Genomic DNA, 144,179 nt, shown 5'->3' on the forward strand with positions numbered 1-144,179 from the left:
CATATTGTATATACGCTTACCACCACACCACCTACATCACTATATATGGAGATAGTTATCATAAGCTAAGGCATCCAATGCTTATAAGTATCCCCACCCTCTACACTTAGTATATCCTCCATCCAAAGTCTGTCTAGATCACCATCTAAGCTCATATGGGTGGACAACACCATCACATTGTACCTATCTTAGAATTTTGAATTCTCTCCATTATCTATCTATTCCAATGTCTATTATTGCACTTTGTATAAAAATATCTTTATGTTATGCTATATTCTTATATGGTGGTATCAAATCTTGGGTGATTTTAGCAGAAATGGAGTGTAAAGTCTAGTCTTTCTTTGCATAGAATACTAGGAGTGATGACTTCTATCTCGGCTATGCTACTACACCAGTCTTGCACATTCATCCACCATCCTTCACACATAAGGAAAGCTTGATGGGATAAAACAGTGAGTCATGAAAAACGACAACGAGTCATGAGTTGTCGTTTGTAATAAGCTGTCTTGATTTTTCACTAGTCCTAAATATTGATCAATTTTACACTCTTTTAGAGACATTGAAGAGAAATGTTTTTAGAAATTTTACGAAATAAGCATAGTTTTAAACTTCTTTTACAAAATGTACATATTTCTAATTTAAAGGTGAAAAAATTTCCACCTTTCATGTCAAATACCAAAATGAAAAAACAAGGTCAATACAAGATCTAATATTCTTTAAAACTACTAATAATTCACGCATGTGTATGTAATGTATAATACATTCTTTACTTAGAATTACAAAAATGTACTTTTCGTCTCCAAAAATTTAACTAACTTCATCCCAATCATTACACCTCACCTAATCATTGAATTAGAGCATATATTTAATGTTAAGATAAGTAGGTATATGGAGTTCATGGCCATAGAAGAGGCTTATTAAAAGAAACGATTTCTCTAGATTCAGATAGAAAACCAACGATCCAAATGGTCAATTTTAGATGGTAGTGAGTGCTACAATTTATCAGTTAACTTTATTTTGATCTAACAGTTTGATTTAGAGTTATCGTCTTTGCAAAAACACAATTTTTAGTTTATAACAGTTAGATTTTGAGCCATGAAAATGACACCAATTGTCGTTTTGAAAAATTAATGAAAATTTGGATTCTATAATTCACTTTGTTGACAAAATGGTTCTAGAATCCAAAATTTAAGACACACTAATGTTTTTATCGCGAGAGTAAAATTTTTGTTCGAAAAAAGAGAAAGTTTCATCCATGAGATAACTGAAAATTTTACTTATTGGATGAAAAATTTAGTCCATCGGCTAAAAAAATTCCATTAAAAAAATTTTATCTCGAGGGAAAAAAATCCGTCAAAATTTTTTGTCGACGAAAAGGTTTCCGTCAAAGAATTCCATCGACGGAAATAAATTCTGTTGATGGGAAAATCCATCGATGGAAAAAAAATTCCGTCGATGAAAATTTGGATACTAGAATCCACTTGGATTCTGGAATCCAAATTTTCAGTGATGGTTTGAAATTTTCATCAATGAAAATTTCAATCCGTTGACGGAAATTTTTGATGAAATTTTTTTACGAGAATTTTTTTCGTCGATAAATTTTTTTTACGAAAATTGTTTTCGTCAACGAAATTTTTTGACGAACTAAATTTTTCATCTAATAAAAGTGAAATTTTCATTCATTATGGACCAAAATTTCTCTTTTTTGAACAAAAATTTCGATGTCACAAAGCGATAGAAACGTTAGTTTCAATGGAATTTTGGATTCTAGAATCCACTTTATTAACAAAGTGGATTTTGGAATCCAAATTTCCATCAATTTTTCAAAACAACTGTTGTCATTTTTATGGCTCAAAATCTAACTGTTATAAACTGAAAACTGTGTTTTTACAAAGACTATAACGCTAAATCGAACTATTAGATCAAAATAAAGTAAACTGATAAAATATAGTACTCACTACCATCTAAAATTTGATTGTTAGATCGTTGGATTTCTATCTAAATCTAAAGACATCTTTGCTTCAATAAACCTCTTCTATGGCCATGAACTCCATATACCTTCCTTTCTTAATATCAAAATATGCTTAAATTCAACCATTGGATCAACTTTGTATACAAAGAAAATTTATTTTCTTAGACAATGCACTAACCCCATGTAAGAGTTTCATCAAATTATATTGGGTCTAAAAGTAATGTCAATTTTATCACCTATTAGTTTGTTGATAACACGCTACGTACAACACGTAGTGTAGAAATGTGTATTGGTACAAAACTTATCCGTGCTCAAGGGAAAGTATGATCTAGAGATGCTTAAACAAAGCAAAAAAAGAAAGAAAAGTGAAATTTGTCGACGTGTGGACATGCTTAATTTGCATGATCTAGAAATTGTTGTGTATAGATTTGAATTAAAAAACTTCTTGACACTTGCACTAGAAAATAATTGATGCTTTTAAGCGAAAGGTCCACCAATGACTCTCCTAGTTATTGATAGAGGAAGAGTTTCTTCTCTTTTGTAATTATTTTTTCAATTGGACGTTTTTGGGTTTAGAGTAAAATGTAAGTAAAGTTTTATGCATTCCTTTTTCACAAAAGTAGTGTTTTTTTTAATGTTTGACATGAAAGTGTGTCTTTTATCTCCATAAATTTGAAAAAAATGGTATATTTTTGGGTTTTTTTCCAAAAACAGAGTTGAGTTGCCATTTGCGTAATTTTGTTGTCGTTTTTCATGACTCGTTGTTTATAAACTACACTCTTTGGAAATTCAAAATCAATGCCATTCTAGACTCTTATGTTTTTAAAAACTTTTCCAAGAACAGATGCACAAGGAGTGGGAACCCTCAACCCCAACAACAGTGCAAACACACACTTTCACTAGATGCTACACTTCTTTGGGCATTGAAGAGGCACAATGTTGATGCACTTTATGCCATCATCACTAACATATAAGTGATTCTATTCTTACTCTGATTCAACATATAGACCATAATGAGGAATTAGTATGAGACCCAAAATAAGACTAGGATTCAAAACCTAGGAGAATCAGCTTGTTGCTAAGAAGGTTACTGAAGGAGAAGCTTCAAAGATCAAAAATCTATGGGATCAAATGTCTATTGTGGGGATTACAAAGAACAGGGAGGTGCATCTGAATTATTTCATACAATGGCTTGGTTACATCACTAAATACTCAGGCTAGAGTACCACCTCTATCATTAAAAGAATTTAGTGCTATGTTGCTTGAGGAGGGAAGATGTGGTTGAAGACCCGTAATGGTGGTGATGTTGCATTTTTGGCCAATGCTAAAGGTAAAGATGCAAAATCTTCTAATGAAAAGAAGAAGAATTTTCAAGGGGATTGCTATTACTATGATTAAAAGAGTCACGCTATCAAAGATTGCTGAAAGAAGAAGACTGATAAGAAGAACGACACACAGTAGAGTCTTTATGGAAGGAAAAGGAGTCACTTAACATGCCCAGACTAAGTTTGAACTTTTCCATTTAAGAGTATGCTCTTATGCTCATGTTCTAGTTGTTGTGATGATTCACAGATTTTGGATACTAGAGCATCTTGACATATGACTAGTAAAAAGGGTTGGTGGTATAGTCCTAGAATCCTCTTTAAGAACCCATTAGTGTTTGATGCTAAATGTCTAGCCAAAGGGTCTGGAACCATCTCTTTTGTTGGCAGCTACTATAGGTGAAGAGACGAAGCTATCAGACATGCTCTATATACCTCAAATCAAGAGGAATCTGCTGTCAGTCTCTGATGATAGATCGAGGGCTTAAAGTATGCTTCAAGAAAACTAAGGCATAAATTCTAGATTCTAGTGAGACAAGTTAGTCGGCAAAGGAGTAAGGCATAAAAATCTGTAGAGCTAAGTGCCCTTTACAACAACTACAAATAAGAGCACAAAATTTGTACGAGTTGAGTGCCCTTAAAGCAACTATAAGTAAGAGCACAAGAAGGATTTGGCATAAGCAATGTGATCATGTGATTTATAATGCTATAAGAGATGTAGAAAAAGATAACGATATCTAATTTGCTTGCATTTTTAGAATTGCAAGAACCATGTAAGGCTTGCATGATGGGCAAGCAATACTGCAAGGAATTTCCACAAGAGAGTAGTAACGATAGGGCAGACTCCTTGAGAGCTGGTACATGCTAATTTCTATGGTAAGATGTCTACTATATCATTGGGTGAATCTTCTCATTGGGTTTATTTCCTTTGGGATAGGCATTTCCACAAGAGAGTAGCAATAGGGCAAAGACTCCTCTAGAGCTAATACATGTTAATCTCGATAGTAAGATGTCTACTACTAGCATTGGGGGGATCTTGTTATTATTAGGTTTATTTCCTTTGGGATAAGGCTAAAGCTTTTGGGAAGTTTAAATAGTAGTATAAGTGAGATAAGAAGCTAAAACTGTTTTGTACAGATCAAGGAGGAGAATTTGTCAAATGCTTATCGACTCTATGATCCAGAGGTGAAGAAGATAATCACCAACCAAGACATGTTGTTTGTGGAGTAGCCACACTCAGTGGGGTGCAGGAGATAGGTCCATCTATATGAAAGTATCTTCTTACTACTTTTGAGAAGAAATCTGTTACAAAAATTCTTTATCTTTGTAATCTCTTGAACAATTTACAATACAAAATCGGTACTCCTATGACTTCACATATTGAATCCTTCAAAGACATCGTCAATCAACTTGCTATACTGGTGGTTCTCCTATTGCACAAAATCAGTTGGTTACACATCTTCTTCATACGATTAAGGATCATTCATATGATAATATTATCACTATTCTGTCTAACAAGGATGGCATTGATTTTGACACTGCTTGTATTTCTCTCATTGATTATTCTCAAAATGACATGAACATCGTACAGAGAATTTTGACACTGTTTTGAATACACAAGAAGCTGCAAATTCCGAAACGGCTTGTATTACTCTCGTAAGCGTTCCTTTTCGCGTGTTACTCATGGGGGTTACTCTTATCAAGGTGGAAATTCTTTTCGACTTTATCCTAATAAACATTGTTCCTATTGTGAGATAAGAATGGTCAAACTGTCTCTGATGGTTGGGCACATCAATATGATGAGGAACATGGCATTATCACCAAGCAACCTAGTTTGACTTCCTCCAAAAATCATACTCCTTGTGACTGTTGTGGTCGTACAGATCATACTCCTTGTGACTATTGTGGTCGTACAGATCATCCATCTCATCATTGCTTCTTCAAAAGGCAATATGATCAAGATCGCAATCGTGCATATGCTGCTCAACATACGAGTAGTGATGAACATATTCATCAGGAGGTAAACTGTGTTCATCATAATATTTCTCTTGGAAGAGTACTTCTTGTTCGGGATGGTTCTCTTTTTATTGTTGTGATTCTGGTGCTATTGGTAATATGACTTACCAATCTCAATGAATTCATAATTATCATGCTCTTCCAATTAAGAAATTGGTGTATCTTGCTAATGAAACTACTTGTCAAGTCATGGGTGTTGGTGATCTATATCTTGGCACCCTTTCCTCTACCAGAATATTGCGAAGAGTTTTGCATGTTCCAGATCTTCAAAGGAATCTTCTTTTTGCTGCCCGACTTGTTGATCTTGGTCTTTTTGTTGGTTTTCATCATACAAAGTGCCAAATTGAGAAGGATGGGAATACTATCACAGTAGCTCCTCGACGTGGTAATATGTTTGAGCTCTCTTTGAATGATGATGTTGCAAATGTTGTTAATGCTCTAGGAGATCTTGATTGCAAGTTATGGGATCATCGATTTGTCCATTCGAATTTTGCAAAGCTTCTTGATATATTCATCGTCATGATCTCGTCAGAGGTATGGATCATAAAGCTCGTCCACATATGAGCATCTATGAGTATTGTGCTCTTGGCAAGCTTCAGCAATTTCATATCTCATCCTCATATGAGCATCTATGAGTATTGTGCTCTTGGCAAGCATCGAGACAACCTTTTCATATCTCTACCTCTACACATTCACATGCCCTTTTAGATCTCATTCATATACGGATATTTGTGGACTTTTTCCTCCCTCCAAATCTCACTATCGTTCTCTCGTTTCACATATGTTTTTCTCTTGAGGCATAAGTCTAAAGCCCTATCCATATTCAAGCAATATCAGAAAGCAGTTGAACTTCATACTAGTCACTCTATCAAGACTCTCCGAAGTGACAACAATGGAGAATATGTTTCAAATCTTGTCAAAATGACTATTGTATTGAATAAGGAATTGATCATGAGCTCACTGTTCCATATTCTCCTCAACAAAATGGCATTGTAGAGCATAAGAATCGAAAGTCATCTTCCCACAATTACACCTACTGGTGGTAAGATTGCCATTACAATTTGGACAGGGAAAACGCTTTCTGTGTATCACATTTTCGCACCTTTGGATGCATTGCTTATATTCATGTGCCAAAAGAAACGCAATAAAAGTTGGATCCTCCTGGTTTGAAAGTTACATTTATTGGATATTCTTATAATTCTAAAGGATACAAATTTTATGGTCCTACTTCTCAGAAAGTCATCATCAGTATATTCAATGAACGTTCGAGGGAGATACATGGTCTAGTAAGGATTCTAATGATACACAATCCTTACTCACTGCTTTTTCTTTTTTGTTTGATAATCATTGTATCTCTCAAAATGTTGTGCATCCTTCTTCTCCTATGATTGTTGATGCTATGAATGTTCATGAAGATCCGGTAACTTATACAAAATCTATCTCTTCTCCACACAAAAGGATCAATGGCAGGAGGCTATGCAAGCTGAGTATGATTCTTTGATTTCCAAAGGTACATGGATTCTTACTGATTTGCCTCATGATCGTGTTCCAATCAAGTGCAAATGGGTATATAAAACAAAGACAAAAGCTGATGGATCTTTTGATAAGTTCAAAGCTCATTTGGTTGTAAAAGGATACTCACAAGTTGCAGGTGTTGATTATCATGATACATGTTTCCCTATTGTTCACATGACTAGCATACATGTGCTTTTGGCATTTGCTACTCATTTTGATTTGGAGATTCATGAGATGGATTTGAAAACTCCTTTTCTTAACGGGGTGATCTCAAAGAAGAGATTTATATGGAACAACGAGACGGATTTTCAATTCCTAGAAGCAAGGAACATCTTGTGTGTCATCTTCATCGCTCTCTTTATGGTTTAAAGCAGGCATTACATTCTTGGTATATCAAAATTAATCTCTTCCTCATGTCAAAAGGGTTTATCTCTTGTTTCTCTAATCCTGATATATATGTCAAGCGTGAAGGTATTCTATTTGTTATTCTTTCTCTATACATCGATGATACCATACTTGTTTCCAATAATCTTGACTTTATGCAACTCATAAAGAAGATTTTATCATCGGCTTTTGAGATGGTGGATCTTGGTGAGATTCACTCTTGTATTGGTATTCAAGTTCAGCGCTATCACCAGAAAGGTATCTTGTTTCTTTTTGTCAATCAAAATTCATTGATGATATTATTGAAAAATTTGGTCTGGTGGATGCTCATTCTACAAATACTCCATGTCTTGTAAGCTCCACCAAGTATACAGCTATTACGACTCATGACGAAGAATTAGCCCCACATATGCTAATCTCATTGGTTATTTACAATTTGTTAGCTGAAATACCAGACCAGATATTCTCTTTGCAGCTAATTTCTTGGGGCAACATCTTGCTTCTCCTTTTGTTGGGCATTAGACTGCAGCCAAGCATGTTCTTAAATATTTGAAAGGCACTAAAGTCTTTGGACTCATCTATTGCCACCAATAAGAATCCTCTCCCTTGGATTCTTTATGTCTTCTCGGTCATTCAAATGCGGAATGGGAAAGTTCTCACTCATCTATGTGCAATCTACAAGTGGAAATTGTTTCTTTGTTAATAGTTGCTTAATTTCTTGGGCTAGCAAGAAACAGCGTTGTGTTGCAGTCTCTCTACAACCAAATCTGAGTATGTAGCTGCATCTTTAGCACCTCGTGAATTGGTATGGCTTCATCAATTACTTGCTGATCTTGGACATCCATTATCGTCAAGTACTCCACTTAGATCTGACTATTAAAGTTCCATTGTCTTGCCAAGGATTATGTTCAACATAGCAAATCCAAGCATATTTCTATTCATTTGGAGCTATATATATCACACCCTAACTTAACCTAGATCTCACCTATATATACAAACTCATAATAAATATGAACTAGTCTTTTGCGAGCGTATATGGTGTAACTCTCTTCCTCCTTTTCTCTCTCTGAGTCACTCTGTCCCTATCTCTTCGTGTTCGTGTATTTCCAACAGCTTCATAATTGGTGTTTTGAGTAGTTTTTCTAATAACAAGCCATGGGAGAGTTATTGGAACTAAGGGATGAAAGTACTTAGGTACATTAGAGGTACTCCTAAGTATGGCATCACTTAAGTGTAAGTGACACTCTTATGGGTTATTGTGATTAGAGGTACTCCTAAGTTATTGGAAGTAAGGGATGCAAGTACTTACGTACATTAGAGGTACTCCTAAGTATGGCATCACTTAAGTGTAAGTGACACTCTTATGGGTTATTGTGATTATAGGTACTCCTAAGTTATTGGAAGTAAGGGATGCAAGTACTTACGTACATTAGAGGTACTCCTAAGTATGACATCATTTACAGTGTAAGTGACACTCTTATGGGTTACTGTGATTCAGATTGGATACGAGATTGTGACTCTAGGAAATCAAATTTTAGATATTGTTATTCTCTTGGTTTCGGTCCTTTCTCTTGGACCAACACAAGAAGTAGCCTATAGTGGCTCTTTCTTCTATAGAACTAAGTACAAGGTATCTTGTTTTGCTGCTTGTGAAGTAGTATGGCTGAGGAGGATTTTAGTGGTGGACATGGGAGTTCAACTTAGTGGAGCTACAACCTTGCAATGTGACAACTAGAGTTGCATGGCTATAGCCAAGAACCCTGTGTTTCATGCTCAAACAAAGCACATTGAGATTTAGTATCATTATGTGCAAGATCTGATTGAGGATGAGATAGCAGCAAAGTTGGAGTCTTGGGGGGGTCACTCGTATAAATATGTAAGTATCACGTGGGTTCAACAGAAGGACATTTTAAATATTTAAAACTTACAGAAATATATTTATAGAGGGGATTTATTTATTGTATTTTAAAAAAAATTTACAGATTTGAATAGGAAGAAAGGATACATTATATTCACTAAAAAATTCACAGATAAGGGACTTTTTAAATAGGCCTTGAACGCATGTGATATAGAGGATTTACATATAGTGACCCCCCCGAGGTTGGAGTACAATTCTATAGAAAAAATTATGTTGACGTCTTCACTAAGGCTCTTGGGAAGGACCAGCTCACTTGGAATCTTCATCAACTTGGCATTGGGCTAAGAACATAATGTCTTCAAGGCAGACATTGAGGGGGGGTGTTAGTATACACTCAATGCTCGTCTCTCAGTATGTATCTCACATTAATTTTTGGTGCACATTTAAAGTCCCCTAGTATGAGGAGAAGCCTTTGGTGCATGTGTCCTTGGTGGGAACCCCAACTTAGACATAAATGATGTTGTTGACCATTGATGGGGTTAGGATATGGTCAAGGATTTGAGCACTATATATGGATATAGTTATCACAAGCTAAGGCATCCATTGCTTGTGATTATCCACACCCTCTACAGTTAGTACATTCTCCATCCAAAATCTATCTAGATCACCATCTAAGCTCTACTTAACAGTGCACGGGCAGACAACACACCATTACATTGTACCTATCCCACAAATCTCACACGAAGGTGTCGTAAACAATCTATCTAGAAGTGCATGGGAATGGGAGCAAGACCACCATTATCTTTCTATTGCATTGTATATTCAACTTTTTTTGCTATCTATCTTTCTATTGTGCTATATTCTTATACTCTCATGTATCATTTACATCCAATGTCTCTTCATACATGGCATCTTTCCAATGCTTATGTCCAAATGCCTTCTCAAAACATGTGGGTTCTATCTCTTCTATTGCATTGTGTATTCAACTTTTTTGCTATCTATCTTTCTATTGTGCTATATTCTTATACTCTCATGTATCATTTACATCCAATGTCTCTTCATACATGGCATCTTTCCAATGCTTATGTCCAAATGCCTTCTCAAAACATGTGGGTTCTATCTCTTCTATTTCCTTGATCATATATGCATGGAGCTCAACGAGAGTACTCATGGTGGATCGAATAAGATTAATAACATGACTAGTGAGGTGATGAATAAAAAGTACTAATGACACACCTAATTACATGTTTGAGACAAAAGAAATACATTAGTCCCATTCCATTTTTACTAAGATAAAACCTCTTATATAGGGTTGAGATCTAAGATGTGTGACATGATTGATGAGGTCAAAAAGATCCCCAACATTCTCTCCATGGATGTAGGCCCCATGTGGCACCAAAGTCTATATATACCTGGAGTACTATAATGACACTGTTACAGGTATATATTTTATCATATTTTGATGAATTAATAATCGAAGAAAATAATGCTTGATTTAATGCATGCAAGAATAGACTTAATGGAATGTGCGATTGTGCACAAGATTATCATATGTGAAAATGTACGCAAAGTTATTTCATGTGTAAAGGCCCATTAGCATTTATATTTGGGCTAAGGTTTTTATATATACAAACCTTAGGGATTTTGATATGGTTAAAAATATGTAAAGAAATACCCCAAAAGTGGAAAAAGCAAGCCCAATTTGTACACTCAACTATTATTAAATCCTTGGGCTATTTTTATGAATAAAATTCTCTAAATATCCATGTCGTGGAAGTGGAGCTACTACACGACTTGAGGGGGGGAATATTGCACCCAATCTTGTCTTGATGGTGATGCTATCTTATTTCTCTTGTCTTATGCTATGCTATACTCTTTGATATTAATTTAATTCAAGTATTCGTTTTAATTTTTGATGTATTTTGTGAGTTTTTAATTATTTCTTCAAGAAGTACAAAAGGGTCCCGTGATAGTGGTATCAAAGCTTTGGTTTAATTCAAACTTTTTGAAGCCTGTCAAAGACTTGTGGACAAAGAGGTGAAAGAAACAAAGGCACAGGTGATTTTAATAAAATTTTCAATTTAATATGAAGAAGAATACGTATATGTTTATGTATGGTTGAAAGAAGGCTTGTTTTTAACCGTTGGATAACGAATCCCCATCAATCAATTGCCAAAAGGGTAAATCAAGGTGGAAAACCATTAGTGGGTTTGCAAAAACCACAAAACCACCTTCCTCAACACAATCCGTCTGTACCGATCGAATCAGCCCAAGAGAAGGAGCATAGAGAGCCATAGCAAGATTGTTAAGCCAATGGAAGTCTCTGATTTCTATAATGGATGGTCTGGAGGGCTTCTAGCTTTCAATTATTCTTTTTTTTTTTCAATTACAAATCTGTGAAGCGCAGCATGGGAAAATTAAGACCCAAATTCTAAATTTAATTTCTATTTTTGATCTCCTCTCCTTCGACGACGAACGGCCTGGACATCGCGGAACTGTTTATCTCTCTCTCTCTCCCTCACGGTGGTGGCGTTAATTCTCCTCCTTCCACAACAGCGCTGCGTAGATTTTTCTAAATGAAGAGGGGAGTCGTTTATTCATTACAAAGCTTATTAAAGCTTTGTGAATAAATCTTTAACAAAGCTTTATAACTTTTTTTTAAAAGATTTATAATACAAAGTTATACACACACACACACACACACACACACACACACATCTCTTCTCCCTGTGGCGCATCCTAACAGTACCTTGAGCAATAAAAACATTTATTTATACATTAAAAGCTTTAAAAGCTTATAAAGCCTACCCTTAAACATTCAAGGACATTCAAAGAAGAAGAGCCCTTATTTTTTATTTTTATTTTTTTTAAAGAGAGAAAATTTCAAAAGAAGCTTTCTTTTCTTTGAAAGCCTCTTTTGCCATAAAAAGTTTCAACATTAAGAAAATTGACTTTCTCAAAATTTTTAGGGGACGGAATCAAGCCAATCATTTTGCGACGAATTTAAAGGCTAAATTCTCTATTTTCATTTATTTGCAATGGCTACTTTACCCATATACCACCCACGATACAAGAACAAGTCTTAGCACTTCAAGAACAAATTGCTGATGAACAAGAACTTCGACGCAAATTAGAGCATCAAGTCAAGCATGCCAAACGCAAACGTGATTCTTCCAATTCTTCCGACTCAGATGAGGAGGAAAGTGATCATGTTAAATGCACTGTTGAAGCTACCTTGCATGCTCAAAATTATAGGAAAGACTCACAAATCAGCTCGCGACGAAAGGCATTCACTTTCCAAAATTATGATGGTAAAAAGGATGCACGAGTTCTTATTGCATGGATTAGCCAACTAGATGATTATTTCTCGCGAAAAGTTCTCAAAAAAGGATAACATTAAATGTGCTTGTAATCACTCGATCAAAAGTGCTGCCTTATGGTGGAATGTGATCAAACAAGGTGAACATACACCTTCAACATGGAAAAAGTTTCAAAAACTCTTAAAGAAACATTTCCTATCTTCACAATACAAAGCTAAGGCTCGACAACAATGGTCTACATTCATACAATTTAACAGAGAAAATATATCAAATCATGTAGATAGGTTTTGGCAAACTTTATTACAAATGCAAGTAATCGAGAAGGTTCGCACCAAGAATCAAAGAAGAAGGTTCATAACAGGTTTGAAACCTACAATTCGATCTGAGGTAAATATGTTTCGACCACATTCTCTTAGCTCAGCTATTTCTCTAGCCTTGAATTATGAAAAGAAAAATGGTTTTCCTAAGAAAACAATGACTCCCCAAACCTCAGCATCAACATCTTTGAACCCTAAAACCCCTCCAAAATCATTTGACACATCTCTTAATATGATATTGACACTAAGATAGATAATTACAAAAAAGCTAATAAACATGATTCAAAGAAGTGTTATAGGTGTAATGAGATTGGACACATCACTTCAAATTGTCCACAGAAGTCAAAGTTTATTTCATTAGGACGCAATATGATCGATGCAAATGAAGAAGAAGAATACCACGACGACTACTCAAACTCTTGAGGTAACATTTATTGCATTTGATTATTTAACACTTTTTGGTAAACTCAAGGAGAGTTTTTATGCATCAAAAGTAGAACTTTTTGAAGGAACTCGCCCTTCCATCTTGAATTATACTTTATGAATTTTTCACTATGTATTAGTCTTATGGTATGGGACACGAGATTAATCTTGTGTGAAGGCCCTCTGTGCTCTCTACATCTGTGTGGAATAGTTTCTGGTGGTATGGGACACTAGAATTTATTACACATAGAATCTTTGATACAATGTATTTTGTTATAAATTAGGAAACATACTTGAATTTATATAGTATATGACAATTAATCTCCTTTGCTCACAATAAGCAAACACGCATCTGAGGTCAGTTGCCTATCCAGGCAAGAGGGATGTTACATAATGTCCACCCTTTAGTTGTACGGGGACGCCTGGACACTAGTGTGCCATCCTAGTGAATTAGTATTGTGGGTGGCTCCACATTAAATACTTATTACCTAGTGGTATTGGCATAGCTTGAGACCATGCTTGACGAGTGTATGTTGTTAAAGTGTAACAAGTAGTGCCATGCTTGGCAACTGTATTTTGGTCAAGTGAAACAAGTGGACTATGCTTGACAACTGCACACGGTCGAAGTGAAACAAGTGGTTTATGGAGCTGATGTGCCATGCTCATTGGAGTGTAACAAGTGGTACCTCACACCAGGCTAGATGATGTGTACATAATGATACTCTCATCATAGTGAAATAAGTGGTGAATATATGTTATGTATGTGTCTATCAATGTATTATATTGGGATTAATTGTACAAAAGGTAATTAATTGGGATATGTTTACAGAAATAGGCGATGAGCACAGTGTGTGTGTCCACACATAAGGGATCTTGTCTATATCATATTATTTTGCATTATTATTTGTGATTTGATGATAGTTCGAGGATCACCAGTTTAAGTGTCTCACAAGATTTTGTTGTTGTAGTATTTTCTTTTACACAACTGAGAATAGTTGCTTCCTCAAACGGGAGGACTATTATTACAGGTATATATATTATCATATTTTGATGAATTAATAATCGAAGAAAACAATGCTTGATTTAATGTGTGCAAGAATAGACTTAATGGAATGTGCGATTGTGCACAAGATTATTATATGTGAAAATGTACACAAAGTTATTTCATATGTAAAGGCCCATTAGCATTTATATTTGGGCTAAGGTTTTCCACTTGGAATACTTTTATATTCATAAAATCAAATGAACCATAGTCGCTAATTGTCATGACTAAAATCATTCCCAATGTCCATATAAACCAATAATTAGAGATTGGGAGCCAATATCTAACACCTCCCTTGGTTCCATCATGGCCATATTTAGGCTCTATGTGAATAATCAAGTAATAAATACTAGGGATCTATAAAAAACCATACCATTACATGAGTATACATGATATGAAATCCATAAGACATATGGACTTAAAAGCCCATTCAGCTTCAATGTTAGTGAAAGTAGTCTCAATGGGAGCTATTGTTTCCACATTTGTTTTTTTTTTCTTTGACCATGTTGACTTAAGCTCTATTCTTGTGGTAGCATCTGTCTTTGAGGTGTTCAATCTTTCCATATGGTAGGTATACTCTAGCTTTGGATTGTCTTTGTATCTATAATCCTTAAGCATATGCCCAAGTCTTCCACAAGGTGTGCATCTTGAAGCTGTAAAATTTTCTTTATTCTTTAATTGGCTTTTAGTGAAGTAGTCAGTTGTGTTAAGGTTTACAATCCCAATTTTGCTCTTGGTCTCTTTCGCCTCTTCAAGCAAGGCACTTTCAATGCTTTCATCAAGAGTGGATTCCTTCATATATTTTAAACTAGGCATAATATTATCAAATTCAAGAGGCATGAACTTAATTAATATAGCAATAGCATCATTTTCCTTAGCTTCTTCCTTAATGGTAGCAAGCTAGGCCATTAGGCTCTTCATCTTGTTGATGTGAGATGCTAATGCATCTTCCAGTTTCATGTTTAAGCTATAGAATTCAATTTTCAAGCTGTTGAACTTCTCACTTTTACTATCATTCTTCTATATATAGTAGTCCTTTTCCATATGACCTAGTTTGCCACAGTAATATCACTCCATGTTTTTTTCACTTTAATTTCTTTGCCATCTACCTATGCCTCTCTGTTGGCTCCTTCTACATCTAGAGTGGCTTGTACCTTTGTGTATATTATTCCTATTGTTTTGCTGATCATGATTTCTATTTCTAAAATGGCTTGTACCTTGACCTCTATAGATGAAGATATGCCTCTACCTCTACATGTGTCCATGTAGAAATCCTGCTTTGCCTCTACATGTGTCCATGTATAAGGCATACTCTTGAATATTTTTGAAAGATGATTTACACCTAACATTCATCTCCTCAATGATCATAAGGGATATCAGTCTTCAAAGTTTGGGAAGTTTTCTAGAGTTCGAATAGATGCCCAAAACTGATCAGTCTACCAAGCCTATTCATGTAACTGACACCAAGTCATTGTCATCAACTGGAGCTTCATTAGAGGTGAGGGCCTCTATAAGACCTTTCACTATTAGTAAGTAATCACTCATCTTATTCTTATGCACATGATGTAGCTTTTTCTTCAACTGTGTCTTTTTTACCTTTGTACTTGTGCTATACAACTTTAACCAAGTTATCGTGCATGCATTCTTAGGTGTCATTACGTCATGTATATGGGATCGATCATAGAATCTATCAACACACTTTTAAAAAAAAACCAATACATCACTTTTATGGCTTTCTCAAGCCAAACTTATGCCAAATGAGTGACATCTTCTTTCAAAATCTTTGGCTCCTTGTCATCTGAAACAAACTCTCAATATCCTTTTTCCATAGGGAAGTTTCTCATCCTAAATTTCCATGCTTGGAAGATCTTCTTGACATCTTCTTTCTCATAATCTCACATTAAAATATCATACATAACTTAATAAACAATGTTTGTAAAAACTTCTAGACTTATATAACAAATCTGCAATCTCCAACACACATCTTGTCATGTGTGAACCTATTATACTATAACTAAATATGAATCACTCACATAGATATACATTCACCAAAAACATGAAAATCTCAAATTCTCTACACAAAATATCCTATAATCAAATTTCTACCATAAACTATGCACCAAACTAGAATTGGACCTACGCAACCAAAAAAGGACTCAAAATGGCCTCATATCTTTTTTCTTAAAACACTCCCACATAATATAATTTAAGAACTCTTCCACACAATATAATGCCCCTTTTCTTCACCGGAGGAAAGCTTAAGATCGAGATTAAAAGATAAGATACATCCATGAATATGTAAGTGTAGGTGGGTTGATAATTATTCCTTCTTTATAAATCTAAAATTATAGAAAATGGAACGAATGTTTTCAAAAAATGCCTTAAAATGTCCAAAATTAGGCGAATATTTTCTTAAACCCTTCAAAACGGCCAAAATTTGGGCAAATGTTTTAAGATGCCAAGTGAATTGTTTTTCAAGAAAATCCCAAAAAATAGCCAATTGACGAAGATTAACCCCTATTCTTTTCCTTGCCTTGACTTATAGCTAGCTACATAGATTTTCTTCTGACATAGAGTTACCCTTACCCATGTATTCCACTTCCCTTACCTCTTGCTTTGCTTCTTTATCTCTTCACGTGAACCAATGCTCTGATATCATGAGAAGTATACGAGGAAGAGGACTAGCTTAAGCTTTACGCTTACCAAAAAACATATATACACACAAGAGAGATGAATAGCCGAATTTTCTTCTCTTCTCTATAACCATAACATAAAGAAAGTACTCTCTTACTAAAATATACAAAGGTTGATCCCCATAGTGTGAACCCAACTACATGAGCTGGCACTATAACTATGACATAACTCTAGTGAACCAAAGTGGCCATTACATAACCTATAAACCACTGGTAGCATAATAATCCATAATCTCACCAACCATTCTAGTGGCATAAGTGCAGCGTTGTCATCTTGGGGTGTGCATCGTGACATGTCTCAATAACAAAAGTTGTGGAAAAGATGCAAGGTTTTTATTTCCCATGTGAACCACCTCATATGTAGGCACCTTTACAGTAGGAACTTAGTGAAACATCTAGCTAGCCAAATGAATAGGGAACTCCCCTAGCAAGGATGAGTGTGAATGAACTACAGTGTCTTACACTGGGTTTGAATCTATCCTAGTGGCATCTAAATTAAGTACCCACTCAAAAAAGAAAAAAAGAAAAAAGAAAACCACCACAATAAATGTTTCAAAAAGAAGTAGAGTGTGGCTCTCACAACTAATAGATGACACTTAAAAACATAAACCTCTGCATTGCATTTGTTTGCCCATTAGCACTCTTGCCATGTGTGATGAAACACACTCTACATGTAAGAGCATGTAAATCAACATGCATACTTTGTGCATAAATGAGCGTGCATGTGAACATGAATGCATTCTACCTCAACCAATATGATAAAAGTCGCTTAAGGCTAAAACAAGGCCCTCTGTAGCATACAAAAAAATCGTCCTCCTCAGCTTCCAAGTTAAGAATGACAATCACTTTAGGTGTGATCATCACTCCAGACACAGGAGTCTGTGAATGTGATCGAGGCCAAACCTTGACTGTCCAATAATGAAATACTCTAGGTCAATAAAATAAAATGTGCACCCTTTGTGAACTATGTTTACATGTATCAGGGAACATGACAAAGCACATGTGTCTAGAGGTGATGTTTTAATTATACAGCAAGAGTGTCATCACCCCAGCAGTAGCATAATCTCTGGAGATATCTGCAACAAGGACACAGACAGGTACATGCTTATATGTACCTTGAGGCTTGCATAACCACACCGACAAAAATTGACCTGTTATTTGGATTAAAGTGGTTGTTTCTGTGGGGTGCCGGGTTTCCGTGGATATTTTCTTGGAGTCTCTTGCTCCTTAAAACACAATATCGCTGTTCTCTGCCCATGGGGGCTAATTGAAGTTACTGTCAAAAGATGAAAAATGTTAGCCACAATAACACCTGCATTTGCCTAACGTCACACACCCTTAGACCAATAGGCACCCACGGTGGCAGTGCTAAACCACATTCAGTATTTTTGTGCTAATGACCTTCACCTCTTACAATAGCCTTTGAACATATAAATTAGCAATTATCTCAATCATAGACCACAAATAAATGAGTCATAAGAAGCACTCCAACATTGCCTACTATTACACTCCTAAGTCTGCCGCATACCAAAAATTTGCAAACGTTTGGGGGGGGGGGGGGGGGGGGAAAGAGAGAACTTAAGAAAGAAAATTGCATGTTAAGTGCATGCCTTACCTTTTTGGATTGGCAATATTGTGGCACCAAGTAAGCCAGCTGCTCTTTTTGCAAACTTCACCTCGTCCTAATCCCCAACAAGCACTTGTTAGTAACAAATATACCAACATATCATAATTCATGGACTCCCCTACGCTGGATATCCTAGATGGATGAGGATGACACCCATAGTCAATTGGAAGTTTCAAGGTTTTGAAGGTTTATTTTCGAGAGGTTTTTGTCCCCATCATCTCTCTCTCTCTCTCTCTCTCTCTCTCTCTCTCTCGCCATTCCAGTATAGCATAGAGGCGCCCTCCTTTGCTCTCAGCCGCACAGAGCTGAACAAGGTCATCAGGAAGGACATCATGAGACTGGATACTCAGCGAGACTCCCTTGAGCACAATCTTGCCTGTACACTTAAGCAATTAACATAATTAAACAAGTTGAAAATGGCACCACAAAATAAAGCTTAACAAAGCTGAAAATTGAAATCACTTGCACATTGCACTAGGGTTGGAAAGGGCCGACCCCCCTTGTAATAGATTGTATTATCAAGGTTCATGGTACAAGCTTCACGAACATTCAAATGCCAAACTGTCCATAGGCATTCGCGCAAATGAAAACATCATTGCAAACATGGTTGATTGCTTCTATAGCTTCCATTTGATTTCACAGTCTCAGTCCTCGATCCCTCATAGCTAATCAAATGTAACTATGCTCCATTGGCATCCAAACACAAACATTGTGTGTGCCAAGACCAAGACATAGGACATAATGACTAGTATTTAGATCTTGAGTAAGTGAAAGAGAGCTTAAATGAGCTCTTACCGCAATTCTGCTTCTTGCCTTTGAGCACAACCATCGTATGGTTGATTTCCACTCATGGCTGAATCAGGGTTTCTATAAATTAGGGTTTTTAGCAGGTATTCTAACTCCAAAATTGAGGCTTTTGGGTGCAAAAGATGCCGAAAGCAGAGGCTTATAGATATACTATGGTTTTCCCAAAATTAAGGTTTCTATAAATTAGGACTTTTAACATAATTAGGGTTTTTGTAAATTAGGGTTTATAAAAAATTTGGGGACAATAGAGTACTTCGGAGGCTACATATTCATGAATAGAAGAGGAATTTTGCAAATTGGTGATCATATGGAGACTATATAAGTAAAAGACAAGATTTCTCAAGCTTTCATGGCTATGGGAATCATGAAAAAGAAGAAAATCAGCTTTCCCATAAGTGTCCAAAAATGAAAAGTGAAGCCTCCCATATGATTGGCGCCACTTCTAGAGAGAGGAGAGGGAGGGAAGATAAGCTTTCCCAACATGTAGAGGATGAGTGGAGGGTGCCTATTGGGCCACCCGTCCAAACCATCCCTCCTCTTGACATGTGGGAGTCAAAGCTCATAAAATGCAAAAAAGGGCGCCTGAATATGTGCCTAGCCGGCCGGGAGTGAAAATTGATCCAACCTCTATGAATTGTCCGCTCTAACTTTAATAAAGTGTGGACATGCGAAACAGAAAAATTTGGCATTTGCTCATAAAATGAGCAACATAGAGCAAAGTAGTTTACTTACCACCTATCTACATCCCACAAGCGAGGTCACAGAAGACAATTTCACTCACACAGTTCACAAGAGGACGTCCCCAACTCATAAACTAAACGCACAATTCACGCATGCAACAAAACAGTTCATGCGAAAACAAGTTCAAAACCTTAAATGCATAGATGCAATCCAAGAATGCACCATGAAACAGTTTCTCATTTCATTTAGCTAGTAACCCATGGTACATATTCTAGATATGGACACAAATCAATATTCCCAGCCTACAGACTCTTGGTGTTGACAACAAGTCCTCGACCATGCCAGTCCATCTTATGGAGCTCGTCCATAAGCCTGAAGCGCAAAGAATGCCCAATTAGTGACACTCAATGGACTTTGCAACCACTTGTCCAGCCCCTTGGGACAAAGATGGCCTTTTATAGAGACCATTTTCTTCGCCTAATAGAGGACGGCTTCATCACACGCCCACACTACATGGAAACACATCTGTCATTTGGGATACGATGTGCGATTGGACAGATCCGCACCTCATCCCATCACTTGAGAGTGGAGACAGCCAGATATGGGCCAAGGGCAACTGCACAAGAGGACACGATACGTCAGCTTTCACACAGAGGCTGTGAGACAGAGGCCCACTATGTATGCACATGCCCAGTGTACTATGAGATTAGGGGGAGGTTCCACTGCCTCTTCCGAGATGAATTTGGATGACTTTCCAAGATCATGGATTTCCCAGACCAGAGATGCTTGGGACTTTCTGGAGCTTCGCTGACACAGGGAGTCGCTTTTGCGGCCATAGTTGCAATGACACGCATTTCATCGCAACTGAATGAGACGAAACATTTCATTGTTGCAATGAAACACATTTCTTTCATGCCAGTTGGGAAAACCTAGAAATTCAACGTTTTTTATCCAAAGAGCATGATTTTCAAAAAAAATGTCTACAAGCACCTGGGAAACTGATTGAAGGAGCTCTTGCCTTGCACAAATCAGCCCCCACTAGCTCCTCCCACACTTCCCAAGTTCCATGCCCGCCATCTCTCAAGTTGGTTGTGCTGATTTGTGCTTTTTTTCTTCGATTTTGCAAAAAAAACACAGATTTTGAAATTTGGGGGTTTTCATGCCAGGGTGCCAAATCCAGCCCTGCCTTTGTCAAGATGCCTCGCACTAAGGATGCCGTGTGAGCCCATGTCACTCCTGTATCTAAATATGGTGGTTCAAGCACACAAAAGTGGAAATGCAATTTTTGCGGGGTTTGCTCAGGAGGGTCTATAATCCATGTTAAGGCCCATTTCACAGGTTTAACCGGGAAAGGCATTGGTGCATGCAAACTTGTGCCTGCAAACATCAAAGCTGAGCTACAAGATTGGAAAAGACAGCAACTGGTAAGCCGTAGTTGTGGGCCTGTGCCTAAGGACATTGGGGCTAGTGAGGATACAGGTGATATATCAAAGAGAACACGGTTGGGTTCAGAGGAAGATGCACAGAGCCAAGCAGGATTGGGGGGTGCTGGTAGTTCCACTCCCACATTAACACGAACCCTTTTGCCCGCAACACCTAGAGCTTCTCTAAAGAGAGCAAGCATTCAAGCAAGCATGCAAAAGCAGGCAATTAAAGATGCAACTAGGGAACTCACTAGGTATTTCATCCAATGCGCTTTGCCTTTTCACATTGTGCGCACACTACGATGGAAAAAGGCCATGAGGGCAATCAGCTGCATTGGATGCAAGTGGGAGGGACCCTTCCTCCTATAAGACACTGCGCACTAAAGAGCTCAGAAGAGAGCAACAAGCAATGGACGTGGAGATGGAGCCATTAAAAGCCACTTGGAGCAAGTATGGTTGCACATTGTTATGTGATGGGTGGTCAGATATACGCAAGAGGAATGTGTACAATATTTCGGTGTCCTCTTGCAAGGGCACTATGTTTTTGTGTGCCATTGATGCATCTGTGCCTGGAGGCTCGGATAGTGGTGACAAGAGAGTTTATATGGTCATATCTCCGCGAGGCTATCATGGAGATAGGCCCACAAAACATAGTGCAGGTGGTCACTGACAATGGTAGCAACTGTGTTTCTATGGGACGGATGCTAGAGGATGAGTTCCCGCAGATTGTATAGACTCCATGTGCATCCCATAGCCTAAACTTGCTCATTGAAGATCTTGCCAAGATTAGGTGGATTGGTGACATCTTTGATACTGCGCGTAGCTTAGTGAAGTTTGTTACCAAGAGGCCCAAGGTCTTGGCAATGTTTCGTGCCAATAGTGACCTTGAGCTTCTGAAGCCCTCACAAACCATGTTTGCATATATGTTCATTGTGGGAGAGGGTAGTGAGAGTCCGACACGGACTCATGCGCACAGTGGTCTACCGAGAGTGGATGAGCTGGGAGGACCATGAGCACCCGAAGGCAGTTACTTTTGCACACAGAGTGATGCAAGAAGGTTGGTGGAAGGAGGCATAGGCTTTGTTGAGCGTTCTTCAACCAATCTATAGTGTTCTTCACATTATAGGCATGGAGGACACCACTATTGGACTCTTGTACAAGTTCATGGACTGGATTGGAGAAGCTCTTAACCGATGCACTCTCTTGACAGATGAGACGTACTGAACTTCCAACTAGTTGCCTTCTTGTTGTAACTTGTATTGTAGGCTTTAGCTAAGAGCTTTGATCATTCATGACTAATTTTCACGGTTGAGGACATACGACGGGTTTGGAACGACCGGTGGGATTGGTTCCATAGACCAATCCACGCGGTTGCCCACATATTGCACCCTCTCTGGCGTAGTGAGGCGCAATATGTTAATGAAGAGTTGGAAGATGGATGGCAAGATTACATTCAGAAATGGACAGGAGGAGACGCGGAGCTCATGAGACACCTGGAGGATGAGCGGCTAGTGTATCGGAATGCTAGCCACGCATTTGGTAGACAGACTGCATGCATGCGAAGAGACACAGCTTCAGCCAGTCTCATGGTGGGAGAAGTATGGGATCAGTAGCCCTCATTTGGTGAGTACAACTCTAAAAGACCTTAGATAAGTCTGTTATTGACATAATACATTGATCAATGATGATTATACTTAGTACTTAAAAAGTTTCTGTATTTTAATGGCAGAAACACCTTGCCATTCGAGTCCTCTCACATGATTGCAGCTCGGGTCATGCTGAGAGGAGATGGAGGACATGGGCCCTCTTCAATACAAAAAAAAGAGGAACAGGTTGTCTACTGCTCAGTTGGAGCGGTTGGTGTATTGCCATTGCAATCTCCGCCTAATTGAGTAGTCGGGCAATCCGATAGAGTCTTGCCACGTCAATGTCGATAAAATTGACATTGAGAAGATGAAAGATGTCCCAAAGATTCCTCAGCAGGACCGCGACATATATGCCATGTTGTATGAGGAGTTGATGGCACTTGCTCATGGCACACAAGCATCTGCCACATCATTATCAGGAGGTGCTAGTACCAGTGCAGGAGCTGAGACGAGTGCAGCACATAGTCACAGGGGACAAAAGGGACGGTAGCTTGGGACGTTGAGACGCCGTCTTGGGACGCGTCAGAAACAAGAACGAAAGGGGACGGTCGGACGCCCCCCTGGAGGCATCCCTCACAAGGGATGGGGGACGGGGACAACTGCTAGCCAGGGAACATTGTAGGGGACGGAACTGTGGGCGGACAGCAGGAAGCTTGCGCCCTGCAACAGCTGTTTTTTGGGCCATTTCTAGCCGTTTATGGCTGCTTGGGTGGCCGTTTGGGGACGCCTTGGCCTTTTAGACTTGGGCCTTGGTCCTTGCCTCTCCCTTGCCTTGGCCTTTGAGGCTTGCTGCTTGGCCCTTGCCTCTCTCTCTTGGCCCTTGCCTCTCTCTCTTGCCTATCTATATAAGAACAAGGCTACAAGGCTACAAGCACACACACACACCTTCAAGCAACTCTCTCTCTCGTCTCTTGAGTCTTGAGTCTTTGGCACTTTGCAAGTTTGCTCATTGCTCAAGCCTCAAGCAGCAAGCCACACTCTATTATGAGTGTATCTACTCTCTCTAGTCTCTCTCCCTCAAGTGTCATGACTCATTGTGTATCTACTTAATTATTAATACAATCAACCGTCAACGCCTTTACTCTTTGATTGGCGTATTTTGTTAATATGACTCAAAAGCTTACCATTTTAGTGTAAATTTGTGCTCATTTTAATGTACTTCCAAAGTAGAATAAGCGTAGAGTAGAAAAACTTTTTAAAAAAAGTGTTTTTTGAGTGCTGTTCCCTCCCCCATCCCCGTTCCCTACTTAATGGCCGTCCCCCATCCCGTCCCCGTCCCCCGTAACCGTCCCCCGTCCCTTGTGACTATGGTGGAGCAGCTAGCAGCTTCATCCTCTTCTGAGATTGACATTGAGTCTACCGAGGAGGCTACCAATAAGGACATCGAGGATGTTAGTGTTTGAGTGCCCAGAGTCCAGATTGAGGACTCTAGTCTTTGGGGCTGTCAAGCTCCTCTAGTTTACTATTTGTCATGCATGATTGCATCTATCAGCATGCTTTACTGTGTATTTAAGACTTCAGTTTTCTTTCTTTATATCAGCTCAAGAATCAGACTTTTGTGATCACTTTGAGTGCCATTATTGAGTAGTTGCCATTATTGATGATGTAATCCAGATCTTGATTCTTGATGTTGCCAATTTATTTATGCCAATTGGTCAATTGGGTGCCCACTGTAATTGGGTCACCCAGATTCTTTAGTTTTATCTTGTAAACAAGTTTTAATGTGTAAATGATGCATGTTTTAATATTGTTTTGCAGGGAAGACAACATATTTTTAACATATTATAAACTTGTATATAAATTTTGGGGCCTATACCACCACTTTTTATATGAAACGTTTTGAAACTTCTAGGAAATGAAAGAAACGTTTATGAAACACATTTCATGAAATGCCTGGCCACTATGTTTGCAGCCTAGACCAACGGCACCCATCAGAGGACCAGTACAGAGAGCTCTCACCGACTTCTTCCAAAGCAAAGTGACGACGGAACATTCACCCACTACACCCGACCTTCAGGTTGATGCAGGAGCTCGGCCGCGAGGAGTGACACTAGAAAGAGCAGAGCCATTGTGCTATTATGTAGAGCCCGGCGCCATCAACCTCATGGTCCCCGCCCACACCCGCGTCACTACAGGAGGATCAAAGCCATCATCTCCCACCACCATAGGACTTTCTCCTGCCGGCCCAGCTTTACTACATTGGGTGCAATGTTGCAATGTCCTATGGGTGATATGAGAGCTGGACACTTCTTGTTTTGGGATCAAATCTGACATTTCAGCTCTTATTACTTTCTTTTTTTATTTTTAGTACCCATGATGATGTATGTCATGGACATGATGTAACCTTTTGGTCTCATAGGTCATTTTACCTTTTGTAGACGTTTCCATGGACAGTTTTGTTGTATCACCCCAGTGAGATAGCTATATATATACCTAGCTATGTTTATGTTTTCTTTCTGTTTTATTTTCCATTCCATGATGAGATATGCCATGGACATTATTGTATCACTTGGTCTCATAGGCCCATTGGGTCTTTAGTAGACGCTTAATATATCTTTCTATCTTATTTGTTTGACTTACACCAGGCCTGACACTTCTTACAGTGTTGATGTTCTCAGTCAGTCTTCTTTGGCTCCTTGACATTCTCATTGGCAGGCCGCTCTAAGGGTTCTCCGATACTTATCCAGTACCTTGGACTATGGTCTCTCTTTCAGATAAGGCACCGATCTTGTTGGATACTCTAATGTTGTGGGCAGGTGATCAAGATACTCGATGATCCACTTCTCGTTATTGCTTCACTCTTGGTTCCAGTCTTATTTCTTGGAGATCCAAGACGCAGAATACTGTTTCATTATCTTCTACTGAGGCTGAGTACCGTGCTTATCTGGATACCTGTTGTGAGCTGTTATGGTTGTTCTAGATGTTGTGAGCAATCTTGATGTACTCTCGGATTCTCCGATCCGTATTCTTACTACGGACAACCAGAGTGCCTTGGCGTTGGCTCAAACTTCATCCTTCCATGGCAAGATCAAATATATTGAGGTCCACTTTCACTTTGTTCGTGAGCTGGTCGCCGACGGCATCATTACACTGGAGTATTGTCCTTCTCAGGACAACATTGCTCATCTCTTCACCAAACCTCTTCCTCGAGATACTATTGATCAGCTCCATATCTATATGGGATTCGGACCCCCGTGTTAGAGCTGAGAGGTGTTGGACATGTCATCTCCAGCTCTCTTTTACTCCATTTTATGCCCCTTTTTTATCCAAATATTTATCTTATATTTTTAGAGATTTTTTCCATATTTCTTAGGCCATTTTAGGCATTTTTATCTGTCGTGGACATTTGTCCTGGCCGACTGCTCTACATGAGATGTATATAAGCATGGCCATTGTGCCTTCATAATTCATTCAATACAATTCAATACTTTTCAGTTCTTGGCTCAAGTGTTGGATCTCTCTTGGCTATCTACTCTCTGTTGTGTGATCTCTATTTGCTTCCGCTTCATATTCACATATTCTCACGTCATGCACATGGACTGCAGCTGGATCATCTCCCCCCATTTTAGTACAGCCTGCACTTCCACACCTTGATCTCTCACAACAAGAGGATCAACCAAATCATCTGGTTGGAGGCCTACACATACATCAGACTTGGGTGTCATCATCAGAGAAAGGGACGAAACGTGAGCTCTATAGGGAGCATTTTTTGAGACTCGCCAAGGATGGATTCTCTGAGATCCCAAGGTACATGTAGATCCACATGTCACATGCTATGCGCATCGCAATTGGTCACCTCAAAGTATCCTCCCACTACCTCCGAGTAGAGACTAGGAAACAAGCAACATCCCACTAGAGGAGGATATGCAAAGTATGCATCATAGGGGAGGTAGAGGACGAGGCCCACTATATGTTCAGATGCCTAGCGTATTATGAGATACGGGGGAGCTTTTACTCTCAGTTTCGGGCCATTGGCATGGCTGATGCAGTATGAGGACCAGAGATGTCTCGGGATGTACTTCATAGACCTCATACGACAGACATGGAGTATTAAGGGGACATGCTGAGAGACAATGTCAGCCCATACAAGATGTTGCCCGAGTACAGCACAAGCATCCACATCAGCCACCAGCACCAACACTTCCACATCAACATCAGCTCATACTAGCCATACACATGAGCCATATTCGCGTCCTAGACAAGTCCTAAGTGAGCAAGCCTACTCCATCCTACGTGCCAGGTGCCCCCGACACAAAGCACCTAGGAACTCCACCACACAGACTGCAGATCCATGAGATTCTCCGGCAACATGACATGCCCTCACCATAGTCACATTTGCCATCAGGAGGCTTATAGAATCGTGTTTCAGTTTTACATCCTATTTTAGTTTTTCCATGGCACTCTATAACCATGGTATCATTGTACTATACATGTCATGGCAATATGATTTGAGAACATCAAAGGCCAGTTGATTATAAAATTATGTCTAACCAAGTGTATGTGGATGAAATACACTAGACAACTGTAACTTAGTCCCAAATGATTTCTAGAAATGTCCAGAAATGTTAAGTGAACTTGTGAACTCTGTCTAATGTGATTGTCCGTGGTAAACCACAAACAAGGTAGAAAAGTTGGATAAAAAGTCCAGCAATATCTTCCGTTGTGGCCGTCTGCTTGCAAAGAAAGAACATGCAAAACTTACTGAACCGGTCAACAATGGTCATACACTGTGTATTCTTGCTTCCCATAGCTGCAAGAAGAGGGCCTACGAAGTCCATGCCGATATCTTGAAAAGGTCCCTCTGGAATACGCAAACGCTAAAGCAACCCCACCTCCTTCGCGTGTGGAACCTTCACTTTCAAGCAAATCTAGCATGCTTGGACATATTGGTAGAGGTCTCTTCTGATTTTTGGCCAAACGCTCACTTCTCCAAGGTACTATTGATACCGTGATGACCCCCAACAAGAGAATCATGGGCATCATGAAGAAGTGCCTATCTTTTCTCCCTTCATACATAGTCGGTTTTTGTAGAACAACCAACCATTTTGAACTCTATAGTGGCCCGGTTTTGAACCGAGGGCCAAGTTGAGTCCCGAATTCCGGAGAATCTACAAATTGTGCCTTCATACTATCTGAATCTTTGCTTGGAATCCCAAGCACAGTGGACTATTGCATGGTCCGAATGGTGGGCTTTCGACTAAGAGCATGAGCAATAGGGTTACTCAATCATGCCTCGAGTAAGATTGCTAGCGTCGATAATCACCTCGAATGGGTCATCCCATGATGACAGCTTAAGAACTGGTGCTTCTGAGGCCACTTTCTTCAATGCATAAAATGCCTTAAGAGCGTAGCAGACACTTTCTCTCGATGTATCTTCACCCCCTTGAGCAAATCTTTGAGAGGTGCCACATGGTCGGAAAACTTGCCCACGTGTATTGTAGGCGTGGCAAAGACCCACGAATGACCTGATTTCTTGAGCAGTCTTGGGAATTTCCCAATCCAATATAGATTGCACCTTTTCAGGGTCAAGGCAAATACCGGAAGCACTCTTCTTCTCATTGATGTAAAGCTCATTGTCCCGCAAAAGTTGCAAAGACTTTTTTCACATCCCACTCATGCTGCTCTTCTACAATGGCCGAAAAAATAAGTACATCATGAAAAAAGTTGAATAAGAACTTTCCAATGAGATCTATGAACACCCGAGACATCATCTTGTTGAATGTCACTGGTGCATTAGTGAGTCCGAACAGCATTACCACAAACTCATAACAGCCATACTCGGTCCTGAAAGCCGTCTTTGGGATGTTGGCCTCAAAGATTCGCACCTGATGGTAGCTACTCTTGAGATCTATCTTGGAAAAATACTTAGCATCATTGAGATGCTCCACAATGTACTCAAACTTGGGCATTGGAAACTTGTTCTTGATAGTGAGCTTATTAAGTGCCCTGTAGTCCACACATAAGCATGCGGTCTCGTCTTTCTTTTGGACAAATAAGATGGGCACAACAAACGGCGAGGATGATGGCCATCCTGTAGCAATAACTAGGACAAATGTTGTTCCATCTCGCCCTCCAATGCCTTCAACAGGCGATAGGAGAACTTATTGGGAGGCTCTGTCCCTAGCACCAACTCAATCCAATGATCAAGACAAATGAGTGGGAGCTTGGGCGGGAGGTCATCCCTTGACATGATGTCTTGGAACTGCGGAAGAAGACTTGCCAACCATTCCTCTAAAGATGTTGTTTGAACAGCGGATTGTTGACTGCGGATATAGATCAACGCACACTCGGCTCCTTTTCTAATTGCTCATTGGGCCTAGACATGAGAAATGCGTGAAATTCCAAGGATGCTGCTATCCTTGCGAATTATGACGGGCTCAGGTAAACCGTCAACAATAGTGAAGGTATCCTACCACCAATCAAGGATGGGCGCAAACTCCCAAAACCATTGGATGCCGAGAATCATGTCACGCTCTAAAAGTGGTGAAACAATGAAGTTTCGCTAAAATGTGGCCTTCTAAACATGGAACCTCAAACTGCTAAGCTTTGTAAGTAATGTGCATGCGGAGACCCATCCACTACTGGATGGTGTGATACTAAGGTATAGCCCATCTTAGCAACCAACTGTGGAAACATGGCATCCTCAGAGTTGCCCATGTCAAAAAGGACAATGAACTGATGTCTCTTCATTAAGCCATAGGCAAGCCACAAGGATCAAAGCTTTTGTCTCTTCAACCTCGCTCTCCTGCTTATCATCAACTACCACTGGAGGCACTGGATTCAAAGCGGGCAAAAGCTGAACGACATTCGAAATCAAGGGTGGGGGGAAGGTGTAGCTTTGGTAGTGGCCACTGTAGAGGAGAATGCCTTGGCGGCTTTCTCGGCCTAGTACCTCTTTTGTTCTTCTAGCTCGAAATAACCTCCATTAATGCCCTCCTTGGCCTTCTCCTCAAGTGTCTTCTCAAGTTTTGCCTCTGTGTTTTTGTTACCGCTTAAGTTGCCTTGAGACTCCTTATTGTCCTTATTGTCATTGTTGTTCTGTGATCTCTTACCCAGCTGGGATGAGGACAATGGTCACCACTGGCACAAAACAGGACTCACGGCTCTGGAGCTTCAACACAAGCTCGATTGGGAAACGATGCAACTTCAGCATCAGCAAACACTGGCAACCTTAAAGGCCAGTCTGATAGCCACGCTTCCCAAACTGGCACGTGGTCCCAGTTGCTCCACCACCCCATTCACTGTTGGGTTTTATGCTGCGTATGCACCCAGAGGAGTGCTAGTGATCATCAGTAGATTACTGGGGCACTTTTTACTTCAGTTAGTGGAGGTTTTTCCCCCAGTTTTAGCTTAGTTTCACTTATAATAGTTTATAAGTGATTTAGTCCACCTGGCACACTTTATGGCCGGACCATGTGAACACATCTTTTAGGTCACTTCATTATGTGGCTATTGTACTTCACTTTATCACTACTGAATACAAGTGAGTAGTCGTGTTCCTTCCTCTGCCTCTCACGTTTCTGTTTGAAGTACCTCCAAACCCTAACCCTAATTGCTGAGCACCTTCATTTGGTATCAAAGCCTCCAGGTTGGCCTGCCCTGCCCGTACTGTTCTATGCCACTAGCTGCCCTCGTCGTCAATTGCCCGTACAGTCCTGCGCAGCCAGCCGACTGTTTCCGTACAGCAGGCGCCGACTGTTTCCGTACTGCTGTCCTGTACAACCTGCAGTCGACCAGCCAACAGCTTCTGCTCCGTACAGCAGCTTGCTCAGTACAGTCACGCCTAGTACCTGCAGGTGACCTACATAGGCTATCAGCTGCTCGCCCAGCTCCGTACAGAACCTGCTGCTGTGTACCTGCTCGCCCACCTCCGTACAGTCCGTACAGTCATCGTACAGTACTGTAGTTGTACAATCATCAGTAACTGCACTGTACAGCAGTCCAGTACCTGCTGCGCGGACCTGAAGCCAACCAGTCGACTGTAGTATCCATACAGTATCTGCTGCGTGTACCTGCACAGTACAGTCGACTGTACCTGCTCCGTACAGCAGACCAGAACCTGCTGCGCTTGCTTCGAACTGTTGTTTACCTACAGTCAACTTGTACCTGCAAAAATCACAGTTGTGGTAAGCTTTACAAGTTTTGAAATTTGGGCATTTTTCTCTGTGAAAATTTTTTGGCAGATACAGGCAGATTTTCTTGCAAAGAAATCTCTACATGTTTTTTTGCAAGGTTTTGGGTGCAGTAATTTTGGGCATTTTGGCACTGTGTAAGCCATTTTTGCTGCTCTACTCAGTCAATGGTGCATTGTTTTGCACATTCAGAGGATTAAGAGTGCAGGCATATTTGGGTTAGCTGTATTCAGTGGAGTACAGTTGCTTTCAGGGTTGTTGCTATTGGGTTTTTTGATACACAGGTACAACATTGTGCATTGGCATAATGGCAAATCAACAGCACAGTGATGTATTTACGTATTTGTCTAAGGAAGACAAGTTGGATGGCATGAACTACTCCTTGTGGAGTTTTATGCTGAGAAATGTGCTCGGGGCAAAAGGTCTTTGGGATTTTGTGAGTGGTGATGAACCACGTCCAGGTCCATTGGCTCCAGAGACTCCTCCCCAAGGGGGTGCTCGTGGACGAGGACAACAGGTACAGGCACCAGGTCAGCCATTGCCTGTTCAAAGAACAAATGCTCAGAAGACATGGGATGCCAGAGATGCACAAGCCTTGTCACTCATTGCATTGTCAGTACAGAGGTCTATTATACCTCATATTCGTTCAACTGGCTCTTCACGGAATGCATGGGTGACTTTGGAGCAGATGTATGCTGCTCGTAATGAGGCTCGGATCTCGTTTTTGAAAAGAGAGCTGGAAAATCAGAAAATGCATGAAGGAGATGATATGTCTAGCCACTTGAACAAGCTACACGATTTGAGAGAGCAACTCATCAATGTGGATGAGATTATTCCTAAGACACAGCTTGTGTCCACCATCTTGAACTCTTCGCCAAGATCTTACTTGGCTTTTCATACCTCTTTGAGCCTCAGCATGAGGAATGCTGTTGAACCCCTTAAGTATCAGGAACTTGTTGCTCTCTTGCTACAAGAAGAGCAAATCAGGAAGAATATGAACATGAACACAAGTGCTGAACAAGCATTTACTACAGGTCAAAAAGGGAAAGGCAAATCTCAGCCAAAGAGTTCAAATCAGAATTCAGGTGATGGTGGTTCATCTCAGGAAACCAAGAAAGGTGATGGACAGCCCAAGAAGAAGGGCAAATGCCATTATTGTAAGAAGCCAGGTCACTACATCACAGAGTGTAGGAAGAGGATTGCCAAAGAAAAGGCAAAGGAATCTGGGATGTCTGTAAATGATGCCTCTAAAGCTCCTCCACCAGAGACTGCTTCTTTTGTTGAGGACAGGGATTACTGTTTCTACACATGCAGCTATGATGCCTCTTGGTCTTCACAGGCACTCAGTATGACAGAGCATGCATGTACTTGGTATTTTGATAGTGGTGCTTCAAAGCATATCACATCTCGCAGGGATTTGTTTTGTCATGTAGGCCCTGCCCCTGTTGGCAAAACTGTTCAATGTGCCAATAATGTTTCATATCCAGTTCGTGGCATTGGGGAGATTCAGCTCACAGCCATTGATGGCTCTATTCTTCGCCTTACAGATGCCTTATATGTACCAGGGATAAAGAAGAATTTGTTGTCCATTTCTTCTTTAGCACACTGTGGTATGCAAGTCCACTTTGATGATGACAAATGCATGGTCAGAGACAAAGCTAATGCTTTGATCTTGATGCTTACTGATACATTATGTCATGGACTTTATTAGTTGGATGCATTTCAGCCAGTGGATCAGTCTGCTTATAATGCATTCACTCTTACTCCAGCTATGGTTGATGCGGAGTTATGGCATGCTCGCATGGGGCATGTAAATTTTGGTAGTCTTATGCTTATGCAGCGACATAACATGTTCACAGACCTACCTCTTTTGGAGAAGCCTCCAGATCACATATTGGAAGGATGTATTATGGGAAAAATGCATCGGTTTTCCTTCCCACGTGATCAGGCTCTACGAGCAACTGCAAAGTTGCAGCTTATACACAATGATCTTTAGGAGGTTGCTTCTATTTTGCTACATTTATTGATGACTTCTCTCGTATATGCTGGGTCTATCCGTTGACACAGAAATCACAGGTATATGATGCATTTTTGGCCTTTGTAGCACTTGCTGAAACAGAGTCAGGATGCAAGGTTAAGACTCTCCGTTCTGACCGAGGGGGGGAATATATGTCACACATGTTGAATTCCTTTCTTGAGAGTAAAGGTATCAAACATCAGTATACTACTCCTTATACTCCACAGCAGAATGGGGTTGCAGAAGGAAGAATCGGTCACTCATGGAGATGGCTAGATGTATGTTAAAGGCAAAGAAGCTACCACATATCTTTTGGGTGGAAGCTGTCATGTGTGCTTGTCATATTTTGAATCGATGTCCCACAAAGGCATTGGTTTCCATTACTCCTTTTGAGGCTTGGCATGGCCGCAAGCCTTCGGTATCACATTTTCGTACTTTTGGGTGTCTTGCATATGCACACATACCCAGAGAGTTGAGGAGGAAGTTGGATGATAAAGCCACAAAATATATTTTTGTTGGGTATAGCCGTGAGAGCAAGGGCTACCGGTTATATGACCCACTATCTAGGAAGATATTCACTACTCGGGATGTGATTTTTGATGAAAAATCAAAAATATCCATGGCTGGTTATGATGCAAATCAGGCTGAAAATGATGTGTTTGAAGGTCTACTACCTATGGAGTTTCATTCCACAGTTGGTGATCCAACCCATGAGGGTACAGGACAGCCAGCCAATCATGAAGGTGGTGCAGAAATTCAGCAGCAAATTGAGCCAGAAGTTGAGCCAAATATGGGGCAGCAGGCACCACAGGTCACACACATACCTAGATGGTATTTGAGGACATTACAGGACAGCCATCTAGAGGGTCCTCTTGCTGGTCGTACTCGTAGGGAGACAAGGACCAATGAGCATGCACACATCATGGATTTGAATATGGTTATGGCAGCCAGTTTACAGGATGATGATGAGCCTGATTCATTTGTGGATGCACGAGACAATGTGCATTGGAATAAAGCCATGCAGGATGAGCTTGATTCTATTAAAAGGAATCAAACATGGGATTTGGTTGATCTGCCCAAAGGCAAGAAAGCCATTGGTACTAAGTGGGTCTATAAGTTGAAAAGACATGCAGATGAATCCATTGACAGGTACAAAGCCTGTCTAGTTGCAAAGGGCTATGCACAGAAGAAGGACATTGATTATGAGGAGACATTTGCTCCTACATCCCGTATGTCGACACTTAGGTGTGTCATTGCATTGGCTCCACATCGTGGTTGGGTTGTTCACCAGTTGGACATCAAGACTGCTTTCCTACATGGGAACCTCGAGGAGGAAGTTTATGTATATCAGCCCATAGGTTTTGCAGAACATGGTCATGAAGGGAAAGTATGCACGCTGAAAAAGGCCTTGTATGGTTTGAAACAAGCTCCACGAGCTTGGTATGCAAAGATAGATGCTTTCCTACTCACTCAAGGCTTTGTGAACAGTCCATCAGAAGCCACTTTGTATGTAAAGAAAGAAGAGAAAGATCTGCTGGTCATCAGTCTTTATGTACATGATCTTTTGCTCATGGGATCAAATGATGACAAAATTGCAACTTTTAAAGAGATACTGCAACAAACATTTGACATGTCTGATTTGGGGCTCGTACACTACTATTTGGGCATACAGTTTGTGCAAGATAACAGAGGCATTGGGTTGTTGCAATCTCGGTATGTTGCTAAACTTCTGGAGAAGTTTAAATTTCAGGATTGCAAGCCTATTAGCACTCCTATGGAGCCTGGGATGAAACTGTCACTACAAGATGACAGTATTTCTTTTGATGCCACTACATATGCTCAGGCTGTTGGGTGCCTTATTTATTTGTGTACTACACGGCCAGATATTCAGTATGCCGTATCTCAGTTGAGCAGATTTATGCACAGCCCGTGATTGTCACATTGGCAAGCTCTGAAGCGTGTATTTCGGTATTTGTAGGGTACCTTGTCTCTTGGATTGCTTTATCTTGAGGGGGGTGACATGCAGTTATGTGCTTACAGCGATTCAGATTGGGCTGGTGATTTTGATACCAGACATTCCACTAGTGGAAATTGTTTCTTTCTTGGCTCTTCATGTATTTCTTGGCTAAGCAAGAAACACACCACAGTGGCCACTTCGTCTTGTGAGGTAGAGTACAGAGCAGCCTACACTACTACCGTTCAGTGTGTCTGGCTGCGTCGTCTCATGACTGATATGGATATTTCAGTGGAGGAGCCTACACCTATCTATACTGATAGTCAGAGTGCCATTGATGTGGCCAGGAATCCTGTGTTTCATGCTCGCACGAAACATATTGAGATTCACTATCATTTTGTTCGGGAGAGACTCCAGGCAGGTGATATCAGTCTGATCTACTATCCTACAGATCAGAATGTGGCAGACATCTTCACCAAGGCATTACCACGTCCGAAATTCGAAGCATTCCGCACTGCTTTGAATTTGTTTCCTTTTGGTGGATGATGTACAGTGATCACATATCACTCCAGGGGGGTTTGTTGGGTTTTATGCTGCGTATGCACCCAGAGGAGTGCTAGTGATCATCAGTAGATTACTGGGGCACTTTTTACTTCAGTTAGTGTAGGTTTTTTCCCCCAGTTTTAGCTTAGTTTCACTTATAATAGTTTATAAGTGATTTGGTCCACCTGGCACACTTTATGGCCGGACCATGTGAACACATCTTTTAGGTCACTCCATTATGTGGCTATTGTACTTCACTTTATCACTACTGAATACAAGTGAGTAGTCGTGTTCCTTCATCTGCCTCTCACGTTTCTGTTTGAAGTACCTCCAAACCCTAACCCTAACTGCTGGGCACCTTCATTCACCACATCCGTGCTCAACCAAGCTTCAGTAACTATGATGGTAAGTGTGATCATTCTCTAGTCACTGAGTTTATCTATCAATTTGTCACATATTTTCCATTTGCTAAGATTGCAAATAAAGTCCATCTGTCGACTCCACATCTCACTGGGGAAGTCGTTACTTGGTGGCAAGTTGCAACATTGATCGGGTCTTCGTACAGATCCAACCACTTGCACGATGCATTACGTATAGGATACCTTTGTGTTCGACCTCAAAGCCAGATTTCTTCCACCCCAATACATGAGGATGAGTTTTACAAGCTCTCCTAGAATGGGTCTCTAGTCTTCTTCTACCTTGTGTTTGGCTACCTCAGCCTTCCGTTCCTCCGTAAGTTCGTGACGTCTTTGCTGCTCCATTAGAAGAAGCATGCATTCAAATTTTGTGGGACCCTTCTCTTTAGGCTGCTCTTTAAATTTTTCTGCTTCTTTTTCCTCTTTTGCCTGTTGAAGTTGTACCTTTAATGATCTGTTTTGCTCCATCAACTCTTGAAGGAAATCTTTAGTGCTTTGCGGAAGCGTTTCTTCTTTCATGGTGTCTTCTTGGACACTTTCTTCTTCTGCAATGGTGTCTTCTTGGACACTTTCTTATCTTCTTTGAAGCTTCTTCTTTTTCTCCTGACATGGACTGCAAGGTGGTTTTTCTCAACTTCAGTTTTACCATCCAAGGAATGCTCACTTCAGGTAGCCAGAAGCTCTAATATTAACACGTAGCATGCAACCAGTATAATCGTGCAACTCGCAACAAGCAAGGCCTTCTTTATACCTTATTTTAGTCAATGTGAAGCAATCCACTTTTATCTTTAATACAAGAGATAGAGCTGTAGAAAGAATATGTAGAGTCGACACGAGATTGGTTCCCATCTACCCACTTAAGGGCCCCCTCCGGCAAGCACGAGTACTTTCTTTATTGCTTTGGAGAACTTTCTTTACAATGCAGAAAACTTACCAATGATGGTTGACTGGGGAATGCCAAACGCAAGGACGAGGTAGACCAAACGTTGGTTGAACCATCAAGCGGACTGAAGACAACTTTGAAGCCAATTCGGAAGCCACTATGCAGACCCAGATCTGCTGAGGGAGATGCAAGACTGAGAGCTGAATGCTGAAGAAGACTTCAGGATGCCTTGGACTAAAGCACAATGAACTGCTTTGCTGAGAATATGTCTGCACAAGTCTTAGGACTCACGCACACATGTTTTTGCTCTTGATCACTGCTGAAAATATGAGAGAATGAGATGATTTATGGAAGGGACTAAAGGCACCTTATATTTTGATTGGCTATCTCTGCCACCGCCGCCGAATCCTTGGTGGTTCAGCTCAATTCCGCCCACCGCTGCCCAACACAGCCACGGAGGCGCCACCATTGCAAAGCCAGTTTTTTGGCCCAAAATTTTGTTTTTACACCATTGCATTCCTCATCATCTCTTGAGTCTCCCCTATACCACTTTCACGTAAAAGACCCCATGATTTGACACCGCAAAAGTTCTCTGCAAATTTTCAGCCGATCGAAAAACAGAGCTCAAATGGGCTTATGGGATGTAGTCAGTGTCCATGAAACACATCCTATTACACCAAAGGAGTAGCCAACTCCTAGTGGTGAACAAGGAGCTGACATAGAGGAGACTACAAGTAGTGAAAACACACATCTAGGTGGTTCTACCCGTACACGAGACTCGTCAATACAGGTGGTTCTACCCGTACACGTGGCTCGTCAGTACAGGTGGTTCAAGAAGTACAAAGCGTATTGTCGATGCTAAGGTTGGTCGTGCTCCTACTCCGGAGGAAGCAAGATGGGATGCCCGAGATGCAAAAGAAATTCTTTCATTGCTCTATCAGCAAAGAGGAGCATTATACCTCACATATGCTCATGTGTCCCTGCTAAGTTGGGATGCACTTGCAGCACTTTACCAAGTGCGCAATGAAGCTCGGGTGGCCTATTTGAAGAAGCAACTTGACTTGCTGAGTATGGATGAGGATTACTCATTGGATGAGTATTTGACGACGATGAAAGACCGACAGCAGCTTGCCAACATTGATGATATCATTCCAAACACCACGCTAGTCAATACTATTCTCAATGCATTGCCCGTATCGGGGTTTTGCCACTACACTCAGGTTACTGATCCCAACTCATTCTCATTCAATGAGTTGGTGTCTTTACTCCTACAAGAGGAGCACTCCACGGTGGAACAGGTCTGGCATAAAGCATGGGGATCAAGCCTTTGCTTCCCAAGGAAAGGGAAAAGGCAAAGCATTTGTTACCAATGGCAAGAAGCCTAAGGGTGGTTCAGCCGCCTCTTCTAGTAAAGATGCTGACAAGGGTGACAGTGTGAAGCCCAAGAAGAAGGGAAAATGTAACTACTGTTGGAAGCCAAGTCACTACATTAATGAATGCACGAAGAGGCTTGCAAAAGAGAAAGAGAAGAAAGACTCGGCAGATGCATCAACACCTAGTGCTGAAAAGAAGGAATCTGCTAACCATGCTCAGGATGAATGGACATTCAGTGTAGCTATGATCATTCTCTTTATGATGCATGCATGTCGGTGGCAAATACACATTAGTGGTATTTTGACAATGGTGCTAGCAAGCATATTACACCACAGCGCCACTTGTTTACTTCATTGGGAGATGCACCAAGGGAAGTATTGTTACATATGCCAACAACTCCTCTTATCTAGTCAAAGGAGTTGGGAAGATTGTGTTCACTACTGCCAATGGTGGGACAATCATGCTCTCCAATGCATTGTATGCGCCAAGAATAAACAAGGATCTCCTATCAATTTTAGCCATCGCTGGGTTTGGCAATTGTCCACTTTGTTGATGACACATACACTGTACATGATTGCAGTGATGGAGATCTTATTGTTGCCTCACGTAGTTTATGTCAAGGTCTTTACAAGCTTGATGTATATGAGAGAGCTGCACATGATACACTTGCAGTTGCTACCACATCTAGCATGACAGATGCTGAGCTATGGCATGCTCGGTTTGGACATTTAAACTTTGGTAGTCAGCTTTGCTTTCAACGGCATGATATCGTTTCTGCTTTACCTCCACTTGCAGCACCCATCAAACATGTACGTGAGGGTTGCATCTTGGGCAAAATGCATCCGACATAGTTTCCCAAAGATGGTTCAATGAGGGCTGTCCGGAAATTACAACTTGTACAAAGTGATGTATGTGGTTTGATGAGGACACCATCTATTGGAGGATGCCTCTATTTTGTTACATTTTTTTTTTCCATGAAAAGATCCTTTCATTAGTTATAAAAAGAAAAAAGCCCAATGGGCTACAAACCCTCTCCTGCTCATAAGAAGGCAGAGCAGAGATCCAATCAAGGCAACTAGGGAGACTCTCCCTAGGTGCAGAAAAGTACAAATAACTGAGAGGGTATATCATACAATAGGAGGGGGGAAAATCCAAACAGGTGGCCTGTAGTGCCAGTGGGGGGTACCCGCGTGTAGAGTATAGAAAGGGTCGCTGCGCCAGGTGGTGTGGAAGGCCTGGCGTCGCAAGATCGCCGCTCGATCCGAGTCGCCCCGGATGCGGTCATACTGGCCTCGCAGGGTGTGAATCAACTCCTACCAGATAGCCCGAACAGTCTCTGCTGGTGGCTCCAGTCTCCCCTCAAAGGCCCTGAAACAACGGGCTCTCCATGTGAACCATATGGTGAGGCTGCTGAGGAGCTCCCATCGTAAATCCCTCTCCTGTGTCCAGCCGGTCAAGAAATCCGGTGAAGGAACAAGGTGAGGCTGGCCCCCAATGAATCTGATGGCCTGGCTGGCCTGCTCCGTCTCGTATCCCAGAGCTAGCCCTAACGAAGTCGACCAATTCGCTCTGGAGAGAGGGGGGCCAAAATGCGCAGAATCCTCAGCCAAATCTGCTGCGCCTGTGGACAGTCCCATAGGCAATGTCGCTGGGTGGCCGCATCGGACGCAGGCCGGCGGAAGGCCACTGTAGACAAGCCAGGTGCCCAGAGCCCCTGTGGGCAGCCAGCCACTGGAAAGCCGAGATCCTGCGTGCCTGTCTGCTAGCCCAGAGCCTGGTCCAAAAATCCTCCAAGAACTCCTGTGAGAGTCCCTGTAGCCACCAATGCTCCAATGCAGCTGGAGAGACCGTCCTCCTCGCAGTCAAAATATGCCTCCCCAACCGGACAGTGTACTGGAAAAAGGTGATCTCTGTGGCCTCGGGGGACGCATAAGGATCATGCCACTCGTACTCGCCAGGGTCCCACTGGAGCCGGGCCAAGGGACGCGCAGCATATGCCCATATGCACCAATCAGAGTCCACATCTGCAGGGTCTGGATCAATATGCCACTTCCGAGAAGCGACGGCCATAGTTGTTTCTCGTACCGGTATGAATGGATTCGTACCGTACGGTTCGTACGGTACGATACCGTACGATATCGTACGGTACGATTTTATATTTTTTTCCCAAAAAAATATTTTTCTTTGAAAAAAAATTTCCAAATGCTTAAAAAAAATATAGAAACCCTGCTTTACGAAGATCCCAAATGCTCGCAATACTTTGCAACTTTTGTGTCCACTCAGTATTCCACATGGGGTTGTTGAGAGACCTAAAAAATCTGGCGAGGTAGACTGATACTAGGTAGTGTACACTTGATTGGTAGGATGTGAGAATCTTGCTATATCACTTGGGGATCCCTGGTATAGGTAGGCTAGACAATTAGATTCTCAAGTTATGTACGAGGGAGAAGATTTGGACATGGCCATTTTGATCTAGAGAGGAGTCTCTAAACTTATCACCCTAGATGCACTCCTCGTATTTGTGCAAGGACCGTCCCTTAGTCATAAACGCTACACTGGGAGACCTTTGGTATTGCGTTACCCATCCAGGTTCTTTTTTGGAGACAATCGGGAGATCCAACCGGGAGAGACACATATCCATGTTCTGGTTCCTCAAGCACTGTAGACTCCTCCCCTCCCAACCTTCCCTCACATTCAAGCTTGAAGCTCCATAGGTTGTAAGTGTAAAAAATAAAAACTGTATTTTATCGTACGGTATCCGAAAATTTCATATCGTTCCAAAAATTCCCGTACGGTATCGTATTTTCGTACCGTGACAACCATGGCGGCGGCCACTACCCGTATCCTTTGAAAGATGCACTCTGCAACCAAAGGCGACTCCGCCTCCACTCTCTGAAGTCTGCCCTCATCCTGTATCTCATAGAAGAGGCATCTACCATCCTCAGTGCAAGCTCTGACAGCAATCACGATCTCCAACTGTGTAAAGGCTCCCATCCACCGTGGGGCCGCTAGCTCAAAAGGCGTGAACCACTCCTCAGTGAGAGCCTCCTGAATGTCATCCCTCATAATCAGTCCCCCTCTGAAATGACTTGGCCTCTCCGGTGGAGCTTATGTGGCACCCAACGGAAAAACATGTTTTTTGTGACTTTCCTCCGTCGTCGTTGCCAGTCCGGTAGCCGATCCATCCGGCGACCAAACTCGCTCCGTCCGTCGCCGACTTTGCTCCTCCCGTCTCAATCTGTCCGGCGCCCACACTCGATCCGTCCGACGCCCACACTCACTCCTGTCGTCGGCGTCCCACTGTCTTCCCGCCGGCCTGCCCATCACCTCTTGCACCCGCCGGCCTGCGCGCGCTGTTCTCCCCACCTACTCTTGTGAACCCGTCTCCTACTCGTCGTCTGCAGCTTGAGGAGCCCGCCGTACATCAGTCAGAGCAACTCGCACCACAGTGTTGGATTGGGCAGAAGGCTCCTGTTGCTGGTAAGTAGCTTGAAGACAGTCGCACTTTAGATGACTATAATACTTAAAACTTGTTTACCAGAGCACCACTGTGGACTAGAGTCTTCAACAGACATCTCCGCAAAAATCAGGGTTGCACCAGGTAACTGATTTTTCATTGGATCTATGGAGCTTTTGTGAATTTATTGCTTTGTTGCAAAATTCAAGTGCAGGCAACAGTGCAGGGCAACATTAGGATGCAGGATTCAAGAAAATTTTAGAGAATTTACAAAATTGGGGATTTTTCAGAATTCGCACAATTTCATTTACAAGACAGAAAATTGGGGCTTTTGTGAAATCATTGCTTAATCGCAAAATTGAAGCTCATTAGTACACAAATTCATGGGGCATTTGTTAATTATGTGCAATTGACACATAAATTAGCCCATTGGTGCTCAGAAATTTTGGGATTTTCAGCATTGCAGCCTGAAATTTGGGACAAAACATTTGCACAGGACATTGTGGTTGCCTGGCATTGCACTCCGGTGCATTTTGGATTTTGCTTGTAGGTGCTTTTTACAGCATATTTGGTTGCACGTGTTTGCATATCTCTTGGTGAAGAGATTTGAGCAAATGGCTAGAAATACGACCGATATATTCGGGGTTTTGTCCCAAGAGGACAAATTGGATGGCAATAATTACTTCCTCTGGAGTTTCATGGTCCGAAACCTTCTTGTGTTGGCCAAAGGATTATGGGGTTACGTGTCAGGTGAAGATGTACGCCTCGCCGTGGTGTTCAACAAGCAGGAGTACCCACTCCTCCCTGACAAGAGCAAAAGAGATGGGATACTCAAGATGCCCAAGCAATGGCTTTGATTGCTTTGTCATTAAAGCGATCAATCATACCGCATATTCGGTCTTGCAGGACCTCAAGGTGAGCTTGGGATGTACTTGAAACCATGTATCAGGCAAAGAATGAGGCCAGGGTTGAGTATGGTTGATCATCTTACGAAGATCCAGGCTCTTTGGGCACAGCTACTCAACATTGATGAGGTCATTTCCGAAAGGTGTTGGTTTCCAGGCCACTATCATCTTTGCCAAAAACCTACTTGAATTTCCACACATCGCTAACTCTATCTATGTGGGGTAACCCTGAACCAATCTTGTTTGAAGAGTTGGTTGGTTTGTTCCTATAGGAGAAGTAGAATCGGAAGAACAAATCTTCCAGCATGCGTGGTGATGGGGCTTTTGCTACCCAAGACAAGGGCAAGGGAAAAGCCAAACACAGTTTTCAACCAAAGGCTAATTCGGGACAGCCTTTACGAAAGGCTAAAAATGATGCAAGCAAGCCCAAAAAGAATGGCAAATGTCACTACTGCAAGAAGCCAGGTCATTACTTGAAAGAGTGCAGAAAGAGGCTTGCAAAGGAGAAGAAAAAGGAAAGCGACATGGCTGCAGAGTCTTCTTCATCACCTACAGGGAAAGATAATGCATCAGTAAATCTTGTGCAAGATGAGTGGACTTTCATCACTTGCAGTTATGATGCATCTTTGGAGCGTATGTCTCTCAATGTCAATGAAACACACGAGACATTGTATTTTGACAGTGGTGCTTCTAAACACATCACCTCACAGAGGGATTTGTTTAAGAAGCTTATGGTTGTCCCAGAAGGCAAGCGGGTGACATGTGCAAACAATTCTTCTTATCCAGTTCAGGGTGTTGGTGAGGTGATCCTCACAACAGCACATGGTGCAGACTCATGTCTTTCAGATGTATTGTATGTGCCAGGAATTAAGAAGAACTTGTTGTCTCTCTCCTCTTTTGCTAAAAGAGGATATACAGTGAACTTTGAGGACGACAGATGCATAGTGAAAGACCGTGAAGGTGGCTATGCATTGGTCACTTCTGGCACATTGTACTATGGGTTATATAAGCTTGACAGGTTTGGCAGGAGAGAACATGATGCTCATGTGGTTACCACTCTTACACCTGCCATGCACGAGGCAGAATTGTGGCATGCCAGGTTTGGACATGTTAATTATGGCAGTTTGATGCTATTGTAAAGGCATAATATGGTACACAGGATATACCTCATGTAGAGCTACCACCAAAACATGTATGTGAAGGATGCAGATTGGGTAAGATGCACGGAAATGCATTCCCAAAAGATGGAACAACAAGGGCTGTCCAGAAATTACAGCTTATGCACAGTGATGTGTGTGGTCCTATGCGGACACCATCTTTTGAAAGCATCTATACTTTGTAACCTTTATCGATGACTAATCCAAATTTGCATGGGTGTATCCCTTGAAGGCCAAATCTGATGTATTTGCATGTTTTCAGCATTTTGTGGCTCAAGCTGAAAATCAAACAGGTTGCCCAGTGCAGACCCTCCGTCCAGATCGAGGGGGGGAATACATGTCCATTGCTTTCAAAGCATTTATGGTAGAGAAAGGCATAAAGCATCAATGCACGATGCCATATTCTCCTCAACAAAATGGTGTTGCTGAGAGAAAGAACAGGTCTTTAATGGAAATGGCTAGATACATGGTTAAAGGCAAAGGATTACCTCACAAATTTTGGATGGAAGCAATAATGTGTGCTACACATGTGTTGGATAGATGCCCTACCAAAGCATTGAAAACCATCACGCCATATGAGGCCTGGCATGAAAGGAAACCTAAAGTTGATCACTTTAGAGTTTTTGGATGTATAGCATATGCACATATACCTCAACAGTTGAGAGGTAAGCTTGATGACAAAGTAGCTAAGTGCATATTTGTGGGTTATAGCAGTGGCAGTAAAGGCTACCATCTCCTTAATCCTTCCACACAAAGGATTTTGGACAGCCACCTTCGGGCCCACATAACATGTTTGAAGGACTTCTCCCGTTGGGAATTGATGGCTCAACGGATCAGCCATCAACTTTGCCCAATGGACAGCATTTGGGTGCTCAAAATCAGCCCATGAAGCAATGGAGCAAGAGCAGACAGCAACGGAGGAGGCTAGAGTTGTGCCTCGTTGGCTGCTCCGTACTTTACAGGAAAGCAAGCTTTCAGCTCCACTTGGTAGCAGGACACGGGTTGGTTCACGTAATGCAAGAGAACACACAAATGTTGCTTGCATGAGTACACTTTGTGATGCAGATGAGCCAGATTCATTTGAAGAGGGTCATGAGGATGAGCATTGGATGCAAGCCATGCAAAATGAGATGGATTCTATCCATAAAAACACCACTAGGGATTTAGGAGACTTGCCGGCAAGAAGCCCATTGGCACAAAGTGGGTTTACAAGTTAAAAAGAAAGTCTAATGGTACCATTGACAGGTACAAGGCCAAGCTAGTGGCCAAAGGATATGCCCGGCAAAAAGGCATTGATTATGATAAGACTTTCACACCCACTTCTCGTATGGCCACGGTTAGTAGATGTGTTGTTGCATTGGCTGCCCATCATGGATGGAAAGTGCATCAATTGGACATAAAATCAGCTCTTCTAATCAGCCCATTGGTTTTGTGTTGCATGGTCATGAAAACAAAGTATGCAAGCTTTAAAAAGCACTTTATGGTCTCAAACAAGCTCCTCGAGCTTGGTATGAGAAGATCCATACTTATTTGATCACCCAGGGATTTTGCCATAGTCCAACAAAGAGCACCCTCTATGTGAAAGAGGATCATGGTACTTCGATTATGCTCATTCTTTGTGTGGATGACATGTTGCTAATTGGGGATGACATGGATAAAATTTCAGCATTCAAAGCTAAATTGCAATCGTCATTTGAGATGACAGATTTGGGATTGTTGCATTATTATTTGGGCATACAATTTGTGCAGATAGATGTTGGGATTTATGTAGATTTATGTACACCAATCGAAGTACATTCAAAAGCTGTTGCACAAATTCAGGTTTCAAGATTGTAAGCCCATCTCTACTCCAATGGAGCCAGGGCTGAAATTGAGCATGTATGATGTTGGAGAGCCTTTTGATATGAGTGTTTACAGCCAAGCAGCCGGCTACGTCATATATTTATGCAACACATGCCCAGATATTCAGTTTGGGGTTTCCCAGTGTAGTAAACTTATGCACAGCCCAGGTACAAAGCACTGGCAAGCAGTGAAGCGGATCTTCCGCTATCTTTAGGGCTCCCTGGATCTTGCGTTGGTATATCCCAGGGAGGGCAGCTTGCAGTTACATGCTTACAGTGATTTAGACTAGGCTAGTGACTATGATAGACAATAGTCCACTAGTGGGAATTGTTTCTTTTTGGAGCATTCATGCATATCATGGCTGAGCAAAAAGCAGTCCACGGTTGCCACATCTACGTGTGAGGCTGAGTACACACCCACAGTAGATTGTGTATGGCTGAGGAGATTGATGACTGATCTTCATGTGTGTCAGCAAACACCCACCACCGTACTCACTGACAGTCAGAGTGCTATAGCCGTGGCACAAAACCCAGTGTTTCATGCATGCACCAAGCACATAGAGATTCATTATCACTATGTCAGAGAGAGGATTCATGCAGGGGAGATCACATTATCTTACTGCTCTACACAGGACAATGTTGCAGATCTGTTCACAAAGGCGTTGCCTCGAGAGAAGTTTGAAGCTTTCCGCAAAGCTATTGTATATGCTATGAGTTATGCCACATATGCTATGAGTAGTGCCACATGTGAACATGGACTAACCAAGGGAACTTTTCTCCCTTTGGGTTTATTAGCATATATGCTTGCCACATATGTTATGAGTAGTGCCACATGTGAAAATGGGCTAACCAAGGCCACTTTTCTCCCTTTGGGTTTTTCCCCTTGGATATTAGGTGTGAAAGGACACCACACTTATTTTATTGTATTATGATATTGTGGAGTCAACTCCCTTGCTCCACACATCTTTGTATCTCATCTACTTTGAGTAGCAATCACCATCTCTCTCTCTCTTGAGAGCTTTCTGTTGTGTACCATGTGTGTGTGTGTGTCTTTGTTTCTTTGAAACCCTAACCCCCAACAAATTTGCCTCACAGGTTTTGGATGGAAGTTGTTATGTGCAGAGCACATGTGCTTAACACGTGTCCAACAAAAGCCTTGCAGACTATCACTCCTTACACGAAGCTTGGCATGATAGAAAGCCATCAATGGCTCATATGTGTGTCTTTGGTTGCTTGGCTTATGCTCTTGTGCCTGAGCGACACTGCACCAAGCTTGATGACAAGATAGTGAAATGCATCTTTGTGGGCTATAGCTCGGAAAGTAAACGGTACCGTCTCTACCATCTTGTTTCTGAGCCGAGACGACATTTTTGTGGAGAATTCATCTCGGCCAATTATTGGCTCACGGGATCTCTTTGATACTCTCCTCCCCTTGTATGGGACACTTTTGGGATTTGGACACTCAGCCTATGGCCGGAAATCAGCCCATAGTTGCTAAAAATCAACCACCAGTTGCTGAAAATCAGCAACCAGCAATGCCACATCATGCGCCCATTGAAAAGTCAGACATTGATGATGCAATGGAAGAAGAAAGGACAGCAATTCAGCAGGCTAAGTTGGTGCCTCGTTGGCTGTTGCAAACCTTGCCGAACAGCAATGTAGCGACTCCATCGACAAGTAGAACACATGCTAGTTCTCGCTATGCATCTGGGCATTATATGGATCGTGCTCTTATGAGCGTGTTGTGCAATGAAGAAGAACCAGTTTCATTTGAAGAAGCACAAGAGGATCAGAATTGGATGCAAGCCATGAAGCAAGAATATGATTCTGTTTTGAAGAATGGCACTTGGAATTTAGTTGACTTGCCTTTCGGCAAGGAAGCTATTGGTACGAAGTGGGCCTATGAGATCAAAAGAAAGTCTGATCGTAGCATTGATCGCTACAAAGCCAAACTTGTAGCAAAAGGCTATGCACAGTAGAAAGGCATAGATTACGATGAAACCTTTGCACCACGTCTCGTATGACCACCATCAGCTGCATCATTGCTATGGCAACACATCACGGTTGGAATGTGCATCAATTGCACATCAAAACCACCTTCTTGAACAGTGATTTTCATGATGAGGTCTTGGTTTTGTTCAAAAGGCCCATGAAGCCAAAGTGTGTAGGTTATGGAAAGCTTTGTATGGCTTTGAGCAGGCTCCCATAGCATGGTACAAGAAGATACATGCATACTTGGTTGCACAAGGGTTTTGTAACAGTCCCACAGAGAGAACCCTCTATGTCAAGAAGCCTCTGGAGGATTTGTTGGTCATCGTTTTATACGTTGATGACATGCTACTCAGGACCCGATGTTTAGAAGATTTCAACCTTTAAGGCTAAATTACAAGCATCTTTTGAGATGTCAGATCTAAGCCCCTTGCATTACTATTTGGGCATTCAGTTCTCACAGCACGATGATGGCATTGTCTTAATGCAATCAAAGTATATACAAAGACTATTGAAGAGGTTTAGTCTTAAGGACTATAAGCATGTAGTTGAGATAGGTATGAGGCTAAGCATTCAAGATTCTAGTAAGCCTTTTGATCAGACACTATATCAACAGATTGTTGGATGCTTGATCTACTTATGCAACACAAGGCCAGACATTCAGTATGGGGCCTCACAGTTGAGTAGATTTATGCATTGCCCAGGTACCAAGCATTGGCAAGCTCAGTCTGGGATCTCACAATTCAGTGGATTTATGCAGACAGGTGCAAGGCTAAACATTCAAGATTCTGGTGAGCCTTTTGATCAGACACTATATTAACAAGCTGTTGGATGCTTGATCTACTTATGCAACACACGGCCAGACATTCAGTATGGGATCTCACACTTGAGTAGATTTATGCATTGCCGAGGTACCAGACATTGGCAGACTGTCAAGTAGCTTTTCCACTACTTGCAGGGCACTATCCTAGGGGGCTGAGTCACAACGACATGCCTCTAGCGACTCGGATTGGACAGAATGTTATGACACCAAAGTGTCCACAAGTGGATTTTTAGTGGTTCATGCATATCTTGGCTCAAGAAACAACCGACAGTGGCCACATCTAGTTGTGAGACTGAGTACAATGCAAGCTACCATTGAGTGTGTATGATTCAGACGCCTTTGGCAGATCTTACTGTTGGACAGCACTCCCCCACTCCTATCTACATTGACTCTCAGAGCGTATTGGCAAATGCGAGTGTTTCGTGCTCGCACAAAGCACATTGAGAAGCATTACCATTATGTCAGGGAGAGGCTCCATGGAGGAGAGATCAGCTTGGTGTATGTCTCTACACACGATAATGTGGCAGATTTGTTCACTAAGGCTCTTCCTCATGAAAAGCTTGAAGCTTTCAGCAAAGCTTAAAGCTTATTGCCTTTTGGGGATTGATCAACCATACCCTTGTACATGTTCACATCATCATTCGAGGGTGATTTGTAAACATCTATGTCATAGGCCACTGTGATATGTGAACACTATAGGACAACCACGTCACTTTTTCCCTCACTAGGAGGTTTTTCCCCTGCGCAAAGGAACACCCTCTTATTTCACTTATGGTGTGTCCTTGTCTTTGTACTTATTATCGGTACACTTATTCCAAGTAATATCTAATAGAGTTGTGTACCATCTCTTCCTCACGACTGCTTCACAGTGTATGTGTGTACTATGTACTAGTGCTGCTAACCCTAATACAGGTTCAACATCCACCACCCCTATCTCTCGCTTCCACGTGACCTCCTTCCATCAAACACCCACCCTCCTTGCATGCGCTAGGGTTTACCCTTCCTCTAGTCATTCCTTTCAAGTTGAGGTACTTATGGACAAGAGTCCCAAAAAGCAAAAACTCCCACTAATACCAAAAAATACATAAGATTCAGTCCTCTACAAAACTCAACCAGGCTTCTGTTTAACAAAGCAAAATAGTCCAAAAACCTGTGTATGAAAACAACCAAGTCATATGTCAGTCAGCCCTGGATTTTGTGGTGCATGGTCAAGAAGGGAAAGTATGTAGATTACACAAGGCATTGAATGGCCTCAAACAAGCTCCTTGAGCTTGGTTACATGCTTATTTGACCAGCCAGGACTTCCAGAATACTCCAACGGAGAGTGCCCTCTACGTCAAAGTGGACACAGAGGATTTGATTATTATCATTGAAACCGGCCTTCAGAAATTTGACGGGCGGTGGAATAAACACTCGCACACAAAACACTTCATCACCCATGAGAACCTAGAAAAGGAAAACAAACAGGGGAGCTAGAGTGCTCCTGCAAATAGTACAAGGACACCGATTGGCCCCAAAACGCAATGGCGCCCCTTGCGGTATTTCTTTACTTGATCAAATATGAGTACAAAGTACAACTTGTCGAATCCTTTACCAATAGGATCCCTTATAGCTTTTCACCCAGGACTTTCCAAATAAGGTCTCTCGCTATTACAGCAAAGCATTCCATAGAGAAGGCACACCTGTACGACACCTCCCTGCTTGAAAAGGTCTTCTCCATCTCAACAATGGATCCCATGACCCATTCCCAAACAGCAGTAGGGCTGTACCAAACCACGTCCTTCCTATAGTCACAGCCTGCGTGTAACCTTGAGAAAACGAGAACCTATTCACATGAATCCAGAGACATGCTTTCCTCACGAAACCAAAGACTTGTATCTGATAAACCATAGACCTGTATCCATAAACCATAGGCCTGTATCCCCGATACCAAAGTCCTGTTTCTTCTCGAAAGACCAATGTCCTGTTTCCATGAGAAAAATCCACATATGCACCAGCAATCACGATGCCAAAAACTCAGAGAGAGAAAGATAGAGGATGTCAAGCCATCCCTGAATACACATAAGTCCAAGATGAAGAGCAACACACATCTCTTCCAAGAACATCATCCTGTGCATATGCAGCTTGATCCTCTGTATCCCAATCTCGTAAACAAAACCTCCTTGCGAAGAAAGAGAGAGAGACTCCTTGGCTGTTAGCCCCTCGTTGCCTCCTACAGCTGACCTTCTTTCAAGAGAGATAGAGAGAGAGAGATCCATGATGACTACTTCCACACATGCAGCCACCTGGCGTAGAGAGCCTCCCATCTGACCCTCGTCTGACTGCCATATTGTCTGCAGAGAAACTCTTGCCTGACGCCTGCCTGGCTACCCATCAGTGGTTGCCCCTCTGGTTGCCTGCTTGGCTGCCCATTTGTAGTCCACAACCGGCGGTAGCATCACACCTGGCGGCAGCAATGGCTCATCTGGCGGTAACAACTTGCGGCAGCAACACATGCAGTAGTATTAGCGCAGCAGCAACAGTCCCGGCGGCGGCGCGGTGGCGGCACCCGACTGCAGCGGCGGCGCGGCAGCGGCAGCGGCGGTACCCAACAGCGGCTGCAACGGCTCCCAACCCGGTGGTGGTACCTGACGGCGGCTGCAACGGCTCCCAGCCCGACGGTGGTACCTAGAAGCGACAGTACCTGGCACCCAGCGGCGGCGGTACCTAGTGAAACCGATCCCGTCAAGTGGGAAGGACTCCGTTGGACACCCACACGCTTAATAGCACAACTTTAAAACCACAAATTTGAAATAGACAACTTAAAACAACTTGAAATTTAAATGAACAGAAATGGAAAGATGGACACCAGCACTGGGGCCGGAACGGGCCGACCCCCCCCTCAATATATGATATATTTATTGGGAGTATTTAATGAATACAATGCTCCATGGGTTCTGAGAACCAGATAATGTCCATGTACATATGAAAACAGTACCAAACAAGTAGGCTCGAATTTCGATGTAGAAGCTCGAAGCAGAATGACCACTAGTGTGGTCCAATCTCTACGGTCCTGTGCTTTCACTGGACTCCGCGGAGAGCGCCTCACTGGTGTTCCGAGACCACGCACAAATAGGCGCTCTCGTACTAACGCCTGGCTCTCCCGATCTCAGCACCTTTGGACCGAGGTTCGCCAATACAGCTTGGACAACCCGGCACCGAACGGGTGTGGCCGTAGAGGGATGAATCCCTTATCAGATTTAAACATATAATACTTTACTCAAATCTGAAAATCACTTACTTGTAAATGGTTGATAGAAAATCAATACCCGAGGTATCTGTCTGTGTGTGTAGCTACCAGTGGAGGATATCAAGGATGTAGCCACCTGGCTATAGGAGTTCACACACAGTCGCCTGGCTGTAGATGAACACTACAAGCGCCTGCAAGGGAGCATGGGAAGGTGCAACTGGTAGAAGATGGGCAGCCTGCAGATACTGTCGCCTGGCTGCAGCCTGAAGAGGTGATACGCCTGGAGGAGCAGCCGGCTATAGCAGAGCCTTCAGGTGGTAGCAGCCGCCTTGGTGTAGGCAAAACAGCCTGCAGAAAACTGGCGCAGCCACCTGTATGGAGGAAGTGCCGCCACTGTGCAGGGAAGGAGAAGTAGCCGCCAGCAGTTAGGTGTAGTCGCCTATATGAGCAGCAGCCTGTAAGGCAGATGCAACCAACCACCTGGGAGAGTATGCGCAACAGTACAGGAGGAGATGGCAGCCGCCTGTAGTTGCAGCCAGCCGCCTGGGGAGGATAGCCGCCTGCAGCGCAGTTGCCTGGATGAGAGAGTGTGTGCAGTAGTAAAGGAGAGATGGCAACCACCTTTGCGTAGGAAGAGCAGCCGGTTGATGGATTCAACGCTAGAAGGAAGCGATGTTGTTTTTACGCTTGATGGAGAGAGCCATATTTAATAATAATCATGTGGAGATAACCTTGGTCATACCCACGTTTGCATGTGGGGGGCTAGTGGGGGTAGGTGACCATGCCCACCCCCACACTCACTTAAAAGTGAGGCTCCCCACCTTGGCCCCTAAGTGGGTGCCCAAAGGGGGTGCCCACTTTTAAATAAGTGTGAACCCCTAACCTTATAAAATAAAGGGGTTAGAATAAAATAACATTAAAACAACATGTACCATATACTTACCACCTGTTCACATGCACTGAAACTTGTCAGAATACAGGGCAAACTTCACGACTCACTGGCAGGCGTCCCCGCTCAGTAAGTAACACGTCAAGCAGGCAAACACACAAATACATGTCATGCGAAAACAGTTTCAAGCATACAAATCATGTGTGCATGTGCAAATAATAACATGGACATATCTCCCGTTCATGGAACATGTACAAAATATCTGTCGGCACAAAACTGGCACGACATAAAAACATAAAATCCTGGTCTTCCTATGGAGTGACAGTCCCATAGGTAAGACACAGTTCCAGGCACGAGTTTCCCTAGGTGTGACAGTCCCATAGGTAAAACACGGCACGAATACTGGCTCTTCCATGGCGTGACAGTCCCATGGGTCGAACACAGTCCAGGTCATACACGGGTGGCACTGATCTGGCTCCCGTCCATACGACACCATCCTGCTAACACACGGGTGGCACCAGTCTGGCTCCCGTCCATGTCAGCAAAATACTGGCCTCTTCACATGAGACACCGGCCTGGCCTCAAGTGAACGAGACACAAAAACTAGGAATGGACCAAATGGTCGGCCAATTGGTGACATCCCCCCGGGCTTCTAAAGAGTTGACCTCAACTGAAAAGCCTCAAGATATGCCTGCAACAATTGCGGATAATCTGCAAAATAATCCTCATTTACCCATTTGGCATCAATAGGCAAATAATTCTTAAACTTCACAAGGTATCTCCTGGAAAGCTTTCCTGCAGAGGTAGCTTTCTCTCCTTGTGAAAAACAATCTGTTCTGGCTGGAGGATCTCCTCAAGCTCTTCAATTTCTGACGGATCTTCTGTGACAGGCTCATCAGGATCTGGCCCCACATATTTCCGAAATAGACTCACATGAAAAGCATTGTGAATCTTCCAATGACTAGGTAAAGCAAGCCTGTAGGACACTTCATTGATCTTCTGAATCACTTTGAAGGGTCCATAATAGCGAGGAGAAAGCTTAGGATATGATCCTTCTCGTCCTGGCCTCTTCCGAAGCCTAGCCTTCTCAAATTTCAGCAATACCCAATCACCTTCTTTGACTTCCATGTCCCTTCTATGCTTGTCAGCAGCCATTTTATGCTTATCCTGAGATCTTGCAATGGCTGTCCGCACCTGACCAAAGGCAACATCCAAGTCACGAACATATTCATCAGCTGCAAAAATCTCATCCTTGGTACGAAGGATGGGTGGCAAGACCACTCTGCCATAAATACTCTCAAACGGAGCCTTGCCCGTGGAAGCATGGATCGTATTGTTGTAGGCAAACTCAACAAGTGGAAGATACTTCTCCCATGCACTCTTTTGATCTGCCACATAACACTTCAACAAATCCAATACGGCCGAATTTGCAGCTTCACTTTGGCCATCCGTTTGGGGATGATAAGCTGATGAAAACTCAAGCTTAGTACCCATATTATCAAACAAAGCCCTCCAAAATAGGCTTGTAGTCCTGGGATCTCTATCCCCAACAATGGATTTAGGCATACCATGATGCTTGAAAATATTAGCAAGAAAAAGTTTTACCATATGATCAGCTTTTATGGTTTTCTTGACGGGCAAGAAGTGAGCTTGCTTGCTAAACCTGTCCACAATAGTCCAAATAGCATCATTCCCATGCTGGGATCTAGGCAAATCCATAATAAAATCCATCGTGATACTTTCCCAAGGTTGCAAGGGAATAGGCAATGGCTGAAGCAAACCTGGAGGCTTTTGCCTATCAAATTTCACCTTTTGGCAAGTAATACATGCACGCACATAAGCCTCAATGTCTTTACGCATGCTTGGCCAAAAGAAGTACCTCTGAATCATGCGAGTAGTAGGTATAATACCTCTATGACCAGCATATGGTGGAGCGTGACATTCGTCCATAACATTTGAACGCAAATCCTTCACCACACATAGGCAATTATCCTTCATGAGATAACCCTCGTTGATAACATAAGAGGCATGTGAATGACCAGCCATCAAATCAGTCCATATATGGCAAAAATCAGCATCCAAATGATACAAATCTCTCATAGCAGATAGATCTCCATGAGAGGCCACTGAGATTGCAGCAATATAAGGCCTCCTAGATAGTGCATCGGCCACCACATTTTTCTTTCCTGGAGTATGCACAATCTGAAAATGAAACATGGAAAGAAAGTTTGCCATTCTCATCTGCTTCTCTGAAAGCTTAGTTTGAGATAGAAAGTATCTCAAGCTTTGATGATCTGTCTTGACTACAAATTCAGCCCCAAGAAGGTAATGTTTCCATATCTTTAAGGCGTGAATTACAGCCAAGAGCTCTTTCTCATAGATATCCATATGAAGCTCAGCATCATGCAAACGACGGCTCTCGTATGCAACTGCATGCCCTTCTTGATTTAGGACAGCTCCTATGCAATCACCACAAGCATCACATTCAACCACGAATGACTTGTGCAAGTCAGGAACAATCAATACTGGACCACATATGATCGCATGCTTGAGCTGCAAGAAAGCATCCTGTTCCTTTGAAGTCCATTTAAAAGCAGTTTTCTTCTTCGTGAGATCATGTAGAGGAGTGGCAATCATGGCGAAATGCCTTATGAAACGCCTGTAGTACGAACATAATCCCAGAAAACTACGTACTTGATGTACGTTTTGCAATTCGGGCCAATTCCGAATAGTCTCTATCTTTGCAGGATCCATTGTAACTCCATCCTTGGATACAATATGTCCCAGATAATGAATCTCTGAAAGGAAAAACTCACTTTTCTTGGCATTGACGAAAAGTTTATTATGCTTCCGCAACTCTTCGAACACTGTGACCAAATGAGTTCTGTGTTCCTGCTCATTCTTGGAGAAAACCAAGATATCATCAAAGAAGACTCCTGTAAACTTGCGATGGGGTCGGAATATCCTATCCATCATACGATTAAAAGTAGCAGGAGCATTGGTGAGACCAAAAGGCATGACCAAGAATTCATATAATCCGAAGGGTGTCCTGAATGCAGTCTTATGGACATCTTGTGGCACCACTCGTATCTGGTGATAACCACTCTTCAAATCAAGTCTGCTAAAGCAAGCGGAACCATCAAGGTTATCCAAGATATCATCAATACGTGGAATAGGAAATCTGTTCTTGATGGTAAGCTTTTTCAAAGCTCTATAGTCCACACACATACGGAATGATCCGTCCTTCTTTTGAACAAGAAGCACAGGAGAGCAGTAAGGTGAGGAACTGGGCTGAACCAAACCTTTCTCTAAAAGCTCGTTTACCTGCTTCATAATTTCTTCTTGTTGTGCAGCACTCACTCGGTATGCGGATTTGTTAGGAGGAGAACTACCTGGCACAAGATCTATACGGTGATCTTCGGGCCTTTGGGGAGGTAATTCACCTGGCAATGAGTCAGCAAAACAGTCGTTGAATGCATTAAGAAAATTCAGCCTATCATTAGACATAGCATCCACATTTTGATGATTTGGCACAAGACTATCACGCACAAAAACCAAGTACGCTGAAAGACTCTTTTTCATTGCTTTATTAATTTGGATGTGTGATACAACTGGGATGGAATCCCCTTCTTTGCCAGCATCAATAAAGTGCATGCGGCCTTTATGCATAAAAGAAATCATATTGGACTTGTAGTCTTTGCGGGGCTCAAGCCTATGGTGCCACGGCTTGCCCAACAATACATCACATCCATTCAGAGGAGCAACTAAGAAATGCTCATTATCAAGATAGCCCTGTATATGAATACGCAACTTCCCAACCAAAGGGGTAACCTGCACCTCTTTGCCAATAAATGCAGCTTCAGCTTGAATCTGAGGTCCCATATTTTCAACCTCAATACCCAATGCAGCTGCCATTTGCATAGAGATGAAATTGTCAGTTGCACAGTCATCAAACATGAATAGTGCGGGCTGATCCTTGATTTGCCCCCAAGCCTTGCAAACCATACGTTCTTTTGCATCATGACCTGTATTACCTTGCACATCAGGAACTGCATGAACATTTGCTTTGGTGTGCTTGTCCTCGTGCTTTGGTTTGCGATCTGGGCATTGTCGGAACATGTGGTCTTTGCTACCACAAGAAAAGCATTTTCCATCCTTAGCATATTGCTCTCTTTGCTCCGGGGTTAATCCAAATTTGTTCTTTCTTGGGCCCTGTTCTTTAGATGTGTAATTTTCAGCTTTACCACCCTTGTAAGGCTCCCGGAAGTTCTTTTTAGATGGCTGTCCGCCCTTTTGCTGATTTGGGGCAGCCTTGTCCTTCGCCTTGGAACCTCCTTGATCCTCCTTGATCCTGCTTGATCTTGAGCACCAATTGCTCTGTAGCAAGGGCAGAAGCTGTGAGTTGTTGCAACGTATGTTTTGGGTGCAGTTCAATACCCGATCTATAAGCAGGTTGCAATCCAGAACGAAACTTCCTCTTTCTTTCCTCCTCAGAGATTAGCATGAAGGGAGTCACTTCCAGCAACACTTTCCAGAATTTGTTAACATACTGTTGCATACTCTCATTATCTTTTTGTTCCAGCCTATCCCACTTTTGAGTGAGAGTTTGCTCTGCATTGGGTGGCAAGAACTGAGCATAAAATCTATCTTTGAATTCTTTCCAAGTAGAGATGGGATCCTGGGTGATCTTTTCGGTGATCCACCAATGGGCAGCAGTGCCTTTCAGAAACATGCTAGCATGGCGCACCTTCGACTTTTCTGTAAAGTCCTCATCGCTAAAAGCAATGTCGAACTGTGCCACAAACGCTAACACCTTAGAAGCATCATATTCACCATGAAAGACATCAAATTTGACAGATTTATCACCTACTTTGAACTCCTTGAGCTTCCTGGCATGAGGCTCATGGTCCTCTCTTTTTCTTTTTCCCTTATCCAACGGGGTAGCCCTGTCTGCATGGGCTCCATGGGCCGTCATAGAAGCTTCATGGGGCACGGTGGCATGTGCTCCACGAACTCGAAGCTCAGATGCATGTGACTTACCTGCATATGGCATAGTCTCTCCATGAGACAACTCAGAAGGCAAAATTTTTCTGGAAGCAGACCTGTCACCATGAGATACATATCTGGCATGCATGTGACTTTCATGCCCTCCATGAGCACTGGCATACATAAATCTATCAGGCTTTGTGCCTTGTGGAGAGGATGCATGTCGAGAGGTGACAGTCACCTCTTCCTTTTGCATAAAAGATTTCAGCCTCTGGGATGCGGGATCGCCATGCTTCAAACGAGGTGGATTTCTGAATTTCAGCTCTCCGTCATCCCCCTCTTTGATATCACCTTTGCGAAGGAGATAGGCAAGTGCCAACTCCCTTGGTTTCTTGCCCACTTCACGAGCCATTGATTCAAAGGTTATATCAACCATAGCATCAGCCTTCCTGGCTTCAATAGCACTTTGCAGATGTGGATCTTCATGCAAAAACTTTAATTCTTGCTCTTGAGCCTGCAAAAGTTTTCTCATATGTTCCATTTCAGCCCTCATAGCTTCAGGCTCTTGTTCAAGCATAACTGTCTTTCCTGGAGACAGTTGACCCTTGGATTCACTATCCATAACCCTTTCAAGGGGCTTGTGCCTACCACGCAGGGCATCAGACCCACGAGAAGCACTAGATGGACCCCTCGAATTTGGTACTTCCAAAGGGTTGCCTTGGCTGTCCATTGTGTTCAAAGTTTGCTAAAAGCGGGATGTCCAGTATACAGGTTCGTTTCCCCACTAGGAAGAGGGAAACAACCGTGCTCTGATACCAATGAAACCGATCCCGTCAAGTGGGAAGGACTCCGTTGGACACCCACACGCTTAATAGCACAACTTTAAAACCACAAATTTGAAATAGACAACTTAAAACAACTTGAAATTTAAATGAACAAAAATGGAAAGATGGACACCAGCACTGGGGCCGGAACGGGCCGACCCCCCCCTCAATATATGATATATTTATTGGGAGTATTTAATGAATACAATGCTCCATGGGTTCTGAGAACCAGATAATGTCCATGTACATATGAAAACAGTACCAAACAAGTAGGCTCGAATTTCGATGTAGAAGCTCGAAGCAGAATGACCACTAGTGTGGTCCAATCTCTACAGTCCTGTGCTTTCACTGGACTCCGCGGAGAGCGCCTCACTGGTGTTCCGAGACCACGCACAAATAGGCGCTCTCGTACTAACGCCTGGCTCTCCCGATCTCAGCACCTTTGGACTGAGGTTCGCCAATACAGCTTGGACAACCCGGCACCGAACGGGTGTGGCCGTAGAGGGATGAATCCCTTATCAGATTTAAACATATAATACTTTACTCAAATCTGAAAATCACTTACTTGTAAATGGTTGATAGAAAATCAATACCCGAGGTATCTGTCTGTGTGTGTAGCTACCAGTGGAGGATATCAAGGATGTAGCCACCTGGCTATAGGAGTTCACACACAGTCGCCTGGCTGTAGATGAACACTACAAGCGCCTGCAAGGGAGCATGGGAAGGTGCAACTGGTAGAAGATGGGCAGCCTGCAGATACTGTCGCCTGGCTGCAGCCTGAAGAGGTGATACGCCTGGAGGAGCAGCCGGCTATAGCAGAGCCTTCAGGTGGTGGCAGCCGCCTTGGTGTAGGCAAAACAGCCTGCAGAAAACTGGCGCAGCCACCTGTATGGAGGAAGTGCCGCCACTGTGCAGGGAAGGAGAAGTAGCCGCCAGCAGTCAGGTGTAGTCGCCTATATGAGCAGCAGCCTGTAAGGCAGATGCAACCAACCACCTGGGAGAGTATGCGCAACAGTACAGGAGGAGATGGCAGCCGCCTGTAGTTGCAGCCAGCCGCCTGCAGCGCAGTTGCCTGGATGAGAGAGTGTGTGCAGTAGTAAAGGAGAGATGGCAACCACCTTTGCGTAGGAAGAGCAGCCGGTTGATGGATTCAACGCTAGAAGGAAGCGATGTTGTTTTTATGCTTGATGGAGAGAGCCATATTTAATAATAATCATGTGGAGATAACCTTGGTCATACCCACGTTTGTATGTGGGGGGCTAGTGGGGGTAGGTGACCATGCCCACCCCCACACTCACTTAAAAGTGAGGCTCCCCACCTTGGCCCCTAAGTGGGTGCCCAAAGGGGGTGCCCACTTTTAAATAAGTGTGAACCCCTAACCTTATAAAATAAAGGGGTTAGAATAAAATAACATTAAAACAACATGTACCATATACTTACCACCTGTTCACATGCACTGAAACTTGTCAGAATACAGGGCAAACTTCACGACTCACTGGCAGGCGTCCCCGCTCAGTAAGTAACACGTCAAGCAGGCAAACACACAAATACATGTCATGCGAAAACAGTTTCAAGCATACAAATCATGTGTGCATGTGCAAATAATAACATGGACATATCTCCCGTTCATGGAACATGTACAAAATATCTGTCGGCACAAAACTGGCACGACATAAAAACATAAAATCCTGGTCTTCCTATGGAGTGACAGTCCCATAGGTAAGACACAGTTCCAGGCACGAGTTTCCCTAGGTGTGACAGTCCCATAGGTAAAACACGGCACGAATACTGGCTCTTCCATGGCGTGACAGTCCCATGGGTCGAACACAGTCCAGGTCATACACGGGTGGCACTGATCTGGCTCCCGTCCATACGACACCATCCTGCTAACACACGGGTGGCACCAGTCTGGCTCCCGTCCATGTCAGCAAAATACTGGCCTCTTCACATGAGACACCGGCCTGGCCTCAAGTGAACGAGACACAAAAACTAGGAATGGACCAAATGGTCGGCCAATTGGTGACACCTAGAAGCGGCGGCGGCTCCAGTTCCCGGCGACAACACAAGAGCTCTGTACCCGGCGGCAACACCTGTACCCGGCGGCGGCGGTGGCGGCACCTGGCGGCGGCGGTGGTACCTGGCACCCAGCGACTGTACATGATGGCGGTACTTGGCAACGAATGTACCTGGCGGCCCCATGCGCAAAACGTGCCCATGCATAATTCATCCGGCCACACCCACAGGCGATCACCCACAGCTTCTCCACCACCCCTTCTCCTTTGAATCTCTGCCACCTTCCCTTATATAAAGAAAGGATGCGTTTTTCATAAAAACGCCAAAAAGCAAAGGTTTTAAAAACGCATGCTTTTCAAATATTATTATTATATTTAGCAATCAAAGGTTTAAAAACCTTATGACTTTAAAAATCCTTTTTGTCCCCTTTCACACTTGGGCTGGCCACACTTATAGGTTTCCTTTTCACATTCAAACTTGATGCTTGTTCGCACGTGTCCATCCCGTGCCCGTGCCCACCTGCTTGTTGTCCAGAGGGAAAAACACAAGGTCGTAACATACCCCCCTCTTGAAAAATAGCAAGCGTCCTCGATTGCACTCAATTACACAATAGCATCCCATGAAGAAGGATTCCTCCATATGACCAAAGCAATGCCCCTCCAGTGCATCTGGGTGATGAAACAATCATCTTGAACAATAAGGCCAAACCGTCACGTCAAAGTGACAAACAACTCTTGCTTGTTCCTTCAGAACCTGCAGCAAAAGTCTAAAACCAAGTGGAAACACGTAACCTGTGCTAGCCAAAAACAAAACCATGCATCATTCTACATATGAAAAACATATGCATGACACATATATGCATTCGCAAAACAATATGCTCCTCAAGATGCTTTATCCACTCCAATATAACACTCTCAGGGTTGCTCGCAAGTCTTACACCCATGGGTATCCCTTTTCGTTTGAGCATGAGAGGATGCTCAATGTGAAGAAGCGTTACTAGTTTATGGGATGAGTGGATCCCATGGCTTTTTGCACTTGGGAAAAGAGCATAAGTAGGTGCAAGCTTGTCCAAGCAAGGGGCAAGCGATGTGGGCAAGGAATGGAGCCCATGAATGAACACATTGTAAGGGATGTGCTGGTAGTTTGCTCAAAGAAGGGGAGCAAGCTGTGTGGAAGCCATGAAAGGCTTACACAATGGTTTTGGCACCTTTGATTTCTCAAAAGAAACCTATGAAGAGCACCCTTGAAGATTTGGCATGCAAAGAGGAGGAGCATGCAAGTTGTGAGCTAAATGGAGAGCTTATTGTAGCCATATGGATGGCTATGTAAACCTCAAGGAGGAGGTTTGTTCATGTAAAAAGTTGAGGCAAGTTGGTAACAAGAAGAAGGGAACCCAAAGAAGCTATGGCACCAAATTGAAGTAGTTAAGGAGAGGTCATAGCAGAAAGAACAATATGCAGGTCTAGAATGAAGCTGAGGAGAAGCAAAGATGTTACGGTTACTGCATCAAAGAGCAGCTCCAATAAGAGAAGAACAAGGGCCAACACAGAGGTAGCAATTCAATGAGCAGGAAGATAATGTAATCTCACGTTCAAGCGTACGGCCAGTTAAGGTCTCTGCTGTTCGTACATATGAGAGCCCCAAAGATGATGAGCGCTCTGTTGGCTGTACATTGGAGAGTCCTAGAGCTTTTGGTGGTGAAGGCGGCCAGGTGCAGCCACGTGTCAAAATGGCAACTACAAGTTGGGAGACAAGGAGGTTATGGCGTAGCCAAGAGAGGGTTGAAATCATGAGCAAAAGGAGAGCTCCACTAGTAAATTAATCAATAGCCATGGCGGGCTTCCGAGCTTGCGTGGCAATTGAGCAGCTTTAATCAAGGCTATGGTGTGGTTTGAAGGCGGGCACAGAAGGATGCCATCAAACCTGCAGCACGAGATGTCGAGAAGAGGAAAACCGTGTAGGGTCCACATGTAAAGAATGCAGGAGATTGACAGTTCGATAATCTCGTGACTATAGCCCCATGGTGCAGGTTGTCCTCGGCATGTAGTAGGTCGTGTCTAATGCATTGTCAATGCCAACAATATGCAAAGTTAAAGAAAGCTTCAACTACTTCTCAAACCCTTATCAATGTTGAGAGTGTATTCACACACATCCTTAAAAGGACTTGAGACTTGTTCCCATGGCCTAAAGTAGTGAATAAAATCTTGTAGCCACACACAAGGGTACCATGCCCGGCTACGTTAAAATGGATGTAATCTCTCATCCCCTTTATAAGGGTCCTCTACCCGAGCCCAAGGAGCTCAAAATGAATGTACTTGTGGTGTGCGTTGAGTTGTGCACGCATGGGTGATCCACTTTATGGGTTGGTTCCTTTTCCCCGGGAACAAGGGTATCTAAAAAGCACTTGGGTGGCTCCGCCCGAGCAAAATGGTGCTCATAACGGACTTGAGTGTCTAGACTGGTAGACACATGCATACACACTGAGTAGAACACTCCAATTTAGCATTGAGGGGGAGTGTTGAAAGATGACTTTGGCACAGTGCCAAATTGTCATGGGTGAGAGTTTGGTTAATTGATTGGATAGTAATCAAGTGTAAGTGGTATGAACACACCCTTCGCTTAAGAGGTGTTGAAATATGTGAGCTTGGGTTAATTGATTGAGTGTGTGAATACACCTTAGAGGTGCAAGATATTATCTTGTGTGTTGGGATGGAAAGATAAGAATGCCACATGAGATATTGTGTGAATAATGAGAGTCACATAAAGAATATGGAAAAGGGATTGCCACATAGCATGATGATGTGTAAAGGAGATTGGGCTAGAGACTATCTATATTAGAAGCCTCTCATTGTATGGTTCATAACATATTGCAAAACAAGGTGTTGAGTTTGCCTATCTTGTCTACCCCTCATTAGTGTGCTAATTATCATCATGGCTTACCTTGATTATTATGAACCTCCTTAAGCATATGTTTAATATGTGATTAGCACTAGGCTTAGCACAATCTCAAATTCTTAACAACTCCTGCATATCGTGGTTGTGCAAAAAGCAACCTACTGTGGCTAAATCTTCTTGTGATGCTGAGTACACGACAGCTTTCACTCCTATAGTTGAGTGTATAGCTGAGGAGATTGATGGAAAATCTTAATGGGAGTCAATAGACACCCACTCCCATTCTCACTGACACTCAAAGTGCTATGGCAGTAGCACCAAATCCAGTCTTCCATGTTGGCAGCAAGCACATAGCGATACACTATAACTATGTCAGAGAGGCTACATGCAAGGTCTGGTTTTTTCCACAATGCTTTGAGCTTACTCCCATTTGGAGAGTAATCTACTACCCTCTACATATACATACTATCGTTGTAGGGAAAGGGGGTGGGGGGTTTGTAGGAAAACTCAAAGTGGTAGTGCTAGGTGTGAACATGGGCTTATAAGGGGCACTTTTTACCTTCTATATTGAAGGGTTTTTTCCCCCTGACCACCCGGTGTGGAAGGACACCATATGGACATCATTTTATTATTAAATACATTAAGCATCGTGTTGCTCTGCCACCTCTCTCTCTCTCTCTTCACATCAGTTAGAGATAGAGACAGGCAGATTTAGAGGCATACCTCTAGGGGACAGGATTTGTCAGATTTGTTGGATAGAGCCAAAGACAGAGGAGCACTACATCTGTCGCTGCACAGCATATTATGAGATTCAAGGGCGCTACCATTGCCTTTTCAGGAGAGGGATTTGGACCACTGGCTAGAGTCATGGACTATTGTGATCAGCGATGCTCGGGTTTTTATCTCCTGGAGATCCGTAGGCTCAGAGAGTCCATTATCAGGAGCAGACGCCTGACTGGCAGGGAGCCCACACAGAGACAGATTACTGACTTCTTTAGAGGGACTACCCGGGAGGACACACAGCCGACAGCGCAGCAGTGGGCACCCCGTGGGACTCTAGTTGAGAGAGCTATCCAGTTGGATAGATCTAGACACCCGAGGGTTCGCGGATCGTCACATCGGAGACGGTGCCTACACCAGAGGATTCAGAGCATCATTGCATGGCATCGGGCTCGTCCGACCAGGCATCTCACTATGGCACATATCCAGGCCATCCGGCAGAGACCCATGCTAGAGCTCCTAGGATGATTACGACTCCAACCATATACTGTTGTACTCACTGTCACTCACTTTTGTACTGCCCCATATTCATGTATTCATGTATCCATGTAGTCATGTACCCCATTTTGACTAGTAGCATTAGCTTCCCCCCTACTACTGATGTATTGTGGGGCTATCTCTTTTCTTTTCCAGACAGTGTATCAGATGTCACATGGTTGTAACTTTGGTCTCATAGGTCACTTTGGCCTTTTGAAGACGTTAATATAGCATTTCATTTCATTTCTCTCTCTCTCTCTCTCTCTCTCTCTCTCTCTCTCTCTCTCTCTCTCGTTTTCTTCCACCATTTCCTACACTTTAGGGTTAAGCATAACCCAACAAGACATTGTGGATACAAGACAGGTGGCTGTTTTACTTTATTCTATTATATCATATCTTCACATGATCATTACTGTATGTGGAGTTAGATCGTTAATAGAAGTTTCTTTCTTTCTCTCTCTCATCAAACAAATCTATACATGTTATTGATCACACCCATGACCCAAAGCTTGACATTACCTCAGGGTTGGCACCTTTTGCAGCCACCAACAAACCCCCAACTCGAACCAGCGGTAAGCAAAGCTCCACTGAAACAAGATATTAAACATGACAAAAAGGAGATGATATGTTTATTCAAACAATTTCTTGTAAAAAATATGCTTCCCCTCCCTTATTTGCCAATTTAGTAGTATAGACAAGGTGGCATTTACCAAGTATCCGCATTTCCGCTACTGCTCTTGCAACTGCAACATCAAAAGCCTCTCTACAACTGACCTCGTGCCCAGCATCCTGTGTAAGTTTTAACCTTCCGTCATGAATAACAAGAAGCAAAATTACAATCAGACAAGATTTCCCCATTTGACAAGTGCTTGTACAACTATGAATAACACCTGCCACATAAAAAGTATGGCTAACCTCAGCTCGGGCTCGAATCACTTTGATGTTGCTTAAACCCAAGGCTTCAATCACATGCTCCAAAAAATTGCAGCGTTTCTGAAGAGACTCCATCAAAGTGATCTCCCAAGCTGCCAAAAGCATGGGTGTTTATAGCCTAAACTTGAAAGAAAAACTGAGCCTTTCAGAAAAATGTGCACAATGTTCTTACATGGACGTGCAATGGCAAGCACAATCCCAGGCAACCCAGCTCCACTTCCCACGTCAACAACCTTCATGTTTTCAAGGACTCTTGTCTCGTTAAATTTTGCATAGGTGGCCTCCATAACCGGCAGTAAAGCAAGAGAGTCTGCAATATGTCTCTCCATGATAGAGCTCCGTTCAGTTACTGCCGTGAGGTTCATACGCTGGCCAAGAGCACATAAGCCACAAATTGAAAACCTGGCCCTTGTACCCAAGAAGCACTTTTAAGAGAGATTTTTACACATCTTAACAAAATATATATGCCATAGTATATGACAGAGTTTGAAAGAACTTTTTAACATTTCGTGATCTCAAAAACCAATAAGAAACTCAAAAGTTGATACATAATATGAAAAGCAATGAGATATGCCTGTGACAATTAAAAGTTCATTGAATTTTCTTTTTCCAGCATAAACCCTCCTCCCACGAGTTGCTCATGTGAAAAAAGAGATGATGTTAAAGTTCATTGAATTTTCTTCTTCCATCATAAACCCTCCTCCCACGAGTTGCTCATGTGAAAAAAGAGATGATGTTAAAGTGCTCATACAAGGTAATGGCTTTCATATTTGTGACATGCACACACTTCTACTCTTAGTGCATATGGCATTACTGTACAATATGATATGGGTGGCTGACTAACTATGGCAGCATTTCCACTACTTTGCTAGACCAACTTGGCCAGAGCCAACCTTGATAGAATTGTGTTGCAGTTACACGTTTACCTACATCAGTTATCAATGGTTTCATAGGCATCAGCTAGACACTCAGATACATGTGTCGTACTGGGACTAGTTAGGATTGAAATTTAGCAAAGAAATTAGTCCAAGTTGTTGCTAATGAAGCAATACTTAAGGATTAGTAAGCTTGGGCTAAGGTGAATTAAAGCATATGGTCACCATGAGGTTAACATAGACATAAGCAAAACTGTCATGTGGACAGTGTGTATCTACCGTGTGCTACACGCACACAAGACTAGCTTCGAGGTTTGGGGAAGCTTGGAGCTAGGCAAGCTGATTGACGAGCTGAGTTAGGGATAGACTAACGGGCGGGCACCCAAGTATGGACGGGCAGGCGGGCGCCCAAGTGTGGACGCCCGATGACCAGCCAAGAGCCTATAAAAGGGTGGCCAAGGTTAGTTATTGGGATATAGAGAGTCTCGCGAGTTTGTGAGAGCTCTATGGTCTTGGATGATTCCACTTTCTTCCTTTCTCATCCCTTCCTTGGATGTAAATGAATTAAGTGTGTTTGAAAGCAAAGAATTACAGAAGATACTTGATTCGTTTCAAGACGTATTTCCTAAGGAACTGCCATCGGGTTTACCACCTGAACGGGCAGTAGATCATCGTATTGACTTGATCCCTGGTGCTCATCTTGTCAGTATTCCACCTTACAGGATGAGCCAAGCTGAGGAAGATGAGTTGGCTAAACAACTCGAAGATTATTTGAGGATGGGCCAGATCCGTCCAAGTAAATCACCTTGGGGTGCACCTGTGTTGCTTAGGAGAAAGAAGGACAATACCTGGAGAATGTGTATAGATTACAAGAGATTGAACAAGCTGAAAATTAAGAACCGTTATCCTCTCTTTAGATCAGATGACCTAATTGACCGGTTAGCAGGAGCGAAATATTTCACGAAGATAGATTTACGTACTGGCTATCACCAGATACGTATTCATGAAAGGCATGTCGAAAGAACCACCTTTCGGACTAGGTATGGCCATTACGAGTTTCTCGTATTACCTTTTGGGTTAACCAATGCTCCAGCCACTTTCCAGCAAATGATGAATGATCTTTTTCGTGAACATTTGGGGAAATTTGTGGTGGTATTCCTGGATGATATTTTGATATATAGTCGTACTCTTGAGGATCATGTTAGACACCTCACGATTGTCTTATCTATTTTAAGACAAAATCGACTATATGCTAAGTTAAGTAAATGTGAGTTCTTTATGACCGACATCATTTACTTGGGACACAAGATCACTCGAGATGGATTGAGCATTGACTATGACCGAGTTCAGAAGGTTCTGGACTGGCCTATACCGCGAACAATGAAACAACCTTGTTCTTTTCTCGGTTTTGTAGTTTTTCTTCGGAAATCTGTGCGGGAGTACTGTCAGCTCACACTACAGATGACCGACTTATTGAAAGGTCGTGGACGTAAGTCAAATCAGCCTATCACTTGGAATAACAATTTGGATATGGCCTTCAGACTTTTGAAAGATAAAGTCAAGGAAGCACCTATCTTAGCATTACCTGATCCTAGTCGGCCTTATGTTCTTGAAACTGATGCCAGTGACTATGCTATCGGGGCTGCTCTATTTCAAGATGATAGACCGGTTGCTTTTGAAAGTAAAAAGCTAGACGACACTCAATCTCGTTGGCCAACCCTTAAGAAGGAGCTTTATGCTGTGATTCATGCTCTCAAGGTTTGGAGACATTATTTATATGGCTCCAAGTTTGTGGTATTGACTGATCATCAGTCAATCAAGTATGTGTGTGATGCGGATGATTTGAGAGGAAGGAAAGCTCGTTGGGCTGAGTTAATGCAAGATTTTGATTTTGAGATCCGTTATCGGAAAGGGTCCATGAATAGTGTTGCAGATGCGCTTAGTCGAATTAGAGAGGTGAATTCTTTGTCGTTCACCGAGATTTCTACTGACTTATTTCAGTCATTGAGAGGACTTTGCAAGACTGATAGTTATTTTGGTCCATTTTGGCAGAAGATCCAGGACGGGAGCTCATTGACTGACCAAGACTCAATGACTGAGCAGTCTACCATTCAGGCTGCAGGAGGCCAATGGATGATTTGGAATGGTTTACTATTTCGTAATGACAAAATTTGTGTACCACAGATCCCGGACATTAGGTCCAAGATTCTTAAGGAGTGTCACGACGCCCCTTCTGCAGGACACCCTGGGGTACACAGGACACTATCGTTAGTGAAACACACTTTTTATTGGCCAAAGATGAAAGGGTATGTAGAAGATTATGTTCTCAAGTGTCAAATTTATCAGGCAAATAAAGCTGAACGCTTTAGACAGGCTGGGTTGGTGCATCCTTTGCAAATCCCAGGTAATAAATGGGAAAGTATTTCCATGGATTTTATTACCGGATTGCCAAGAACACATCAAGGCCACGATTCTATTTGGGTTGTGGTAGATCGCTTGACAAAGATGGCTAGATTTTTACCGACCCGGAAGACTATTACAGCTACGCAATTAGCACGGCAGTTTATCGAGCAATTGTTTAGACTGTACGGGTTACCGCAGGACAAAGTCAGTGATAGGGACTCTAAGTTTACGAGTGATTTTTGGAAACTTGTTTTTGAGAAGTTGGAAACAACTTTGAATTTGAGTTCCTCTTATCATCCTCAATCTGATGGCCAGACTGAAAGAGTGAATCAGATTTTGAGAATATGCTTCCAGCATATATATCCAAAAGACAGAGTTCATGGGAGGATTATCTTTCTATGTTAGAATTTGCATATAACAGTACTAAGCATACGAGTACAGGGTTTAGTCCTTTCATGCTTATGTATGGTTTTCAACCTAGATCACCTGTTACAGTAGGATTCTCACGACTTCAGCATGATGCAGCACGTAATTTTTTGCAAGATATGCAGGAAATGTTACAAGTTGCAAAGGAATCTATTAGAAGTGCTCAAGACCGAGACAGATTTTATTCTAATAGACATCATTCACCCAGAGAGTTCTCTGAAGGAACGATGGTGTATTTGCGAGTCTCGAAAGATTCCGAGACTTTACGGACAGGTCGATCTCCGAAATTATCCCCTAGATACTGTGGACCATTTCGTATTACACGACGGATTGTTCACTTGCATATGAATTGGATTTGCCTTCTCATGTGAAAGTTCATCCTGAGTTTCATGTCAGTAGACTTAAGGAAGTACTGGGTGGAACGGACCAGTTAGTTACTCCTCAAGAAATTATAGATGTCGAGGACATGACATTTATTCCGCACGAACCTGAAAAGATTCTTGGATTTCGTGAAAGAAGATTACGTAATACGCTTATCACGGAATACAAGATCAAGTGGAAGGATCGTATTGAGGAGGACGCTACATGGGAGACATTGACTACTCTTCAGAGAGATTACCCTGGCTTTTTAGTGAGCTCAGGAGTGAGCTCTTAGAGGAAGGGGAGTATGTCATGTGCACAGTGTGTATCTACCGTGTGCTACACGCACAAGCATCTTGCATCTGCAAGGCATATAGGTTTTACCCATGAGTTCTTTGGGAAAGAATGACATCCATCATCAAAGGAGTAAATACAGTTTTTGGCTTCAATTGGCAACAGCAAGGGGTTCTCTTCCACAGAAGAAGACGGAAGTTTTCTCCAACATCACCTCAAGAGGTTCAGAGGTTCATGAACAACGGAGATGGTGTGTGAAAGGATTCCACAGATAAGTCAAGGGTGACTCAGGTACTTTCAAGCAGTTTTAGTAGCATTGGCCATGTAGTTCCGGCAGTGAAGAAGTCTTTGGCTCAAAGGATTCAGCTCCTGCAATCGACCTCAGTCCCGCCAGAAGAACTCAGAAGGGGGAGTGGTTTCAGTGGAGGAGGATCAGCAGAGGAGTCGAAAGGTTGCTTGCCAGGTGTACCAACCAGCAATAGTTTAGCAGAGGGGAATGTCATGTGCACACCCATTAGGTGTACAAGTGACATGGTATTCATAAGCATTAAGCAGGCATTCATAAACAATTAGCAGAGCATTCTTGGTATTAAGCAAAGGCATTTAAAGCATTATCCAAGCATTTATAGCATGTTCCCAACCATTAAGGTATCCAAGCATTAAGTGAGCATGGCATCTAAGCATTTCAGACATTAGGCAAGGCTTTGTGGGCACCCCACAGCACCTACAAACCAGCCGGCAGCTCTTTTTGGCATTTAATGAAGTCGTGGAAGGTACAATCTGCTGGCCGACCAGCAGCATTCTCTCATATAAAAAGCAAGCACATCATTCATCTCAGATCATCTGATAGTTCCAACATATTCTCAGCATTTCCTTGCTAGGGAACAAAGGGAAATCAGCAGTTCATTACCATTATTCAGCAGCGTAATCATAAGCACATTCAGCACAGCATTCACTTCATCTTCCAACCTACAGAAGAAATTCAACATCCAAGGGTGGACCTCAACATTGGAGAAAGGATCAGTCATTCATCATCAGCATTCAGCATCTCTCTCTCATCCCGAGAAGGATATTCTTTAGGACAACATCATAGATCTGTTTAGATCTCATTGTAAACGTATTCATTTAATATAGCTACATTGCATTGCATTGACACCTTTGTCTATCTCTTAAGTATAATTAAGTGCAGTTTACTTAAGCCTAAGGTTGTTTTACTACGATCAATCCGCCGAATGTCACACTGGAGGACTAGCCCTTCAAGGTCTCTCATCACCGCATTTTGGCAATACCAGTCACAGCCCACCTACAAACCACTCGCAAATTCAGGCTCATGTCAGAGATGGGTGTAATATGCGGAAGCTTCGGAGAAGAATCGGTAACTTCAATACTCAGAATTCAGCACTCTTTTCGCGACGGAAATTAACGCACAAACTGAAAGGAGAAGTGTAGAAAATAGAGAGAGATGGAGAGGTGGAGAGGACACAGTATTGGGTCCCGATTACCCTCTGTAGGGCCCCACCACAGATGGTGTATTTGCTTTATTAGAATGATGAGAAATCTGAAAGAAAATACAGCAATCTTGGACCTTTTCTTGGCTGGAAAATCCCTGCCCTTGACCTTCAGTTCTCCACCCCTTTGCTTAGCAATTCCCTTGGCTTGTCTAGCCCTTGATTCGCTTGAGCTCTTGGTGAATAATGAGATGAATAAATGGGATTGTGGCCTCCACTATTTATACTACCCAATCATGAGCAGTCGGCCAGCTGTAAATCCAGGTGGCCAGCAATATTCTGTCCCACGACTGTAAATCCAGCATTAAATGCTGGAAAAATCCCATTAAATAATGGAAAAAATCCCTTTAAGTCGCGCATCTCTTCCTGGCTGGCTGGACATTAGGCGCCTGCTTTAAGTTTGGGCACCTTTTCTAGGCTGTTTGGGGACTGGGCAGCCTGTATGGGCTGCCCCAGACTTGCCCTATACCCCTCCCATGGATGGATAATCAGTCGGCTACCCCTGGCTTGCCCCTGGGGCTGTCCTACAGCCCCCCCTTGGCTGGTGGGTTCAGCCAGGGCCTTCCTGGCCCTCATGGGGGTGGTTCTACACCATTCCCATGCCCACACTAAGATCCGGGGTAGCCCTATGGGCTGGCCCCTTGTCCTAAACACTAACTACTGAGTGATCTAGCATCCGGTACCATACCAGATACCCAGAATCACTGACATCATTCTAGAGGGAGACTCACAGCGTGGACTGGCACTGTTTTATGTGCAGGACCTGACCTTAGAATCCTGTGGAGGACAATGCACAGCTGGACCTCGGACATCTGAGATGGATCCCTGGCTGACTCGTCCCGGACTAGGCTCACATGGGACCAGTTCACCATCCCAAGTCCTGCACCTTCTGTACAGAAATGTCTACGTGGCATCCAACTGCGGGATGCACGTGACATCCCCTTCTGCTTAACTTGACGGAAGCTGCATAGCCTCCAAATAATCCGTCAATAACGCCGGATAGTCTTCGAAGAACGCTTTGTCGAGCCACACCGCTTCATGAGTTCCTCGGTCCTGAAACTTTGTGAGCAATTGTCATAGTCTTCGGCCTAAGCCCTGCTTGAAACGGTGCAGAAGGATCTGTTCTGGAACCATAACTTCTGCTCCACAATGTCTGGTTCCGCTTCGTCTTTGACCTCTGAAGGGGGTCGACCTGCATATGGCTTTAACCAACTGACATGAAATACATCGTGCATAGTCCAACTCGGAGGTAGCTTTAACTGCATAGACACCTCATTAATCTTTTTCCGGATGGGAAAAGGTCCGAAGCTCCTGAAAGACAACTTTGGGCATCGCTTGCCCACCTGCTTCAATCTTTGCTTCATAATCCGAAGATAAACCCAATCCCCTTCCGAAAACTTCATATCCCTTCAGTCTTTATTGGCCTGTCGAGTGTAGGCCTCTTGTGCTTTAGCCAATCTGTCTTTTACTGACTCTAAGATCTCCTGGTAAGACTCCGTCACTCTATTCGCCTCCGGTACTGAAGACGAAGTCCTGGTTAACAACGACTGGAAAGGTCTTCCTAACGCTGCCTCATATGGAGTCCTGCCAATAGTTGAAGAAAAAGAGTCATTCAAAACAGCTTGAACTAAAGGCAAATACGATTCCCACTTACCTTGCTGATCGTGGACATAACACTTCAGCACATCAAAGGCCAACTGGTTGTATATCTCTGTCTGGCCATCTGTCTGTGGGTGGAATGCACTGGAAAAATTCAACTTAGTACCAAAATTATCAAACAATGCCCTCCAAAAATGACTGGTAAACTTGGCATCTCGGTCTGACACTATGGTTCTAGGAATCCCGCCAATCGGGTACCAATGCCGAATGAACAACTGGGCAACATCCTCGACGGTCACATTGGCCCTGCCAGGAATAAGCATAACAAATTTGCTAAACCTATCAACAATAGTTAAGCACTGCGTATTACGCTTACTCGGACTGGGAGACAGATTCGTGACAAAGTCCATGGAAATGTCTTCGAAAGGACTCTCAGGAATTGGCAAGGGCTGTAACAACCCTATCTTCTTTCCACGAGAAGCTTTCACCTTTTGACAAATGTCACACCGTTGTACATATGTAAACACATCACGCCTCATCTTTGGCCAATAGTATTGCCGTTCTAATTTCTCCAGAGTCGATTTCATGCCCCTATGACCACCTGTAATGGCATCATGGACATCATGGAGAAGAGCTGCCCTGAACGACTTCATGACACATAGTCGGCCTTTATAGAAAAGCCAACCATCACGTATCAGAAAATGGCATGGTCCTGTGGCATCCAATGCATGTTCCCACTGTGTATCGAATTCCTCGAAATCCGCGTACGTGTGCTTCATGTCCTCTAGTCCTGTACCAACAAGATCAAGTCTAGTGGTCTGAATCGTAGACACTTGTCCCTTCCTGCTCAAAGCATCGGCCACTCCTTTCCTGGAAGGTACTCAATCATACCACCGAATTGCTGGAATATCAGACTCCAACGGTGTTGTCGATCACTCCACTGTGCACTTGGCATTGTCTGAATCCAGCGTAATGCCTGATGGTCAGTGCGAACCTCGAAGTCACAGCCATACAGGAAATGTTTCCAATGCTTCAAGGCCTGTATCACTGCTAGGAGTTCACGATCATAGACTGAGTAGTTCTTCTCGGCGGGCAGTAACTTACGAGACATGTAAGCTACCGGATGACCATTCTGTTGCAATACACCTCCAATCGCGATGTTACTCGCATCGGTGATCACCTGAAATGGATCGTCCCACGAGGCAAGTGCTAAACAAGGCGCTTCTGACAAAGCCACCTTGAGGTTCTGGAATGCCTCCAACGCTCGTGGAGTCATTCGAATCTTTTGCCTTCTTGTTTTCACTCCCTTTAGCAGATCGGTGAGATCTGCCGAGAGGTCAGAAAACTTGTCGATGTGGGTGGAATATGCCTGGCATATACCCACAAATGATCTGATGTCATAGGCTGTCTGAGGTACTTCCCAGACAGTTGACAATCTCGGCCACTTTAGCCGGATCAAGTCGAATGCCTTCAGCACTAATTATATATCCCAAGTAATGAACCTGGAACATATAAAATTCCGACTTCTTTTCATTGACGTAGAGCTCGTTGCTTTCCAACAACTTAAGGACTTTCTCCACATCAATGTCATGCTGCTCAACCGTAGCTGAAAATATGAGTATGTCGTCCACCACAAATTCATAGTGGGCCCGTTCTGTACGGAAGGCCGTCTTGGGGATGTCCCCCTCCACAATCCGTACCTGGTGGTACCCACTCTTTAAATCCAGTTTTGAGAACACCTTTGCTCCATTCAGCCTCTCGAGAATATAGTCAATTCGAGGCATCGGGAATCTGCTCTTGATAGTCAACTTGTTGAGTGCACGAATATCGACACACAAACGGGAAGACCCATCTTTCTTCTTGACAAACAAGATCCGTGCTGCAAATGGCGACACGCTGGGGCGGATGAAGCCGGCTTGCAACAATTCTTGGAGTTGGCGGTCCAACTCCGATTCCATTGCCTTGGAAAGGCGATACGGAAACTTGCTGGGGGTTCCGAGCCTGGGAGGAGGTCAATCATGTTATCCTCCGGTCTGGACGGGGGGAGGTAGGAAGGGAGGCTGTCCCGAAGAAAAATCTTCTGGAACTTTTCGTGGAGAACCGAGTACTTCTCTGAAGCACTGGCCACCGTCTGGGCTGTCTGGATGTAAATCATCGCACACTGTGTGCCTTTCTTGACTGCTCGCTTAGCCTACAAGTGGCTTATGAGCGGAAAGTTCGGAATTCCTGGCTCACACTTAATGGTCACCGGGGCGTTTGACACATTCCGATTGATCTGGAACGTGTGCTTGTCCCACTTGACATCAGGAAGAAACTTGTGAAACCACTGAATACCCAAAATTATGTCTGCTCCTACAAGAGGGGCAACCATAAAATCACGCACAAACTCTATGCCCTGAATCACTAACTTAGCACCTAGAGCTTCATACTTGACGCTCGTTGTCATGCCTATACTAAAACCCTCAACCTGTTTGTCCACCGAAGTCAGCTCGAAACGGGCACGCCTAGCAGCCTGTTCTGTGACCACATCCTCCGTGCTGCCGCTGTCAAACAAGACAACGATTCTCTGGCCACCTATGTAGCCAAAGGACTTGAGCAATTCGTTGCGCTCATACTCCTGGTCATGGGCGCCCTTCTGCTTATCTTCGAGCTCTCGGCTAATAATTGCTCCAACTGAAGCACCGGGGTTTGAAGAACTAAGGGTAGCCGCTGGGGTCTGTGTGGGAAAATGATTCGAGGGTGCCACCGGTGTCAATCTGGCGTCCAAAGCTCTGAGGTAACGCTCGTGTTCCACGCGTCGCATGGCGTCATCTTCTCGTTGTCGGATCTCCAATGCACGCATCTGCAACTCAAGCAAAGAGCTGCAGCTGTGACCCTGCGAGAGGGTCCCTGTGTCGAGGATCTGGTATCTAGGATACGGAAGGAGAGGGAGGAGGAGATGGAAAACACAACGCTGGAGAGCGGGTACGCTCCTCCAGAGCCAAGATCTAAGCCTTCTGCTCATCCAACTTGGCTGTCTGTTCTGCGATTGCTCGCATCATCTGCTGGAACATGTTTGTAACACTCAAGCCTGGTGCCCTAGCTAGGCAGCCGGTGACATCTTGCTTATTTATTGTTGGACGGAGGACAATGCAGCTGACCTCTTCACGAAGTCTCTACCTTAGGCTATGCTCCGGCAGCACTCCAAATCACTGGGGTTGGTTCTACATCCAAGAGCTGAGAGGGGGTGTTTGCAGTCATCTTCTCTCTGTACATTACACACTAGGGCCTTTTGTTGTGGGTGTGCCCACCCATTAGGTGTTTCTCCATTTTTTCCCTGTTTTTCCATGTATTTTCCCCTATTTTTGTGTGGACATGGGGCTGTTGGGCTACCCGACTTGCTCCTTTCTGCAGGCCAACTGGTCATCTGCCTCCAGACCTGTTGTACAGTGTTGGCCAACTGTGGTATTTTTTGGTCGTGAGCAGATGGGGCTGTTGTCGGCCTGGGTTGGCCAACTAGCAGCCCAAGGCCATATATATAGAGGGCCTGCCCTCCACACTCCATTTTCATTGGGTATTGTTCCAGATCTTGTATATAGAACAGAGTTCATATAGCCTCTCTCTCTCTCTTCTGCGTTTGCTCTTCTTCACACAGTCCTGCGTTTTCAGGCTGGTGGTTCTCTTGCATTTGCTCATCTTCATCATGGTGTCTTGCTACATTGTGCTTTTAGTTGTTTGTCTCATATCCACTACGTATTCCAACAACAACCAGTGCAACGAGTACGGCCAGTGCAAAGAACACAATACAAGTGCCAGTACAAATGCAAGTACAATAGTGATGATGTGGCAGTATGAACTGTAAGGACCAATCCTGTACAGACTGTACGTTGCTAATGATGTGGGCCTGATGATTCATCCGAAGCAGGTGGATCCAAAGGGGCAAGTGGATTTGGAAGTACATCAACAAAAACCTTGGAAAAACAACCTTTACGACGGCAGTGGCAGTTGATGTGGCATGACTATACGAACAGGTACGGGCTCGTGACGATGTACACACAGGTACAGAATCGTGAGGATGTACGGAAAAATGCAAGCTTAGATAGGCGGGCTACACCCTGGGCTCTGATACCACCGTTGGGTTAGGCTTTACCCTAATGTGCAAGACAGAGCTGGTGTGACCACAAGGAACAGTGGAAGCTATGTTATTTCTCTGGAGCAATGGTCAAGGGAAGGTCAAAGCAAAGGATATTATGGAGTCGTGTGTGGTCACATGCAAAGGGAAGAAGGAAAGTTTATAGCACCGGTGGGAAGCAAGCCGATGCTTCCGAGTTGGACCCCAATTGATGCGGATGGAGAACGATGGTACAAGAAGGTACAAATGATGCAAATGAAGCAAGTTTCGTCATCGAGAAATCTGTAGCACATTGGCAAGGAGTAGTTTCTGAGGTGTGCCCATAGTTGATGATGGTACTAGAAAGAAAGTGGACTCTTGTCATCAAGCTAAGAAGGAGAAGATGTCAAGTGGACATACTATGCACTGTGCTCCGTAGTCCAAGGATCCATTTGAAGGGTTCAAATAAAGCCTACACTTCCAAATATAGAGATTGGAAGCCTTACCTTTCTTTCGAAAGTTTTTATTTTTTTCCTACCCTTCTTCTCACGGAGGGTACGAGAGCCTTCAAATTCTATACTTATCACTAGTTCAGTTCTTCTACCTAGAAAAAAAATGAAGAGAGCTAACCTGGTTCCATTCAAGGAGAGCGTCTATGTAAACGGACACCTGTCCCGCCTGCTTGCTGGTCAGCGTTTTGAGCTGGGAATCGGAGTAGCTCCGGGATAAGTGGTGGGCCCGGGTGAGACTGACAGGCGGCAGTCTAACGCTGTGGAACGAAGCGAGGGCCAGTCTAGGCAGAGAGTACATGCAGTAAAAGGGACTCCTTCCACTCAACAGCACCATAACCCTTCACGTTCGACTCACCTATACCACCTGTGTACGTGGTAAGCAACCCCGTCTCGGTGGAGAGGAGAGAGAGAGAGAGAGAGCGCGCGCGCGCAACACACACACACAAACACAATCAGAGAGACGCTGGTGATAAAAGTGTACAGTGCTCTCTCTGCATTTGTCTCCTTCGGCCGGCCAAGGTCGTATGAAAATGAACCCTCTCTTCAATTCAAGGCTTCCATACGTTCACAAACAAAGTGGACGGACAAGGTTATATTATGTTTGTTTTCGTCATGAGGACCCAATCCAAATGTCCATAGATGTTTGTGAAATGAAAAAGTGTCAGCCATCTTGGTTGCATGAATCACTTCATGTCAAATGGAGCTGGTGGCTTGTTCGAAGACACTAGGAGTGGTGGTCATATCAGTGATATGTCCATAACTAGAAATCCTAGAAGAATAGCCTAATGCATTTAACAATAGAAACTTAGGTCACCCATATGCAGAGTATCACGAACCGCAAGTGTACTGATGGATACATCATTATTCAAATGCACACTATCCTGTAGAATGTCACCATGATCAACTAGAGTATCCTCTCATGATCTGTAGGAAAGATGATAGGCATAGAAGTGTTAATGCCTGGTATGCTCACTGCCATCTTTACCCTCGAAATCATGCCCACATGATCTGACTCGCACGCAACACTATCACATACATCATCATAATGTGCATATGTGGATACATCATTATTCAAATGCACACTATCCTCTAGAATGTCACCATGATCAACTAGAGTATCCTCTCATGATCTGTAGGAAAGATGATAGGCATAGAAGTGTTGATGCCTGGTATGCTCACTGCCATCTTTACCCTCGAAATCATGCCCACATGATCTGACTCGCACGCAACACTATCACATACATCATCATAATGTGCATATGTGTCAATAGCATCGTGTGCATGTGTATCACTGTGATCATGTACATGTGTATCACTATGATCATGTGCATGTGTATCAATATTGCCATATGTGTGTGTGTGTGTGCGCGATACAATCTCATGTGTATGAGATACAACATCATAGGTATGTGGGTGTGATACATCTATGTCATCACATGTGTGTATATAATCATCACTATGTTACATGTGTCAACATCAATATCATCATCAACATAATGATCATCATCACTATCCACATCATCACCCACTGAATGCATGTCATCAATGATACTCATCCTCGAGTATATAGCCATCTCTGCTCACGACTGTAGGGCACTCGATCAAGTCCCCACATACATCATCCCATGCAAGAAATGCCAAATGTAAAGATAACCACATAGATCCTCAACAAAATCACCATGTGTAGAATGTCCGGACCATCTGGCACGGATATCCTCCTCATCAAATAAGTGTCTAAACTAGCTAGGCAACAACATCTCAAGCTCAAACATCCATATGTGACATAAATATGATGTGTCATCAAAGCATGATGTCGGTGAAGAAGGATCTAGAGGTCGAAGCCGCAATGTGCCAAATGTATGTATGAACTAGGCAAATGATATGCATCTCCACACCTGAAATGGTAGATCAAGATGACACGCATGGAGCCAGAGTGATAGGATATGAGCGGATGCTGCACGATCAGCGTTTGGAATAGAGTCGTAGTGATGTCGATGATGATGATGGTGGGTAGCACGACAATCGTAGGCGGGGTAGAGGTAGTAATGGATCCCCATGTCGTCCCCACCAATGCATGAGAGTTAGGAAACACCCCCTCCCCCCCTACAAATGTGCTCAAGAATGCCACACTGCATGTGGAAAAGGCACCAATATGCTCAAATGGCCACCCGCACACATGAACAAAGGTTTTTAAAAAAAGACCACAAAATGGAGTGGATGCCTATAATGTGAATGGCTCAAGTGGAATGCAATGTGAATGGCCACAACATGGAATGGTGCCTGCAATGTGAATGGACAAGATCCTACTGCGAATAACTCAAATGTGTAAAGGATAGTGAGTAAAAACCTAAAGTTTACACTATTTCTCATCATTCACCTCTACAAGCCACGCTTGAGCCTGAAGAAGGCGATGATGGATATGGCAAACTGCTTCTTCCTTCCTCTCTCCTCCGGCCGGTTGAGAGCTAGTTTTCGCTCAATGAAGCCTTTGATCTGTGCAAAGCCATCTTTCTCTCTTTTTTATTATTATTTAAAACGTATCACTGCATGATGACGTTTTGCACATAGCCGCACTGTGCTAGTATACGCTGTGCAGTAGATGGCAAAGACGGCCCACAACACAGCTCGTTTGAACATGTGTGATGTGGTGCACAGTGTTGACCTTATGCCACCTCTTTTTGTTTTTGTTTTGTTTTGTTTTTTCTAACGTCTATGCACACTGTGAAACGATGTGAAATGTTGCTGAGATGCCCACCAACAAGCTGAGCTCTTTGAACAAGAAAACCTCGCTGTCTGATGCGCATTCATCTATCCACTGGTTTTACCTAACATTAAAGCAAATCCTTCCATCTTTGTGACGTGGTTTCCTTTTGTAAACGGGAGCAATAGATGTCAGGAACCAAAACCCTGACAGAAGGTAGGCCAGCTGCTCTAGCCACCACTGAGTTCAGGACGAATCTGTTTGTTGTGAAACACGTGAGAGAGAAGAGAGTCGTTGAAACACCTTAGAGAGGAAATTTGTGCCTACTGTGATGCACTTGACGTTGATGTTAATTTTGCACTTACTTGTGTTGCCTCCGTCTGCCTGTGCTCTCTCTTTGCTAACTTGAACACCACGTGTGCTAACAGATGTGCCAAATGGTTGTTGTTAGATGCACTGACTGTGCTCATGCACTCCAAAGACCTGTGCAGATGAGGCCTTGTTAGAGTCCTAGCTTACAAATGGGGACACTAATTGATCTAGGTTTTCACTTGGACCAGAGCTTGTATGCGCTTGCTGTGATGAGACACTTGCTGAAGCACTTTTGTTGAGATGCTTGTGATGCACACAATGGCCCCAAACTGCTTGTGATGCCAACCAACGCTACTGCCACACCAGAGCTTAGTGAAGCTCGATGATGACTTGTCAAGGAAAGTCACGATGCGCTGAACAGAGCGGATCAACTACCACACAGCCTGGTGAAGCACAAGGCGAACAAGTGTTGCCCTAGTTGTAATGCTCACAACAAACGGTCATGTGTAGATAGCTGAACTGAGAAAGCTGCGCCACAGAACTTCCAACAAATGTGCATTGATGGCATAGCAGGAGTCTCCTTAGATGGCATAGTTAGAACTTCCAGCACGAAACGTAGATCTGTGCGCTGATGACGTAGTCAGAGTCAACCCGTTGTTCACTGAATGACGTGTGCTAAGCCTTGGATCGTTGTTTGATCAGCTTGCACACCACTTGATTGTTTGATCAGACCACCTTGTGGCAGTTTTCTGAATTGTTGGTCTACTGGGCCAGCAGCACACAGCAGTGAGAAATCGCCATGTAGCCAAATCTACGCTTACAGTACCTAGCTTGTATTGTTGTTTATAGCTTTGTCTTTTCTACCACGTTATCTCTGTCTTGCTCTAAATACTGTGTGTGTAAAGGTCTTGGTTGTAGGTTACAATTTCCTTGTACTAACTATGGACTCGCTTCTATGGGTTGCAGCTCTTGTCGTAGCCAGATGTCCTCTTCTATACCACACTGATAGATCTGCCCGTAGTTTAAGCAACGTGAAGACCTGTTGCTTCCCTTATGGAGAACTTTCTTCCACTAACTCTTTGTCCAACCTCAATGGATGTCCTAGCCTTGCTTCAGATTAAGGCCCTATGGTGTACGGAGCATCCCAACTGATGCTAGACGATTTGGTTTAACTTTTATTAGGGCTTTATGAGTATCAACGAATGATTGCACCAAATTTTCACTCAATTGATGCCCTAGCCTTGCGCCACCTTAAGGTCCTATGGTGTACGGAGCACCCTAACTGATGCTGGAGGATTGGGTTCAACTTTCACTAGGGCTTTGAGTATCAACAAATGGTTGTACCAAATTTTCACTCAATAGTGGATACATGCATGATTTCATGCCTTGCATGCATCATCTTTGATATGCATACATCATTTTTTTAATAAATTTGAGTGATAGATACCTTACTTGCATCAATATTGACTTACATACATTTAGATTTGCGTCAAACTAATTAATATGTTTAGAATTTTACTATCTTGTAAGATTTGTACTTGCATTTTTTGCACTTTAATACATCAAGATTTATTTTTGTTTTTATTTTTTGTGCATTTATAGTTGAATAAAACTTAAAATTAAATTTTTTTTGCACAAAGTGTAAATATTTTGTATAAATATCAAAAAATTAACTTTAGGGTAAGATAAGGGCTTAGGGTAACTCATTGATATCATTTTTTGTACTAAATTTAAAAAAAAAATGTATTTTTTTAAAAACTCTACATCAAATATTTGAATTATATAAATTTTTTTAAAAATCAACAAGTGGTATAATAGTTCTACATTGCACTCTACACAGATTTTTAAATAAATTTTAAATATTCATAAAAATTGGTAATGTTTTTTTTTGTTTTTAATTAATATTTTAAATTTTTATACAATAATGTGAAAAGTTTGTATATAAATCAAATCTTTATTTTTTACACCACAATCTTTTTTTAAAATGTTTTTCGAAGAGCTCAAGATTTAAGAATCTAGGGTTTGATCTTGAAGAATTGATATTTAAAATTAATGTACGCTTTGTAATCAAGATAATACAAGAAAGGCATTCAAAATTGGTTATTAAAAATTTTACAAATCTTAATTTTGAAAATCAAGAAGTTTAAAAAATTAAATAATAAAATGGATTTGGAAATAATAGTTAATATGAATTTAAAAATAATTAATATAAGTTTTATTGTTAGTCTTGTTAAAATTAGAAATTTATAAATCTAAAATTTGTGTAAAAGTTAATTTTAAAAATGATTAATATTAATCTTGATCAAAAAAATATATTTTAAAAAATGAGTTAATAATAATTTAAAATTTATTATTATTAATCAAGATAAAAAATATATTTTAAATATTGAATTAAGTATAATTTAAAATGATTATTATTGATCATTTTTTAAGTAAATATCTAAGCTAAGAGCTTTGATATTAATTGAAATGGAGCGATCATAAAGTTTAGATTAGAAAAATCATTGTAGATTAAAATATAAGATTAAAAATAATCGTATATAATGGCATGATGTCTAAATGAGTTAACTTTCTACCAAGTGGATGGTTACTAAGCTTGCCATGAGTCTTAGACTATGAGTGAGCTTGTCATGAGTCTTAGACCATGAGTGGGACCAAGATGTTAAAAGGTTTCAAAAGATCGAGAATAAATAAGTTAAAAAGTTTTATACTCGAGTCCATGAGTTTTCTTTTATATTTGAGTTTATGACTAAGGTTTTAAACTTAAACTAAAGATGTTTCATTATAATATTAAAAAATGATAATTATAAATTAATATAAAATTAAAGATAATCTTATATAATGATCATGATGTTTAAGTGAGTTAACTTTCTACCAAGAGAATGGCTATCAAGCTTGCCATGAACCTTAGACCATGAATGGCTATTTTCAAGAAAGGAGCCAAGATTTTAAAAGGTTTCAAAAGGTAGAAAGGTAAAAATTTTAAAGGTTATAATGATAGTTCATGAGTTCTTTTTTATACTTGAGTCCATGACCAAGGTTCTAAACCTAAACTAAAGGTGTTTTATTATAAAAACTTTGTATATCTATTTTGATCCTTGAAGAGATGAATGTTGGAAGTGAATTATCTTCTAGAAAATGAAAGAAACTATCTTTTAGAAATACGCAAGAGTAGCCTTCTACACGGACTCAAGTAAAGGTAGAGGTAGATCGTAATCTTGAGGCTAAGGTGTATGTCATTTTGGAAATAAAAATTGTGGCTAACAATAACCTGAATCTAATGCGTAAATATGTGGAAGAAACCACTCTAGAGATAGTGGTGGGAAAGAGGCCGAGGTGGATGGCAAAAAAATAAAAATGAAAACATGAAGTGCTATTATTATGTCGTACTATAAAAAGTAAAATTATATTAAATGTGAAAAGATAATAAGAAAAATAGACATCTTTAAGCAAGCAAGTTAAAGATAGACATTAACAGCTTTTTATGATGGAGCATATGCTTAGTTGTATGATTGTAGATACACGAAATCTTGGATATGTATGGTATTATATTGTTCTTGTAGAGTCCATCGTTGGATCCTATACATTAAGCAAGCAAGCAAGTCAAAGATAGACATTAACAGCTTTTTATGATGGAGCATATGCTTAGTTGTATGACTGTAGATACACGAAATCTTGAATATGTATGGTATTATATTGTTCTTGTAGAGTCCATCGTTGGATCCTATACAAGTTTTGATGTTAGGTAGTTTCGGTCAGCAGAGATAATCGATTATCTTGTATTGATTCGAGTACTTCTAATTACATGACCAGTGGTTTATAGATATGTAAAAAATGAAAAAACCAAGGTATGTGGAAACATGTAATGATATTGTGCATGTTGGTAAGGTGTCACTGTCTATGCAAAAGAAAAAATGAAGTACTTTGTTGATGTACTTCAAGTTTCAAACATTACGAAGAATTGTGTTAGACAAATGATTGAGTAAGGTTTACAAGTGAAGTTTAACTCTTATGTTGTCGAAGATTTTCATAACCAGTGTCACGTGGTTATAAAGGATAACATAATTGACAGAATCTTTACATTAGATATAAACATGCATGAAGTGAAGGCTACAGTGTTTGCACATAGTGTTTGCACATAATACATGTATATGTGATTGTAGACATTGACATCTACCATAAATGCATTGCTCATGTTAATATTTAGTGGATGAAAAACATGCATGTTTAGAGTATTGTTACAAGTTTTTTGAAGTTCAAAGTAGAAAGAATACACAAAGTATGTGAAGCATGTCAATTGAAAAAATACTTTAAGTAAAGTAGAAAGAATACACAAAGTATGTGAAGCATGTCGATTAAGTCAAAGACCATTGGATGTGGTGCATTTTGTTGTTTGGGAAAGCAACAAAGATGACATCAATGAAAGGATGCTCTTATTTTATATCTTTCATTGATGATTACACTAGGAAGATGTGGGTATACTCTTCATGAAAGAGGAATGTGAAGTGTTTATGCACTTTCAAAGCTTTCAACACAAGGCTATGGTTGAAAAAGATGAAGGCATGCACATAAAATGCTTGAGATCAGATAGTCAATGAGAATATTTTTTCAATGAATTATTATTATCTATGAGAGCATGGGATTACATGTAGGTACATCCCACAACAAAATGGGGTTGCAAAAAAGAAGAACATGCATATTGCAGAAGTTTCCTATGTGTTTTGATAAACATATGAGAAAGAAATGTCTTCCTATTTTTGGAATGTCACAGTTTATATTATGATTAGTTCATGGCATGATGCCTAAATAGAAATTTATCACAGAAAACTTGATTTGGCACACTTCAAAGTATTTGGGTGCATTGCATATGTATATGTAGATGAGATGAGAAGCAAATTGGATCTTGAGGTAGAAAAATGTATCTTTATTGGATATTTTCTTGAGTAGAAAGGTTATAGATGCTATAGTCCCAAATCTGGTTTACTAGCAGAAAACTAGATTTTGCACAATTTTGCATTTTATATGTACATGAATCAGATGAGGTGAGAGGCAAACTAGATTCCAAAGTGAAAAATGTATCTTTATTAGAAATTTCCTTGCGCAGAAATGTTGGCGCTACTATAAACCCATTGTAAAAAATAATAATATCACTATAGCAAATGAAGAGAATCAATCACATGTGCTTACTGGACCTAGAAAGTCTCCTAACAAATGGACTTATTATTAGACTTTGGCTAGAAGGTTAAGGCAGAATGCCATGAACTTTGACACATCATTTAGTGGTATTATAGGTGCTGAAAACTCATCAAATTCACATGTATCATGAAAAGGAAAAGAGAAGAATGCCATGAACTTTGACACATCATTTGGTGGTACTATAGGTATTGAAAATTCATCGAATTCACATGTATCATGAAAGGAAAAAGAGAAGAATGCCACGAACTTTGACACATCATTTGGTGGTACTATAGATGTTAAAAATTCATCAAATTCACATGCATCATGAAAGGTAAAAGAGAAGATGGATCAGCCTTTCATAATGTCTGATGTTACAATAGGCCATTTCTTTTGTTGATGAGGATAGGGGCGCACAGAATAAAGCCTTCATTATGAGGAGTTTGGAATCCTGAGTATTATTACACTTGGTGTACAAAAAGCAAATGCAAGTGTATGTAGGTTTACGAGGGCCAGATATCTAATAGACAAGTTTGAGATATGATGGATATATACATCCCATCATTATATATATATGGTCAAAGAAATACAAGAGATAGAGCCCACGTGATTTGAGAAGGCACTTGGACATAAGCATTAGGAAGATGGTTATGTCTATATGATTTGATGAGGCACTTAGACATTAGCATTGGGGAGATGCCACCACGGATGAACAAATGGCTTCATAGTATGCAAATGAGACATGGGGATTGGTGCCTTTTCCTAAGGAGAAGAATGCAATTGGATGGAAGTGGGTCTACAAAGTTAAGTAGAATCCAAATGGGTCTGTGTGAGCAGGTACAAGGAAAGATTGGTAAATGGCTTCATAGTATGCAAATGAGGCATAGAAGTTGGTGCCTTTGCCTAAGGAGAAGAATGCAATTGGATAGAAGTGGGTCTACAAAGTTAAGTAGAATCCAAATGGGTCTCTGTGAGTAGGTATAAGGAAAGATTGGTAGCCAAGGGATATACACATACCTATGGCATTGACTATAAGGAGACTTTTAACCCAATTGCTAAAGACAACCATGCAGTCATTACTATGGGTTGCAACTAAGGGATGGTCTTTACAACAAATGGATGTAAAGAGTTCTTTTCTACATGGTGATTTATAGGAGGAAATGCACATGGTGAAACCACCAAGATATGAGGAGCATGCACACCCAAAGTTTATTTGTAGGTTACATAAAGCCTTGTATGGCTTGAAGCAGGCACCTAGAGCATGCTCAGACAAGATAAGTTACAACAATCCCTTTATAGGAAAGTAGAAGACTACATTGGTCAAAATGAAACCCAATGTCAAAAGCCAGGACACTATGAAATCGAAAGAGCCCAAGAGTGTAAAATACATTGGGCACAGGATCAAAGGGCTAGAAGAAGTGTGGAAAGCCTTTCTTAGGGAGATAGGCCATCCGCACTTAGCTCCAAGATGGGAAATGACTTGGTGTGTAGTTTGTAGAAGTAACCTGCATGAGTGCCCAGTCTTGAGAGCAAGAGGAAAGTGGTGTGGGTATTACATGAGATATGGAAATCATGAATCATCTAATTGCTACCGCGCATAATAAATAGTAAGAATGATAGGAGTGCCTACATTATTGGTAGTTCCTTAGCCATTAGCTTTACCAATCCCACCTACAATTGGACCAAATACTACTCATGTAGCAACAATGAATCGTATATTGGCAACAAATCCATATAAAACATTGGATGTATCCCCTTCGGTGTTACCACCATAACCACACTGCCAGGAACCACGCTGATGAGGCTAGTAAACATAGAACACATCTTGACTTTCTAGGGTTAGCAAGCCAGGCTATGGTGGGTTGAAAAGATCCATGGTATGTGTGCGCAATGAGAGAGAGAGAGAGAGAGAGAGAGAGAGAGAGAGAGTTTCGACAATGCTTAGGAGAGAATCTTGCATGACTCTATTTTGATTTGATTAATAGCAGCTCACTATATAGCCAAAAGTACAATGTTGATGACATCACTAATTACTTCATAAAAATACCCTAAATTCTCTCCATCTTTAGGGGGCGTTCACACATAAACACATACATTCATAGAGAGTGTTCACACACACACACACACACACACAGAGGTACACAAACAATAGTACACATACATGAGGCTCCAAATACCCAACAAACCCCCCTTTAGAGCGAAGGTGGAGATGTTTGTTGACAGAATCTTAAAAGGTCACACTAAACAATCTCTCCCTCAAGTTCATGGCCATCATCCTTGGCAATAGTACCACATTGCTTGGTCAAACATGTACCAACTCCTATGCCCCCAAACCTATACTTAACCTGATTGCATTAGCAGTAGCATCTCCTAGGCACTCTAGCCCTAGCAAGACCTTACTCTAAATTTGGACTATCTGATTTAGAACTAAGTGGAAAGAAAATCCTAGAAGTGACAACCTACATTGGCTTCCCAAGATAAATCCCCCCTCAACCTAAACAAGGACCAACGTGGGAGTGGATCATTATTGTCATGCACACAGAAAATGATAACACATATTTATTACATATCTTTTTCGGAGAGCTACCCAGGCACAGGACCCTTAACACTCACACATAAAATTTTGAGATACTTCCCCCCTTGATGCCAACAATGCCGCCCTTATGTGGTGACACTTAACACTTAACACTCACACATAAAATTTTGAGCTACCCTTAACACTCACACATAAAATTTTGAGATAGATCCCCCCTTGATGCCAACAATGCCGCCCTTATGTGGTGACACTTCCATGACTTCGATACTTGGGTCTCGTGCGAGGATAAAGTGCTTAGCAAAGAACATGTTGTCGATAATGCACATGAAAGACCCAAAAATAGTACTAAATTGGCATTGCGGAAGCCCATGACGACCTCAATGTGAAGCTATTCAAAATACCCATGTGAACCCCTCTTGTGTGAGTTCTCTACACCAAAAATTTGAGACTAAGGTTTTTTAACTTTATTTTTCTTGCTGTGTAGGTATTGTAGGCGAGAGCAGCTAATCGTGTGAAGGAAATAATGTCGAGCCATGTTAGCCAAAACAACGGTGGTAGCTCATAGTGTGGTGACACAACTAGTGATGGGATGCTTAGGAAGGAACAGGGTAGAACACTGATAGTGGTGGGAGCATCACTCAGAGATTCAAACAAAAGCAATGGGGATCACTAGAGGCTGTAGATAATGCTAGTCGACCCCCTCCAGCAACATCAGTTGTCGTAGTAGTAGGCAGGCCGAAGCACAGAGATGCCCACGCACAACTGACGCAGTGAAGGAGTAGGCTAGGTCATTGGTGTGTCAATAGGAAAAATGATGAAGACTACAAGGGTTGCAAGGGAAAGGCAGGAAATAGAGATGAAGGAAACCACTACTAGACGTCGATGGACAGTTCACACTCGACGGAAAGCTGTTATAGATTGTGTTTGAACCCAAAAAATGCAAGTTCATGATATGGTGTAATTCTAGGACATGTGGTATGGAATCTCCATGGATGAAGAAAATATTCAAGTGATCATAGAACTGAAAAGATCCAAAACACCAAAAGCATTCCAAAGATTCATGGGTCACACAGGGTATTATAGATGTTTCATATTTATGTAAGTGGAGATTGCTAGATCGATATATGCCCTGTTGGTATGTTTTGTGTGGACTGAGAAGAAATGTAAAGAGTCATTTCATAAGCTTAAGGAGGCCTTGATAATAATAACCCTAATTCTCAAAGCGCTAAGGTGGAATGTAACCAAGGTGGGATTTCATCTTCAACATATACATAGATGCATCGGCTTGCACTATAGGATGCATGTTAGCTCAACCTAGCAAAAAGAACGTAGACTTTCATATTAGTTTAGAGAACTCAATGATCCAGAAGAATTATACATCCATAGAGAGGGAGGACTTAGCAATCGTTTATGTGGTAAAGAAGTTTTACTTTTGGTAAATAAATTTATATTTTTGTAGACCATCAGGCTTTGCTTTAGATTGTGAATAAACCATGCACCACAAGGTGAATTATGCGGTTATTACTTCTTTTTGAGTTTGATATCATGGTGTCAGTTTGCAAAGGAACATTGCATGTCATAGCTGATCACTTGTCTAGAATTTCCAACAAGGAGGGACCAATAGGGGTCGAGAACGATCTTCTAAACCCATCCCTGCATAGCTAGATCATTGTATGACTTTCAGCATCTTGCTGGCTTAGGGATTTCCGCCAGCTTGTCATCAAATTTTGTCAGCATTTTGGGGATACTCTCCTTTGGGAATACAAACCTGTTTAGGCCTTTTATTCTTGGGCTTTGTGGTGGGATGACAAGTAGGCTTCCTTGGTTTCTTTGATTACTTACACTTTCTTCATTTAGATCTTTGGGGCTTTTTGAGGATGTGAGGTAGCAAGAAGGAAGCATTGGTTACTGGCCTTTGGTCTCTCTTATGGTGCCTTCTTGGTTTTTGATGAGGATTCTCCTTCTTTGGTTAGATTTTGACTCCTTGGGGCTTTTAGTTTTATGGTATTTTATGAGTGTTGATTGGATGAGGCCTTGAGTTTGGAGATGACTTACCGGCTTGATGGGAGCTGCTTGTAGTAGTAGTGTAAACAGTTTTTGGATCTTGATAGAGATCTATCTTGATTCTTCTCTTCAGCAAAGAATACTCATTGTCCGTTGTGCTAGCTTGATTATGGACATACTCATGGTCCAATCTATAGTGCAATCTATAGTCATATTTGATAGTGATGTGTGTGAACACACTAGGACCAACTGGGACACTTTTTTCCTCTTTAGAAGGTTTTTCCCTCATGCTAGTATACACCCATCTTGGGGTATACTTATCATTTTTGTATAACACACATTCATTATCTATTTATCATCTCATTGTGTGTTTCCTTGAGCTTCTCCACTCGCTCTGTGTGTGTGTGTGTGTGTGTGTGTGTGTGTGTGTGTGTGTGTTCCTACAACCTTGTTTCTAACAATTGGTATTAGAGCATACGTTTCTTACCTTTGTCATTATTGTTGCCTACCCTTCGCCCCCAGTTGCTTATCTTCTTGAATCGGATCAAGGAGCCCTTCTAGGAGAAGAAAGAGGACATGTGGTCGCATTTTTGTTTCGAGCGCTTTTTGGGGGCCGTTCGTGTGGTTTTTATTTTTTTCAGACATCTTCAAGGACCAAATTTGCATTATTCTTATTCTGGAGTAGTATTATAAGATCTACTACAGATGGGTGTGCAGATACATGTGAACGTATCATCAGACTCACCACACTGGGTCTTGTCTATGAGCTACACTTCAGCAACATCGATCTCTACATTTTACAAGTAAAATTTCTACTCACTTCACTCTACATTCCTTTCATACACCTTGTAGATTTCCATTGTCAGTGGTGGTAGATAGTGATGTATACTGGATACTATCCACACTAAGGATAAGCTTGATGGGATGAACTGCCCATTAATGGTTCTATATGATGTGGCATGTATTGGTAGCCACCAAAGGAGTATGGAATGTTGTGGTTGATACTTTACTGAGAAACGTCTTGGTTCCTCTCATGAACATGATGTAGAAGGCACATCTATAGACATGGACTTAGTTTCACATGGTATGTTACCACATGATAGCATACCTTCTATGCAAGAACAAATAAAGTGGGATAGAAGACATGTGCAGGCACATCGTTGCTTGATTTGTCGGTGAAGAGGAGTATCATTCCTCACATTCACTCATGCTCTCTTGCAAGAAGATAAATCTAGACAAAACATATCTATCGTGTGTACAAGAGATCAAGCTTTGGTACTAGTTAACAAAGAGATAAAGGTAAATACTTTCCTCAAGATAGTTACAAGCCAAAATCAAAGTCATCGGCGGGCGAGCTTGTAGTAGAAAAGGAAGGCGACAAGCCAAGGAAAAGGGAAAAATGAAACTACTTAGGAAACCTAGTCACTACATTAATGAGTGCATGAAGCGGTTGGAGAAGGAGAAAAAGAAAGTCTCTGGCATGATTGGTGTTGAAAATCAGCCCACAGGTTAAAAATGAACATCTTTTTCAACCCACAAAAAAGCCTAGCAAACACTACATGATAACAAATTGGCCACTCCTTTGCCTAGTAAAACACGTGTAGGTTCTCATCACACATCTCATGTTGACGTAGGTCATGCTCTTATTGCCAGTTTATGTAATGAAGAGGAACCTGTCTCCTTTGACAAAGTAAAGGAATCAAAACAGTGGATGAGTGCTATGCAATATGAATATGATGCTTTACTCAAAAAAGATACTTGGGAGTTGTCTGATTTGTCTCATGGAAAGAAGGCCATTAGCATGAAATGGGTTTACAAGCTTTAACATAAAGTTGATGGTAGTGTCATTGAGCAATACAAAGCAACGCTTGTCACAAAGGGTTATGCATAAGAAAAAGGTACTGACTATGGTGAGACCTTTGCACCCACATGTTATATGACTACCATATGTAGAGTATCATTGCATTAGCAGCACATAAAGGTTAGAATGTATGTTAATTGGACATTAAAATTGTTTTTTTGAATGAAGATTTGCATGAGGAGGTATATGTATCTTAGCCTCGTGGTTTTGTTCAGAGAAAGGTTAAGAATCAAAAGTATAAAGGTTAAAAAAAGCTTTGTATGGTCTTAGTAGGCTTTCGAAAGCATGGTATGAGAAGCTTCATACTTGTATACTTGATTGCACAAGGTTTTTGCAACAGTCCCATTGATAGTACCCTTTGCATTAAGAGGACTAAAGATGAATTTTTGGTCATCATGCTATACATTAATGACATGTGTTCATAGGCCTTGATGATGATTATATTTCAGCTTTTGTAGTTGATTTCAAAGGTCTTTTGAAATGTGACCTTGACCCATTGCACTATTATTTGGGCAATGAGTTTTGGCAGCATAATGATGGTATTGTTATGTTGTAGACATAATACATAGAGGCATTGTTGAAGAGGTTCAATCTTGGAGACTACAAGCCTATTGTGCTACACCTATGGAGCTTGGTTTGTGACTTAGTCTTGAAGATGTAGGTTACCCTTTTGATGATGGCATGTATCAAGAAGCTGTTGGATGCCTTATCTTCTTATGTAATACCAGGATTGACATTCAGTATGGTATTGAGTAGATTTATGCATAGCCTAGGCACAAAACATTGGTAGTCTATCAAATGGTTATTTCGTTACCTAAAGGGCACCAAGCACTTTGGGTTGTTTTATCACAAGGGGGGTAAATCACAACTACATGCATTTATAAATTCAGACTGTGTTGGATGTTATGACACATGAGTGTCCACGAAGTGGTTTTTGTTTTCTCTTGGGTGATTCATGTATATCATGGCTCAGTAAGAAGCAACCCATTGTGGTCACTTCTAGCTGCTGTGAAGGTGAGTACAGGTAGCATTTACAACTATAGTTGAGTGTGTTTACCTAAAACACCTTATTTGCTTATTTGGGTATTAGTGAGTCCTTAGCCACTACAATCTTTATTGATAATCAGAGTGCTATGGCATTTACGAGGAATCTAGTTTTTTATACTCACACAAAGCACATTGAGATACATTATCATTATGTCAGGGAGAGATGCTCCACAAGGGAAATTAATTTAGCTTATGTGCCAACACATGACAACATGTTATATTTATTCATGAAGACTCTCTCGTGAGAGAAGTTTGAAGCTTTTCACAAAGCTTTGAACTTACTGTGGTTTAGGTATTTAGTCTGGGCTCCCTCTCACAGTCCAAAGAGCCTAGCACATCTCTATGAAAAGATGCAGGGAAGAAGAGAGCTTGATTGCTTGCAAGCACACACACACTCACACAAATCCTAGAAGAGAACACACAAGGTGAGAGGCTGAAAATTCTTCTTCTTATTTACACAACAAAAGAGGTCTACAAAGAAGATAAAGTGACTAATACACATAATAGAGTATGTACAACTGGTCCATAATGTGAACACGCTAAGAGTATGTACAACTGGTCCATAATGTGAACACGCTAAGAGGAGTGAGTAGATGTGGACTAGTCCGTGTACTCTAGCTATTGAATCTTTGGGAAAGATATGTTGGTGCTAGCTACCAAAACCACCAGTAATATAAATGTTGAAACGGTCATGCAGGCACCTCGTGAGTGTCAGCTCATGTTAAGCTTGACATCTCAACACTCTCCCTTAAGCTCAACTCTAGCTCATGAACTCCAAGCATATCTCAAAATCTGCGAAGCCTCTCAGCTCCCAAGGCCTTCGTGAAGATGTCAGCGACCTGATCCTGTGTGTTGACGTAGGCCAAGTCTATGTAGCTTGTCCCTAAGAGTCTCTCTCTGATGAAGTGGTAATGCACCTTAATGTGTTTCGTCCGTGTATGAAAAACTGGATTCTTGGCTAATTGTGTACTGCTAAGATTGTCACAATATATGACAATCTTTCTCTCCACATGCAACCCCAAAGCAGCAAAGTAGCTTGCGTAACCAAGCTACCTCACATGCTGCCACCGTATCTCCTCTGTACTCTGCCTCTGTGCTCGACAAGGCAACTATGGGCTGCTTCTTGCTGCTCCATGTCACAGCAGCACCCCCCAATGAAAACATAAATCCACTGGTAGATCTCCTGTCTGAGATGCTATCTGCCCAATCTGCATCTATGTACCCATATAGCTTTAATGGTACACCTACTGCATATAAAACAATGCATAATCAATAGGGACCCTTAAATACCACAGTGTGTGTCGCACACTGTCAAGATGTGGTTTACATAGAACCTCGACAAACTAGCTCTCTAAGCCAACAGTGTAGCTTAAATCTGGCTTGCTGATCGTGACATAGATCAAACTCCCCACAATCTTCCTGTACATAATGGGATCCTCCAACACATAACTTGCATCCACACTAAGTTTGCCATTTTGATCTAATGGCACCGAGATTGGCTTACAACCAGCCATCCCATACTTGGACAACATGTGACAGCCAAATACCCTCAGGTGTGTGAATGACCTCAGTTCCCAAAAAATAGCGCAGATCTCTCAAATCCTTTATCTCAAACTTCTTTTTGAGAAGAATTTTCACATACTCAATCTCTTCCAAGTTGTCATCCCCAACAATAAGATTATCTACATATATGGTGATGAATACCCTTATCACTCTTGCGCACATACAAAGAGTGATCTGCATCTGCCATATCAAAACCAATAGTGACAAGATACTCACTAATCTTGTCATGCCATGCTCGTGGAGCTTGCTTCAGCCCATACAAGGCCTTACGAAGCTTACATACATACTTTGGGTGACCTGTATCCTCAAAACCTGGTGGCTGATCCATATACACCTCTTCTTGCAAGTCACCATGCAAGAACACATTTTTGACATCCATCTGATGTAAAAACTAGCCTTTAGCTACAGCCACTGCAATCACAACTCTCACAGTTGCTATCTTTGCAACTGGGGTAAATGTCTCCTCATAATCAATCTCATGTGTCTGTGCATATCCTTTGGCTACCAATCTAGCCTTGTACCTGCTTATGCTACCATCACTATTATGTTTCACCTTATACACCCACTTACAGCCAATAGCTTTCTTGCCTTTAGACAATGGCACCAAATCCCAAGTCTCATTTCCATACAGTGCATCCATCTCCGCATCCATAGCTTTCTCCCAACACACATTTCCAATAGCCTCATCAAAACATGTGGGTTCTACAACCTGCACAACTTTTTCCATATATATGCATAGTGATGTGCCACATAACCATCATAAGTCAACCTCTGCACAAGATTTTTGACTCTTCCAGATCTTCATAACTTTGTATTCATGGCTTCCATAGCCTTCTTCACACCAGGTGTCCTCTTTGCTGGAATCCCAAGCTCCTCATCAAGGCTCATGTCCGAGCCACCAGAATCTTCATCAACAAGAGAATGCCCTACAGAAATGTCAGGCATACCAAGGGGCTCAACCACTCTTAGTCTTTATGTGATGTACCAACTACATTTTTAGGACTGGTATTATGTTGCAGCCTGCCATTCCATGGTCTATCAACAGAACCACTGGATGAGGACTCTCCTTGTTCACTTAATGAGTGTGATTGCTGACCTGCATTTTGTGCAACCACATTTCCACTTACATCAGCCCCAACAACATCCTTTTTTTCATCAGCATACCATCTACTTATCTCATCGAATAATACAACATCCCTGCTTACCCTCAATTCACGTGTAGTGGAATTATAACATCTGTATCCATTTTGCTCAAGGGAATACCCAATAAACACACATTTTTTTGCTTTTGGATCCAGCTTGGTATGTAACTCATGTGGCACATACACATATGCAATACATCAAAAAACTTTCAAGTGAGACAAATCAGGTTTCTTGCCAGTAAACTTCTTCTCTGGTGTTACATCATGTATGGCTATAGTAGGAGTCTTATTCATGATATAAATTGCTGTATAGACATAGCCTCAGCCCAATAGCTATGTGGCATATTCTTCTGAGCCCCATCAATGCTCATGCTGTCTCTGTAATGTGCCCGTTTTTTTGCTCATCAGCAACTTCATTTTGCTATACAAAATATATCTACATGTAAATTATCTCTGAATGCCATTCTTTCACAAGAATGCAGAGAACTCATTGGAGAAGTGTTCTCCCCCTCCATTTGACCTTAGGCACTTCACATGCTTTCTTGTCTGTTTTTAAGCCATAACTCTGAAATTCTGAAAAATGAGTGAACACTTCACTCTTCTCCTTCATGAAGTATACCCACACTTTCCTCGTGTGGTATTAATGAATGTTAAGTAGTACCTATAGTCACCCATAGACATAGTCTTTGCAGGACCCTATACATATGAATGCACAACATCTAGTACATTCCTGCTCACATTTCTATCATGTGAAAATACATGTTTTTTTTTGCTTTCCAAATTGACATGCTTCACATACTTTATGCATACCTTTAACTTTAAACTTGGGTAGCACTTTCACAATTTGTTTAGTCTGCATAGACTTCATTTTTTGCACATTGACATGCCCAGTTCTCTTATGCCAAATGTGTGTATCTACAGAACCATTTGCAAACATTGCAGCACTCATATTCACATTTAATGTAACCATTCTGCCCACTTTGTTGCCTTTTGCAAACCAACCTGCACTTATCTTTAAAGCCTTCTACATAACAGCCACCATCAGGGTTAAACTGAACCTGCAAACCCTGCGCAATCATCTGGCCAGAAACTAGATTCTTTGTAATGTTCAAAATATGAAGTACATCTACAAGGTACTTCACTTTACCATCCTGCATAGACAATGGCACATCTCTAACATGGGCAATCGGATGAGCAGTTTCATCCCCTGTTTCAACAAAACCTGGTCTTTCAAGACTCTTCATTTCTTTGAACCACTCACCATGACTTGTCATGTGGTTCGCAGAGCACATGAATTAACATACCATACATTATCCTTATATGCTGCTACATCATTTCCAGACACACCATTAACCACATGTTGCATAACAAACTAACACTCATTATCCTCATTATTTCTACTAGAGGATGCATATTTGTTTTGCTGCACTTTTCCATTTTGCATGTCATTCTGCTTCTTATAGCAATTTGCTTGCACATGCCCAGGCTTACCACAAAAATAGCCTCGTGTATCATTGTGCTACCTTTGCCACTTACCATGATCTCGTTGACTCTCCCTGCTTATAAACTAGCCTCTTCCACTTGTATGTTGTTCTTGTGAATCGTGGGACTATTGTTGCCTGCTGACCATAATTCTGATTACCTATTCAGCCACCACCTTGGCCACATGCACAACCTCTACCTCATCCTCTACCTGAACTTGTGTAGAAGGCCTGCTACTCTGAATTGTTTTTGTTTTATGAAGACTGTTGATCTTCACCCAAGTTCTTGTTCAATGATCAACATTGACACCAAATCTGTGAAGTTGGGAATGTTCTCCCGAGTCTGAATAGATGTCTTATGTGGCCCACGACCACGTAGACATACTTCCACCTTATCATCATCATCATCCACAGAAACACCAATTGATGAAAGGGATTCCACAATGCCCTTGATCTTCAAAGCATAATCATTCACAGACATATTCTTCTTCTCCATAGTATGAAGCTCATTCTGCAAACTGAATCTTTCATGCCTTGGTGTTGGTTTCATACAGCTTCACCAAGGTGTCCCATGCCTCCTTAGGTTACTTGGCATCCTGTATATGCCCAATCATAGTGTCCTATATACTGATAGAAAGTCAATACATGAATTTTCTTGCTCATTGATTCCAATCCTTGAACTCTTTTATAGTTGCAGAACAGGGATTAATCTCTGGTGCCTCCTCATGTTCAATGTAGTCCCAGTAACCTTTTCCCATTAGGAAATTGGTCAATCCTCTAAACCTCCAAGCATGGAAGTTGTTCTTGTCAAGCTTCTCTGCAAAAATCTAGTTTATTCCATCATTTGACATCTTTTCTACAACACAAATTTACCAACAACAACACTCTTGCTTGACTTGCACACACTGCTATATTCTCTGCACAGCGGTACTATACTGCATCCAAGCTGTTAGAAAACCAGTGACCTTACTTTGTATACATATACCCAATGGAAACTTTGAGACCTTTTTGTAGCACATATAGTATCTGCACAACCAATCACCTTTCTTGCAGTTCCATCGATAGAGTTTTGCTGCGCAGAGAATCGAAACTTACCCGCAGTGATTGTGAACGCATATGAACTGAAAAACGGTCCAGACACGCCCGAAATGCATTTTTAGCCCAAAAATTGTTGTCCAACGGATCGAATAATTGCACTATGGCTTTGCTTCCATGAAGAAAGCTCCTCAATCGGAGTTCGTTTGTCGGTGCCTCTCCCGAAGAGCTCCCGATAAGAGTGTAGTATGCAACACAAAGGGGGAAGAGCAGATGAAGCTCTTACCCTTATACCGCTTCCTGTGCTTCTCTTGCTTGCCGCTCAGCCCTTAGCATTTAGCTTTAACATCCCTTTACATTCATTACAAAGGCTTGCTCAAGATTGTTTGTACTAGAGCTTGGGTTGGATCAAGGTTAGGTTTTCATAATGAGACTGAAGTCTCATATAACATTAAGTTTCTTCCTATTTCTATATCCAGTAAAGCAAGTTTGGCTACAGTTTATGTGTTCATGGTGGCCGAAAGTCTAGGTTGGGTTTGACCTATGATCATTATGTATTTCAGCTATGTCCCTTGCCCATATGCATGATATGAGCTTGCTGGCTACTTGTTTATGTGTGTGAGTGAGTGAGAGGGGGATTGAGCTACGGGGGGGGGCAATTGAGCTACAAAGAGTGTGCTCTCTATTCTCTCCCTCTTGCCTTGTCTATGTGTGTGAGTGAGTGAGAGGGGTTGAGCTACAAAGAGTGTGCTCTCTATTCTCTCCCTCTCTCCCTCTTGCCTCTTGCTTGCTTGTATGCATGATTTGAGCTTGATGGCTGCTTGTCTATGTGTGTGTGAGTGAGTGAGAGAGGGATTGATCTGCGAGGCGATTGAGCTAGGAGTGTACAACAAAACGATAACGACGTGAGCTCCATGGATGGTGACATACCTTGCCTGTGTATTTGTGTGCTAGATATGGTATATTAGTTCTTGATTTGAGCATTGTGTGCTCTCGAGTGCGGTGTGGTGAACTCCCCACGACAAGAGTGACTCCTATGCCTTTCCCATGGTGCAAGGGCTTACCAAAAATGGCAGCTCTATCGGGGAATAGAACCACCACATAGCCATAGTGCATTTTGAATGCTTGAGAGTGGTTTAATTTTGTTAAATTTATGGTTTTTTCAAGAATGGAGTAAAAGTAAAATCCCAAAAAACCTACATTGTTCTTGTTTGTTGTTGTATTTTCTTGTTATCTTAAGAAATCTATGTTTAGCTTTTCTTGTTACCCTTAAAACTGTATATCTTTTAATTTCTACAATTCTTGTTTTGGTCAATTTTTACATTTTTCACTTTTTTTATTTTTCATTTTTACACAGAGAAAAATAGTAATTTGGCCTTGAAATCGAATCAATTTGGTTGGTTAAATAGACCTAAAAATTGGTTTTTCCAAGCATGGCGTTTATCCTAATTTTGACTCCATACACGAAGAAATTGAGGATTTGCAAAACATATTAATTTTGGTGTTTTGCAAGTTTTTTTTTTACATTTTTACATTAGTACTAATAATGCAAATTAACTTAGCTTAATCTCCTTATAATTTGGGCCACTAGTTATTAGCCTTAGTTAGCTGGTTGCATTTGATGTGCGTAGGCTTTTAGGCTCTAAGTCAAAGAGGGATTCTAGGAAAAATCTAAAAATCCTAACAACACCCCTTTTTTGAGTAATCTGTGAAATTGAAAATAGAAACTGAAATTATAAAAAAAAGATTAGTAAAAATAAAGAATAAAGAATAAAAATAAAAATCTAAAAAAATAAAAGAAACTACTTTTGACATCCAAAAAAGTATGGGAAATTTTGGAAAAGCATATTCACTAACTCTCTAGATACAGATTGGTACAACTTGTGTAACACCCCAAATATTTCAAAATTTGTAAACTTACAAGGTGCTTGGGTACCCCAAAAAAAGTGCATACATAACCCTTCCCAAAGTGTTCAGAACTATCTGAAGCCCACTTTGGACAAGTTTCCTAACATTCAAAAAAAGTAAAAAATAAAAAATTGGCCATTCAATTCCTTAGCCCTCGACCAGCCCTATCACATGCACTTACGATCTGGACATGTTTTAGAGGCCAATTTAGAGAACAATGCATCCATTGAGCTAGGGATGTACTAGCTTACTTTAGGCTATGTACCTTTGGTCGGAACCCAATTTAGCATAGTATAGGGTCCTAGACTTGTGCCACCACAACAATGACATCTCGCCCTGAACTTGACTCAATGAAAGGTTCTAAAAATTTAAGAAGAGAAAGCCTTGCCCTTGTAGAGAAACCATATTAGCTAGACCAGCCTTTAACCTGTTTGTTCAATGGAGAGTTACCTCTCAGAGGTTGGGTTTTAACTAACTACTGCTTTGTTGCCTCTGCTGAACCACTCTACAACACATACCAAACCATTGATGGAGGAGTTGGGGTTAACTCTAGAGCAACACCAGATGTAGCCTCATTGTAAGGAGGAAGCATCCATGCGGATATCCCTAGCCAAGCAGCTCCTACTGTACCTGTTGTTACTCTACCCATTGACCCACCTCCTGCATAAGTACTTATGCTATGATCGTAGAATATTGGAAGAAGTGCAAGCAGTAGTAGAGGCACTAAATCACGTTGCTAGAGCAAAAGAAGAAGAGACTTTACGGTTGCACAACAGTGATTTTAGTAGCCTAGGTAGCTCAATCTGCCCAAAACCTCTAAGGCTAACAAGATAAGGAAAACCACCTCAAAAGGCCAAGGCCGCCAAATCAATAGGTCTACACAAGAAATACACAAGGCTTGAGAACACAAAGAGCAAACAAGGAAGGGGAATAGCGACTTCCTAGGCAAATCTGCAATGATCGTTCTTGGAAGAAGTGTGCCCATATTAATGTGATGAATTCCTAGCAGGTAGTGGGTTAGTGGCACTGCCACATAAATAAACAGATTAGGTGGCATCATCCCGTTATACAATTGGAGTCGGTAGCTATTGTTGATGAGCACTGACCGTTGTCCCAAGAAACCTGCAAAGTGACTTAGGTTATGCACGTAGCATACACCAGTCAGATACGGATCAGGCACGAAACGACAGACACAATTATCAACTACAAGCGCCTGCACAGTGGAACCGACTACTAAGACTGATTGACTCATGTGGATAATCCCAAACGTTGCATGAAATACCGAAGACTTAATAGACAGAATCACCAGAAATGATAATAGATGAGACGATTAACTAGAAAGACATACAGACTCAACAAATGTACAAAGATGATACAAAAGTGATCTTTCTTTATTCCAAAGAGATAGTACAGAACTAGCAACCTTATAACAACCTTTACAAAGTTTTGAAGCCGCCCTCCTATGACTGCTTACTCATAGTCATAGGGTGGTATAGAGATACCACCGTGCTTTGAGCATGGTTGGTTTATAGACATAATGAACTATTAACTTGGTATTAATGTGCGCCAGCTCTAACATTTTGGTGGGGCCGCTTCGTCTGGGCGGCTGTTGGCTGTCCAGCTCGCAGCCAACACTTGGGACGCCTGGTGGTGGGTCAGATTCCAATCCTATGACTCAAACCCTGAATCATCAAGTCATCCTGATGTTAGATGCTCCTTAGCATGTTATTAGAGTTAATTACCCAGAGATGGGGACCATGTTAGATGCTCCTTAGCATCTACCTTGAGCGTGGGGGAGTTCTGATCACAACGTGCAGATGGATCCACCTATGCAACCTTAGTGCCAAGACTCCTGAACCCAGTGATAGGCAAATCTGCAATGGTGATATGGAAGAACAGATCCAGGAGATGAAGGATAATGTCCTCAAGTTTGAGCTGCAGAACACAGATGCTAGTATGGCCAATGACTTTCTGCCACATCGGGCTGACCGAGGTGCCCACCATTGCCAGCAATCTGGACACCATCACGATCCCTTGGGTTTGGTAGCTTTAATCTTTGACTCCTCCCATCTCATCCATCATCATTTTCGGGAGGTGGATTGGGGTTGTTCGGGTTGCAAGGTTGGGGCATTGAGGCCATGCTATAGAAGGACATCCATCCTCCTCTAGGCATGGGGTTTGGGTAGGTTGGCTTGGAGTCGGATCGTTACACACTATAGGTCCGTGATCTGTGTTTGGGTGGAGGTGAGTTCGGTGTGCGAAGGGTGACATTCTTGGCCTCTTTGATGCTAGTGATGGTGAACTAGATGTCTGCATACGTGTCCTGGTTCTTCCATCTTCGAGTGATCGGCCTCTTCTCAACGACATTGCCTTTGAGTTCCTCAATGTGCACGAGCATCTCGTCCTTGTCGTTCTTGTGTTAGTGGTACTGATCTTTGTAGGACATCTTCATGTGGCGACGATCTGATCATGCAGCTTGTCATAGTTTTTCTGGAGGGTCATGGCATGATCCTTCAAGAGGGCCATGGCTGAATCTTCTTTGGCTGTGGTTCCCTTGGAGTAGGACACCATGGCCACTTGTAGGTTGTCCATGTTAATCGGTGGCTGTGCTGAAGCACTGCTGGCTGTTGCGCTACTGCAGCCAGCAGTTTTACAGGAGATACTGCTGTATTATAGGTTGCATACAGAAGTTGTGGTTTGATTGTTGCAGGAAAACATGTCTAACGAAATTAATCAGATTGTTAGTGAGAAGCTAGATAAGAATAACTTACATGTCTTGAAGTTCAAAATGACCAATTTCCTAATGGGTAAAGGATTTTGGGATTATGTAGAAGGAGACAATGAGGAGCCTCCAGAGTTATCTGAGGAGAATTCCACTCCTACAGATATAAAGGCATTCAAGGATTGGAATCAGGGTGCAAGAAAAGTCATGTACAGGATTTCAAATAGTGTCACAGACACTATGATAGGACACATACAGGATGCAAACACTCCAGTAGTTGCATGGCAGAATTTGGTTCAGATGTTCTAGACTAAAACAAAGGCAAGGAAGTTGCAGTTAAAGCAAGAGCTGCATACTGGGAAAAGAAAAGTATGTCCATCAATGAATATGCCTTAAAGATCAAGAGCATTGTTGAATCCCTTGGGTCTATCAATGTATCAGAGGAGGATGATGATTTGGTGAGTGTCTGTGTCCTGAATGGGCTTGGCAAAGAGTACAAGCCATTTAAGATCTCCATTGGAGTTAGGGAGAATAGTCCCAACTTTCGGGACTTGATATCTATGCTGATCATAGAAGAAAAGGCTTTAGGTGAGGATTCTTCTTCACAAATCAAGAAAAGGCTTTAGGTGAGGATTCTTCTTCACAAATCAAGAACACATCGGAACATGCCTTCTACTCTAATTCAGGTAGAGGCAGAGGTAGAGGCCAAGGTGGTGACCGACAAGGAAATCAGAATTCTGGACAACAACAGTCTAATGATTCACAACAGTAATCATACACAGGTGGAAGAGGCCAGTCTAGAGGCAGGTGGAGCCAAAGAGGCCGAGGTAGTTGGCAAAGAAATCAAAATTCAAATAGCATAGAGTGCTATTATCGTGGCAAACTAGGACACATGAAAAAGGACTGGTACAAAAAGCAGAATGACATTAAAAATGGAAAGTTGCAGCAAGGCAACTACGCATCATCTAGCAAACATAGAGGTGATGATAGAAGTGAGAAGTTGTTTGTGATGTAGCACATGATTAGTTCCATAACAGGGGATGTGTTAGGATCTCAAGATATATGGTATGTTAATTATGGTGCCTCTAACCACATGACCACTCATGCTGTGTTTAGAGATATGTAGAAAATGGAAAAACCAGGTTATGTAGAAACAGTTGATGATACTGCGCATCCATTTACGCATGTTAGTAAAGTGGCATTGTCTATGCAGGATGTAAAAATAAAGATGTAAAAATGAAGTACGTGGCTGATATACTTCATGTTTCGAATATTACAAAGAACTTGGTTTCTGTTGGGGACAAATGGTTGAGCAAGGTCTATAAGTGAGGTTTAATCCTCAAGGATGTTTTGTGAAACATGCCTGAGATAAAGGCAGCCATGTTTGCGCATGGAACAGGTGTCATTGTAGATATTGACGTATGGCACAAGCAAATTGGTCATGTGAATGTACAGCGAATGAAGTCTATGCAGGCCCAAAATATTTTGTAGGTTTGTCAAAGTTTAAGGTTGACGGTATGGCACAAGTGCATTGGTGATGTGAATGTACAGTGAACTGAAGTCTATGCAGGCCCAAAATATTGTTGCAGGTTTGCCAAAGTTTAAGGTTGACGAAGGTATGTGAAGCATGCCAACTTGGTAAGCAGGCCAAACATGACTTCCCACATGAAAAGGATACTAGTGCAAGGCCATTGATTGTCATACATTCAGATATATGGGGACCAACCAAGACTGCAACAATTGCAGGTTGCAGGTACTATGTTACATTCATTGATGACCACACTAGGAAAGTGTGGGTTTATTTCATGAAGGAGAAAAGTGAGGTTTTTGCTCACTTTCAGAGATTTAAAGCCTTGGTCAAGAAGGAAAAAGGCATGCAAATCAGAGATCAGATGGTGGAGGAGAATATTTCTCCAATGAGTTCAGAAATTTCTTGAGAAAGCAGGGAATCAAGAGTTTACGTTCAGGTACACTCCGCCAACAGAATGGTGTTACACAGAAAGGAAAAATAGGCACATTGCAAAAGTGGCACATGCCTTGATGGGTGAAAAGAATATGCCACATTACTTTTGGGTAGAAGCAGTAGCAACTGCTATGTACATTATGAACAGGACACTCACTGCAGCTATTCATGGTATGACTCCTGAACAGAAGTTTACAGGCATACGACCGGATGTGTCTCACTTGAAAGTGTTTGCGTGTATTGCATATGTACATGTTCCTGATGAAGTGAGAACAAAGTTGGATCCAAAGGCAAAGAAATGCATCTTCATTGGTTATGCTATTGAGCAAAAATGTTATAGATACTCTAACCCTACCACTCATGAGATGCGAGTAAGCAGAGATGTTGTCTTCGATGAGATGGGTAGCTAGTGAAGGCAATAGAAGATGCAGATGTAAGAAGTGCTAATGTTGCACCACATGTAGAGTAGCAATTAGCTGAGTGGACTTGGGGAGTCCTCGAACAGTGGATCCAATGTTAGCCCATGGTCAGGCAAGTTAAAGAATGATGCAGGTATATATATATCATGAAAAGGGAAGGAAATGGTAGATCAACCTTTTGTGCCTGATCTGTCAGTAGGTCACTCAGGGCTATTTTGAGGACACTTGGCAGTGATCCAGGTATACACAGGTCTACGAAGGGTTAGATACCTTGTTCGACAGGTTGAGATATGATGGATTATACAGCCCATCATTATGCTTACATGGTAAAAGAAATACAGGTGGTTGAGGCCACTTTCTTTAAGCAGGTAATTGGAAATAAGAAATGGGAAGATGCCATGGATGAGAAGATGGTAGCATTGTATGCAAATGCAACATGGGAGTTAGTGCCTTTGCCTAAGGAAAAGAAGGCAATTGGATGTAAATGGGGGTTGTATAAAGTCAAGCAAATGGGTGTATAAAGTCAAGCAAATGCTGATGGTTCAGTGAGTAGGTACAAGGCAAGATTGGTTGCCACAAGGGCTATGCGGCGCAGACTTATGGCATAGACTATGAGGAGACATTCAGCCCGGTTGCAAGAATGGCAACCGTGAGAGAGATGTCATTGCTACGACTGTAGTGAAGGGTTGGTCTTTACATCAAATGGATGTAAAGAATGTTTTCTTGCATGGTGATTTGCAAGAAGAAGTGTACATGATGTAGCCACCAGGTTATGAGAGTGATACACATCTAGATTTTGTGTGTAGGTTATGCAAAGCCTTGTATGGCTTGAAGCAGGCACCCAGAGCATGGTCAAACAAGATCAGGGAGTATCTTGTTACGGTTGGATTTCAGATATCCAATGCATATTTTTCACTATATGTGAAAAAGACAGATAGAGGGATCATGCTATTAGTCATCTATGTGGATGACTTGATTATCACTGGTGATAGTGATGCAGACATACATGATGTCAAGATGCTTTTGAAGAAGAAGTTTGAGATGAAGGATTTGGGTGAGCTGCGGTATTTCTTGGGCATAGAGGTGGTGAGATCACCTCATTGCATTTTGCTATTGCAGAGGCAGTATGGCTTGGACATGTTGTCCAAGTATGGTATAACAGGCTGTAAGCCTATTTCAGTGCCATTGGAGCAGAACATAAGGCTTTCCACAGATATAGGTGAGCTTTTGGAGGACCCCACTACATACAGGCACATAGTGGGTAGTTTGATCTACATGACCATTACAAGGCCAGCCTTGAGCTATGCTGTTGGACTTGTGAGTTAGTTTATGTAAGCCCCTCTAGGAAGCCACACTTGGATGCGGCTAGACAGATCCTCAGGTACATAAAGTCCACAATTGATTGTGGACATTTCTATGAGGCTGGTGCAGAGATACAGTTGCATGGGTACATAGATGTTGATTGGGTTTGTAGTATTATAGACAGAAGATGTACCAGTGGTTTTATGTTCTCATTTGGTAGTGCTGCTGTGAGTTGGAGCAATAAGAAGCAACCAAAAGTTGTCTTGTCGAGTACAGAGGCAAAGTACAGGGCTGCTGCTATGGCAGCTTGTGAGGTAGCTTGGTTTCAGAAGCTACTTGAGGGGAGAGCCCATATATTGTGACAACATGAGCAGCATACAGTTGGCCAGTAACCCAATATATCATGCTAGAGCGAAGCACATTGAGGTACATTATCTTTTTGTGAGGGAGAAGGTTCTAGCAACAAGGAGATGCAGATATGGTATATGTCACCACACAGAGGATCAGGTGGCTGACATCTTCACGAAGGCATTGGGCATAGAGAAGCTCCACAAGTTTAGGAGCTTACTTGAAGTGCAGTGTGTGAAGTTGAGCTTGAGGGGGAGTGTTGAGATATCGAGCTCAACTAGTGCTATGGTAGTGGACATTGAGATGACCCGCCTAGGTGATAGCTTCCCCATCTACACCATTGGCATGGTTGGTGAGATTATGGGTGATATGCGGCTAGTGGGATGATAGACTGTGTGATAGGCATTTTGGATTCCTAGAGACTGGCATAGTTATAGCACCAGCTCCTCATTTAGTCGGGTTCACATTATGGACCGACCCTTGTATGTTGTAGTAGTTGAGTACTAACCCATATAGTGTGTACTCTTATCTTTATGTTATGTTGGTTGAGTAGAGAAGAAGAAGATAAAGAAAATTCAGCTATCCATATCTCTCTTGTGTCTTGCTCCTCTCTCTTGTGTGTGTGTGTGTGTTTTCTTGATAGGGTTTGAAGCTCTTCCTCTCCCCCACATTCTCTTTACTTTCCAAGTGGATTTCTTGCAAGAAACCATACGTGTTATACCTTGTGAAAACTTCCTCTTGCTTCCACCGAACATTGTTCATCTTTCATAAGCAAATCAGCACATCCCTTCATTTCATGTGCACATTCATGGGCTCTGTTCCTTGCCCACAATGCTTGTCTCTTGCTTGGACAAGCATTTCACCTCCACACATGCTCTTTGCCAACTTGCAAGAGCCATGGGATTCACTCATCCCATAAATCAGCAACCCTTCTTTTCTTGGAAGCTTTTCCTTGATGACACCAAAGACTTCATAGCCTTCATACTTGTTGAAATCTCCATTTTTAGCTTCTTTGATGATGAGCAAGTTCTCCATGTTGCAAAACTCCCATTTGCAACTCTCTTGGGCAGATTCTATGCAACCTCCTTGTTGCAAATCTCCTCTCCAACTTGAGAATGGCAACTCAAAATCTCTCTCAAATCCTCACAAATGCAAATCCAAGTGATAATATCTCGGGGGGGTCACTCGTATAAATATGTAAGTATCACGTGGGTTCAACAGAAGGACATTTTAAATATTTAAAACTTACAGAAATATATTTACAGAGGGGATTTATTTATTGTATTTTTTAAAAAAATTTACAGATTTGAATAGGAAAGGATACATTATATTCACTAAAAAATTCACAGATAAGGGACTTTTTAAATAGGCCTTGAACGCATGTGATATAGAAGATTTACATATAGTGACCCCCCCGAGGATAATATGAGTGTGCTTAATTTTTTCATAATAAACTGAAAATAATGCTTAATCAAATAAATCATAACCAAGAAAGCTATATAGATATTCACCATGACCAAGAGCCTACCCAAGCTCTGATACCATGTTAAACAATCCTAATATGGGATTGATCATGGTGATAGACATAGATTTAGCAACATAATTAAGGTTGATTAAAATACACTAAGAACTCCATAAGAGAGAGAGATTGCACACTCAAGACACAAGCTCTATTGCATATGTCAATTGAAGCATACAATGATATAGGCCTTCTAGGCTTATCCCCCACTTTACAAATCATCATGCCATGTGGCAACTCCTTTTCCACTCTTTTGGTGAACACTCACACACCATACAATATTACATGTGACATTCTTATCTTACCACAATATCTTACACCTCTAGGGTGCTTTCCCACACACACACATCACTGCAATTACATCTCTCAACACAACAACCTTTACAAAGTTTTGATTATAGCCCTATGACTGCTTACTCGCGCAATCATAGGGCGGTATAGAGATTCTGTCGTGCTCTAAGCACGGCTAGTTTATAGACGTAATGACCTATTAACTAGTGTTAATGTGCACTGGCTCTGACATTCTGGTGGCACCGCTACGGCTCGACAGCCGTCTGTGGCCCGCAGCGGCCATTTGGTGGCTGTCTGGCGGCCTGCGGGGGCAAACATTGGCCATTGATCGACTTCTGGAAGTGCTCGCCTATGTTAAAAGACATAGTGTGAGCTGAGTTATTGAATGAATCAAGAAAAGCACAAGATCATCCCATAATGAATCTCACACCATTAAAGCAACACATGCCACCACTTAGATGTTAATGAATGTAACCAATGAGCAATGCAGTATACTCAAGGTCACCACAAATGCATCAAATAGACATATACCAATGATAATTGAAAAGAGAGAGTATTTACACAAAGGACCACTTAGTATATTGATCACTAAGCAAGTACACAAAGTATGGGCACTATGCTATCTACTTAGCTCTCTCTAGCTCTCTTTGTGTGAGTAGTAGTCCTTGAACTTATAGGCCCATGAGAGGGAGGCACCTAGATCCCTTGATTCTCTCCATCGCCCTATGATTTCTCACTTGAATCACCTAAAGGTGATGCCCCAATCAAAGGAAGATAACTACTAGACCTACACCTAGTTACTCTAGTAATTGAGCCTTCTAAACTTGGAAAAAATCAATCTAAGGTGTCACTGAGGAAACACACTAAGAATGGATGCTAGATCACATATTTCTAACACCCTCCCTTGATCAAGCATCCATACATTTCAGGGTGTTCTTGGATGAACTCTATCACTATGATAAGAAATCACTAAGATAATAAATTTTCCCCACGGGCTATAAGATGTCATACAAACTGCTAGAATAATGAGTTGGAGAAGTTTTCCTCCTCCTTCTCTGGTTGCTTTGCTTTTTCCTTCTCTTTATCCTCTTCATCCTTCTTCCTCTTGTAGAAATACTTGATGATGTGGCCCTTCTTTTTGAAAAGATGCAGGGGGGAAGAGAGCTTGAGCTCTTGCAAGCACACACACACACTCACAAACCCTAATAGAGAACACACACGGTGAGAGGCTGAAAATCTTCTTCTTCTCTACTCAACACTCAACACACCATATACAAGAATAAGAGTACACACAATATGAAAGGTACTCAACCAATACATACACGGGTTCTCTATAATGTGAACCCGACTAAATGAGCTGGCGCTATAACTATGCCAGTCTCTAGAGTGGCTGTCACACAGCCTGTCTCATCCCACTAGCCGCATATCACCCAAGATCTCACCAACCATGCCAGTGGTGTAAGTGCGGGGCCTATCCCCCAGGCGGGTCATCAGTGTCCACCGCCTCACTAGAGCTCAATATCTCAACACTCCCCCTCGAGCTCAACTCCATCTCATGTACACCAAGCGAAGCTCTGAATCTGCGGAGCTTCTCTGTACCCAATGCTTTGGTGAAGATGTTAGCTACCTGATCCTCTGTGCTGACATAAACAAGGTCAAGGTCTCCTGCCAAGACCTTCTCTCTGACGAAGTGGTAGTGGACCTCTATGTGCTTCGTACGAGCATGAAAGACTGGGTTCCTGGACAACTGTATACTGCTAATGTTGTCACAGAAATTGACAACTTGTCTATCCACTGATAGACCCAAATCTCCAAGTAGCTTTTTCAACCAAGCTACCTCACATGCTGCCATAGCAGCTCCTCTGTACTCGGCCTCTGTACTCGATAGAGCAACCGTAGGCTGCTTCTTGCTGCTCCAAGTCACAGCAGCACTCCCCAAAGAAAACATGAATCCACTGGTAGAACCATGTTAACACCACCTAGTGGGAACCATTAAGGTGTGTGTGAATCCATCTTTATGTGGCATTGTGACCTTAGCTCCAGTAAATGATTTTTTTTAATTTAAAAAAAAAACATTAATGGAGCTAAGGTCACAATGCCACATAAAGATGGATTCACACACACCTTAATGGTTCCCACTAGGTGGTGTTAACATGGTTCTAAAAATGAATTTTATGGAGATCACTCATCCGCATAAGGGTCCGCTGCCCGGCTTTGGCCAAAAAAAGGCTTGTAATTTTGTATTTTTCACCCAAACATGATGATGGACAAATCATCCACGAGCATGCGTGCTCAAAAACAATAAAATTTTGTAAATCATCCATGGTATGAGGGTCGCCTTGCCCGAGCTCACCTAGAAGCTCGAAATGGTTGTTGTTTGATGTGTGCAAGAGCGATGCACGTGTGAGGTGCATGCGCACGGGTTGGTTCCCACCCGAACTTCCATGTTCAAATCGGACTCAGTGGTTCCGCTGTGAGCAAGTCGGCTCAAAATGGACTAGGTGTCTAAGATGGTAGACACGCGCACACATGTTTGGTTAATGGACACTCCAATGTATCATTGAGGGGGAGTGTTGAGAGATAGCGATTGCGTTTGTGCAATGCTACATTGATATGGGTGATGGATGATGGGTGAGTTGTGGAACACCTCGATTAAGAGGAGGTGTTGAGAGATATAATCGCGGTGTTGTGTGTATGTGGGAAAGCACCCTAGAGGTGCAAGATATTGTGTGTATGTGTGTATGTGGGAAAGCACCTTAGAAGTGCAAGATATTGTGGTGAGATGGAATGCCACATGTAATATTGTATGGTGTGTGAGTGTTGACCAAAAGAAGTGGAAAAGGAGTTGCCACATAGATGATGATGTGTAAAGTGGGATAAGGCTTGAGAGCCTATATCATTGTATGGTTCATTGTGATATGCAATACAAGGGAATAGTGTTGAGTGTGCAATCTCTCTCTCTCTAGTTATGGAGTTTTTAGTGTGGTTTAATCCACCTTAATCTTATGCTTAATCTATGTCCTTCACCATGATCAATCCCATTTCTAGAATCTTAACATGGTATTAGAGCTTGGTTCGTGCTAAGGGCTGAGCTGCAAGCAAGAGAACCACAGGAAGCGGTACGAGGGTAAGAGCTTCAACTACTCTTCCCTATTGTGTTGGTGACTACACCCTTGTCGGGAGCTCTACGGGAGGCACCGGCAAACGATCTCCGATTGAGGAGCTTTCTTCGCGGGAGTGAAGCTATAGGGCAACTATATAGTCCTAAGGACAGAAATTTCCGGGCCGAAAACGCGTTTCGGGCGCGTCTGGACCTCCGTTTTTCAGAAAGCAGGCGATTTCGGGCACTACGGGTAAGTCATCGATTCTCTGCAGAACTCTGTTTTAAGAACTGCAGGAAGACAGATTGACTGTGCAGACACTGTGGGTGCTTCAAAGAGGTCTACAGTTGCCATTGGGTGTATGTATGCACATTGAAGTCACTGGTTGTGACATTTGAGTACTACAGTACCGCTGTGCAGAAAATACTGTAGGTTGTGCAGAAAAACCAGAGTGCAGTTTCTGGTAAAATTGTGTGTTTGGCAAGATGTCTAATGATGGCATAACACAGATTGTGGCTGAGAAGCTGGATAAGAATAACTTCCATGCTTGGAGGTTCAGGTTGACGAATTTCCTGATGGGAAAAGGCTATTGGGACTACATAGAAGGCGAGCATGAAGAGGCACCGGAGATACCGGATATAAATCCGACTGCTGCAGATGTGAAAGAGTTTAAAGACTGGAACCAAGGAGCCAGGAAGGTTATGTATTGGCTTTCCATTAGTATACAGGACACCATGATTGGGCACATTCAGGATACCAAGTCCCCCAAGGAGGCATGGGACACCTTGGTAAAGCTGTATGAAACAAATACCAAGGCACGTAAGATTCAGTTGAAGAATGAACTTCATACTGTGGAGAAAAAGAGCATGTCTGTGAATGACTATGCGTTGAAGATAAAGGGTATTGTGGAATCCCTTGCATCTATTGGTGTGTCAGTAGATGATGATGATAAGGTGGAGGTCTGTCTACGTGGTCTCGGGCCACAATACAAGGTGTTCAAGACGTCCATTCAGACTCGGGAAAACATTCCCAACTTTACAGATTTGGTGTCTATGCTGATTATCGAAGAGAAGAGCTTGGGTGAAGACCAACAGACTTCACAAAGCAAAAACAGTTCAGAGCAACAGGCCTTCTACACGAGTTCAAGAAGAGGACGAGGTAGAGGAGGCCGTGGACGCGGTCAAGGAGGTGGCCGAACAGGTAATCAGAATTATGGCCAGCAGCAGCAGCAGCAAAAACAGTCCCAGAATCAACAACAACAACAACACGCAGGTGGAAGAGGCAAATTCAGAGGCAGGGGGAGTCAAAGAGGCCGTGGACATTGGCAAAGGCAATATAATGATGCACGTGAATGCTATTATTGTGGTAAGATAGGACATGTGCAGGCAGAATGTTATAAGAAGCAGGCTGACATGCAAAATGGGAAAGTGCAGCAAAACAACTATGCATCCTCAAGCAGAAATAATGAGGATAATGAAAGGTTGTTTGTTATGCAGCATGTCGTGAATGCCATGTCTGAAAATGTTGATGCAGCACAAAAAGATAATGTATGGTATGTGGATTCAGGCGCTTCGAACCACATGACGAGTCATGGAGAGTGGTTCAAGGAGATGAAAAACCCGGAAAGACCAGGTTTTGTGGAAACAGGGGATGACACTGCTCATCCAATTGCCCACGTTGGAGATGTGCCATTGTCTATGCAGGATGGCAAAGTGAAGTACCTTGCAGATGTACTTCATGTACCGAACATAACAAAGAATCTGGTTTCAGTTGGCCAGATGATTGAGCAGGGTTTGCAGGTTCGGTTTAACCCTGATGGGTGTTATGTTGAAGATTTTAAAGACAAGTGCAGGTTGGTTGCAAAAGGCAACAGAGTGGGCAGAATGTTTACGTTGGATGTAGACATGCCTGAAATGAGTGCTGCAATGTTTGCAAATGGTTCAGGAGTTGTTGCAGACACAGACATATGGCATAAATGGGATTGATCATGGTGAAGGACATAGATTAAGCATAAGATTAAGGTGGATTAAACCACACTAAAAACTCCATAACTAGAGAGAGAGAGATTGCACACTCAACACTATTCCCTTGTATTGCATATCACAATGAACCATACAATGATATAGGCTCTCAAGCCTTATCCCACTTTACACATCATCATCTATGTGGCAACTCCTTTTCCACTTCTTTTGGTCAACACTCACACACCATACAATATTACATGTGGCATTCCATCTCACCACAATATCTTGCACTTCTAAGGTGCTTTCCCACATACACACATACACACAATATCTTGCACCTCTAGGGTGCTTTCCCACATACACACAACACCGCGATTATATCTCTCAACACCTCCTCTTAATCGAGGTGTTCCACAACTCACCCATCATCCATCACCCATATCAATGTAGCATTGCACAAACGCAATCGCTATCTCTCAACACTTTTTGCAATAGTAGCAAGTTTGAGGAGCCTTGGTCTTCTTGTCTTTGACTGTAGTAGAGTAGGCATGCTCCACTGGAAGTGAAGGAGCTAAAGCTTTGGAACCTTCCATCCGAGTTTCTTCTTGTCTTTGACTGTAGTAGAGTAGGCATGCTCCACTGGAAGTGAAGGAGCTAAAGCTTTGGAACCTTCCATCCGAGTTTCTTCTAGAATGAGGGCAGAAGTCACTGAGGTTAATGTATGATTATTTTGATTGGCTATCACCAAGACACATTGCTCATAGAGCAAAGAGGCATGCTGGAAAGTAACACATAGATGCCTCCTTCTCGTCTCACTGAGTTGGTCAAGCATATAATGGATGCCATTTACATGAGCACCAATACTTGTTTTATTATCCTTTTCCATCTAAGCGTGCTACTTGGAGCCATCAAATTTGTTATTCTTGTCAAACATTTTCCCCACCATGGTTGCCATGGTACTTAACCTAGAACTCACACACACAGTGTTACATAAATAAGGAAGTCCTTTATATCTCTAGGAATTTACAATGGGGCTCGGATTTTCACCTAGAAATGCTTTTACTCAAGGATCCCTTCACACACCAAACAGATAAGGGTGTGTGCACATGAATTTTGAGCATTTGTGATAGTGTGAATTTGTTTGGATTTACAACTTTGGCTTAGATTGTTTGGCTAGTGCAAGTTGGGCCTTAGTTTTAGTTTATAAAAACCTTGGCATTTGAAAAGCACCACTCACACTTGAACCCTTCAACTTCTTGTCACTAAGCAATGAAATATGACATGCACTGTGCTCTTTATAGGCTTTGCACATTTTACAAAATATTGATCACAAAGGAATGCAATGTCCACTTAGATGTGTGTATCTAGACAAATGAGAGAGACCTCACAAAAGAGGATATGTAAATATGCCTTGTACACTTTGGAAATTACCAATTAATAAACACAAAGATAAATGTCAAATTTGAACTTTCCCAACTATAAACAAGGGGGAAGGTGAGCAAATTTGGGGAGGCTATGCTTTCCTACAATCATGGGAATTTGATGCTGATTTTTTGTTGGAGAAGATTTTCCCTATGTGCGCCAGAGGAGCCCCCAAAAATTTCTCAACAACTACACTTAATAAAGTGTTAATAAAGCTATTAACCACTCTAGTTAACATTAGTTCTGAAAGCATGGCTATGCTTATTGTATTCATCTTTTTTGTAACCGCACAAAGTGCTTAATATAAAGAGACATGGGATGACCGAGCTTACGGCTTGCATATGCCGTTCATGAGGAATAGTTGTACATAGAGCTAGGAAGACTAGTTTTGCCCTCCCCTCCCCCCCGATTGTAAATGGACAGCTGGTCATTATAACTATGAGCTCTTGTATATAAGATATTTAGTGAAATATGAGAAAAGGGACAATCCCATTAATCTGATTTGAGCTTTGCTTCTTCTCAGTCTCTCTCTCTCTCTCTCTCTCTCATTTGAGCTTGTGGACGTATACTTGCTTGTATTGGCTTGCTTGCATACTTGATTGTTGGGGTGTGTGCTTGTAGGAATGGTGATGCTCTAACCTCTCTTCTTCTCTCCCCTCTCTTTGATCACTATCAAGTCCCTCTTGCATGCATGTGGCATGAAGTGAAGGCTGAGCTTTCTATACCTCCCTCCTTCTTGCTCTCTACCTAGCCATTGAATCTTTACTTGGGTGACACAAGTAGAGGTGGAGTGAGTCCCTAGCGGAGGAGTTAACTCTCATTAGGGTTGGCTAAGTGCAACTCTTCAGACTCGTTCCCTTGCACGTTGTCTCTCTTCTCTTCTCTCTCTCTCTCTCTTGTGTGCAAGGTAGTATGTCAGGTTTAACATCTTTGGCACCGCTGCTGCCTGTGGAGCGCATTTAGCTCAGGGTCCTCCACTTTGTTCATTTTTTAGAGTCCTAGTTTGGCCCGGTTGGAGTGCAAATCCAACGGCTGGCTGCTTGATTTTGTTTGTTGATGGGATTCCATGGAGCATTGAAGGTTGATTGAGAATTAGAGCATTGAGATCTTCGCCGCCGCGAGTGCGGGAGAAGCAAGTGTGTGCTCAAACATTGCCCTTGACATTCATGCAACTCTTTGATTTTTTGTTTCTGTTTTTATCAAGTTTGCACTTAGCTTAATCAACAAACTTATATTAATTAGCTAGGTTTCATTAAGCATTGTAGGCATAAATAGATAGCTTGAGACTAGCTCTATCTCTCTATTGAATCAAAAACCCAAAAAATTAGTAGGAAGATACTTAAATTAGCAAGAATTTGAGGGAAAAACCAGGCAAAAATCACATTCTGCTGGCAATTCTGTGAGAAGCGAACGACCATTACCTTTATAGGCCATAGTCGTGGCACATCTGCCATGCCCGTTCCCTTCTCACTGGCCAAATCTGGGAAGATCTTTAGCCTTGAATGTGGTAGTTTGCATTAAAAATAGAATAATTGCATTAAATTGGGCATAAAGTGCATTCAATTGCATTCAACCAACAAGTTAGTACAATTGAATTTGTTAGGGAATATAGTGGGTGGCTATTAGACCCACAATCTTAAATCCCCTAAAATTCCCTGAAAATTTTTAAAAATCTCTAAATCTGACAGTGCCATGGCCGTTCCAGATTTGCAATGAATGTTCCTTCCTAAAGGGTACGCCCGTTCTAGAGCATTCATGGTGTTTTTCACGGCCGTGTCAATTTTGCCATGTCCTTGCCATTCTCTTTTGCACACCTAATTTAGAAAGCGTATGGCCATTCCACTTGTGCCGTGCCCGTACCACTTGTCCTGTCCAAGGCGAATGCTCGTACCAATTGTTGTTCCTGAAGCGTACGCCTATGGCATGTACGTTCCCTTCTTGGCCCCAGCTTGGTATGCCCATTCCAATAACTGCCATGTCCATACCTTCTCCATTCCAAAGTGCATGCCCATTCTTTTTTTGTAAAGCCATGCTCGTGTCCTCAGAAAGCAAACATCCGTGCCATCTGCTCCCTAAGAAGTGTACACCCATCCCCTTTAGCTTTTGAAAGTGTATGCCCGTACCATCCCAAGAGGCATATGGTCGTACCATTCAAAAAATAAAGACTTTTCACAGGAGGGTTCTGTATAGTAGTTCCACATTTCCATGCACCTACGCTTAGGTAAATTGGTGCAAAATAACCCTCTTTTTGACGAAGTGAGCTCTCTCGAAGCTTCCTCACTTATAAGGTTGGACCCATCGATCAATACCACATGGAGTCAAACGGTGCTTGTCTTTGACAAACCACCCCATTATGTGATAAGAAACTCCTAACCTCCTCGAGACAGGAGATCCTGAACCTCAGTGCATGTACAGACCACCTGTCCAAGAACATGCTCCTACCTCTCCCACACATTCACAGAGAAGCCTTACTCCAGGCTCCATAATTTTATCCTAGGAAACACACAGTCCTGAACTACAACCGAGGGTGAGAGGTATGGACCATCCATAAGAAAGTGAGCCCACACCATCTCTAGATCCTAGAGCGGAAGTAGGGTAGAGTGAAAGCCAATAGACCTAGACTGAACTAGTAGTATGGAGAGCCATGCCTGTTTTAGGAGTGGTTGATTCTTACAAGGCCCAAAGACCTGTAAAAAAACCTAGGGCGAGGTCCATCATCTCAAGGACCATATATGTCATAACAAAGATGAAGGGCTACCCTAGCCCTTCACATTAGCCCAGCCCTCTTGTGTATCAGTAGTACTAACCACAAGGAGCTTGCCTTGGGTACCACATGGGACTATAAGGGGCACAATCTAACCCACCTATAAGACAAGGGCCTCCAATGGTATATTACCCTCCTGGCTCCACTCCTCCTCCAAACATTCCTCAAACTACACCCACTCCAGCCCTGGTAGGGCTGACCCTAGAAATATTAAGATTAGCCATAGAAATAGAGAGAGGGTGGTTGCAGGCATCACGTCCCTAGCACCAGTGCAACTCACACGTACACCAAGATTAGAGTGAAATAAACTTTCCAACATCTCAAAGTTGATCACTAAATTTAATGGGACTGGAGATCCCATCCCACATTTGGAGATGTTTAATCAAATTTACAAAGCCTTCGGCCATGTGGAAGATCAGGTTAAGGTGAGTGCCACCCATGATGTTAAAGCAGGCCAATGGTTTAGGTCCTTGAAAGCTGGGGATAAGGCCACCTTTGAAGCCTTGAAAGAGGCCTTCAAGATAGGGTATTCTCGCCAAGGCACCCTGATGGAGTCCGATGGAGAAGTTACGCAATGTCAGACAAAGGGATGGTGAAACCATCCGAGATTATATCAATAGAGTAAGATATCTCCATTCTCGCTGTAGTGCAAGAGAATAATAGGGAGATTCCTAGAAGGTCTAGATGACATACCCTTGCACAATTCATTATATGCAATGGCCCATACCTCCTTCGAGCAGCAATGCTGTAGGAGTGGTATGGACTTTGAAGATAAGGGAACACATTCCTGAGAACTTCATTAGGGCACATTTGAAGCCTTTGTCAAGACCACCAATACAGAATCTGACTGAAAAAGCAAGGAGTCCACAAGCGAACAACATGTTGAGCAATTGGCCACTGCATTAATGTAGCAAATGACCTAACATTGGAGAACCGACCAAGGTTAGGAGATTGGGTCGGCCAACCCCATCTCTATCAAAAGAGGGAGCTTGTATGGTGCCCGATCTGTTGAGCTATCCATACCAGCACATAGAGTGTCCACATTTGAGATCCTGTCCTAACTTCTACTACATATATTACCAAAGATGGGGTAATCATGAAGTTACAAACTGCTATCAGCACACACAGAGAGTTTCTCAAGCCCATGCTCTGCCTCAGGCCTTGCCAACCAACCCAAGGTAACCACTGGCTTTGCCAACACCTACTCTCATCATAATGCACCTCAACCAAGCCAAGAAGTGGCCCAAAGAGGAATCCTCAGGGTACCTATAATGCCCTTACCACCCCTAGTTCTCCCACCTCAACCCCCATTGCCAAGATTCACCTTGGTTCGTGCTAACCGTGATAGAAATCTTCGGACGAGGGGGAAATTCTAGAAGTTCCTACCTGCGAAACCATGGAGCCAATAGCCCGCCCTCACAAATTCTAAGTCACTATGTTATGGAGGGAACTATACCTAGTGTACTTAGCTGCCCCAATGCCACGAGCTAGAGACATGAATACGATGGAAAAACGGCCACCTATGTAGTGCTATCATTGCACAGGACCTCATCGAGTGGCTGAGTGTCCTATCAATCTTAGTATGTCTTGTCTTTAAAGAGTTCTAGCACAATAATAAGTTGGTTTTTTTCTCTATTAGGAAAAGAAGGCCACTAACACCCTTGCTAATGTGGAATTGGATGCCTTCATGCCCAATATGGGTGCTTATGCTTCTATGCCAAAGGTTGATGCATACAAAGGCAAACAACATATCCATAGTTGTGATTCAACACACAAGGATAAGAAGTTCATGGGTCATGTAATGAGGTAAACCAATGGCAAATCAATGATTTTGATGATGATGAGGATTTGGGAGAAAATATACCTTCCTACCATTTTCCTCTCCTGGTGGTATGCATTGTCACCCATCTTCTTTACAAAGGGTGATGGTAGGGCCAAAAGAGTGGCGTTTGACTTCCTACATACCAAGACATATGGAACAAGGATGATACCTACCCAAGATGTTTCCATCCTAGCCATAAATATTGAGATGAGTTTAAGGAAATCAAGGATAAGGAAGTACTTATTACCAAGTTCAAAGGTGAAGGAAATTAAAATGAAGAGTTTGAGGAATGGGTAGACAAGATGGAAATCTAGTTTGAATGCAACCCAAGGAGTGATAGAGCCAAGGTCTACACCACTCTTCATCTTAAGGAATAGGCCCACACTTGGTGGAGACACCTTATGGATATGCCCACACTTGGTGGAGACACCTTATGGATATGCCTACACTTGGTGGATATGCCATCACTATATGGGAATCTTTCAAAGATGAGATGAGGGATACTTTCTCTATAGAGTTACATAGCAATAAGGTCATTGGCATGTGGAATGATCTTGAACAAAGAGAAGGAAGTGTGATGGATTACTCTCATAAATTTCTCAAGCTTTCATTGCATGAGATGTTGAAGGAGTTAGTGAAAGGTACAAGATGATCAAATACATCAAAGGCTTGAAGCTAAGCATAGGTGCTGATGTGAAAGCACAAAGGTTGTGCTACTTCAAGTTCCACCATCCCTAGATTTCCTAAAGTCTATAAGACCAACAAATTTAAGAGATGGTGATGCTTATTCTGAAGGCTTGAGTGGGGATGGAAAGCATCCATTTGGCAGCATGAACAAGAGCACCGTGGATCAAAGAATGTCACATTAATGAGATTAACGATTGTGATCAAAGAATATCACATTAATGAGCTTAAGGCAAAAGGATTGTGATTTAAATGTAGAGAAAAGTGGAGCAAAGATCACTATAAAACATGCAAGCATAAGAAGCTTTATTTGGGTTTGATTATTATGGGCTCGGAAGATGATGGAGTTGATGAAGCTTTGAAGATTTTCCATCATGAGGGGGAGGAAGCTGATGAAAGCCATGAGCTTGGTGGTGATTTCCCTATCTTGGTTGGTCATATAAGGATGAATATGATGATGGATTACCTTCTTCTAGGGACCAAGGCATGAATCTACTCTTTGTACACTATCTTATAATGCATATGTGGGTTGTATAAGTGCTAATACCTTGAGGCTCAAAGCTAAGATGAATGGGAGATGTTCTCAACAAAAGATCGTTGTGCAATCTCAAGTTGTATCCTAAAGTCTTTTCTTCTTCACATTTAGTTTAAGTGAAAAATGGTGCAAAGATGGATTAAGGAATAAAGCTGTTTTCTTAGTCTTGGACATGGGCCCCATTGATATTATCTTGAGTTGCGAGATTGGCTATCCACATTTGCAACCTTTTCTATGAATTTCTAGAAAGGTGTCAAGAGCTTTGTGGATGAGGATTGTATGGTCACATTATGGTCAAATGAAGTGCCATAGCTTACATTGATTAATGCCACTAAACTCAAGCAGAATCTCAATATGTATTATAGCTTTGTGTTGAAGCTGAAAATGAAGGAAAAATAGGGAACCATGAAGGCATGGAGAAGCTACTTAAGGAGTACCAAGATTTATTCAACATGCATAACTGCTTGCTACCAAGGAGAGATGTGGATCATGGAGTGGAGCTTGAATAAAATGCAAAACCAATAAATAAGCCTCCATAATCTCATTCTCAATTGAATATTTACTTGAAGTATCATCATCTGTATATTATTCTCAATTGAATATTGACCTGAAGTATCATTATCTATGTCATTGCAAACCATTGTAAAATCCATCTTTACACCATTTTCCACTTAAACTAAATGTGAAGAAGAAAAGACTTTAGGATATAGCTTGAGATTGCACAATGATCTTTTGTTGAGAACATCTCCCATTGATCTTAGCTTATTCCACATTAGCATGGGTGTTAGTGGCCTTCTTTTCCTAATAGAGAAAAAAACCAACTTATTGTTGTGCTGGAACTCTTTAAAGATGAGGTAAGGATGACATACTAAGACTGATAGGACACTCAGCCACTCGGTGAGGTCTTGCACAATGATAGCACTACATAGGCCGTTTTTCCATCGTATTCATGTCTCTAGCCCATGGCATTGGGGTAGCTAAGTACACTAGGTACAGTTGGTCTCCCTCCATAACATAGTGACTTAGAATTTATGAGGGCGGGCTATTGGCTCCATGGTTTCGCAGGTAGGAACTTCTAGAATTTCCCCCTCGTTCGAAGATTTCTATCAAGGTTAGCATGAACCGAGGTAGGAACTTCTAGAATTTCTCCCTCGTCCCTTTCTTCAAAGATTTCTATCAGGGTTAGCACGAACCGAGGTGAATCTTGGCAATGGGGGTTGAGGTGGGAGAACTGGGGGTGGTAAGGGCATTTCAGGTGCCCTGAGGATTCCTCTTTGGGCCACTTCTTGGCTTGGTTGAGGTGCATTATGATGAGTAGGTGTTGGCAAAGCCAGTGGTTATGTTGGGTTGGTTCGCAAGGCCTAAGGTAGAGCATGGGCTTGAGAAACTCTCTTTATGCTGATAGCAGTTTGTAACTTCATGATTACCCCATCTTTGGTAATATATGTAGTAGAGGTTAGGACGGGATCTCAAATGTGGACACTCCGTGTGCAGGTATGGTTAGCTTAACCGATCGGGCACCATACAAGCTCCCTCTTTTGATAGAGATGGGGTTGGCCGACCCAATCCTAACCTTGGTCGGTTCTCCAATGTTAGGTCATTTGCTACATTAATGCAGGGGACAATTGCTCAACATGTTGTTCGCTTGTGGACTCCTTGCTTTTTCAGTCAGATTTTGTATTGGTGGTCTTGAGAAGAGGCTTCAGATGTGCCCTCATAAAGTTCTCAGGAACGTGTTCCCTTGAAATTATCTTCAAAGTCCATACCACTCCTACAGCATTGCTCGAAGGAGGTATGGGCCATTGCATATAATGAATTGTGCAAGGGTATGTCATTTAGACCTTCCAGGAATCTCCCTAACTATTATTCTTTGGCACTACAAGGAGAATGGAGATATCTTACTCTATTGACATAATCTCAAATGGTTTCACCATCCCTTTGTCTTGTCTAACATTGTGTAACTGCTCCATCGGTGCCTTGGTGAGAATACCCTACCTTGAAGGCCTCTTTCAAGGCTTCAAAGGTGGCCTTATCCCCAGCTTTCAAGGACCTAAACCATTGGCCTGATTTAACATCATGGGTGGCACTCACCTTAACCTGATCTTCCACATGGCCGAAGGCTTCGCAAATTTGATTAAACATCTCCAAATGTGGGATGGGATCTCTAGTCCCATCAAATTAGTCAGCTTTGAGATGTTGGCAGGTTTTTTTCGCTCTAATCTTGGTGTACGTGTAAGTTGCACTGGTGCTGGGGGGCGTGATGCCTGCAGCCACCCTCTCCCTATTTCTATGGCTAATCTTAACATTTCTGGGGTCAGCCCTACCATGGCTGGAGTGGGTGTAGGTTGCGGAATGTTTGGAGGAGGAGTGGGTCTAGGAGGGTAATATACCATTGGAGGCCCTTGTCTTATATGTGGGTTAGATTGTGCCCCTTAGAGTCCCATGTGGTACCCAAGGTAAGCTCCTTGTGGTTATTACTATTGATACACAAGAGGACTGGGCTAATGTGAAGGGCTTGGGTAGCCCTTTATCTTTGTTATGACATTTATGGTCCTTGAGATGATGGACCTCGCCCTAGGTTTTTTTACAGGTCTTTGGGCCTTGTAAGAATCAGCCACTCCTAAAACATGCATGGCTCTCCATACTAGTGGTTCAGTCTAGGTCTATTGGCTTTCACTCTGCCGCCCTACTTCCGCGCTAGGATGTAGAGATGGTGTGGGCTCACTTTCTTATGGATGGTCCATACCTCTCACCCTCGGTTGTAGTTCAGGACTGTGTGTTTCCAAGGATAAAATTACAGAGCCTGGAGTAAGGCTTCTCTGTGAATGTGTGGGAGAGGTAGGAGCATGCTCTTGGACAGGTGGTCTGTCCATGCACTGAGGTTCAGGCTCTCCTGTCTCGAGGTTAGGAGTTTCTTATCCCATAATGCGGTGGTCTATCAAAGATAAGCACCGTTTGACTCCACACGGTATTGATCAATGGGTCCAACCTTATAAGTGAGAAAGCTTCAGGAGAGCTCACTTCATCAAAAAGAGGGTTATTTTGCACCAATTTACCTGAGTGTAGGTGCATGGAAATGTGGAACTACTATGCAGAACCCCCCTATGAAAAGTCTTGATTTTTTGAATGGTACGACCATATGCCTCTTGGGATGGTACGAGCATACACTTTCAAAAGCTAAAGGGAATGGGTGTACGCTTCTTAGGGAGCAGATGGCATGGATGTTTGCTTTCTAAAGGACACGAGTGTGGCTTTACAAAGGAATGGGCATGCACTTTGGAATGGAGAAGGTATGGACATGGCAGTTGTTGGAACGGGCGTACCAAGTTGGGGCCAAGAAGGAAACGTGCATGCCATAGGCATACGCTTCAGGCAAAACAATTGGTACGAGCATTCACCTTGGACAAGACACAAGTGGTATGGGCATGGCACAAGAGGAATGGCCATACACGGGACAAGACACAAGTGGTATGGGCATGGCACAAGAGGAATGGCCATACACTTTCTAAATTAGGTGTGCATAAGAGAATGGCAAGGACATGGCAAAATTGACACGGCCGTGAAAAACACAATGAATGCTCTAGAACGCGCATACCCTTTAGGAAGGAACAGTCATTGCAAATCTGGAACGGCCATGGCACTGTCAGATTTAGAGATTTTTAAGATTTTTCATGGAATTTCAAGGGATTTAAGAATGTGGGTCTGATAGCCACCCACTATATTCCCTGACAAATTCAATTGTACTAACTTGGTTGAATGCAATTGAATGCACTTTATGCCCAATTTAATCCAATTATTCTATTTTTAATGCAAACTACCACATTCAGGGCTAAAGAACTTCCTAGATTTGGCCAGTGAGAAGGGCAGATGTGCCACGGCTATGGCCTATAAAGGTAACGGCCATTTGCTTCTCACAAAACTGCCAGCAGCATGTGATTTTTGCTTGGTTTTTCCCTCAAATTCTTGCTAATTCAAGTATCTTCCTACTAATTTTTTGGGTTTTTGAATCAATAGAGAGATAGAGCTAGTCTCAAGCTATCTATTTATGCCTACAATGCTTAATGAAACCTAGCTTATTAATATTAGTTTGCTGATTAAGCTAAGGTGCAAACTTGATTTTAAAAAAAAGAAACAAAAAATCAAAGAGTTGCATGAATATCAAGGGCAATGTTTGAGCACGCACTTGCGTCTCCCGCACTCGCGGTGAAGATCTCAATGCTCTACCTTGCACACAAGAGAGAGGGAGAAGAGAAGAGAGACAACATGCAAGGGACGAGTCTGAAGAGTTGCACTTAGCCAACCCTAATGAGAGTTAACTCCTCGATGTAAAGCCGCTAGGGACTCACTCCACCTCTCCTTGTGTCACCCAAGTAGAGATTCAATGGCTAGGTAGAGAGCAAGAAGGAAGGAGGTATAGAAAGCTCAGCCTTCACTTCATGCCACATGCATGCAAGAGGGACTTGATAGCAAGCAAAGAGAGGGGAGAGAAGGAGAGAGGTTAGAGCATCACCATCCCTACAAGCATACACCAACAATCAAGTATGCAAGCAGGCCAATACAAGAGGGCATATGTCCACAAGCTCAAATGAGAGAGAGAGAGAGAGAGAGAGAGAGAGAGAGAGAGAGAGAGAGAGAGAGAGAGAACAATACAAGAGGGCATATGTCCACAAGCTCAAATGAGAGAGAGAGAGAGAGAGAGAGAGAGAGAGAGAGAGAGAGAGAGAAGAAGAAGAAGAAGAAGAAGAAGAAGAAGAAGAAGAAGAAGAAGCAAAGCTCAAATCAGATTAATGGGATTGTCCCTTTTCTCATATTTCATTAAATGTCTTATATACAAGAGCTCATAGTTATAATGGCTAGCTGTCCATTTACAATCGGGGGGTCGGCGGGGGGGGGGGGGGGGGGGGGGGGGGGGGGGCAAAACTAGTCTTCCTAGCTTTATGTACAACTATTCCTTATGATCGGCATTACACAAGCCGTAAGCTCGGTCATCCCATGTCTCTTTTACATTAAGCTCTTTGTGCGGTTACAAAAAAGATGAAGACAATAAGCGTAACCATGCTTTCAGAACTAATGTTAACTAGAGTGGTTATAATAGCTTAATTAACACTTAATTAAGTGTAGTTGTTGAGAAATTTTTGGGGGCTCCTCTGGCGCACATAGGGGAAATCCCCTCCAACAAAAAATCAACATCAATTTCCCATGATTGTAGGAAAGCATAGCCTCCCCAATTTACTCACCTTCCCCCTTGTTTATAGGAGGGAAAGTTCAAATTTGACATTTATCTTTGTGATTATTAATTGGTAATTTCCATAGTGTACAAGGGATATTTACATATCCTCTTTTGTGAGGTCTCTCTCATTTGTCTAGATACACACATCTAAGTGGACATTGCATTCCTTTGTGAGCAACATTTTGTAAAATGCGCAAAGCCTATAAAGAGCACATTGCATGTCATATTTCATTGCTTGGTGACAAGAAGTTTAAGGGTTCAAGTGTGAGTGGTGCTTTTCAAATGCCAAGGTTTTTACAAACTAAAACTAAAGCCCAACTTGCACTAGCCAAACAATCTAAGCCAAAGTTGTAAATCCAAACAAATTCACACTATCACACGTGCTCAAAATTCATGTGCACACACCTTCATCTATTTGGTGAAGGGATCCTTGAGTAAAAGCATTTCTAGTAGGTGAAAATCCGAGCCCCATTGTAAATTCCTAGAGATATAAAGGACTTCCTTATTTGTGTAACACTGTGTGTGTGAGTTCCAGTTTGAGTACCATGGCAACCATGGTGGGGAAAATGTTTGACAAGTGTAAGATTCCTCCCCAGCCTCTCAAAATGTCTAGCATCTTCCCCCTGTAACCAATACCCTCTTCAGAAACATAAGAGATCTCGTCTCTGTCTGTTTTGACATAGAGAGAGAAAATATTCTAGAGAGAGAATATTCAGATTATGAATATTTTTGGATAGAAAAATAACTCATCTTATTAAAATAAGTTTCCTTGAAACAGAAATTCAAAAAGAACTTTCCGATGTGCAATTGGAATTAATTGGAAATGGGTATGAAGGACCTTAGCCTAAGGGTCTAGATTTTCAGAAATTTTTGGATTATGGTCCAATTAAGGTTCCTATGGACCAATTGTTGAGATTCAAGCTCGATGTCAGTGTGAGCCAGCTGTGCTATGTGCTGGCAGATTAGGTAGGAACATGTGTGAGACATAAATGACCGCGTGTCCAGCTGGTCATAGTGTGTGGGCATTAGCTAGGGTTAGATGAGTGTGGACACAACTCATAGTGTTGTGTGTGTATTATGGATTATGGCATTATGCTTTGTGTGAGAGTGGAGATGGCTTCCCTCTATGGTTAGGGTTTGCAATATACATTAGGGTTTGCTTCTGTGTGTGTGTCTCCTCCCCCTCTACCGTTCTTTCAACATGGTATCAGAGCCTTGTGCTGTCTATTAGGGTTTATGAGTGAGTGAGTGAAGAGGGAAAAGAAGTTGTGAAGAGAAGTTGTGAAGCTTGCCATTGAAGCTGTGAAGCTTGGAGCACACCAATTCTTATCAGATCTGAGAGCTTGGCCTACCGGGTAAGGTCTTCTAAACATCCTTGAGCGGATTGCAGGTGATTCAGGCAAAAACAAAGCAAGTTAGAGCAAATCAAAGCAAAGAAAATTTCTGGTTTTTGGAAGCTTTCCATTAAAGCTTGGCAACACTGATGTATGGTGGAAATACATGTAAATCTGGCAAAACAAACATGTATCTGACAAGGAGAGATGTATTGGCAACTCCTATGCAAGACCTACTGTGATTTTGGAGCAATTTGAATGCATTTAAATGTGTGAAAAATTTTGGTTTTTGAGCTCTCACAAAACAGAGAAAAGGAGGTGAAGATTTGATGCATTTGGAGCATGTTTTTGGCTAAAATCCAACCATTGACTGGTTGCACACATACCTAGGTGTCTTGGGCACTTGTAGGAATCATCAATTAGCAACTCAATCACTCCCAAAGGCCCCTATAGCAGGCGGCGCAGCTCCAACAGAGAAACAGGGCAGTTTTGTGAATATTTTGGTACGAGGAGATCAATTACTCATTGGTTGCTTGATACATTTCACAATTGCTTTAGCGATTGGTTGCTACACACATTGGAGAAGAGGGCTACATGGTTGGTTTGATCAATTATGCTTGGGAATGAGCTGATTAAACAGGCTATCCACTGGTTGCAGAGAAACAGAGCAATTTTAATTGAGCAATTAATTCTTGGTCTTATACAATTGGACAAATTCCTCTTACATGGAGTTAGTGGACACTATTGCTAAGCTAATGAATGCCTAGTTGCTCAATTTGGACAAATATTGAAGAAATTAGAGCCATTTTACTACTAGTTTTTCTGGTTTTTTTTGGGTTTTTCCCAAAACAGAGAAAGGGGTTTTCAAAAATTGATATGTACACATGTCAGATGGTGTTGATACTCTACATTGAGGTTGTTTAGGTGTCAATGCAAGTTTTCCATACTTGATTGCACCGCTACATTGTGATTTGGAGCCATGGAAGCGCATCAAAATAGGGTATCTCGGACTGCGTGAGTCAGTTCATCTTAGATGCATACAGGTTGATTTTCTACATCAAATTTGAAGATTGGTGGTTACTTTGGAGTATCTGGAACACTCATTGGAGTGTGGTTGAGCTGAGGAAGGCTCGGTTACAGATTTGGACGAGTGCAAAAGGTGCACATTAAGCAAACATGTCGGATAATCCAGTACAGATTGTTGGTGAAAAGCTGGATAGGAAGAACTTCCAGGCATGGAAGTACAGGATAAAAAGTCTCTTGAAAGGAAAAGGATTTTGGAATCTCATTACAGGTGCTAAGCCAGAGCCAGAGCTACCTCGACAACTTACATAGAAGTAGCTTATTGCTTATAAGCAATGGTCAGAGAGAGAGCATTCAAAGTGCTGCATTATCTGTCTATATGTATTTCTGATGCTATGCTCATACACATACAGGATGCTGAGAATCCCAAAGATGCATGGGATACTTTGGTCAAGATGTTTGATATAGATACGAGTGCTCGCAAGTCTCAGTTGCGACAGCAGATACACAATGTGAAAAGGAATAAAAGGAGCATACATGATTATGTGCAAGAAATAAAGAAGTTTGCAGATGCATTGGCAACAATAAATGCCCCCATGCCTGATGATGATTTGGTGGATATTACCTTGTGTGGTCTTGGGAAGGAATATAAATCTTTTGATACATCTATCTCAGTGAGGAGTATAGGTTTACCAGACTTTGATGAGTTGGTTTCGCTCTTACTTGTTGAGGAAATCAAACTCAGTGATTCATTTCTGGATGCATCTACTAGCCATGATGATAATGGCAGAAATCAGGCTTTCTATTCTTAGAGAGGATTTAGAGGCAGGGGGAGATTCGCATCACGTGGACGTGGTGGTAATGGTCGTGGATGGCAGGATAGGTCTCCACAACAAAATTTTCAGCCTTCATATGGTGCTCGAGGTGGTCGTGGATATGCACCTCAGAGAGGCAGAGGTAACCCCCGTGGTAGAGGACGTTGGCAAGGCCAACAAACATCTATGCAAGATGTGGAATGTCATTATTGTGGGAAATATGGTCATATGGCGAGAGATTGTTTCCGCAAATAGAATGATTTGCGAGGGGGTAGAGCACAACGTGGTGGTCATTATGGTGGAAATTATGCACAACATGGTGGTGGAAATTATGCATCAAACAGTAATGATGGCACAGCAAATCATTTGTTTGCCATGAAACATGTTGTGGGATCTATGATGACAAATGCTGAGAATGATAATACATGGTATATGGATTCTGGAGCATCAAACCATATGACATGTCATGGTGAATGGTTTGAGCATATGAAGCCTATGGATGTGAAAGGCTATGTGGAAACAGGTGATGATACCCAGCATGTCATTACACATGTTGGAAGTGTACCATTGGTCATGCACAATGGTCAAACAAAATCTATGTCAGATGTATTGTACATGCCTTCTATCACAAAGAGCTTGGCCTCAGTTGGTCAAATGGTGGAACAGGGATTACAGGTTTGCTTCAACGAGCATGGTTGCTTCATTGAGGACTTTAAACATGGATGTAGAGTCATTGCCAAAGGCAAGAAAGAAGGCAGATTGTTTAAGCTGGATGCAAGAATTCCTGAGCTAAAATCAGCCATGTTCTCTAAAAGCAGGAATGTGGTACAGGACATTGATATGTGGCATAAGAGGATTGGACATGTAAATATACAAAGATTGAAGAACATGCAGACAAGAGGCATTGTCAGTGGATTGCCTAGATTTAAATATGCATGCTTGTGAAGCCTGTCAGTTTGGAAAGCAGGCAAGGTTGAGGTTTCCTAGAGAAGGAAATATGAGTAGCAGGCCACTTGAGATCATACATAGTGATGTATGGGGTCCTGCACAAAACCCATCTATCAAAGGTAGTTTATACTATGTGACATTCATAGATGATTTCAGCAGGATGACATGGATATACTTTCTCAGAGAGAAGAGTGAAGTATTGGAAAAGTTCATGGATTTCAAAGCTTTTGCAGAAAAGCAATATGGCTGTTGGATTAAATGTTTGAGGACAGATGGAGGTGGTGAATACACCTCAAAAGCTTTTGAGCATTTCTTGAGGAAGCATGGAATAAGAAGACAATTGACTTGCAGGTATACACCTCAGCAGAATGGTGTGGTTGAGAGAAAGAATAGAGTCATATGTGAAGTGGCTAGGACGATGCTCAATGAAAAGAGCATGCCAGATTACTATTGGGCAGAAGCATGTGCTACTGCAGTGTATATACTAAACAAAACACCTACAGCAGCCATTCATGGAAGCACGCCAGAGATGCGGCTTACAGGTTATAGGCCAGACATTGGACACCTCAAAGTTTTTGGATGTATAGCTTATGTACATGTGCCTGATGAAAGAAGAAGGAAGTTGGATCCTAAGGCAGAGAAATGTGTATTTGTTGGATATGCACAGGATCGAAAGGCATACAAATGTTACAACCCACAAACTAGACAAGTGGTCATCTCACGAGATGTGGTGTTTGATGAGCTTGCTAGTTGGTACAAAGCAAAAGATGAGGGTGTCATTGAGTCACTTGAAGCAGATGTGCCTGTGAACTTACCACAAGCAAGTTCTAGTTCTACTACTACTATGTCTGGGCTAGTAGAGTAGAAGCTGAGAGTAGTACTGTACGTCCATGGTCAGGACGTTTGAGGCATGAGAGTGTGAGCACTGGGAGTAGTGCTATGGATAAAGGAAAGAAGAAGGTCGAAGGAATTGGAATCACAGGTTATGAGTCATCTAGTTCAGAGAGTTTGGATGAGGAGCTTGGCATACCTGTTTTACACACACTTGGTGCTAGACAGGATAGATATGTGCCACCACATGCTAGAGTTACAGGTGTACAAAGTGACCCGCATGCATTGCGGAGATCCCAGAGAGTCAGATATCCAGTTGACAGATTGACATATCGAGATTTTGCTATGCACTATGCATATATGACATCTATGGTGAAGCATGTGGAACCTACATGCTATACAGAAGCTATTGGAGAGCATGTATGGGAGAAAGCAATGGATGTTGAGATGGACGCATTGGTTCATAATGATACATGGGACTTGGTTGCATTACCAAAGAACAAGAATGTTATTGGATGTAAATGGGTTTACAAAGTGAAGTGCAAATCTGATGGTTCTATTGAGAGACATAAAGCTAGATTGGTAGCAAAGGGTTATGCACAGACCCAAGGATTGGACTATGATGAAACTTTTAGTCCAATGGCAAAGATGGGGACAGTAAGAGCAGTCATTGCTATGGCTGTAGCTAATGGCTGGGAAATGCATCAAATGGATGTCAAGAATACATTTCTAAATGGAGATCTACAAGAGGAAGTGTATATGGCACAGCCAGAAGGGTATGTACACCCAAGATATCCCACTCACGTATACAGATTGAAAAAGGCATTGTATAGTCTGAAGCAAGCACTCGTGCTTGGAGTGATAAGATGAGCAGATATCTTATCTCACTTGGTTTTCAGATTTCTACAGCAGATTCTTCACTCTATGTGAAGAAGACAGAGCATGGGATTGTTTTACTCGTCATCTATGTGGATGACTTGATTATCACAGGTGATCATGGTGCAGATGTGATGCATGTCAAGAAAGCTTTGAGTGGGCAATTTGACATGAAAGATCTTGGTGAGTTGAGATACTTCCTTGGAATTGAAGTGGTAAAAGATCATTCAGGTACATGGTTAGTACAACGCCAATATGCATTGGATATGTTGGCAAAATATGGCATGACAGGGTGTAAGCCTATGAGTACACCTTTGGAGCAAAATGTGAAGTTGCGGGCTGATTATGGCGAGGAATTGGATGATCCATCTATGTACAGAAAGATGGTTGGTAGTCTCATTTATATGACTATCACACGCTCGGATTTGAGTTATGTGGGGCTAGTCAGCCAGTTTATGCAGAGCCCCAGAAAACCACATTTGGATGCAGTGAGACGCATTATGAGATATGTGAAGACCACTGCACATTATGGTCTACTTTATGAGAGTGGTAAAATCTTGGACATACATGGCTACATAGATGCTGATTGGACAGGTTGCTCATATGACAGGAGATCTACTAGTGGTTATGCTTTTACACTTGGAAGTGCCGTGGTGAGTTGGAGTAGCAAGAAGCAACCTACAGTTGCTTTATCTAGTATAGAGGCTGAATACAGAGATGCAGCCATTGCTACTTGTGAGGCTATATGGTTAAAGAGTCTCTTGACAGATTTGTGTGAGCCTATTGATGGCAAAGTTGTCATTCATTGTGACAACATGAACAAAGAATCCAGTGTTTCATACGAGGACCAAACACATAGAGGTCCATTATCACTTTGTCAGAGAGAAGGTGCTGGATGGTACAGTTGATCTTCAGTATGTGAAGACTGATGAGCAGGTGGCAGATATCTTTACAAAGCCACTTAGCAGGGAGAAGTTTGAGTACTTCCGTACTATATTGGGAGTACATGGGATGAGCTTGAGGGGGAGTGTTGAGAGTCTTGATATCCCAAGCTCATCTACATCTTCATCTGTAGTACATCATGAGCTTGAGAGGGGCTGTTGAGATTCAAGCTCGATGTCAGTGTGAGCCAGCTGTGCTATGTGCTGGCAGATTAGGTAGGAACATGTGTGAGACATAAATGACCGCGTGTCCAGCTGGTCATAGTGTGTGGACATTAGCTAGGGTTAGATTAGTGTGGACACAACTCATAGTGTTGTGTGTGTATTATGGATTATGGCATTATGCTTTGTGTGAGAGTGGAGATGGCTTCCCTCTATGGTTAGGGTTTGCAATATACATTAGGGTTTGCTCCTGTGTGTGTGTGTCTCCTCCCCCTCTACCGTTCTTTCAACACCAATAAGATCAATCCATGTGTGGGGAGGAGATAAATCCAATTTTGTAAAAGATGATACCCAAAAATGAGTAAATGCTCACATAAGATGAAGAGTTGACTATGTACAAGGTTTATTAGTAAGAAACTATGAGTAATATCAAAAATATGAGATATTTTGGGTATCCAAAAATGAGTAAATGCTCACATAAGATGAAGAGTTGAAAATGTACAAGGTTTATTAGTAAAAAACTATGAGCAATATTAAAAATATGAGATATTTTGGGTATAATGATTCCATTTTGACACATATGTAAGGAAGGGGAGTCCATTAAAGGAGGTGCATATTTCACATGCTTGAATGAGTTTTAAACTCATAAAAATTGAGATATTTCATCTCTCCTCTCTCCTAATTCAAGTCTAGTTGCAAAAAGTTAGCTCAATTGACCAAAAAATGGTCAAAAATTGACCAAACTGAGTTGGAAAATTCTAGAATCAGTTTGTTTGGTTAGGAGCTCACTTTTTCCTATAAATAGAGGCCTTCCCCTTTGTTGAAACTTAACAATGTCTAATGCATTGTTACTCTACTCCACCCAAGCCAAGAACTATGAATTTGTTAATAATTCATTAGTTTTTGACATTTCCCTCTTCCAAAGATTGGTTGGCCACTCTTGTTCAAACAAGAGTTGAACCCTCAAACCATTAAGCCAAAGGAAAGCTATCAAAGTCATTAGTAAGTTGGTGATTCTTCTTTCTTTCAATTATTTTATGGATTTTAATGGTTTTAAATGGTTTTTATGCTTTATGTCTTCTCTATAATGTTAGGCCTCATTACAAAAGGCATTCCCCTCTCTTCTCTAACAAAACCAACCATTCTCTATCCTAGGTGAATGGTTAAGTGATTAATGTCAAATTTTTATAATGTTTATCTCAATTAAGTGGAAAAAAATGTTTACTCTAGGATAATTTCAATATGGGTGTACTTTTAATTAGTTTTAAAGACGTAGAAAATTAAAAAATGGTCAGCCATACAAAGGAGGTTATGGTAAAATTTTTAGAAATTAGTAAAAGAAAATTCATGTTTTTTTAATTATAAAAGAGTTACTTTTAGCATAATTGAATTTCATGCAGAGGTATGCATAAAAGATGAATATTTTATTATAAAAGATTTACTTTTAGCATAATTGAATTTCATGCATAGAGGTATGCATAAAAGATGAATATTTTATTATAAAAGTGTTACTTTTAGCATAATTGAATTTCATGCATAGAGGTATGCATAAAAGATGAATATTTTATTATAAAAGAGTTACTTTTAGCATAGTTGAATTTCATGCATAGAGGTATGCATAAAAGATGAATATTTTATTATAAAAGTGTTACTTTTAGCATAGTTGAATTTCATGCATAGAGGTATGCATAAAAGATGAATATTGTATTATAAAAGTGTTACTTTTAGCTTAATTGAATTTCATGCATAGAGGTATGCATAAAAGATGAATATTTTATTATAAAAGTGTTACTTTTAGCATAATTGAATTTCATGCATAGAGGTATGCATAAAAGATGAATATTTTATTATAAAAGTGTTACTTTTACCATAATTGAATTTCATGCATAGAGGTATGCATAAAAGATGAATATTTTATTATAAAAGTGTTACTTTTAGCATAATGGAATTTCATGCATAGAGGTATGCATAAAAGATGAATATTTTATTATAAAAGTGTTACTTTTAGCATAATTGAATTTCATGCAAAGAGGTATGATTTATGCTTAAAGGATGATAATTTTATTGTAAAAGTGTTACTTTTAGCATAATTGAATTTCATGCATAGAGGTATGCATAAAAGATATGGAAAGTGATAAGATGTGATAAGATGCATATATGAGATGAGTTAGGATGTGATAAGATGAGTTAAGAAGTGATAGGATGTGTATGGGATGAGGTAAGAAGTGTATGTGATGGGATAAGATGTATATGGGTTGTGATAGGGTGAGAATATGGATGTGAATGTGGATGGGTATGTATGGATGTATACATGTAGATGGGTATGTATGCATGTAGATGTGGATGTGAATGTGGATGTATGGATGTGAATGTGGATGTGGATGTGGATGTGGATGTATGGATGTGAATGTGGATGTGTGTATGCATGTAGATGTGGATGTGGATGTATGGATGTGAATGTGGATGTGGATGTGGATGTATAGATGTGAATGTGGATGTGTATGTATGGATGTATGCATGTAGATGTGGATGTATGAATGTGGATGTGGATGTATGGATGTGAATGTGGATGTGTATATATGGATGTATACATGTAGATGTGGATGTATGAATGTGGATGTGGATGTATGGATGTGAATGTGCATGTAGATGTGGATATAGGAAAGAGGATGTATGAATGTGCATGTAGATGTGGATGTATGAAAATGGATGAGTATGTATGGATGTATGCATGTAGATGTGGATGTATGAATGTGGATGTGGATGTATGGATGTGAATGTGGATGTGGATGTGGATGTATGGATGTGAATATGGATGTGTATGTATGGATGTATGCATGTGGATGTGGATGTATGAATGTGGATGTGGATGCATGGATGTGAATGTGGATGTGGATGTATGGATGTGAATGTGGATGTGTATGTATGGATGTATGCATGTAGATGTGGATGTGGATGTATGGATGTGAATGTGGATATGGATGTGGATGTATGGATGTGAATGTGGATGTGAATGTATGGATGTATGCATATAGATGTGGATGTATGAATGTGGATGTGGATGTATGGATGTGAATGTAGATGTGGATGTGGATGTATGGATGTGAATGTGGATGTGTATGTATGGATGTATGCATGTAGATGTGGATGTATGAATGAGGATGTGAAAATGGATGTATGCATGGATGAGTATAAAGAATAATGAATGTGAATGGGTATGGGAAATAATGTGTCGTCGATATGAGTAAAGGGATGAGAATGAATACATATGAATGGAATGTGGAATAAGTAATATGGATTGAGAAGGGATTGAGGAGGTATAATATGGAAAGACAGAGTTCGATATAGAAACTGTATTTTGTGACTGTTTGTAAATGATTGTTTTATGTCAAGAATGCTGGGAAAGCATTTTGACCGTCTTATGGATTAAGGTCATGGAGACCTAACTGATAAAGTTGCAACTGCTGACAGAGAGTCAATGGAGGACGTCTCGCGTAGCAAGGTCGACCGAGGTCTTGACCAGCCTCGGTTCGATTTAAATGGTGAGCTTCCGGTACAGCTCAACTCACACTATGTCTTTTAACATAGGCGAGCGCTTCCAGTCGATCAATGGCCACTGTTTGCCCCCACGGGCCAGATAACCACCAAATGGCCACCACGAGTCAGATGGCTGTCGAGCCGGAGCGGCACCACTGGAATGTCAGAGCCAGTGCACATTAACACTAGTTAATAGGTCATTACGTCTATAAACTAGCCGTGCTTAGAGCACGCGAGAATCTTTATACCGCCCTATGATTGCGCGAGTAAGCAGTCATAGGGTTATAATTAAAACTTTGTAAAGGTTGTTGTATTGAGAGATGTAATCACGCGGTGATGGGTATATGTGGGAAAGCATAAGTAAATCCCGGATAGTAATTGTTCTATGGATAGGAATCAACGGCGGCTGTGCCTCTTGATGGGAAAAAAAGCGTTGATCCCAATGATTCAAGTGTAAGTTTCATCCTTGATCCAACCGAGTATCTTTATAGGTGTAGTCGGATCAACGTGATCAGTAATGGTCTTGACTACGTTAGAGTAAAAAGTTATCCTGGTGGAATCGCCCGTGCTTTCCGAGTAAGGGAAGTTTTTCCGGTTTCGATTTTGGAAAAACCGACGGATTAGTCTCTTGTCCGGATATCCGTGGATGAGGCCCCGAGTGTGGGACCCTGCCCTACGCAAGAAGTGCTACTTCCGCTGCTAGCACCTCGAAACCGTTGCGCGGTGGGAACAGGGATCTCAAAGTTGGTATCAGAGCGAATTGGCTAATAAAGATCAACTGAGAAGCCAAATATATCAAAGATTTATCAAGTAGCACAAAAAGGTTGTAATTGTGTGATATAATTCATACAAATTGATATTCAAACTAATTTCGTAAATTAGTAATTGGGTCTTCAAATGGAAGTACCGCAATTATATGGAACCCTGACTTGCTTGAGGCCTAAACATGATGGTATTTACCTTATAGTTCCAAGTATCATGACTACCCGTATATACTGAGGGTATAACTGCAGCTCTTTACCAGCAGTATATACGAGTAAATCTAAGACTTGAAATTATAAGCAATAATGCTATCCAGATGATGAATTCGAATGTGGTTGATATGATTTTTAATTTTGTTTGAGAACTGATGAGTTGATTTGGATTCTGATTGAAAAATGTTGATCCCTGAAATTTGGTTAAAATATAATAAGCTAAATGAATCCTCAATGAGGATGAATGGGACGAGTCCCTGTGATGATATTCATAACTGGAATGATGATAATGATTTCAGCAAATCACTATGAGATTAGTGGATTGTGCTGTCAAATTGCTACTGTTAACTCTTATCACGGTAGATCAAGTTAAGGGATGACAATTTGAGAAATTGCTTAACTTAAATTTTCGTGGAGGAATGTTTAGAAAGAAATTTTTCGGTCTAATGGACCATTATCGTGTTAAAAATATGGATGATATAATCTGAATGAATTGTTATTTAATGATGAGTTCTATATAAGGGATACTTATCCCCGTATTCTGTGGGGTTGACCAGAATATAAGGAACCCCAGAATAAATTGGATCTTAAGGAAAAAAAGAGGTATCCTCTACTTTGCGAGATGAGGACATCTCGTGCCTTTTTAAGTGGGGTAGAATGTAAGATTCCTCCCCCAGCCTTCGAGGTATACAGGAGTAAGAACCTCCCTTTCTGATCTTATAATTATTCCCTCTCTAAAATAAAAGAAAGATTCTATTTAAAAAAGGAAGACCTTTCCCCAGAATATTTTCTCGGGAGCCCACCTGTTTTAAGGATTCAGAACGATGAGTTCAGAAGTAAGAACCGGTGTTTTAGATGCCAAGGAATTGGTCATCAGTTAAAAGACTACCCAGGATCGACAGAAGCAGTATGCAAATAAGAAGAGGACAGTGAGAGAATTCAAAGAAGCAGATATGGTCTTCATTCGAGTATGGCCCAAAAGAAATTCTTTATCTCTTGGGAAGTATAAGAAGTTATCTCCCAGATATTGTGGACCATATCGGAATTCAATGAAAGTAGGTGACTTAGCCTACGAGCTTTTTCTACCTCATCATCTCAAAGTTCATATTGTATCTCATCTAAACCTTCTATAGAAATATGTGCGAAACCCAAATCATGAAAAGACGGTAAAACTTCAGTGGCAAGATACCCGTTGGCTTCTAGGTTACGCTAGTTCCTTCTTTTATATAAGTCGTAACTCTTACTTGTCACTCGCAGTAATCTTACTCCCATCGATTCCCTTTCTTCCTTAATCTCCTTTATGGCTTGGCAACAAGAATTGGTTTTATCCATGATGATTTCTCACCTTCAAGATGCAAGCGAGTCTGTGAAGAAGGATTTTATAGCACTGTATGAGCGCTCACTTTTCCCTCACTTGGGATCTTCTGTAGCTCAAACCAAATGGCGGACCTGTCGAGACATAACTAGGGTAACACCGTGGGGTCGGCAGCACTTTCGTAACAATATCCACTTGGCTATGGTTATTGAAGCCTTGGGTTTGGGTCCCCGATACTACTGCGTGATGAGATCAAGGCATGGTGGATTTTCTGAGCGGGTCTTCTTACTAGCATGTTTTCTTCCTCACCAGAAGATATGCCTTTATCCCGTTTTTGGCTTGCCTCTCAGAGGTCCTTTTAATAGGTCACCTCATACCAATGAGATAGGTGCTGCAATAACCGGCCGAATTATTCCCATAGATGAGTCACCTTATACGTGTGCAGCTTGTGGGGTGAGTGCTGCTTTTGTGACCATATGATGGACGGGCTTATGGAATTGTAAAAAGTTCTTCTATCTTGCTGTAAATGTTCCAAGAGTGAATAAAGTTGAAATCTTTGTTCTTGTCTTGAGTCTTTCTCTCTTTGAGACTTTTCTTGGTGGTTAATCTTAATTAAATTTTCTCTTAGTCTCATATTCGTGCATCTTGCGAAATTACCCTAGTTTGCGAGATGAGGACATCTCGCGTTTTTTAAGTGGTGGGAGAGAATGTAAGATTCCTACCCAACCTCTCAAAATGTCCAGCATCTTCCCCCTGTAATCAATTCTCTCTTTAGAAACATAAGAGATCTCGTCTCTGTCTGTTTTGACATAGAGAGACAAAATATTCTAGAGAGAGAATATTCAGATTATGAATATTTTTGGATAGAAAAATAACTCATCTTATTAAAATAAGTTTCCCTGAAATAGAAATTCAAAAAGAACTTTCCGATGTGCAATTGGAATTAATTGGAAATGGGTATGAAGGACCTTAGCCTGAGGGCCTAGATTTTCAGAAATTTTTGGATTATGATCCAATTAAGGTTCCTATGGACCAATAAGATCAATCCATGTGTGGGGAGGAGATAAATCCAATTTTGTAAAAGATGATACCCAAAAATGAGTAAATGCTCACATAAGATGAAGAGTTGACTATGTACAAGGTTTATTATTAAGAAACTATGAGATATAAAAAATATGAGATATTTTGGGTATCCAAAAATGAGTAAATGCTCACATAAGATGAAGAGTTGAAAATGTACAAGGTTTATTAGTAAAAAACTATGAGCAATATTAAAAATATGAGATATTTTGGATATAATGATTCCATTTTGACACATATGTAAGGAAGGGGAGTCCATTAAAGGAGGTGCATATTTCACATGCTTGAATGAGTTATAAACTCATAAAAATTGAGGTATTTCATCTCTCCTCTCTCCTAATTCAAGTCTAGTTTCAAAAAGTTAGCTCAACTGACCTAAAAATGGTCAAAAATTGACCAAATTGAGTTGAAAAATTCTAGAATCAGTTTGTTTGGTTAGGAGCTCACTTTTTTCTATAAATAGAGGCCTTCCCCTTTGTTGAAACTTAACAATGTCTAATGCATTGTTACTCTACTCCCCCAAGCCAAGAACTATGAATTTGTTAATAATTCATTAGTTTTTAACATTTCCCTCTTCCAAAGATTGGTTGGCCACAAGAGTTGAACCCAAGATTGGTTGGCCACAAGAGTTGAACCCTCAAACCATCAAGCCAAAGGAAAGCTATCAAAGTCATTAGTAAGTTGGTGATTCTTCTTTCTTTCAATTATTTTATGGATTTTTATGGTTTTAAATGGTTTTTAAATGGTTTTTATGCTTTATGTCTTCTCTATAATGTTAGGCCTCATTACAAAAGGCATTCCCCTCTCTTCTCTAACAAAACCAACCATTCTCTATCCTAGGTGAATGGTTAAGTGATTAATGTCAAATTTTTATAATGTTTATCTCAATTAAGTGGAAAAAAATGTTTACTCTAGGATAATTTCAATATGGGTGTACTTTTAATTAGTTTTAAAGACGTAGAAAATTAAAAAATGGTCAGCCATACAAAGGAGGTTATGGCGAAATTTTTAAAAATTAGTAAAAGAAAATTCATCTTTTTTATTATAAAAGAGTTACTTTTAGCATAATTGAATTTCATGCATAGAGGTATGCATAAAAGATGAATATTTTATTATTATAAAAGAGTTACTTTTAACATAATTGAATTTCATGCATAGAGGTATGCATAAAAGATGAATATTTTATTATAAAAGTGTTACTTTTAGCATAATTGAATTTCATGCATAGAGGTATGCATAAAAGATGAATATTTTATTATAAAAGAGTTACTTTTAGCATAATTAAATTTCATGCATAGAGGTATGCATAAAAGATAAATATTTTATTATAAAAGTGTTACTTTTAGCATAATTGAATTTCATGTATAGAGGTATGCATAAAAGATGAATATTTTATAAAGAGTTACTTTTAGCATAATTGAATAATATGCATAGAGGTATGCATAAAAGATGAATATTTTATTATAAAAGAGTTACTTTTAGCATAATTGAATTTCATGCATAGAGGTATGCATAAAAGATGAATATTTTATTATAAAAGTGTTACTTTTAGCATAATTAAATTTCATGCATAGAGGTATGCATAAAAGATGAATATTTTATTATAAAAGTGTTACTTTTAGCATAATTGAATTTCATGCATAGAGGTATGCATAAAAGATGAATATTTTATTATAAAAGAGTTACTTTTAGCATAATTGAATTTCATGAATAGAGGTATGCATAAAAGATGAATATTTTATTATAAAAGTGTTACTTTTAGCATAATTGAATTTCATGCATAGAGGTATGCATAAAAGATGAATATTTTATTATAAAAGTGTTACTTTTAGCATAATTGAATTTCATGTATAGAGATATGCATAAAAGATGAATATTTTATAAAGAGTTACTTTTAGCATAATTGAATAATATGCATAGAGGTATGCATAAAAGATGAATATTTTATTATAAAAGAGTTACTTTTAGCATAATTGAATTTCATGTATAGAGGTATGCATAAAAGATGAATATTTTATTATAAAAGTGTTACTTTTAGCATAATTAAATTTCATGCATAGAGGTATGCATAAAAGATGAATATTTTATTATAAAAGTGTTACTTTTAGCATAATTGAATTTCATACATAGAGGTATGCATAAAAGATGAATATTTTATTATAAAAGTGTTACTTTTAGCATAATTGAATTTCATGCATAGAGGTATGCATAAAAGATGAATATTTTATTATAAAAGCGTTACTTTTAGCATAATTGAATTTCATGCATAGAGGTATGCATAAAAGATGAATATTTTATTATAAAAGTGTTACTTTTAGCATAATTGAATTTCATGCATAGAGATATGATTTATGCATAAAGGATGATTATTTTATTGTAAAAGTGTTACTTTTAGCATAATTGAATTTCATGCATAGAGGTATGCATAAAAGATATGGGAAGTGATAAGATGTGATAAGATGCATATGAGATGAGTTAGGATGTGATAAGATGAGTTAAGAAGTGATAGGATGTGTATGGGATGAGGTAAGAAGTGTATGTGATGGGATAAGATGTATATGGGTTGTGATAGGGTGAGAATATGGATGTGAATGTGGATGGGTATGTATGGATGTATACATGTAGATGTGGATGTGAATGTGGATGTATGGATGTGAATGTGGATGTGGATGTGGATGTATGGATGTGAATGTGGATGTGTATGTATGGATGTATGCATGTAGATGTGGATGTATGGATGTGAATGTGGATGTGGATGTATGGATGTGAATGTATGGATATGAATGTGGATGTGTATGTATGGATGTATGCATGTAGATGTGGATGTATGAATGTGGATGTGGATGTATGGATGTGAATGTGGATGTGTGTGTATGGATGTATACATGTAGATGTGGATGTATGAATGTGGATGTGGATGTATGGATGTGGATGTATGAATGTGGATGTATGGATGTGAATGTGCATGTAGATGTGGATATAGGAAAGAGGATGTATGAATGTGCATGTAGATGTGGATATATGAAAATAGATGAGTATGTATGGATGTATGCATGTAGATGTGGATGTATGAATGTGGATGTGGATATATGGATGTGAATGTGGATGTGTATGTATGGATGTATGCATGTGAATGTGGATGTGGATGTATGGATGTGAATGTGGATGTGGATGTGGATGTATGGATGTGAATGTGGATGTGTATGTAAGGATGTATGCATGTAGATGTGGATGTGGATGTATGGATGTGAATGTGGATATGGATGTAGATGTATGGATGTGAATGTGGATGTGAATGTATGGATGTATGCATATAGATGTGGATGTATGAATGTGGATGTGGATGCATGGATGTGAATGTAGATGTGGATGTGGATGTATGGATGTGAATGTGGATGTGTATATATGGATGTATGCATGTAGATGTGGATGTATGAATGAGGATGTGAAAATGGATGTATGCATGGATGAGTATAAAGAATAATGAATGTGAATGGGTATGGGAAATAATGTGTCGTCGATATGAGTAAAGGGATGAGAATGAATACATATGAATGGAATGTGGAATAAGTAATGTGGATTGAGGAGGGGTTGAGGAGGTATAATATGGAAAGATGGAGTTCGATATAGAAATTGTATTTTGTGACTGTTTGTAAATGACTGTTTTATGTCAAGAATGCTGGGAAAGCATTTTGACCGTCTTATGGATTAAGGTCATGGAGACCTAACTGATAAAGTTGCAACTGCTGACGGAGAGTCAATGGAGGACGTCTCGCGTAGCAAGGTCGACCGAGGTCTTGACCAGCCTCGGTTCGATTTAAATGGTGAGCTTCTGGTACGGTGGATGAGGGACCAAGGAAGCAG

The 144,179-nt window shown here is 41.5% G+C and overlaps 1 protein-coding gene across 5 annotated transcripts; it reads right to left on the reverse strand.

Annotated features, from left to right (window-relative positions):
* Positions 1 to 17,454: 17,454 nt before the first annotated feature.
* Positions 17,455 to 78,090, reverse strand: LOC147630840 (S-adenosyl-L-methionine-dependent methyltransferases superfamily protein). Of its 5 annotated transcripts, XM_086809220.1 has the most exons (8): positions 77,747 to 77,762; positions 70,830 to 70,888; positions 65,734 to 65,929; positions 65,544 to 65,653; positions 65,339 to 65,417; positions 65,148 to 65,215; positions 18,478 to 18,544; positions 17,455 to 18,138 (listed from the first exon to the last, which is right to left on the reverse strand). In XM_086809220.1, exons 2-8 carry the CDS (start codon positions 70,830 to 70,832, stop codon positions 18,026 to 18,028), a joined length of 636 nt encoding a protein of 211 aa, XP_086665346.1. In that variant the 5' UTR covers positions 70,833 to 70,888; positions 77,747 to 77,762; the 3' UTR covers positions 17,455 to 18,025. The 5 variants fall into 5 exon arrangements, with proteins under 5 accessions (XP_086665346.1, XP_086665345.1, XP_086665347.1 ...); XM_086809219.1 differs by lacking the exon at positions 70,830 to 70,888 and having other exon boundaries at positions 77,747 to 78,087; XM_086809221.1 differs by lacking the exon at positions 70,830 to 70,888 and having other exon boundaries at positions 65,734 to 65,963; positions 77,747 to 78,060.
* Between the last annotated feature and the right edge of the window lie 66,089 nt (positions 78,091 to 144,179).

The sequence above is a fragment of the Cibotium barometz genome, chromosome 15 (genome assembly GCF_041138505.1).
Source record: "Cibotium barometz isolate CiBa-2024 chromosome 15, ASM4113850v1, whole genome shotgun sequence".
In the NCBI taxonomy this organism is placed as follows: domain Eukaryota; kingdom Viridiplantae; phylum Streptophyta; class Polypodiopsida; order Cyatheales; family Cibotiaceae; genus Cibotium; species Cibotium barometz.

Bases quoted from the DNA above. Each gene is read 5' to 3' on its own strand.
- LOC147630840 (XM_086809218.1), bottom strand. From the start codon at position 77,962: ATGGTGCTGTTGAGTGGAAGGAGTCCCTTTTACTGCATGTACTCTCTG. The intron at 65,216-65,338 runs GTAAATGCCACC...ATCTTGTTTCAG, and splicing joins AGCGGAAATGCGGATACTTG to TGGAGCTTTGCTTACCGCTG. The intron at 18,545-65,147 runs GTAATGTCAAGC...GTTGGGGATTAG, and splicing joins CAAAAGGTGCCAACCCTGAG to GACGAGGTGAAGTTTGCAAA.